Source organism: Panthera onca, chromosome C2 (genome assembly GCF_046562875.1).
Source record: "Panthera onca isolate mPanOnc1 chromosome C2, mPanOnc1 haplotype 2, whole genome shotgun sequence".
NCBI lineage: Eukaryota > Metazoa > Chordata > Mammalia > Carnivora > Felidae > Panthera > Panthera onca.
In genome coordinates, this window is record NC_138347.1 from 40,368,331 (window position 1) to 40,512,509 (window position 144,179).

General features: G+C 34.9%; 1 long non-coding RNA gene across 1 annotated transcript; it reads left to right on the plus strand.

Moving 5' to 3' along the window:
* Positions 1-41,279: 41,279 nt before the first annotated feature.
* Positions 41,280-116,215, plus strand: LOC132682774 (uncharacterized). The gene is made up of 4 exons (XR_009611854.2): positions 41,280-41,656; positions 53,488-53,612; positions 94,424-94,487; positions 116,102-116,215. It is a non-coding gene; the product is annotated as an uncharacterized LOC132682774 (long non-coding RNA).
* Positions 116,216-144,179: the final 27,964 nt, after the last annotated feature.

Sequence of the window (144,179 nt, forward strand, 5' to 3'; positions counted from 1 at the left end):
ACCTATTTTAGTGGTTTATTTGGTCCTCATTAATAAAAACTATAATTGTATCTTCCTAACTCCCTAACTGTATGAAACAGAAAATTTTCTTCATCTAAAGTGGTGAAATTATGTGTCACTCTTTCATTAAAGAGTACATAATTTAATTCTAGAACCTCAAAGTATTTGAATCATTTTGCTGAAAGATGTCCACTTAAAATAACAAAGCAGGTATGTAATCAAAAGCATTTCTTTAATGAATCACTTCTTTGTTTTTATTTGTGAACGCTCACTAAAGGACACTTGGGGAGTGGGCTACAAGCCAGTTGTATTGGTAGTAGTGGCTTTGTTTGTTTTGCATAGAAATTACATTTTAGTAAGCAGCAGACCATCAATAAGAATTTGAAGGAAGTGCTCTAGACTTCCTAATATAATATTTCCAAACGTCTCAAATACCCCGGAAAATAGGTACATTACTTTCTCTAGGAAAAATTCTAAAGTCTTATTTTCTTAATATAAATAGTAAAAGAGTTTCTGTGAATTGAGGAAGTTATTGATAAGGCATTTATTACATTTCTTCCCTTTAAACTCTAACTACTACTTACAATCCTGGCTACTTTCTCCACCTGTAACTCCCAAGATATTTCTATGAACTTTCCCCCTTTTATAATTTACTTTCTCTGCATAAAGTTTACTTACTGCCTTCACTATTCCTTCAGAGAGAGCCTTGTTTGTCAAGTACAAATATGAGAGACAGTTCTAAGGAAGAGTGAATGGGACCTAATGACTTATTTGGTATTGAGGGCAAGGGAGATGACAGTATTAAGATAAGAAGAATGAGGAGACTTTGGTTACCAGCAGAAATGGAGGTAGTATATTTATTTATTTCTACAAGTAAGGATCATCTGCTGCACAATTTCTGAAGAGTTTGCTGCACAAACTGAAAAGTTTGTTGCCAGCTTGAGTTAGGGAACATTTATTGGGGTTTCTGTTGTTCTGCCCCAACAATAGAGAAACTGAAAGTGATAAATCAGCACTTTCTTAATGACCCATTCCAAGTTCCATCTATTTTAGAGTACTTTCTTCATTATTTTCCAAGATAGTTTAGATGTTTTTCTGTTCGTGCTACCTCACCTAAAGGTAGATTTTTCTTAAGATCTTATCTTATATACTTGAAACTGGAAACTTGAAAGCTTTTCACTTGAAAACATATTCTTTTTTGAAATGTGTTTATGCCCAAAGTGTTCAAGGAAATGGCATTTCTTGTTCATGACTCTGATAAACTCTATCCACTATGATGCCAGACATTGTACTAGTATGGGGGGGGAGGGGGGCGCGTTCAAACCAACCAACCAAGAAAACCTCTCTGCCTCCAAAAGCTTACAATTTAAACATGCAAAACAATTAATGCCATACAATATGGCAGGTATATGGTAAAGAGGAAGGGAGAAGAATGCAAGGAATCAACAAATTCTACCTAGGAAATGAAGCATCACAAATGGCTTCACAGAGGTGATACATCTACATACTTTTGAACAAATAATAGGAGTTTGCATTCCATGCAGAGAGAGTAGGTGAGTGTAGGTACAGAAGCAGCAAACAAACTGATGTGCTCAAAGAATGTCAAATAGATCAGCATGTATAAAACAACTGTGCAGACAAGTATTCTACAAGAGACAAAAAAAAAAAATGGATAGGCAGGCAGGATGCCCTTTATAGAAGACATATGACATTTCTAGGGGCTTTGTGATTGTCTGTCCTACACCCACCTACCCCCAATCTCTATTATGTGGAAGCTATGCAGTTTGAATAGGATTTGCACCAGTGCAAGTTCAGAGGTGGGCCATGATCGATCTCAACCATCAGGGTAATTCCACACCCCTTCCACACTGAAAGACACTAACCAAGACCTGAATAAGTCACTGCACTACAATTTCCCAAGGGATTTGTTCAAAGAATGTCCAATCAGCACAAAGCTAAAAGCTTTTTTTATTTTTTTAATGTTTGTGAGAATTGACTGCAACTGCCCTTTCTCTGAAGAAGGAAGCTCCTTGTCCCATTTGCAGCTAAACAAAGTCAGCCTGAGAATGAAGCTAATGGAGTGGAAGAGAGGATCAAAAGAAACGTGGAAAAAAAGTGCATGAGGCACAGCCTTAATTTTAGTGAGATGATCCAGTCAATAAAAGTCAATTGACTTTATCGTTGAGACAGAGTTAGTGTTAAATTTCTAATATACCACACTTTAGGAGCCATTAGAACATTTTAGTTAGAGATATAATATCACCAGTTTTATGTTTTAGAGAGACCATTCAAGCCATGTGTGTAGAAAGAATTTGAAAACCACAAGCCATAACACTGGCAACCTAACTTGCTAACAGCATGCCCTACCCCTAAGCTCTCCTGCAGACACATGCTCTCCATCCCAGCCTCAGCTTTAGGTTCTCTCCTACAGCAGACCCAGGCAAACCTTGCTAATGCTACCTGCTTCTGTAGATCTTCCCCCTTCAAAATGCCCTTGGCCAGACCTTATCCAAAGTGGTACCACAAGCCTGGCAAGCAGCCCCAACAAGAACTCCTACCATGGGGAAAGGGTAAGATAACCACACACACCAATCTGAAGCCCCAGCAGTGGGCTGGAGGCAGACATCTGGTCTGACTGCAGGCCCTGCCCACTAATGAAAGCATCTCAAAAGACAATCAGGGCAAGTGCCCAGAAGTGTGGTGCTACTGCATGTCTAGCAAATGCCTGGTCTGATTCAACTGAAGCCAAGGCAGCCCCAGAATGGCCCACTAACAACATGGGGACCAAACTCTGCCCACAACAGACAGAAAGCCATTACAAATGACTGGACTGAAGGCAAAAGCATCTCAGCAACAACAATAGGGCACACACAACACACATAGGAGACACCCCTAAAGCTCCAAGTTCTTATGAACTGGGGATATGGCACTGCAGGGCACTATAGGTACTCTTCTTCATAAGACCCCCACTTTCAAGAGCAGGAAGTGTAGCTGACTCTCCTAACACATAGTAACAGACACAGACACATTTTCTCTCTAACACATAGTAGAGAAAATGAGGATACAGAGAAATATGTTCCAAATGAAAGAACAGAACAAAATCATAGCAAGAAAGCTAAATGAAAAATAGATAAATAATATGCCTGATAGAGAATTTAAAGTAATTGTCATAAAGATACTCGCTGGATTTGCAAAAAGTGTGGAGGACCTCAGTGAGACTCTCATCAGAGAGATAAAAAAAAAAACATTAAAAAGAACTAATCAGAGATGAAGAACTCAATAACTGAAATTAAAAATACACTAGAGGAGAACAGAAGCAAAAACAAATTATTGGGGTTTCATTGAAATAAAAATCTTCTGCACAGAGAAGGAAACAATCAACAAAATTAAAAGGCAACCTTCAGAATGGGGGAAAATATTTGCAAATGACATATCTGATAAAGGGTTAGTATCCAAAATGTATAAATAATTTATCAAACTCAACAGCCAAAAAACAAATAATCCAGTTAAGAAATGGGCAGAAGGAGTGCCTGGGTGGCTCAGTCAATTGAGCATCTGACTCTTGGTTTTGGCTCAAGTCATGATCCCAGGGTCATGACTGAGCCTTGTGTTGGGCTCCATGATGAGTGTGGAGCCTGCTTAAGAGTCTCTCTCTCTCTCTCTCTCTCTCTCTCCCTCTGCCCTTTTCCCCCACTCTCACTATCTCTACCTAAAATAAAAAAAGAAAGAAATGAAGGAAGGAAGAAAGAAAGAGAAAAAGAAAGAAAGAAAGAAAGAAAGAACGAAAGAAGCAGAAAACATGAATAGACATTTTTTCAAAGAAAACATACAGATGACTAACAGACACATGAAAAGATGCTCAACATCACTCATCATCAGGGAAATACAAATCAAAACTACAATGGGATATCACCTCACACCTGTCAGAATGGCTAAAATTAACAACACAGGAAACAACAAATGTTGGCGAGGATTAGGAGAAAGAAAGACCTTCTTACACTGTTGGTGGGAATGCAAACTGGTGAAGCCACTCTGGAAAACAGCATGGACTTTTCTCAAAAAGTTAAAAATAGAACTGCCGATGATTCAGGAATTGCACTACTAGGTATTTATCCAAAGGATAAAAAATGATGATTTAAAAGGATACATGCACCCCAATGTTTATAGCAGCATTATCAACAATAGCCAAATTGTGGAAAGAGCCCAAATGCCCATTGACTGATGAATGGATAAAGAAGATGTGGTAGATGGATGGATAGATAGATAGATAGATAGAGATAGAGACACAATAGAATATTACTCAACCATCAAAAAGAATAAAATCTTGCCATTTTGCAATGGCATGGATAAAACTAGAGTGTATTATGCTATGTGAAATAAGTCAGTCAGAGAAAGACAAATACCATATGATTTCACTCATATGTGGAATTTAAGAAACAAAACAAATGAATGTAGGAGGAAAAGAAAGATGCAAACCAGAAAACAGGCTCTTAACTATAGAGAACAAACAGAGAATTGCTGTTTGATGCTGTTGATTGCTGCTAGATGAATCACTAACTTCTGCACCTGAAATTAATATCACACTATATGTTAGCTAACTGGAATTTAAATAAATAAATAAATAAATAAATAAATAAATAGTAAATATAAGCTAAAGTGGCTCTACTGTAATGAGAATGCTAGTTTTCTTATTTCAATAAAAGCAACAGATGGATAACAATAAAAAAAATACTAGAGAGAATCAATCATAGACTAGAAGAAACAAAAGAATGAATTAGCAACCTGGAGGACAGAATAATGAAAAGCAATCAAGCTGAACATAAGAGGAGAAAAAAGAAAAAAAAAACTAAAAATGAAAATATATTAAGGGAACTCAGAGACATCAAGTGTAATAACATTCACATTATAGGGATCTCAGAAAAAGAGAGAGAAAAGGAGCAGAAAATTTATTTCAAGAAATAATAGCTGGATACTTCCCAAATCTGGGTAAATAAACAAAAATCCAGATCCAGGAGGCACAGAGAGCCCCCAACAAATCAACCCAGGGAGGTCTACACCAGGACACATAGTAATTAATATGGCAAAAAGTAATGACAAAGAAAGAAATTTTAAAGCAGCAAAAGAACAGAAAATAGTTACATACAAAGGAAACCCCATAAAGCTGTGAGCTGATTTTTCAGCAGAAATATTTCAGGACAGAAGGGAGTGGTATCATATATTTAAAGTGATGAGAGGAAAAAAACCTGAAGATTTTTTCAAGGTTCTCATTCACAATAAAAGGAGAGGTAAAGAGTTTCTCAGACAAAAGGAATTCATGATCACTCAACCAGTTCTACAATAAGTGTTAAAAGGGACTCTTTAAGTGGAAACAAAAGACCATTAATAAGAGTAAATAAAGTAGGAAGCTCAAAAGCAATAAAATTAAGTATATCTATAAAAATTATCAAGAGTTTCACAAAATGAAAAGATGTAAAGTATGACACCATATACCTAAAATGTGAGGGGGAGAGAAGTAAAGAATGGGTTCAAACTTAAGCGACCATCAGCTTGGTATAAACTGCTGTATGCAGAAGAGGGTACATGCTAACCCAATGGTAACCACAAACCAGTAATAGATACACAAATGATAAAGAGAAAAGAATCCAAGTATGCCACTAAAGAAAGCCAGCAAACCCTGAGAGAAAAGAGCAAGAAAAGAAAGGAACAGAGAGGAAATTCAAAAACAACTGCAAACAAGTAACAAAATAGCAGTAAGTACATACATATCAATAACTACTTTGAGTATAAACAGACTAAACATTCCAGTAAAAGGACATAGGGTGGTGGAATGAATAAAAAAGCAAGATCCAGCTATGTGCTGCTTACAAAAGACTCATTTCAGACCTAAAGACACAAGCAGACTAAAACTGAAAAGATGGAAAAGCATTTATCCTGCAAATGAAGTAAAAAGAAAGCTGGGTGCTATACTTATATCAGACCAAATAGACATTAGAACAAAGACTGTAACAAGAGACAAAGAAGAACAGTATATAATCATAATGGGAACAATCCAACAAGAAGATATAATGCACCCAACATGGAGCACCCAAATATATAAAGCAGCTATTAACAAATATAAATGAAGTAATCAGTAGTAATACAATAACAATAAAGGACTTTAACACCTGCTACATCAATGGATAGATCATATAAACAGAAAATCAACAAGAAAATAATATCTTTGAATGTCACATGGAACCAGATGGATCTAACAGATATATCTAGAATATCCCATCCTAAAACAGCAGAATACACATTGTTTTCAAGTCCACATGGAATACCCTCCAGAACCGATCACATATTAGGCCACAAAACAAGTCACAATAAATTAAAAAAGATTGAAGTTATACCATGCATCTTTTCAACCATAATATTATGAAACTAGAAATCAATCACAAGAAAAAATAGGGAAAGTACACAAATACGTGGAGATTAAGTAACACGCTACTAAACAATGAATGATTCAACCGAGAAATCAAAGGGGACATTTTTTTAATGGAGACAAATGGAAATTAAAACACAATGATCCAAAATGTTTAGATGTAACAAAAGTTGTTCTAAGAGGGAAGTTTATAGGCATACAAGCCTGAATCAAAAGCAAAAAAAAAAAAAAAAATCTCAAATAAACAATGTAACCTTACAACTAAAGGAGCTAGAGAAAGGAAAACAAAGAAATCCCAAAACCAGTAGAAGAAAAAAAATAATAATAGTAAAGATTAGGGCAGAAATAAACAAACAGAAACAACAACAAAAACAATAGAAGAGATCAATGAAACCAAGAGCTGGTTCTTTGAAAAGATCGAAAAAACTGATAAACCTTTAGCCAGACTCATAAAAACAAACAAAAAAAGGGAGGATTCAAATAAAAATTACAAATGAGAGAGGAGAAATAACAACTGACATTACAGAAATATAAAGGATTATAAGAGAATGCTATGAAAAATTAAATGCCAACAAATTGGACAACTAAGAAGAAATGGATGAATTTCTAGAAATATATAACCTCCCAAACTAAATTAGGAAGGAATAAGAAATTTGAACAGAAAAATTAACAGCAATAAAATTGAATCAGTAATCAAAAAGTCCCAAAAAACAAAACTCCAGGACCAAACAACTTGACAGGTGAATTCTACCAATCATTTAAAGAAGGGTTAATACTTAGTCTTCTCAAACTATTCCAAAGTATAGAAAAGGAAAGAAAGCATCAAATTCATTCTATGTGGCCAGCATTGCCCTGATAAAAAACAAACAAACAAACAAACAAAAACACAACACACAGTAAAAAAAAACACAAAAAAATAGAAAAATAAAACTATAGGCCAACATCTCTGATGAATATAGATGCTCAACAAAATATCAACAAAATATTAGAAAGCCAAACCAATAAAACATTAATAAAATTATTGACCATGATCAAGTGGGATTTATTCCAGGCATGCAAGTGTGGTTCAGTATTTGCAAATCAATCAGTGTGATACATCACATCAACAAGAGAAAGGATAAAACCCATATGATCATTTCAATAGGTGCACAAAAAGCATTCGACAAAGTACAGCATCTTCCCATGATAAAAGCCCTCAAAGGTAGCTTTAGAGGGATCATACCCTAACATAAAACCCACAGCTAACATCACACTTAATGGTAAAAAATTGAGATCTTTTCTTCCAAGGTCAAGAACAAGACAAGGATGTCTACTCTCACCACTTTTATTCAACATAGTACTGGAAGTCCTAGCTATAGCGATCAGGCAAGAAAAATAAATGAAAGGCATCCAAATTGGTAAGGAAGAAGTCAAACTTTCACTATTTGCAGATGACATGATACTCTACACAGAAAACCATAGACTCCACTAAAAAACTACTAGAACTGATAAACGAATTCAGTTAAAGTTGCAGAATACAGGACACAAAATCAATATACAAAATCTGTTGCATTTCTATACACTAATAAGAAATAAGAAACAGAAAGAGAAATAAGAAAACAATCCCATTTGCAATTACATCAAAACACACACACACACACACACACACACACACACACACACACACACACAGACACCTAGGAATAAACTTACCCACATAGGTGAAAAACCTGTACTTTGAAAATTATAAAACATTGCTAGAGAAATTGAAGACAACACAAACAAATAGAAAGATATGCCATGCTCATGGATTGGAAAAACATATATTGCTAAAATGTTCATACCATCCAAACAAATCTATAGATTCAGTGCAATCTCTATCAAAATACTGATAGCATTTTTCACATAACTAGAAAAAATAATCCTAAACTTTGTATGGAACCAAAAAGACCCCGAAAGGCAAAGTTGCCTTGAAAAAAAAAGAACAAAGATGGAGGTATCACAATCCCAGATTTCAAGATATACTACAAAGCTGTGTGGTACTGGCAAAAAAATAGACATGGATCAATAGAACAGAGTAGAAAACCCAGAAATACACCCGCAATTACATGGTCAATTAATCTATGACAAAAGAGGCAAGAATATGCAATGGGGAAAAGTCTCTTCAACAAACTGTGTTGGGAAAACTGTACAGTTACAAGCAAAAGAATGAAGCTAGACCACTTTCTTATACCATATACAAAATAAACTCAAAATAAATTAAGAACTTAAATGTGAAAACTGAAAACATAAAAATCCTAGACAAGGGAGCAGGAAATCATTTCTCTGACATTGGCCATAGCAACATTTTTCTAGACATGTTCCCTTGCCTCAGGAAGATAGATTATAGATAGATGATAGTTGAAAGAAAGATAGATAAATAGATAGATAGATGATAGATAGATAGATGATAGATAGATAGATAGGAGATAATAATAACAATGAGGGGGAAAGAACAAAGGAAATAAGGAAGGAAGGAAGGAAGGAAGGAAGGAAGGAAGGAAGGAAGGGAGGGAGGGACGGGAACCAAAGAGGGAAAAAATGACCAAAAGAGAAGGTCAGAGGTGTTGGAAATACCACAGAAAGTAAGAAAAAATATCACTCATTCATTTACAAATGTTATCACACTCTGCCTTTGTGCCAGATGGAGTTCTGAGTGCTAAAATACACAATTCAACAGGCAGATAAAACACACACTCTCATTGAGTTTACAATCTCTGTGAGTCATTTCTCACCTTGGACAAAGCGATTTCAGAGCAGTGGTCAGGGCAAAATTCAAATTGCACATGTGGAAAACTGAGTGGAATGAAAAGAAGCAAATCCCTCCATTGCAGTCTGAAATGTTGAGAAGCATGGTCATGAAGCAGGGATCAGAAAGAGTAACTAGTTCTGGAGTGTTCAATCACAGTCCATCTTTGATTTGTAAGATGACAATGAGCATGTTTAGGTTGTGGTATAAAGATAAGAAAGGAAACAGTAATTATTGCTTACAAGGTCCTAGAAGAGGCGGGATGAGTTTGAATCAAGAGCACAGATGGCAAAATCAGGCTCGAATAAAAAGAAGATGTGAAAGCAAGGTGGTGCTTGGCCATTTTTGACCTCTCCAGATGACGTATGGGGCTCTGCTCCATGGTCTTGCAGAGACACGCACACACCTCTATTTTACTGTTGTGATTCTTTTTAAGTGCTTTTCTCCCTGATGAGCTTGAGCTCTGTGCAAATGTCAGTGGTGTGTATCATCTATTCAACAATGAGAGCAGTGCCTGGAATGTAGCACATGCCTAACAAATGTATGTGTTAACAGAATGCTCCCAGATCGGGAGTGAGCATTCTTGACTTAAAGGACTATATATTTACTTAAAGGTAAAGGAATTTCCAAATAACTTCAATTAGTTCTCACTTTATTTCCATTAGTCCTCGTGAGTCAGTAAATAAAATAAAACGATTCAAGTTTATAGTGGGGTTTTCTTTCTGGTTCTTACTAAACTTTCTGCCATCATAGCTGTAAATAAATATATAAACAACTCCATATGCATTCAATGACCCATGACACTGTCATCTATCTTCACTGACTAAAGGTCCTTCAAATGGAAACGGCTTATCTGCAGTTAACTCTTTTAAAAATGTGAAAGTACTTATGTCATGAGACTTCAGAATTAACACTATAACTCAGTACTATAGACCACTGTTCTACCCAAAGCATAAATAAACAGAAATCCCATAGAGTAATTGGTATTGATGATAAAATCAGAACTGTTTTTTTAGTTAAGTAAGGGTTCTCTAATGACTCAGATAGTTCTTTAGGAAAGAATAAGACTTAAAATCAAAATTGGGTCTCCCTTCATACAACTAAGCACACTACTGCAATCACCATTCCTGCCCTTTCTTCCCCAAATGTCTCTAATCATGTGAACAACAAATAGTTCATGACCCAGCGAATAAGGATAAAATGCCTTACTTTTGAAAATCCTATTTCAGAAAGATTTCAAACACCTTCAAAGTTGAAGTGAGTGAACTTTCTTCAACCATAGTTGATAAACTTGTTTTTGGTTCTGAAAGACAGGACAGTAAGAAATAAAATATGAATGTGTAACCACTATCACCGGCCTCTACTGAAGAGATTACATCCTCTGTTAAGAATAAATTCTCGACATTTTGTACAACATCTCAAATCCAATTACAACCAAAAATTAATGTGATAATGATTTCTAAGCCCTTAACAGATGATTCGCTTAATTCAATGGTTGTTAAGAATACAAAAACTTGCTCTGTGAGTCTTGGTTCTAATATATGTTACTCTGTGACACCCCTATTTACCCTTTTGTAAATGTGTATCTATTAGGAATTTGTTCCACTATGGCAGAAAACGCAATTTATGATGACTTATACTAATAAGGGTTTATTTTTCTCACATAAGAATCTTGAAAGTAGAAGTGGCTATAGTTGCTTCATCTCCTCAATAACATTGTCAGGGAATTGCTCTTTCTATCTGTCTGCTGTGCCATCTTTAGTGTGTTAACTTGTTTCTCACGAATACCAGATTATGACAACAATATGTTTGTTGCAGGTCTGCATACCTGTCCGTTTTAAGGTAGAAAAAAATAGGGACAAAAGAAGTGGGCTACCACTGTTCTTTATTTCAAGAAAGGAAGAGCCTTTGCAGAAATTCCTCCATACACTATCATTTTGGTCTCATCAGCCACTCTTAGCTGCAAGAAAAAGCAGGAAAGCAGAGAACAGGATTCTAGAAATTGAATTAAACCAAACATTATGCATTGCCAAGGGCTGTGCTCGCTGTGATCTTGAACAAAATAAAAGAACAATCACAGAAAAAAAGGAGAAGATGGAGTTGGGATAGACATGTCTGCCACAGTACATACTAAAGTCTATTGCCTAGAATGTTTGGACAACACAATTTTACTTTTTCTTACTTTCTGTAGTTAAAAAAAGAGTTTAGGTAGCAACAAATCTACTATGATCTCAAGAGCAGGGACTGTGATTTCCTCTACTTTGCTGTGACACAGATACAATAACTGACATAGCAGATATCCAATACACAATTCTGATTAGATGGATAAATAAATGAATGGATGAACAAATCCATGTGTGAATTATTGATTTTCAAAAACTTGAGTACCATAGCATCATTCAATACTAAAATTATATTGAATATTTTATGATATATTGTATAGTCATGATCTTTTCATGTTTTTAACCTTTTTATTTAATATATTTTTCCAGCTTGATTTTGATGTAACATTGTGTAAATTTAAGGTGTGCAACATACTGATTTGATTCACTTATATATGGCAAGGTGATTGCTACTAAAATATTAACTAACACCTCATAGCTACTATTTCTTTTTTTAAGACTTACTCTGGTAGCAACTTTCAAGTATATAATATATATGTATATGCATAATAACTGTGTTGCACATTAGATCCCCAGAACTTAAGTTATTCAAAAGGTTGTACTCTTTGAACAACATCTCTCCATTTCCCCCCACTCTTCAGCCTCTGGTAACCACCATTCTAGTCTGTTTCTATGAGTTCAGCTTTTTTAGATTCCACATATAAATTAAATTATGTGATATTTGCCTTTCTCTCTTTGACTCATTCCACTTAGCATAATGCCATCAAGGTCCAATCATGTTGTCACATATGTCAGGATTTTCTTCTTTTTATGGCTAAACAATATTCCATTGTGTACATATGTCACAATTTCTTTATCCATTCATCCACCCACAGACAATTGGTTCTTTCCATATCTCACTGTTGTGAATAGTGCTGCAATAAACATAAGAGTGAAGATATCCCTTTGGGATCCTATTTTCATTTCCTTTAGATATATACCCAGAAGTGGGATTGTTGAATCATATCATAGTTTTATTTTGGATTTTTTGAGGAACCTCCACACTATTTTCCACAGTGTCTGCAATAATTTACATTCTTACCAACATTGTACACATTTTCCCTTTGTTCCACATTCTCGTCAACACTTTATTTCTTGTCTTTTTATACCATTCTAACAGGTGTGAGGTTATATCTCATTGTGGTTTTGATTTGCATTTCCCTGACAATTAGTGATATTGAGCATCTTTCCATGTACCTGTTGACAATCTGTATATATTCTCAGGAAAAATGTCTATTCATTTCCTCTGTCCATTTTTTAATCACATATTTGTTTTTTTCATTGAATTATATAAGTTCTTTATATATTTTGGACATTAACCCTTTATCAGATATATGATGTGCAAATATTTTGTCTCATTCTATAGATCCCTTTTCATTTTGTTGATGGTTTTCTTTTCTTTACTGTGCAGAACCTTTTAGTTTGATGTTGTCTCATTTATTTATTTTTGCTTTTGTGCCTTTGCTTTTGGTGTCAACCCCCCCCCCAAAAAAAAAATCATTGCCAAGAGCCATGCCAAGGAACTTAGCCCCTATGTTTTCTTCTAGGAGTTTTATGGTTTCAAGTCTTACATTCAAGTCTAATCCATTTTGAGTTGAGTTACGTATATGTTGTAAAGTAGGGGTCGAGTTTCATTCTTTTGCATGATGCTGTCTCGTTTTTCAAACACTGTTTAGTGAAGAGACCATCTTTTCCCCATTTTATGGTCTTGGCCCATCATAAATTAATATCTTCGTTTTCTTCCTTTTACTAACTTTGGGCTTAGCTTGTTCTTCTTACATATTTTTAACTTCTGCAAAGCCATGTGATATTTAAAGGCAGTTTCCTTTCTCAAACGGGAGAAGCTGAGTTCTTTAGATATCAAGTATATTAAGGATGAACCACAGAGTAATGTTCACAGTAAATGGAAGGAAGTGAAGAAAGGGAAAGGGTAAGCATACAAGGGGGGTGGGGGTTGGGAAGGAAAGGAATAGAAAGGAAATCAGTATCAAAATATTGTCAGGGTTTGAATGGCAACCAGAGGTCCAAGAGTGAAATGCAACATCATCCAAAGTCCTTGGGGGAAAAAAAAGTTGTTGAGTTAAGTGTATCTTCTCAAGTTTAAAAATAAGACCAGAATTCAATTAAATACTCTTTGATAATAGTTAAAGTATAATGGAAAAGGATCTTAATTATATAGGGGGATTCGAAGCTCTTTAAATAATACTCAGAATGATATTTCTATCTTTTTAAGCAGTACTAAATTGCATGAAGCAGGCAAGCATTTTCTTTTTCCTGTAAATCCTTTTCTTTATTGCCCAATCTCCTTCTCAACCTTCCAGGTTTGGCAAAAGGGAGTCATTTATTAGGCTGAGAAAAGGCCCCTAGATTGCCTACTATCAAACTAAGAAAATCTCAATAGGAAAAGTAAAGAAAGTTTCACATCCTCTGCTGACCTCTAGATGAGCCTATGATAGATAAAAATAAGTGTTCCACAACCTTGTCGACAGTGCAAATGAGAAGCTTTTTTTGTAGTTATTTTTCAGAGATTTTAATTTCAATAGCAGGGGATAAAAAGAAAGTTGAAATGTGTCCCATAATCTATTACTCTCAACCACACATGAAAAGACTTGCTATACTGATGGAACATTGCCATCCTAGTATGCCATTGTTTTAACTGCAAGGCAAATATTAAAAGGAAGCAAATGGCACCACAAATATTGTAATTCTACACAAATACGAACCAGCCAAGTAATGGCAAATTCAATGGGATCACAAAAATCTAAAGCACAATAAGACCTTAGAGAACAATGAAGTTACTCTCCTCATTTTAATGAAGAATCAAGAAATATTTAAAGCTATATAACAAAATGACAGAGGTCAAACTAAACTCAGGTATCCACTGGCATGTGATTAATGCATTTCATCATGCTGTAAATTTTTGCAAAGAATATGACTATCCCTGAGTTTATCATTATGATCATCAGATATATACACAAATTTATATGTAAATTGTGTACTGAATCCAAATTTTGACAGATTTTCATTGACCACTCTGATTTGCTTAATGGCTAACATGATTATGAATTTTAAAACTGTCCATATTACATTGGTTGTTATTGGCTTTTATTATGCATAAATTATTATGCATATAAAAAATTAATGTGTGGAAGTTTATGTACATACTTGCCTATTAAATTCTGATATGCATAATATAGACATTAAACCTGGGGTGAAGTCTGTCAGAGCTATGCTGCAGCTGGCGAATATCAAAGACAGGGCTATTTGCCTTAATTGCAAATAACTTTTGTCTAAAATACAAAAGCATTGCTGCAGTTTTGCATTCATTTAAAATCAGTCCAAATTGCATATGTAGCTGCCACAGACTAGATAAAAAAGTTAATATTTCCATCGAAAGGGTATGTGCTAATCATCTGAAATGGTATATGCTAATCACAAACATTGTCCTACAATGCCAAATTCCCTAATTGCGTAACAAATGTTTTCTTAATTATATAGTATTATATGAAGGATGACACAATGAATATTATGGCCATGTTTTTATTTAATTAGTAATATGCAACATACTGGAACTTAGTGGGCTTTTTGCTCTTTAGAAGAGTAACTTTATATGTTTTATTCAGAAAATTAGCTGAATATTATGTTAATGAACATATCAAAGTAAGTCTCATATAGTTCATTCTAATGAAACTATTAGCTATTTCATTTGTGAAGTTATAAATGTGTTTTCTTAAAATTCAACATTAGATACTTTCTTTTTTTTAATGTTTATTTGTTTTGAGAGAGAAAGAGCACATACAAGTGGGGGAGAGGGGCAGAGAGAGGGAGAGAAAGAATCCCAAGCAGACTCTGACTGTCAGCACAGAGCCTGACATGGGGCTTGACCCCAAGAACTGTGAGATCATGACCTGAGCTGAAATCAACATTCGGAGGCTTAACTGACTGAACCACCCAGGCACCCCTCAACATTAGATACTTTTATATTCTCTTGTATCTTGTTCTAAAATTTCTTAAATGATTAATATTTAAACAACATACTTACTTCAAATCCTTTGTTGCTTCAAAAATTAAATATTCATTTTGAATGAGGAGACAGGAAGGCATACTCTGCTCTAATACCATATACGAAGACTAATCAAAATGGATTAAATACCCAAATATAAGAGCTAAAACTGCAAAACTCTTAGAAGAAAATAGTGGAGGAATCTCATTGATCATGGATTAGATAAAGCCTTCTTAGATATGATACCAAAAGCAGAGACAAAAGAAAAAAAACAGACAATTTGAACTTTATCAAATTTGAAACTTCAGATAATACCAACCAAGAAAGTTAAAAAATAACCCCCCAAAAATGGGAGAAAATATTTGGAAACCATATATCAAATAAGAAACTTGTATCTAAAATACATAAAAACTCTTAAAACTCAGTAATAAAAGAACAAATAACACAACTAAAAATTGGCAAAGGGGGCGCCTGGATGGCTCAGTCGGTTGAGCATCCAACTTCGGCTCAGGTCATGATCTCGCTCCTGGGTTTGAGACCCGCATAGGCTTTGTGCTGACAGCTCAGAGGCTGGAGCCTGCTTTGGATTCTATGTCTCCCTCTCTCTCTGCCCTTCCCCTGCTCATGCTCTGTCTCTCTCTCTCTCTCAAAATAAATAAACATTATTTTTTTTAATTTGCAAAAGATCTGAACAGATACTTCTCCAAAGATATACAAATGGCTAATAAGCACATGAAAATATGCTCAGAACCATTGATCATTGAGAAAATGCAAATCAAAACACCAATGAAGTACCACATTGTACCCAGTAGGAAGGTTATAATCAAAAAGGCAAATAATAAATAGGGTTGACAAGGATATGGAGAAATTAGAACCCTCATATTGAATGAAAATGCTGCAGGGCCTTTGGAAAACAATCTGGAAGGTTCTGAAAAGGTTAATGTAAAATTATCATATGACCAGCAATTCCATTCCTACATATATGTAGTAAATTCATACAATGGAATGCTTTTCTGCAATCAAAAAGAATGAAGCACTGATACATGTTTCAACATGGATGAACTTTGAAAACATATTAAGTGAAAGAAGCCAGTCACAAAAGACCACATGTTGCACATTCGTTTACATTGAATGTTTAGAATAGGCAAATCTACAGAGATAGAAAGTAAATCAGTGGTTACCTAGGACAAGGGAATGGGGGCGGGGGGCGGGGGGAATAAGGAGTAAGAGCTAATGGGCATGGCATTTCTTTGGGGGATGATGAATATGTTCTAAGATTGATTATAGTGCTGGTTGCATGACTATGAATATACTGAAAACCCTTGAATATAGACTTTTAATGGGTGAATTTTATGGTATATGAATTACATCTCAATAAAAATGTGAAACAAAAATACTATAAGGTATAATCTTGTGTTAGCAAAAGAGCAAAGAAGCAAGGAAGGAGTAAAAGGAAGGGAGGAGGCCTAGGGACAGGGCTGAGCCATAAGGTAAGGGATGGAATTGAAGCTGGTAGGATTGCCTCAGAGATAATGAAATAATAATAACAGTAACTCATACTTTATGATAATATAAAGTATGTTATAATATATGTATTATATATAAGAACAAATAGGGATGCCTGGCTGGCTCAGTTGGTACAGTATGTGACTCTTGATCTTGTGGTTGTAAGTTCGAACCCCATGTTGAGTGCAAAGATTACTTAAAAATAAAACCTTAAAAAAAAAAGAGGGGCATCTGGGTGGCTCAGCCAGTTAAACATCCAACTTTTGATTTTGGCTTAGGTCATGATCTCATGATTGGTAGATAAAGCCCCCACATCAGGCTCTGTGCTGAATGTGGAGCCTGCTTTAGATACTCGCTCCCCCTCACCTTCTGCCCCTCCCCCACTTGCACACATGCTCTCTTTCTCTCAAAAAAAAAAAAAGAAAAAAAAAACCAATATAATAACCAAAAATCAATAAAATAACAAAAACTCAGACCTTAAAATATTTTCTGTATAGCAGCACACTATTATTCTTAATGCCTTTGACTTTAAAATTAAATCAATATACACAACTGTGTTTTAATAATGGTGTTTTGAGAGGAAAAGCATACATTGGAATTAGTCATCAGATGGATTCAATCCAACATATGCCACTTAGCAGATGATTAAGCCTATTAAAGTTATTTAGCTTCCCTAAGCCTCAGTTTCCCTATTTGTAAAATAGTTACACCAATGCATTTCTCTGAATACTACAATGCATGTAATGTACTTCTGCTTGGCATGGTGTTGGATTCCATACATGGCAGCTTTTAGTAGAATTACTAGTATAATTATCATTCAGTGACAATTACTACCAGCTTCCCATATTCTACTCAAAGTTTTAGCAATAGGGTAGTCCAAACTTTGTTACTTAATATTGTCTCTATGTTTGATAGGAGGATGTAGCCAAAAAAACTCTTTTCTTTTCTATTTCATATCCAAGTTATAGAAAAGCAAATACTATTCATTGTATAGAAGAAAACATAGGGAAAAAGAGAATAAACATAAATAAGTGGTCTGAAACCCAACCATATTATTACAAAATAATATAATTCTCTCATCATGGTATCACCGTTTAGAAAGGAAAATTAAAGTGAAAGGAAAATAGAGCTAGAGGTATAGAAAATAGGAGACATATAGAAAGTGGAGTCTCAAAAAGGAGAGGAAAAACAAGAAAAATATATGCAATTGAGGGCAAATATTTCTTTATTATTATTCCATCAACTTAAAAATGGACAGTGTTAGGGGCTCAGTCAGTCAAGTACCTGACTTTTGATTTGGGCTCAGGTCATGATCTCATGGTCGTGGGATCGAGTCCTACATTATTCTCTAAACTGGGCATGGAGCCTACTTAAGATTCTCTCTCTCCTTCCCCCTCTGTTCCTCCCCTGCTCACATGCACTCTTTCTCTCTCAAAAAACCAAAAAGGACAGTTTCAGTTATGACGATAACATAGAAAAGGCAAAATGACATAAATTTTGTAGATTTTGAAAAATGTTTTTATTTATTTTCGAGAGAGAACAAGTGGGGGAGGGGCAGAGAGAGAGTGAGGCAGAGGATCTGAAGTGGGCTCTGCACTGACAGCAGGGAGCCCGATGTGGGCCTGAGCTCACAAACCATGAGACCGTGACCTGAGCTGAAGTTGGACGCTTAACTGACTGAGCCACCCAGGCGCCCCATGACACACACATTTTGTACATTGCAATACCATATTGTAAAATACCATAGTATATAATAATACAAAATAATTAGAGCCAAAGATCTGCCTATTTTTAGAGAGATCTCATTTAACTTTGAGAAGTTAAACACATGTATTTGTACATTTATCCATGACATCCCCACTGAAATGGCAGTTAAGAAATAAAATGGCGATAAGCCATAAGGAATGAAACAACAGGAGAACAGACATGAAATTCCAATATTTTACTAGGAGATGGTAAACCTGGAAGTGGAGATATATAGTGGGAGCTGGCCCCTCCATACCCATGAAAGGCTCGGAACTGGAAAGCACAAAGGGGTGTTCTGAAAAAGTTGTGTTGGTTGTAAGTCTTTTAAGTGTAACAGAAAGGTATGGTTAGGTCCCACAAACCTAGCCACTGTAGCCGGGCAATAATTTCTCTGTCTTCATTGCAGGACAGAGACTGGAGATTTACTCTCCAGGAAAATTACACCAGAGATGTTCTGTACAGAAAACAAGCGATGCAAGGCACAGTGCAGGAAGAGTAAGTGAATATTTACATAATAAAGAGTGGAATCCCTGGTTCTGGTTCCCTTATGACCTACTATTCCCAGAATGCCTTCAGAAAAGAGACTGGAAGAGTCCTCTCTGTAGTAATTGAACAGCTCCAGATAACAGATTCTCTTTCCATGGCATATATAGCTCAACAACCCACCAATTTTAATGAAGTCCATTTTTGGGTAGTTACAACCCAGCATACAGGGCCTCTGTGTCCCAGTCTTAATTATTAATGGACATCCAAAAAACAGCAGACATTTAAAAATATCTCCCACATGAAAACCAGAGAGGGACAGTGGGGGGAGAGAAAGGAGGGATATTTTATATAACATCATTGGATGGTTCTGTAAAAGACATTGAATAACTTCTACCATTCGAGAAATATCATTTTTGAAAAACAGAATAGGTTTGAAAAACAGTTAACAGGTTTAATTTATTATAAAAGTTAAAGATACATACCTGATAGATTTATTCATGGATACATTTCAAAGATTACTTAGCATCTTCCAATTCCTATGTACTAGGCAAATTACTAAGAGTAAGCAAGGAATAAAACAGTTTCGCTTTAAAGTAGCTTAGAGTCTAAAGAGACAAATACACAACCTTTCCCCAATATTACAACAAAGTATGATAAATGATAAAGTAACAGGATGACACAGTCTGAGGCATAATAATAATGAAATGAGGAAAAATAATAAAATGTCTGGGAGAGTCTCCTTCCCAAGGCAGTAAAAGACATACTGTAAAAAAAAAAAAAAAAATTCACAAATACTATTACATATTTAAATATGTGCTTGTTAAGGTAATATAAGGAAATATTTATAATTAAATCAATTATTAAAAATTTTTCTCTCTTTGAAAACTAAAAGCGTTATGGGTTAACCCAATTTCAAAGAAAACTGTCTACTTCATCAGACATTCTTAGTAGGACTCCAGTTAAAACAGCAGGCTTACTCATATTAATCAACTGTTGCATTTCTATTTTCAACTGAACTGTTACTATGAAGGCATTTTAAATGGTTAGAGAATCCACATGGAGCTTTGAATAAATTGTATTAAAATCCTTTGAGAATTGTACTTAATGAGCAATAATAAATTATCAATGGCTTTACCAAGCTCTTAGCCAGTTAGTCTCATTTCACATTCGTAAGAAGAAGCATACATACAAAAACATAATAAACATATTATTTTTTAAATAATCACAATTTTCTCTCCATCAAGCACATATATCAGTCAATCTCCTAAATACTACTGTTTTGTGGTAATTTTGTCCCCTTTTAAACATTCAGAGTCTACTTTTTTGTCTTAGTAACTCTCCAAGAGTAAATATTAATTATAGTAGAGCCTGTTTCACATATATTATTAAGAACTGGCAATGATCCAGCATTACCTTGATATTTCAAAAGCAACCTTGTTTTCACTGGCATCATCTCTATCACGACAGCTATGTAGAAATAACCAGCAGGACATTGTGAGGACAAGAGAGAAAGCCATGTTTATCTTAAGTACATACTGTTTTTTTTCTCAAAGTTGCCATCCAGTACTCCAACTGGTTGAGTACTCACTGCTACAAATGCATGCAAAGAACCCTATCTGGCTGTCCAAAAGCTGTGTACGCAAATTACATTTCTACAAAATAGCTTCACTTTAAAGTCTGGTTTTTGTGTTGACTTGATAAGATTCTGATCAAAAGATTAGTAACCTTGAAGATATTTAAGTGTCAAAACCTGATGGTTTTGTTCTGATTTCCTTGCTAATTTTCTTCACATAAATTTGATCATCTGTTGTGTAATACTTTACTCTTTCTATGAAAGTTTAAATAGTATATCCCAGTATACTCAGGATACCTTCTAGAGACAGATACATTTGGCATTATTCCCACCTGGAATTTTAGGAAGTCAAAATTGGGAGAAATTAAACATCTTCTTTAGGTTACCAAATTGGTTAATGGCTAGGAAAAAAACTGAGTCAAATTAGTTCAGCTTTAATGCAATCTCCTTCATGACCCCTGTGCCTAGTTTTCTCATGAATACAAAGAGATAACTGCCATTTTCTGTTACCTTAACAAATACAGACTAAACAAGAAATTGTGAAATGGTATTGAAATATTCAAAATAATATAAATATGGCTGTAGGTAAAATGCAATTTTAATATGACTGAGAATAGCATCAAAATTATTAAGAAACATGGATTTATTGGCATTGACGACCTCTTAGCTGGAGGCTCAGAATATACAGTAGTTTCATACTGTTCATATCTCTTTAACTAAATGTGATCAACAGTTATTTTTCCATCATACCATCATCGTAGACTTAATAACTCTTGTTTTTATACTCACATAGTCTTCAACTTTTTTGTCCATTCATGTTACAGGCAGTGTGCAAAACACCATGCTGCAATTCTCACAGTTGTGGAAACAAAAAACAATTTCGCAACAGATAAGAATATCATTTAAGTGTTTATGTTTATCTTGTTCACTACTCTCCTGCCCAATAAACTGTGCCCCAATTCACTTATTGTAAGGCTGTTTCATAGTGACAGACCTGCAACGTTCTGATTAAGTGGTCTTTCTCCTACATCATCTTGCACCTGTTTGGGAAATAACTTATGAATCTAGCTAGCTAAAATGGGGATTTTAATGATTTATGTATAAAAGAACCAATCTAAACTAAGAACCCAGTTTTTCTGTTGGTGTTTGAGGTATAATATATATATAATATTCTCCTGAGAGTTACTTAGGCATATTTTCCACTTATAAGAAAATAGCATTATTTTATAATAGGGATTATTTCCCAATCCAGTCTTCCCCTGCATGTTATTTATCGAATTATTAGATTATACTTACTTAACCTCTTTATACCTTTTTGTTTGACTTCTTTCCAAAAGAACTGAGCAATTATCTTATGAATTTAATGAATAAATTAAATCAATCTATTATGAAAAAATAAAACACTTTTCCCATAAACTTAGGGAGAGGTTGCTTATTTGATTGCTTTAATTTGCATTATGAGTTTTCATTTTACTCTGCAGCACTTTTTTCAAAATAGAAAAAAACAGAACTTGAAATAATCCTCCTAAAAAGTGACCTTTTGATGCCATGGAATGAGTCAGTGGATCTTACTTGTGAGGTTTATGAGATCAGGTTTACCTTCTGTAGTTAGCCAAATAACTCAAGGAAAATATAAGCCATTAAAGGCAGGTTACATTATGTAGGCCTGCACTATTTGTGTTAATTCTGTCTACACTACTTACATCTTTTTATAACTTCTCAGCTTTTTCCTTAATTTTACACTTCATGTCTGGCTTTTGTAGTCATAGAACAGTGCAGTCAGCTTAATTGAAAGGAACAAAGGAGCTTCAACTTAGTCTTAAACTGAGACCAATCAATATTATCAAAATAGTGCAATTTGTCCTTAGTGAAAATCTCCTTTCTGGCAAAATCTCAAGAAAAGGACTATTAGCATCTTGCCTATTAATACATGTCCTTGCATATTTAAGATTAAAAACAAATAAGATCTTTAAGCACTGACATTTTCTGGATCTTTCATCTAAGCTGCTGAAAAGCACTTGTCTGTGATGATTTAACATATTAAACAACCTAAAAGTGGTGAACTTTATAACTGACTGAGAATCTGGTCTTTAACTCATGGAGACTCTGGCTTCTAAGATATAGTAGGAGATCTAAGGAAGCAGCCTAGTTACTCATTCTCCAGTTTACTCAGAGTAACCCTTGCTGAGTGCTATGATTGTGTCTTGCCTACTGGGCTATCTGTGAACTCAACAGCAAATGGAATATCTCTAGGGCACGACATCCTGTTGCAGCATGCAAGGTGCATTTTCATCACTGTTACCTAAGCAAATTTGTTTGCTGCAGTAGCACTAGCAGAAACATCTGAAACCTTAGATCCCCCTTGCCTCATAGGTAAGGTCTCTCTCACATCTTCACTTAATATGTATCATTTACTCTCCAGGTGTACATAAGAATTGATAACTCCAATGCACAAGTCCACACACAGCATCTGGAAACATCCTTCTGTGTAGAAGGTGGATACATTCCCCGTCTGTTTGTTGAGGCAGCATAACCTTGGACTCTTTCCACGGCTGTCGTCTACAAGATTTGTTACAAATTACTCTGGGTACAGTGTAAAATCAAGGTGGCCAATATTATAACTTCTGGGGAAACTACTGTGTCCTATTAGGAAAGCTATAAATCTTGACTTCCTCTCTTATTATTTTCACTATGCTTTCCTAAATGAGTGGCCATCACCACATAGTCATATATTTATAAGGAACAAGGGCTGGAACAGTACAAATCATGGTACTGAGAATCAACTTCTCGTGCTTAAGAATTATGCGAGAGGGGCACTGGTGTCTCAGTCAGTTGAGTGTCTGACTTCTGCTCAGGTCATGATCTCACAGTTCGTGAGTTTGAGCCCTTCATGGGGATCTGTGCTGACAGCTCAGCCTGGAGCCTGCTTCAGATTCTGTGCCTCCCTCTCTCTCTGCCCCTTCCCTGCTCACTTTGTCTCTTTCTCTCAAAAATAAATAAATATTAAAAAAAGAAAAGAATTATGTGAGAGAATAAAAATAGGAATAAAAATAGGGGGAAAATGTGATAATCTGAAATAATTACCCATAATAATTTGGCTCACATTTCTTGAGTACGAAGTGCCAAGCATTATGGTTAGTGTTTTTTATATACTATCTCGTTTAAATTTGTGATTCCAAAGAACAAAGATGACCTCACAAACAGAAGAAAGATGGGCTGGAAAATACAGGTTTAATCTATAAGCAAGATCTATCTATATAAGATGGTCTTTGGAAGGCAGAACATATTGAGAAGCAGGAGAGCAGAAAGGATCTTCAGTAACAGCGGTTCCTTTCTGGGGAAAAGGATGTACAAGTCAGGCCTAGGGTGAAACAGTCCTAGAAGAGACAACCTGTGGCCTGTGGGGGTGGTGCTCTGTACAAAAACAAACCTGCCCCATCCTTCCTAGCGTTAGAGACCTGTTCCAGTGCTGGAACCTTCCAAGAAGCACTCAAGTTTCTAGGGGAGTTCCTGGTAGGCTTCAGCTGACAGGACTCTATCTACTGGTCTATAAAACATTAGTCTGGAAAAATGATTCAAAGCCAGCAACAGGAAAGGGCAAGTATTTTCTCAAGGTCACATCCAGATCAAAATACTAGAGATGTATTATTCTGAGACACCTGGAGGGCAAACCACAATGGATGCCTTACAATAAACCCTTGAATGAACCCAGGTCCCATTACCCTGCCTAACTCCTTTGTCATCCTTCCCCCAGTCTGAATTCTTTTTGAGGAAACGCCCGCTTGGTGAAATTGTGGATAAACAGATCTCTAGGCCCACTCAGTGAGCGGTTCTCAACCCCACTTCTGAAGACCGCTGCCTCTAACTCCCCCTTCGCTTTTCTTATCTGACCTCGCCTCATTCCTAGCCACTCAACCAAAGAGAGCGGCAGAGAGACTTGGAAGGAGAACCAAAAGGAAAAGGAGACCAAAGGCGTTTTCTTCTAGATGTTTTCAGAAAGGTGTTCACGTCATTTCCAGATTCCATGAAGAGATAATCTCCAAGGTATCACTCAAATTAAGGAGACGGGACTTTTTCCCTCCCCCGCCCTTCTCCACGGACCAGTGGAAGACGAGGGAGGAGACGGCTGAGAGAAGAGGAGGAAGGGGGAAAAGTGAGAGAAGCAAGATGAGAAAGGGGTGTTGAACGAAGAGATGAAGGCGAGCAGAGAGGAGTGTTAGGGGTGGGGGCGAGCCCCCGGCGACCGCCCGCCCGCCCGCGCTCGGGACCCAGCCGGGCGCGGCGCCCAAGTCCCGCAGCGCGCAGCGGGCCCGCGGCCCCGCGAGTAGCCCGGACGCGCGGCTCTCCGGCCGGCAGCTGCCGGCGCCTCGCGCGCTAGCGCCCGCCCGCTCCCGGCCCTGGAGCGCCGCCTTCCCCGCTCCGGACTGCTGCGGGGCAGCGCTCCCGGTGAGTGTGCGGCTCGCGCCCGGGCCCGGCCCGCGGGTGGGGAAGCGGAGCCGGGAAGCGCGGGGCAGCGGCCGCCCGCGGCGGGAGGGCCCGGCAGCCCCGCGCGGCCGGAGCAGGATTCCGGCACTTGTTCGGGGCGAACGAGCCGCGCTGGAATTCAGGAATTGCCCTTCCGCACTCTGCCCGCCGCCTCTGCTCCCCCGGGGCGAAGTTGCTGGGAGCAGGAGGGGTCCTGGGCGGAGCAGGTGCTTCGGGCTGGGAGGGAGGGGCCCCACCCGGGCCCAAGGGCGAGGGGTCCGACACCCCACTTAGGAGGGTGCAGGCTTCCGGCGCTCCTACCTGGAGGGGCGGCTGGGGTGGAGAGAGACCGGGCACCGGCCAGAATCCAGCACCGGAGGGACGGGAGAGTCTTCGAATTCATCCCCCGGCGGGATGCTTCTGGGGGAAACGGTTAGAGAAATGTGAGGAGCCGGGAGGAGAAGTAGATCGGGGGGAAGGTTGCAGTTTTCTAACTTGATTTCCCGCGGGTACGAAGCACTGAGGTAAAGGGCAGGAGAGAGCTTCCACCTCGCGGCCACGAGGGGCCTGGGAGGCTGCTGGTCCTGCCCGACTAAGGAAGCCTGCCTTCCCGTTCAGGGGGGGCGGTTGAGTGAGGGTGGCTATTCAGGGTTCCGGCCCCCAAAGGGGCTACGAGAGCCGCATCTGTGGGCCCAGAAAGTTAAGGAATGAAATGGAGCAGATGAGGAGAGAATACATACGGGGAGGAGTATTTTGGGTGCTTCAAATGCTGGATTGAGGTTTGGGGTTATTTCCACTTGCGCGAAAGAGGCGACCTTTGATAGCGGCTCGGAGAACTAAGGGTGCACTTCCGCGCACTTGGGAAGAAACCTTGAGAAGACTTCGTTTTCTGCATATAAAGTATTTCTCAGGCACCTTGTCGATTGTCACATCGTTAAGCCGATTTGTTCAGTGAGCATGTAAGATGGCATAAGCAGGGGAAGTCACCAGCCACTCAAAATCACTTTTTCTGGACTATCTATGTCATCATTGCAGTTTGACTAAATTTTAGTGGGCGTGCTATACCCCAAACCGGGAAAGTGAAACAGATTCAAGACGGGTTTCACTCTGTTTTCATTTGTATACAAATCTTTGAAATTTGATTCGGCGAACCCAAGTCTAAATCCTTAAGTTTGAGTTGCCCCTTTTGTCCACGTATTTGCTGAACAAGGAGGTCTGGACTCTGAGCTGGTTTTCACTGTGAACTGGGAGTGTCAACGAGCCAGCTGCAAGCCCGAGGAAGACTCTCCATCCCTCTGGTCTTACAATTGCTGTTCCTCCTTCTCTTTCCCTTTCTCCCTCTCCAAACTCATAAGCAGGTTTGAGCATCATCATTGTGTATCTCCTCCAAGGAAACTGGAGTTCTTGCTCCTCTCCATCCTATTCACACCTGTGTGTCAACGTTGGTCCTGATAATGAGAGTAGTTATTCACTGTTTCCAATCAGAAGTGGTTTTCTATGCTTTACGTGGCTTGTTTGTTAAACCCAGCTGTTTCTAGAACAAATGTTATTCTTGCCTGGTATCAGCTTAGGAGTTGCCAGATTTTGTCCAAGAAATTTTAATATATTTCCCCACACCTTCTTTGGTCGGTATGAATCATTTGTCAAGCCTCGTCCACTGAGACTTACTACAGAACTAATGAACTTAGTTATATCAAAGGGTCGTTCCCTTTCAACAGTATGTAAACAGCTCTGATGGAATGAAGATTTAAAGAAGAGTGCAATTTTTGACACTTTAACTCAGGAGGCAAGTTTTATAGATGCCTGGGATTGAGCAATAACACTTTTGTAAAGGCAGCTTTTTCAGTTTTAAATTCTTAACTGGAAATGAGAGGAGTAATAGTTTGCATTTTCTTATCTAGTAAGTGTGGTCCCTTTTGAATGTGATTAACTATTACTGAAATCACTTCAAGGATTTTTAAAGGGCACTTTCTAGGGTATTAGTAATAAAGGGCTAGTGTAAAACAACATGGATATGGTTATATTTGAAAGGCTATGGCGGGATTCTCTTTTTTTCAATAAGAATTTAAGGAGTGGAAAGGACACTGATTGAGGCAGAGTAAACAAGATGTAGCTTGTTGCTTCCTGATTGCTATTAACTGAAAGCACGAATAATCCTTAGGTGATGGGGTGCCAAGACCTGTAGGGAAGCATCTGTAGTGATCTGATATAGAACCACAGCTCCTGTGCCCCACAGTGAGAAACCTTCCTTTTCCATTCCCTCAACCCTAAATTGGACAGGAAAGAAATGCTCACTTCTGCTCTAAAAGTGACGAACTCTTGAAATGCAGTAGGGAAACTCAGAATTGGCATCTGCAACAGAAATTATTACTTCCACTTGAAAAGGTGCAAAGAGAAATGTCAGAGCCTACGACCGAACGTAAATAAGCAAAAATTATATCAATGAGTACATGAAAGTATTAAAGAGAGAAGACTATATCGATCTAATAATTTCTCGGTGGTGTTTCCTTCTCTCAGAAGTAGTTGGTGGCCTTTTTACCCATGGTATGCACTTTCTGTTTTCTTCTATGTACAATAGGAAGCCATTAAAGCATTTCTATTGGGCAACAGTTTTACCAGGATCCTCTTGATACCGGATCCTCTTGATATTGTGTTGAGATAATTTGTATAAAGACAAGAGGGACAGTAGGGAGGCTGTTAGGGAGCTAGTTCAAAGCCTAAACTTTGATCAGAGTGATAGCTGTGAATATACCATATCCTGGATATATTGGAAGTAAAGGTGACAAGACTCCATGATGTATTAGACACGGTTACTGACAGAGGAAAGGAATCAAGGTTCACGCCTAGATACATGATCAGAGCAGCTGAAAGAGTGCAGTTGTCACCCACTGATATGAGAGGAGTCAGGAGAAGCAGTTAACCTTTGAGCAGCCTATTCGATCTTCAGATGCGGGCATCTCAAGAGTAGTTGGGAGAAAGCTCAGGGAAAAAGTCAGAGTTGGAGATAAAAATGTGTAAGTCACTACTATATAAATGATATTTAAAACAATGGGACTTTATGAAATGATTTAAGGGGAGAATGTATTTAAAGCATCAGACTGAGAAAAGAGCTCTAAAACAGCCCAAAATATGGACACTGAAAAGAGTAGGAACCAGAAAAGGAAACTGAGAAGGAGCGGTAAGTGAAATGGGGAAATCCAGAAGGGTGTAATATCATGGAAGCCAGAAGAAGAAAAGTATTTTAAGAAGGAAGAAGTGAGGATCAGCTGTCTCCAATGCTGCAGAAGAGTTAAATTGTATGAAGACAAAGAATTACCTTGAAATTTTATTTGGCCTTGCAAAGAGCTATTTCAGTTGAAACGGTGGTGATAAAAGATTGACCGATATGGATTGAACAAAGACTAGTGACCTTGTGATTTCAGTCCTGGGAATTTATCTTACAGATATATTGGCACTTAGGAAAAATAATATATGTTCCAAGTTACTCCCTGCAACTTTTTATATGGATAAACAATTGAAAGCAATAAATACTTGTAAATAACAAACAAAATTAACTATGTACATCCATTCAATGGAATACTATCCAGTTGTTAAAATTATTAAGGCACCTTTCTATGTACTAAGATGAAAAGATTTTCAAAGTATATTAAAGAGAAAAAGTTGCAATTCAGTATGCATGGTATGTTATCATTTATAGAACAAAGGAGAATGAACCTATGTATGAAAGTGTATATTTAAAAACTGGATAATAGTGGTTGCCTACAGGGAGGAAAACTGGGTGTTGGGGTTCAATAATGGGAGGAGGATAAAGTCCTGTATATACTTGCTTAGTCTCGTATATACATTAATATCTTTGAGTTATAGTTATTGAAAATACTAAATAAAAGTTTATATGCAAATCACAAAAAAAATTGTAGTTTAAAATAATAATGAGGAAAAAAGAATGGAAGATGAGGAAGCAAAAACTCTGTATAAAATAGCTTTTTCAGGAAAAAGATGAAAAGTGGCTAGAGCAGGCCATGGGGATTTGTTTTTAAAATGGGAGCTGTAATGTTGGAATTAAGCCAATGGGAATGAACCAGGCAGAAGCAAGAGTTGATTTAAAAAATAGAGAGGGAGTGAGAAGAACTGTGGGAGCAAAGTCATTTAATAATTGGTAGGGGATAGAATTCCAGAACTGAATGAGTGAGAGAACTAGCAACACTAGGAATAGGGACAGTGCATTTTCCCACAAAGCCCCAGACTTGTATGAGTCCTTTGGTCAGCCTCCTATATTCCTAAAGCAAAGTGCTGCCTGGGACGTTTGTAGAAACTCTTCTAATTGACGCCACTGTAAAGTTAGTTCTTATGTCATTTGTTCACTTAGCCTCTCATCAAATCTTTTCTTACCATCGTTTGGCATTCTCTGCAGTTCTCCAAAGCAGCCTGAGCACAGCTTGCCACCCTTCTCAAAACTAATCCTGTCTCTGTCCCTGTCCTGTGCTTTGCTCTCAGGATGAGTCCTCTTTAATGGGAACTCAGACACTCCCAGGAATGAAGCTCTCTCCACTTTTCTGACTCCTATGTGTTTAGTTGCTCAGCTACTCTCCTTCCCTCCTATCCTATAGTCAAGCTGACTTCCTCTCTGCTCTGGATCCTACCACTGCCCCATTCCAATCTGCACCTTGCTTCGTAAGCCATTCTTTTTATCACCTGCAACATTAACTTCTTCTTAATTTAATGACTCCATTGTTTAAGTTGATTAAGATTATATCACTCTCATCCTTAAAACAAGCAAACAGAAAAGCCTGTCATGATCCTGAACAATCCCTGTATCTAGTCCTGTTCACTCCTTTCCTCAGTCAGCTTCTAAAAAAACTAATTTTTATTTCTTGCGACCATCTCTTCCCCTCCCATTAACTCCTTTCCCACCATAGCCTGGCTTCCACCCCTACCATGCCATGAAACTCCTGTGGCAACTGTCATCGTATTTTTTATTTTTATTTATTTAAAAAAAAAATTTTTTACGTTTATTCACTCATTTTGAGAGAGAGAGAGCGAGAATCCCAAGCAGGCTCCACACCCACCAGCGTGGAGCCCACTGCGGTGGCTCCATGAACCAAAAGATCATGACCCAAGACAAAGTTGGACACTCAACTGACTGAGCCATCCAGGCGTCCCATGTCATCATATTTTTAAACCAGAAGCTACGAATCACTGAAACCTTAGCTTGCTAAACTGTGTAGGAACATTTGGCAAAGTTAACCATTAACCATTCATAGCTTTACTTCCATTAGACTCAAAGATAACTTTCTTGCTCTTAAACAAAGTTAGTGGCAGCACTTTCTTGGTCCAGTTTCTTTGTCTTTGAATTTTACTTCTCCATTCATTTGGTGATCCTCTTCCACTATCTATCCTTAGCTTTCTTCTCCATTCACTGCCATTTTTCTAATTCTTCTTTGGTGAAAGATCCCTTTAAGAAACTAGAAACACAAAGAAACAAACAACAATGGTATTTCCTCCCTAAGAAAATAATACACGTAAGTACAAATAATTGCAGATCATTTTTTGTCAATTGACAGACTCACCAAAGTTCATGTATGGGAATTAGGAATCCTTGCTACACCTTATAAAATAATATCATTAGCTACTGTGGTTTCAGTTACCTCCAAATGGGTCCTACTTATTTCAAATGTGACAAGTCTCAATTCTAACCTTGCCCATTAATAGTTCTCTGCGTCTGTACCCAGGTCTAACACATACTACCTTCATGAGTTTGTCCATAAAATATAAATAAATAAAAATAACTTTCTTATCACTGTTAGTGAAAAAATAAATATTACTGCCACAAATAGTAGGCAATAATAAAAAAAGTAATACAACAACAACAAAAATAGTGAGCTTATTAAATTTTAATCAGGTAAAATTATTGCCAACTAAAAGTCTTGAGCCTGAGGCTAACTTGCTCTCGGCTTATTAAAAGGGAGATAACAAAAGTTAAAAAAAGATCTTCAACAAACTGTAACACTCTCAAAGGGAAAGAAAATTGAAAAGGGAATAAATTCCTCACTTTATTATTCAGTTTTATTTAATGCCATGACCTAGTACAAGTCAAGTCATGTCATGTAGCACCAATGGAACTTGGACTTGGGAAAATTTCCCTGTCTGCTGCATATCCAGCTCAAAACTCCTCATTAAGCTACAGACCCTAGAGATCACCAGATGGACAGATAATGACCTCTAGGCGCAGTCAACAGGCTCACAGTTAAACTCATCTTCTTTCTCCCCTAAATGTATAAGTTTCTTATATTCCATATCCCATCAGAGAAACTCCCAATTCCTTTTTTAAAAATTTTCTCCATACCCAGCCAAATCCAGTCAGTCTGATGGGTCTTTTGAATCTACTTTCCTGATCATCCATTACCTTACTTCAACTCAATATGCCTGGCCTGGACCCTTTTAAGTATCTTTAACTTCATCTCCCTGGACCAAGCCTTGCCCCCATGAGTCATTTGCCCCATGCTGCTACCAAATTAATTTTAGAGATTAGTTCTGTCCCATGCTTAAAATCCTTTGGTGGCTTCCCATTTCCTTCTGGGAACAAGCCAAACTATTTAGCTTACTCTTGTGGCCCTCCTTTCTCTGGATTTCTGCTCCAGCTTCCTTCCTATCACCCCATCTTGCCCGTCTGCCAGCTATGCTTCAGCAATAGGGAACTCCTCACTGACGCGTGAGGTTTTCCTCTCTGTTCTTCACTTAGGTCTGACTATCCTTCCTTCTACCTGGGAAATTCTTAGTCATTTGCCAAAATTCAGATATTTGTTTTCCTTTCTAGACCCTTCCTATAACTAGAAAACAACTCCCTTCTGCTAGCTTCCATGCTATACTCATTGGCTATATGTATTTTTTATTTATTTACTGATGTCTTCTCTCCAGTTACACCAGGGTGTCCTTGGATGCCACAATTGAGTCCTATTCATCTCTATTTCCCCTGACTGAGTGAACCATAGTATTTGGCACGAAGGGCATCAAAGACAAACTTCTCTCACTCTCCTGTTGCCTGCAATGAAAATGCCTGTAAACCAGCCACAACCCTGAACACTTCACAAAAACCGTTAGATGGGAGAGTGATTTTCTAAAAATCATCGCAAAAATGTCTCTTTCTCTATTCAGTGGTGCCTCTGTCTATCATTTCACTGTTTCAAACTATTTCACAAAATTAAAAGACCAAGAAACTCAGAGAAGCTTCCTAACGTAATCTGCTGTATCCACCATATCTGAGCCAGATGGCTGTTTTTCTTATATAATAAAACCTCAAGGGAAGAATATTATATAACTTCACTCAATAACCCACTTTAGTGTTCAACTACCTTTACTTTTTTATACAATGTAAATGGACATTGCCGTGGTTGTTTTATTTGTTTATTAAGTGGACAATACATGGTTACATTTTCCTTATATCAATTTTTCATCTATTTCAAAACAATGTCAACTAATATTGAAGAAAACTATCTCAATTAAATCAAGATTTATTGATACTCACTAATGTTTTGCAAATGTCTGCCTGTCAGCTATTCAAGATGTAGAGATCTTTGGCTGCAGTTCAACCTGAATCTTTCCTCTCTTTTTGCATTATTACCCAGTCTTGTAATTAATATATATCAATGTATTCACACACTCATGGTGAAAACTAATGGAATAAAATCTTTGAGATAGAGGTTTTACATAAGTAGAAACCTGTGAATACACTAAGACAGTCAAGGTTATGTGCAAATACCTAGCTATCAAAAGCCCTAATTTTATAATTATTTTTTAATCTTACAATACTTCACTTTTTGAGGAATCTGTCATATTTTGAAAAGTTTATAAAGTTTGATTTTGTTTTCTGAATGCCGTAGCAAGCAAAATTCCTGATTACTGCCTTGATAGCTAAGATAGTTTCAGGAAAACACTGATTTGGCTCATGCTTACAGGCAAGGATGGTTTAGTTATGTGGTACAAGTAATAATGAATAGGTGGCTTGCATATTTTCATAACTTCTTAATGTGTGAAATAATGAGTTCCAGATTTGGAAAGTGGTCATTTCAACATTCTCTCTGCGAGTTAGCCAGTGTAGCCACTGCAACACAACACGAATAATTCAAGGCATCTTTTAGCTGTTCTTTGGCTTCTGGGCAGCTATGCTTGACAAGGCAAGGACCCGTCAATCTTTATCATTCTAGTTGAAATAAAAGTAATGGATCTCTTTACTCTTACCTTGCATAACTAAAGTCTAGACTGTGTAATTTTCACCCTTTCTATTTTGAGAAAAATAGCTTGAATTTCAAATGCTCCAAGAACCATTTTCTCTCAAATTCATCTGTGGATCTCCCTTTCCCCCTTTCCTTATTAAACTCAATCAGCCACCATTAGTCCTAAAACATAGAAGAGAGAAGCTCATATTCTTCCCTTCATAAAGCATAATCCTGGAAGGGGCTTTCAGATGAAAGGGTTTAACTTCTGACAGACTTCATTTTTGTCCTAAAGAAGGTTAGCAAGATTTAGCTAAAATCTATGCAAGTTTCCTTTCTATGCTTTTCCTTTCAGTATACTCTGTCACTAAAAGTACTTGCAACCTTTCATTAAATATCCTTGCTACCTCAGGACCTAAGTGGAGAAAATCTGTCAAGATTGTTGCACTTTTTAAAAAGTATATAAGTGTTTCACACCATTGCAAAGTTATAGACAGACAATAGTTCTGCACTGGCTAAAAAAGTTTACCTTAAAACCAGTATCACACATTGGAACATTAGATTTTTTGGAAGAACATCTAATTTAATGTCAGATACAAATATGTAGAATTCATAGTGAAACAGTAGGGAAGTGTTTTCTGAATGAATAAATGTATGATTGTCTATAGCATACAAAAGTGGTATTGAACCTCACAAAATGTAAATAAGAGGTAGAAGGAATGTTCCTGCCCTGGACACAAATTCATTGAGTAGAAGAAAAATTGACAAAATTAGAACTACACATACTTCCATGAATACAAACAGAATGGCTTGAGAATTAACTGATAATTTTTATAGTTGCTTTCCAACGTATCATTACATTTTATCTTCACATCCAGACAGAAATGATTATCCCCATTTTACGGAAGAGGGAAGTGATACCCAGAGATTTAAATTGTTTGTCTTAAATGGTGAGGGGCGGGGGCACAAATCCACATTTCAACTTGGTCCAATCATCTTCCAACTATAGAATATGTTGTCCTTTGACCCTAAAGTATCTGAGAAAAAAACTGCTTCTTCTCTGGATTCCTTTTTAAGGTAGATTTTTTTTTTATCATTTTCATTGTTAGGTTTAAATAAAAAATGAATTGCAAAAGTTACACTTAAAACTGAAAAGTATTTTTTCTATTACTTTACAGATGCTTTCAATATATAAAATGTGATTTTATTCTAATAACATTTTCCTCATTATTGAAAACATGAATATATAAAATCACTTAAAGAAAATAATAAAAGTCTCCACAATTCTATCACAACCTTCTCACAAGAATTGAGTATCATATCTTAGTTTTTAACAAACTTTTGCTGAATTGATAGCCAAAATTATACATCTCAACTCTTGTTGATATTGGTGTATTTTTCCTTTGATTACTTATAAGGTTGAATATAATTCCTTTTATTTTTATGGTCATTTGAATTTCTCCTTTTTGAATTATCAATGCTTTTTTTTGCTGTAACTATGGACATGTTTATGTTTTTTCAAAGCTCTGTCATATGCTGTAAATTTCCCCCTTTGTTGACACCTTTGAACTTGTTCCATGATTGGTGGCACTTAAGTTTAAAGTTTATGTGGTTTAACATTTCAGGTTTTTACTTTGGTTTGGTTTTAGTTTCATGAAACCAAAAGTAAGTTTACAACTTTCCATCTGAAGATCAGTTGGATATTTGTTCATATTTTCCAATAGTTATGATGTTATTTTCTATTTAGCCCTTTGATCAAGCTCTAATTCATTTTTATATATCATTTATGACCTTTTATCCCTAAATATTTACCCTATTGTCTTAATACCATGTTTTGAAAGGTCATTCTATCTTCACTTGTAAGAAATACTAAATTTATTGTCTACTAGGTGCTCCTGTTTGCAGTGATAAGTTCTGTTTAGTTTCTCTCTCTCAGTTGTTGCAACACTGGCACTACCTTTAGATATTGTGAATTGGGCATTATTTTAGCAACTGTAAAGGGTTTTCTATCATTCTCCAAAATGTTGTGTATTCTTTCCTGTGTGTTACCCCTTAATGAGCACGGGTAATTTTCTGACATATCAAAACTTTGAGTTTCTTATTGGAATAAGCATTTTTTTATTTGTTTTTTTTTTTTTTTTAAATGTTTATTTATTATTGAGAGAGAGAAAGCCTGAGCAGGGGAGGGGCAGAGAGAGAGGGAGACAGAGAATCCAAAGCAGGTTCTGTGCTGTCAGCACAAAGTTCAACATGGGGCTCAAACCCATGAACTGTGAGATCATGACCTGAACAGAAGTCACTCAACCAATTGAGCCACCCAGGTGCACCTTCAATAAGCATTCTTTTTAAGTTTATTTATTTATTTTGAGAGAGAGAGTCAGTGCATGCATGCAAGCTGGAGAGGGGCAGAGAGAGAGGGAAAGAGAGAATCCCAGGCAAGCTCTGCACTGTCAACACAGAGCCCAGTGCAGAGCTTGATTTCAGAAACCGTGAGATCATAACCCGAACTGAAATCAAGAGTCAGATGCTTAACTGACTGAGCCACCCAGGCGCCCCTGGAATAAGCATTTTGAATACATTTAATGTGAAAGGACTAACTGAATTTCCCATGTAGGAATATGATATCTCTCAACTTATTTAGGACTTATTTCATATTGTGAATTAAGTTTTATAATTGACTTTTTATGGGTTCTACACATTTCTTTTTTGGGTTTTTCCTAGGTATTTTATGTTATGGAATATTAATATGACTTATAAGTATTTCTTATTACATCTTCTTGTGCTTATGGCTAGTTCACAGAAAAGTCACTTATTTTTATTCATTTATCCTTATTCTATTTAATGTGACAAATTCTTGTTAATATAAGTGAATTTTTATTCTAACTATTTAAAATAGACAATAATATATTCTGAATCCAAAAATTTTGTCTGCTTATTTTTTAAGCAAAAACAATATATAATTATGTTTATAAAGCTGTTCTACTAGAATTACTGTATATTATTCTCAAAAGTATAAACCAAATAGTGTACCATTGAAGTCTAATGTTATTCTTTAATTTAGAAGTTATTTTGAAGAAAGTGACAAAGTTTTAAGTTTTTATATTTAAATATTTTCAGTGATGCTTATTTTTATTATTATATTGTGACCAGAAAATGTGGACAGCATGATTACTATTTGAGCTGCTTTTAGAAGGTTTTCTTTTTGTTTTATATGTGTTGAATTGTGTGAAATATCACTGCACACTTGAAAGACAGTGAATTATGTGCTGTGTATGACACTAAAAAGCAGTGTATTCATCACTTTTATATTCTTGTTATTTTATGCATGTATTTTATTTTTTTAACTTTATTTTTTATTTTTTAAAATTTACATTCAAATTAGTTAGCATATAGTGCAACAATGATTTCGGGAGTAGATTCCTTAGTGCCCGTTACCCATTTAGCCCATCCCCCCTCCCACAACCCCTCCAGCAACCCTCAGTATGTTCTCCATATTTATAAGTCTCTTCTGTTTTGTCCCTCTCCCAGTTTTTATATTATTTTTGTTTCCCTTCCCTTATGTTCATCTGTTTTGTATCTTAAAGTCCTCATATGAGTGAAGTCATAGGATTTTTGTCTTTCCCTGACTGACTAATTTCACTTAGCATAATACCCTCCAGTTCCATCCATGTGGTTGCAAATGGCAAGATTTCATTCTTTTTGATTGCCAGGTAATACTCCATTGTATATATATATATATACATATATACTGTGTGTATATACATATACATATATATATATACACCACATATATACATATGTGTGTATATATATATATATATATATATATACACCACATATTCTTTATCCATTCATCCATCGATGGACATTTGGGCTCTTTCCATATATTGGCTATTGTTGAGAGTGCTGCTATAAACATGGGAGTGCAAGTGTCCCTTTGAAACAGCACACCTGTATCCCGTGGAAAAATGCCTAGTAGTGCAATTGCTGGGTCTAGGGTAGTTCTATTTTTAGTTTTTTGAGGAAAATCCATACCGTTTTCCAGAGTGGCTGCACCAGCTTGCATTCCTATATTCTTGTTATTTTATATGATTAACTGTTACTTATTTATAGAGATCCATTAAAGTCTCCCTCTACAGTCATTATTTGTCTATTTCCCACTGGATATCCAGCTTGTGGGTCTTTTGTATATTGTGGTGCTTGATTATTGGGCACTTAAAGATATATGATTGTCTAGTTTTCCTATATGAAATTTATTTCATCTTTTATTTTCATTGAATTCATCTTATCTGATATTATCCTTCTTTTTTATAGGTCTGCCTCAAATTTGTTGGCCTGAATCATTTTATAGTTGAATTTTTCTTACAAACAAAATATTATTAGCTTTCATCTTTACCTAATCTGGATAGTTGATCTGGGTATCTTTCCTTTTTAATAGGTGAGCTTACCTTACAATTTTAATTAGCTTCTTTAAATATCAGATTCCATTATACCTGGACCAAAAATTTTTCCGTGTTTTCTTATTTCTTCTTTTGTCACTATTTTTTGACACTGATGGATAATTTCTTGATTTGTTTATTTTTTTATATTATAGCCAAGTAGAGTTGATGTGTATTCTATTAGAAATTGATATAGATCATTGCTTAAATTTCTTATCATTTCTAAGATTGTGTGGCCTGATAGAAAGTGAAGGGAACAAATGGTTTCAAAAGAAACTTCTTTCATCAAAATGTCATCATCTATTCCATTTGATGTTACTGCCCTTGCCACAATAAACTTCAGTAGTGTCCAATTCCTTGCTTGGCCAAATGACACATTTCTGGATTAGCATGCCTCTCAAGGCTCCAAGGAAACAGCAGGTATGGGAATAATACCTTCCCTTCCTACCCAAACTTTCTTTTGCTGCCATTACTTTACCCACATGTATGGTATGTCAGATAGAGCCTGCTAGCACTCTCTTTGCTTCATTCATCCCAGATACACAGCTTTTCTGAAGGAGGTAAAATTTTAATTACTTTTCACTATGCCTTCCATCAGATTGATTCACACTATTTCAAGCAGAAATTCCTGAAATTTGTGCCAGGAAGATGTCAGGTATCACTAGTTTTTAACAGTAGCTCAATCATTTTCTTCTTTACTGGTTTATAAGTTATTTTAATATGAACTCAAGTGGGCAAAGAACTATATGCAATCTTGTAAAGAAATTCCTCAAGTTGTGGCTTTGACCCGGTTTATACATCATATGAAGAAGGATAAATTGTAACTTTGCACAGGTGTTATTAATTTTAAGAAGCATTTGGCCAGATGTGTATACATTGAATTCTTTATCTAGCTGAGATAGAGCTTCTGTCAGATCTTATAAGCTTAGAATACTAAAACTTTCTTATTTTCCCCCAAATGATCTAACTCTTTTTTAATGTACCAATTGATCATAGACTAGGTACTCATATATAATCCTGATTTCAGATACTTCATTAACTTCTCTCTTCTCATAGTTCAAAACGGCTACTTACTTCATACTCCTTAAATTCTCAGTTAGGATATTTTCAGTTATATGTGAACAGGGGTCATAAAATTAGGACTTATCCAACACTCTGGCTTACTGCTTCTTTAAATGATTATTTTTAAATCTTCCCTTGCAGTTCAGTTATTTTTGGATATTCAATAGAGTTCTGTTGTGAAAAAAGCATTCCTACAGACAAGTTCGGAAACTACTTGAATTCAATAGTTCTTGGCACAATGACACATTTAAATTGCAATTTGAAAAAGGAGCAAGGTAAGGTTATGAGTAAATAAGGGGAATAAAGGAAATTGATGGATTTTGTTTTGTAATAGTGGGAAGTCTTTGCAGCATAAAGGATATGACAATAATATTTCAAATGTCAACTGATGAAAACTCAGCTCTGAAAGGTATGTAATAACAAAGGAAAGAGATTAATATTAAAATTATTTTTAAAAATGCTTTTAAAGATTCTGGATGAAAATGTTTGACTAGTGGTGTTCCAGTGAATGTTAATCAACCAACGTTGGGAGGGAGAGCAAGAGCCCAGATTTGTAAAGTTTGCCGATTTTCCTATTGCAAACAGTGTATCATGATCAATTTCTTTTTTTTTTTTAATTTTTTTTAACGTTTATTTTTTTTTTTTGAGACAGAGAGAGACAGAGCATGAATGGGGGAGGGTCAGAGAGAGAGGGAGACACAGAATCTGAAACAGGCTCTAGGCTCTGAGCAGTCAGCACAGAGCCTGACGCGAGGCTTGAACTCACGAACCACGAGATCATGACCTGAGCCAAAGTTGGACACTTAACCAACTGAGCCACCCAGGCACCCCGTATCATGATCAATTTCCAACTAATAAAATGAAGTCACTGAACACATTTGGGAAGAAATGTTCCCAATGGTTTTTGGCCAGTGGGAGCTAAGTCCAGCATACCTCTAGTATAATCTTTTTTTTTTTTTTTCAGTATAGGAAGTTTATTGTCAAATTGGTTTCCATACAACACCCAGTGCTCATCCCAAAAGGTGCCCTCCTCAATACCCATCACCCACCTTCCCTTCCCTCCCACCCCCCATCAACCCTCAGTTTCTTGTCAGTTTTTAAGAGTCTCTCATGCTTTGGCTCTCTTCCACTCTAACCTCTTTTTTTTTTTTTCCTTCCCCTCCCCCATGGGTTTCTGTTAAGTTTCTCAGGATCCACATAAGAGTGAAACCATACGGTATCTGTCTTTCTCTGTATGGCTTATTTCACTTAGCATCACACTCTCCAGTTCCATCCATGTTGCTACAAAGGGCCATATTTCATTCTTTCTCATTGCTACGTAGTACTCCATTGTGTATATAAACCACAATTTCTTTATCCATTCATCAGTTGATGGACATTTAGGCTCTTTCCATAATTTGGCTATTGTTGAGAGTGCTGCTATAAACATTGGGGTATAAGTGCCCCTATGCATCAGTACTCCTGTATCCCTTCGATAAATTCCTAGCAGTGCTATTGCTGGGTCATAGGGTAGGTCTATTTTTAATTTTTTGAGGAACCTCCACACTGTTTTCCAGAGTGGCTGCACCAATTTGCATTTCCACCAACAGTGCAAGAGGGTTCCCCTTTCTCCACATCCTCTCCAGCATCTATAGTCTCCTGATTTGTTCATTTTGGCCACTCTGACTGGCGTGAGGTGATATCTGAGTGTGGTTTTGATTTGTATTTCCCTCATGAGGAGCAACGTTGAGCATCTTTTCATGTGCCTGCTGGCCATCCTGATGTCTTCTTTAGAGAAGTGTCTCTTCATGTTTTCTGCCCATTTCTTCACTGGGTTATTTGTTTTTCAGGTGTGGAGACTAGTATAATCTTAATAACATTTTAAAAAATGATTACCAGGCTATGTAAGATCTAACTGGTAAAAACAAAGGATATTTTATACCTGGTACTCTCATATTTAAAGTAAGGAACAAGGCAGTGTGATGCAATTCAAAGTGATCAAGACCATTAGGACCAGAAACTGATGGGTTTGAATCCCAGCACCATCACTTAGTGTGTGATTTTAGCAAAATTACCTAATTTATCTAAGCCTTAATATATTCATCTGTAAATTTCTGAATAACAAAACCTATTTCACTAGCATCTTGTGATGACCAAAAGATATAATATGTAAGAATGTAGCTCATATATAAGTAGATATTAAATACTTTTTTCTCCATCTTCTGTACTACTCATTTCCTGTCCTAACTCATTAGAAAGTAGTAAAATGAGGTCAGAATTGATGTAATATGATTAGTAAGGAAATGGTCATGTCTCTAGTGTTGGCACACCTATGTAGCAACCTGAAAAATTGCTTTTATATAGGAGGGAAAATTCTTTTCTTTTTAATGTTTATTTTTGAGAGAAAGAGCATGAGCAGGTGAGGGCAGAGAGAGAGGGAGACGCAGAATCTGAAGCAGGCTCCAGGCTCTGAGCTGTCAGTGCACTGTGAGATCAGTATGAACTGTGAGATCATGACCTGAGCGAAGTCAGGTGCTCAACCGACTGAGCCATCCAGATGCCCCTAGGAGGGAAAATTCTTGAGAAATGTAGACACCACCGCAAGAGAAGAATTACTTACATGTTTTCCTTTCCATTTCTGAAGTGTCAAAATAAAATAAACACAAAACTTTGAGGAATTGAGGGGACACGTGGCACACGGATAATCTTTACAACTTGATGCTGTTGCTTATCATTTTGGAGCCTCTCTGGTGAAAGAAATAGAAGACAAAAAATGTAGAAAGGGTATTGAGTGGATCAACCTGTGGTATTTGCCACAAAAATACAAGTCTGCAAAAGGTAGGAATAATATGTCATGGGAATTCATGGAAGAAAATAACTTTTGGCTATCATAAAGGAGAGACTTAACCTCATATCATTTGAAATGATAGTTGCAGGATTTTGGTGAGTAGAAATTGTCAGATTTGGAGTATTTTCAGTGAATCAAACAAAAAAAATATGAATTGACACAGAAGTATGAGAGATTTTTTAAATAAAAACTTCTGCCCTTTTTTTACATTTTTTAAATGTTTTATTTATTTTTGAAAGAGAGAGAGAGTGGAGGGGGGAGGGACAGAGAGAGAGGGAGATACAGAATCTGAAGTAGGCTCCAGGCTTTGAGCTGTCAGTACAGAGCCCGATGTGGGGCTTGAACCCATGAACTATGAGATTATAACCTGAGCTGAAGTCGGATGCTTAACCAACTGAACCACCCAGGTGCCCCTGAAAGATTTTTTTTTTAACAGAAAAGTGAGTAACCTAATGTATTTCAGTTGCAAACTAGACCCAGGGTAGGATCAGGAGATACACTACAAAAGTAGCTTGGTACCTAATTAACAAATGAGCCTATGTGAGGTTTTCCATTTCCTATGAAGTTAACATATTTGAAGATGCATGCACTATATTAGCTGCTTTACATATGTTTCTGTTTAATTCCCAAATCAATACTAAAAAGAAAGCATCATCTCATTTTATGGAAAAGGAAACTACTGCCAAATTGAAATTAGATGACTTAAGGTTATACAACTTATCAGCAGAGAGACATTGAAAAGTTTTGACCAGGGAGGTTACATGATGGGGAGTACAAATTCCTATAGTTATTTGATATTGGCTAATTAAAATTCTTAACTGAATTTTACACCAAGTGTAAAATTAGAAGCTATTGATTACTGCAGACACAGAAGCATCATTCTTCAGTAGCAGATGATAATGTCTTAGTAGCTTTCCTTATGGAAGCAAGAGTGACCAACCTAGCATTTCACTTCCTCCCTCTTTACAGCATATCATTGAAGGTGTTTTTGTCCTTTCTGGTATATTAAACAAGCTATCTAGGCAATTATTTCAGGATTTTTATCTAAGTTTTCTTTGAGGAATACATTAATCCATCTACTCTCCCTCAATGACTTAGTTTGGATTAATTTTTCAATGTCATTTGAAGACAGCCAAGCCTTGAGGAAATTTGAAACATGACAAAAGCATGTGGTTAAGCAAACAACAACATATGCAAATATATGATTCTAGTGGAGGAGAAGGACTTAGTTGAGTGTCTAGGGAGATAGTCATTCTCTGTGGTTGTTCTTACTGAAATCACCAGTGATCTCCAAATGGGTAAATTCAAAAACAACCTTCAACTTCCATCCCATTTTATCACTTGGCAGTATCTGCTATAATTTATAGAAGTTACTTCTTTTTTTTACAACCACTTCATTGAGGTAAAATTCACATGTAAAAAGCTGTAAATATTTAAAGTATGTATACAACTTGGTATCTTTGGACATAAGTATACATCTGTGAAACTGTCACCAAAATCCATGCCATAAACATACCTGTCACTTCCAAAAGTTTTATCTTGCCCTCTTCATTATTTCTTGGTAATAAGAACACTTAACATAAGATCTACCGTCTTAGCAAATTTTAAAATATACAGTACTGTGTTATTAATATAGGTGTTGGGCTCCTGGGTGGCTCAGTCGGTTAAGCATCTGACTTCAGCTCGGGTCAGGATCTCATGGTTTGTGAATTCAAGCCCCACATCGGGCTCTGTGCTGACAGCTCGGAGCCTAGAGCCTGCTTCGGATTCTGTGTCTCCCTCTCCCTCGGCCCCTCCCCCACTCATGCTCTGTCTGTCTGTCTCTCTCAAAAATAAATAAACATTAAAAAATTTAAAAAATAAATAGGTGTTATGCTGTTCAATATGTCTTTAGGATGGATTCATCTCCCATAACTGAAACTTTGTACCCTTTGACTGATACCTCTCTGTTTTCCCCTCCCCCTAAGCCCTGGCAATCACCATTCTACTCTCTCTTTATAAGAGTTTGACTATCTTAGATTCTTCATATAAAAAGGATCATGTAGTAGTTATCCTTTTGTGACTGGCTTTTCCCATTAAGGTAATATCCTACAGGTCTATTCATGTTGTTGTGAATGGCAGAATTTCCTTCTTTTTAAGGCTGAATAAATAGTATTCCACTGTGTGTGTGTGTGTGTGTGTGTGTGTGTGTGTATGTGTGTAAATATATATTTACACACATACACACACACATGTGTGTGTATATATATATATATATGTATGTGTGTGTGTATATATATATATGTATATATATATATATGTATATACACACACATACATATATATATATATATATATATATATATATATATATATATATATTCTTTATCCATTTGGGTGGTTTTTGATCTTGGTTTTGTGCATAGTGCTGCAGTGAACATAGGCATGCAGTTATATTTTCAAGATTATAATTTTAATTCCTTTGGATAGGTACCCAGAAATGAGATTGATGAACTATATGGTAGTTCTGTTTTTAATTTTTTAGGTACTCTTCATGCAGTTTCCATAGTGGCTACAACAGTTTATTTTCCCACTGCAGTGCACTAGGGTTCCCTTTTCTCCACATCCTTGACAAATTTGTTATCTGTTGTCTTATTGATAATAGCCATTCTAACAGATGTGAAATGGTATTATTCTGGTTTTAATTTGCATTTTCCTGATGATTCATAATGTTGAGTACTTTTTAATATACCTGTAGACTCTTTGTATGCCTTATTTGGAGAAGCATCTATTCAGATGCCCAGGGTTTTTTGTTTGTTTGTTTGTTTGTTTGTTATGTTTGCTTTTGCTCTTATGTATTTTGGATATTAAACCTTTATCAGATATATGACTTGCAAATATTTTCTCCCATTCCATAGGTTGCCTTTTCATTCTCTTTATTGTTTTCTTGCTATGAAAGATTTTTAGTTTGATATAGTCCCAATTGCCTATTTTTGCTTTTGCTGCCTGCACTTTTGATGTCTTATCCAAGAATTACTGCTAAAACCAATGTCAAAAAGATTTTTCCTTATGTTTCCCTCTAGAAGTTTTAGTGTTTCAGGTCTTATGCTTAGGTCTTTAATCCAGTTTTAGCAAATTTTTGTGTATGGTATAAGATAAAGGTTCAATTTCATTCTTTTACATGTGTATATTCAGTTTTCCCAACACCATTTATAGAAGAGACTGTATTTTCCCTGTTGTGTATTCTTGGCACCTTTCTCAAAGATCAAGTGACACTTATATGTGGATTTTATTTTGGGGCTCTCTATTCTGTTTCATTGGTCTATATGTCTGTTTTTATGCCAGTACCATACTATTTTGATTATTGTACCTTTGTAATATATTTCAAAATTAAGAAGCATGATACCTCCATCCTTGTTCTTCTTGCACAGAATTGCTTTGGCTCTATAGGACCTTTTGTTGTGCCATATAAATTTTAGGATTGTTTTTCTATTTCTGTGAAAAATGACTTTGGGATTTTGATAGGGATTGCACTGAAATCTGCAAATTGTTTTGGGTAGGATGGACATTTGAATGATATTAACTCTTCCAATCCATAACACAAAATGTCTTTGTAGTTATTTGTGTCTGTTTTTTCTGTAATCAGTATTTTATGGTTTTCAGTGCACATGTCCTCTACCTTCTTGGTTAAATTTATTTCTAAATATTTTGGGGTTTTTTATCCTATTGTCAATGGGATTGTTGTTAGAATTTTCTTTTCAGATAGCACGTTGTTGGTACATAGAAAAATGTAATTTTTATATGGTGATTTTGTATACTGCAACTTTGCTGAATTCACTTTTTAGTTCTAATGAGGGTTTGTGTGTGTGTGTGTGTGTGTGTGTGTGTGTGTGTAATCTTTAGGATTTTCTACATATAAGATCATGTTATCTGCAAACAGAAATAATTTTACTTCTTCCTCTCTCATTTGGATTCCTTGCATTTCTTTGTCTTGCCTGATTGTCCTGGCTAGGACTTCTAGTACTATGTTGAATAAAAATGATGAGAGCAGGCATCCTTGCCTTGTTCCAGATCTTGAAGGAAAAGCCTTCAATTTTTCATCATTGAGTATGATACTAGCTGTGGGATTTCTGTATGTGGTCTTTATTGTGTTGAGGTAAGTTCCTTCTATACCTATTTTGTTGAGGGTTTTTATCATGAAAGTGTGTTGAATTTGTGAAATGCTTTTTCTGCATTTGTTGAGATTATTATGGAATTTTTATCCCTCATTCTTCTAATACAGTATATCACATTGATTCATTGACATATGTTGAACCATCCTTGCATACCAGGGATTAACCCCACTTGGTCCATCTGTATCATCCTTGTAATGTACTGTTGATTTGGTAGGCTAAGAATTTGTTGAAGAATTTTGCATCCATATTTATCAGAGAAATTGGCCTGTAGTTTTCTTTTCTTATGGTATCTTTATTGGCTTTGATATCAGGGTGATGCCGGCCTCATAAAATGAGTTTGGAAGTGTTTCTTTCTTCTTCTATTTTTGGATGAGTTTAACAAGGATGAGTATTATTTTTTTTAATGTTTGGTGGAATTAACTTGTGAAGTCATTTGGTCCTGGACTTTTTCTTTGATAGAATATTTTTTATTTCAGATTCAATTTCCTTATTTGTTATTCATCGATTCATGCTATTTTTTCTTGATTCAGTCTTATTGTATTGTGTGTTTCTAGGAATTTATCCATTTATTTTACATTTCCAATTTATTGGTATATAATTATTTGTAATAATCTCTTATGATCCTGTTCATTTCTGTGGTATCTTTTTTTCTTGATTAGTCTAACTAAAGACTTTGTTGATCTTTTCAAAAAAAAACCCAACTTGTTGGTTTATCGTTTTTTATTATTTCTTTCTACTAACTTTGAGCTTAGTTTGTTCTTCCCCTTTAATTCCTTGAGGAGCAAAGTTAAATTATTTAATTAAGAACTTTCTTATTTTTTAATATAGACATTTCCTGACATAAACTTCCCTCTTTATACTGCTTTGCTATATTCTGTAAATTTTTGTATGTTATGTTTTTATTTTCATGTGTCTTAAGATAGTTTCTAACTTCCCTTTTGATTTATTTTTTGATCCAATGGTTGTTCAAGAGTACATTGTTTAATTTCCATGCATTTGTGAGTTTTCTCATTTTCCTTTTGTTATTGTAGTTTTATTTCATTGTGATTGGAAAAGATACTTGGAATGATTTTAGTCTCCTTAAATTTGTTGAGATTCATTTTGTGACTTGGGATGTAATCTGTCTTGGAGAATGTTCTACATGCACTCGAGAAGAATGTGTATTCTGCTGTTGAGCGAAACATTCTGTATGTGTCTGTCCGTTCCATTTATTCTAGTGTTGTTCAAATGAACTTTTGCCTTATTGATTTTCTCCATTATTGATGGTGGAGTAGTAAAGTCTATTACTATTGTATTGTTGTCTATTTCTCTTTTAATCAGTCAGCATTTGCTTCATGTACTAGGTGCTCCAGTGTTGAGTGCATGTATATTTATAATCGTTATATTTTTTTTGGTGAAATTGACTCTTTTTGATAATATTGCTAAACATTTTGTCTTTCAAGACAATTTTTGGCTAAAAATCTGTTTTGTGTGGCTTAAGTATAGCCAGCTGCTTTCCTTTGGTTACCATTTGAATGGATTATATTTGTCCATCCTTTCACTTTACTCCATGTGTATCTTTAAATCTAAACTGAGTCTCCTATGGACAGCATTCATTTGGAAATTTTTTTCATCCATTCAGCGACTTTACATCTTTTGATTGGTGAGTAATTTGATTGATTTGAAGTAATTTATTGATAGAAAAGGACTTACCATTGCCATTGTGTTGTTTTCTGTCTGTTTTGTAATTCTTTTATTTTCCTCTCTTGCTGTCTTCCTTTGTGATTTGGTGGAGTTTTTTGGTAGTAATATACTTGATTCTTTTCTCTTAATCTTTTTTAATCTACTGTAGGTTTTTTCTTCATGGTTGCCAAGAGGCTTGCACAAAACTTCTTATAATTATAACAGTATGCTGCAAACTGATAACAACCTAACTTCAATCATATACAAAAGCTTTACAGTTTTATCCTTTCACACTTTATGTTATTGATGTCAGAATTTACTCCTTTTTATATTGTACGTCTTCAATCAAATTTTTGTGGTTCTACTTATTCTTAATACTTTTAGCTTCAGAAACTCTTTCTTAAAACTCTCTTTGATTAGTTTCTACAACAACACTTTCCTGATTTTCTGACTTATAAGTGTTATATATTTTATATAATTTGTTAAGTTGTTTAATATTTTGGATAGTACTTGGGAGGCAATAGGTGTGGCAAAAGCAAGGGAGTAGAAGAGTGATAAAAATCAAGTACTTTTAACCTTTAACCCGATCTAAAGATTCTTCACAGTCTGTCCTCTGTCTACATTTTCAACTTCATCTCTAAACCAGATTAACCTGCCATTCCAAATTTCTCAACCAAGAGCCACTTAGCAATCACAGCCTCAATAAAATCTTCCTAGAGTCTCTCTAGAAATTGTTATTCAACTTACTGGCCTCTCACAGCTCTTATTTGTATGTATTTATAGTTGAACGAATTGTATTTATGTGCAATTATGTATTAAAAAATATCTCCCCCACTCTCATCCTGTCATGAGCTTCTGAAAAGCAAGGAATATGTCTAGTTATTGTGTACCCAGTAACTACTGATAAAAATAAGGTTTAAAAAATCAGCAAATGCATATTTAATAAACAAATGAAAGTTCAATGAATTAATACTCCCTGGGCTTCTTATTATTTTCCACAAAAGAACTATAATAATTCTTTTCCTCCTTAAAACTTCAAAATTGTTATATCGAACTAAGAAAATGAATTACAGAAATATTTTTATAAACAAAAGTATATGCACAAAGTAGACCAATTTGAATGTTATGAGTCCACAGTTCTTCTGATGTTACAAATAGCCACACCCATGTATACAGGCACCTGCACAGAGACACAAATGAAACTAAATGCTAATTCTTACATTTCCCAATGTACAGAAAAGTATCAGTTTTGCTGATTTGGTAGCCCTGAAACTGAATGCTATCAAAGAGGTATTAACTTTGTTCAACATAGCTTTTTTTTTAATAAGATGGTTTATATTTATTTTTTAATTTGAGAGAGCGAGAGAGAGAGTCTAAAACAGGCCCCACGGTTGAGATCATGACCTGAGCTGAAATCAAAAGTTGGACACTCAACCAACTGAGCCACCCAGGTGCCTTCATTCAACATAGCTTTTTGAATTGTCTTAGACTACATTTTATAAATGAGATGCACAGCTGGAATGTGACTTGACCTCTGTTTCTGGCAAGCTTTCAGATGCCTCTACTCCAAGTAACATAAAGGAAGTGTTTGGTTTTTTTTAAGGAAGTTTTAATCTAAAAAGTTAATACAAAGGATGAGATTACTAAGATATTTTAAAATATGCGTCAAATTTTTCATCATTCATTGATTTTGCAGATGTCGCCTCGGTACTATTGCTCATGTTGCTGATGAAGCTATGCTATATAAAGCACAGCTCTGTCAAATTCGAGAGAGTTAGTAGAAAGATATTCTTTGTCAGAAGTTTAATTGACAAGTACATATTCCGTGAAAACTGTCTGATAACCTCCAGAATGTCATGCTGCTTTTGTAGGGTCTCAAAGAGACACCATTATCAGGAAGGAAAACAAGAGTTCTTGTGATTTATTTTTGGTTGCTCTAAAGAATTATACAAATGCAGTAAAACTCTGAGAATTCTGCACATATTTATTGCTTCGTGTTTGAAGAGATCTCACCAGAGACACCTTAGCGTAGATGTAAAACAACCCTCTGAATGAATGAGAGAAACTAGAAAGAGCTGTACTAAGTACATGCATATGTAAGACACAAATCTTCAGATTTTTCCCCCAAATATTGACAGTACTGATAACAATTGATACAGAGTCTACAGAACTCTAAAAATAATCCATGTACAAGGCAATGGGACTGAAGGCAAGGTGATAGTAAAGAGTCAAACCCTCTGTTTAGCATAGCAAGGTTGCATATTTTTTATGTGTCAAGAGAAAACCTGGAAGATTCTGTATTTGTGACATTCTGCCAGAACCACACCAGGAAGGCTGCTCACAGAATAAGGTAACTCCAGAAGCAGAAGAATCTGCAGAACAGGAGGAATGGTGGAAGATGACAGATTAGACCTAAATGTCATCCCAGACCTCCACTTGATGCACAGGAGACCTGCAATCCTCTTGTGCCAAATAGTGGCTTTTAGACTCCTCTACCACCACCCTTTCTTCAGCCCCCTATTCCCTATCCCTGCCTCTCTCTAACTATGCTTTCCCCTGTTTATGTATCACACAGACATACCATCGAGCCACTAGGCTAAACCAATCCAATCAGGAAAGGAGTCTAAAGCAAAGTATTTAAGTAGGCATTTACTCTCAGGGCTGTGTATGTACCTCCTTAAATTTTGATCACTAGAAACCTTACCTGTCCCATCTTAGCTCCAGATGTGAGGGAAGAGTATAATGGGGTATCTTAGTTCAGGATGCTATGACAAAGTACCATAGACTGGATGGCTTACAAACAACAGAAATTTATTTCTTGCAGTTCTTGGAAGCTAGGAAGTCTCAGATCAAAGTATTCACAGATGTGGTGCTAGTGTGTTTGTTTCCTGGTTTATGGATGGCTGTCTCCTCTCTTCTAATCCTCCCAGGGGAGGAAGGGAAGAGAGAGCTCTCTGGGCCCTCCTTTTTAAGGGATTAGTGATCCCATTCATGAGGGTTTTACCCTGGTCACCTAGTGGCTTCCCAAAGGTCCACCTCCTAATAGTATCACATTGTGGATTAGGTGTCAACATAATGAATTTGTGGGAGACATACACATTCAGACTGTGGCATAAGGTACCTTTAGAATCCTCTCTGTATGCACTGCAGGAGTTTGACTAGCGTCAACAACTTATTGAAATTTATAGAACCTTATTGCTAGATTTATAAAGTTATATATTGGTTCTTGTTGCCTTTCTGTCTTCAGCTTTGGCCTAAAATTCTAGGGAGCAGGAAAAATATCCTTTAACTTCTTGTTACCCATAGAACAACAAAGAGAGTTTACCTGGAGTTTTTCACTGTTATAAACAGTTTAATGAGTTGTCTTATACATGTACTATTTTACTTTATTTAAATTATATCTGCATAATAAATTCCAGCAATGGGATTACTAGTCAGATGTTATAAACGTTTTTGGGACATGTTGCTTACGGCCAAGGTTCTTTTGAAAAGAATTTTACCAACTGTCACTGTAAATTTGTATGGTTGTGTTCACTTCTCCACAACCTGATGTACATATAAGTATTTTAATTGCTAATCCAATTGGCATAAGATGATTAGATTTTATTCTCAGCTCTTCAATATTTTTACCTCGTTGTGTCAATTGTTTTAGTTTTTGGCTTATTTTTATAGGACAGTTTTATTTTTTTATCTGGTTTGTGAGTTTGGATTATTTAAATTCATAGAAGAATGCTAGTATTTTAGTAAATTACCTAATTTTAACTAGACTCTTTGTTATTATTTTTTCTCTTCTTTTTTTTCTTTGACATCACCATTATAGTGCTCTTTCTTTTCAAAATATCTTCTGATTTCCCCCCCAACCCATTTATGCTGGGTTTGGTAAGTTGTATAAAGAAATAAAACTGGAAAATTAACTTATTTATTGATTAAAAAAACTTCATATTGACCAGTATCTCCATCATGCCAACATTTAAGATCATAAAGTTTTAATGTATATAAGATAATAAAAGAATATTAGCCAATATGAAGTTAAATGTTTTTGTATTTTATAAATTCCCTAAAATGAGATTTAATATTAATTAGTATTTCAATCAAAATCTATGCTTAATATTAACAAACTACAGACGTTAGTAAATTTAGGAAAAATTTAATATTGAATGTGAAAAATTTAATTCAAACTTACTGGACCTCTTTTCAAGGATTTTGCACTGATAATTATAGTTGTGTGTGTGTGATAATTTTAATTTTTAACTTTAACATTCTGCTTTTTTACATTTCTATATGGATATTTTAATTTGTTTTTGAGCAGTAGAAATACTTCAACCCAACTTTGGGAAGTAGTAATTATGAGCAAGTCTAAATCTTAGAATCTGATAGACAAAAGCAAAATAGATAGACATGAGTAAATATTTCAATAACATTGGTTTCCTAGAATTATGAACCACTTTACCATGATTTATACTTGTATGCAGAGAATTGGATGCATTGCTTACTGCCCGTCTCTAAGAGAAATATGTAATAAGATGGTCACATACCATCAAAGATGCAATTAGATACTTGGGAATATAATAATATGTTGTTTTAGAATAATTACTTAATAGCACTTCATAAAATGATGGGTTGTATTTTTACATTCTTTAAATTTAAGAGGTAAATTTTAAGTAATGAGTTTGAGAGTTGATACTGGTACACTTGGTTAAAATCAATATTATAAATTTGTTACTATTAATGTTACTAGTTTTCTATCTTGAAGGCAATGGAACAAACCAAAAATGAAGTGGCTAAGTCTTACAGGTTTGACTAGCAGTAGTATTTATGTTTTGTAAGTTTTGCATGACCATGTGAATACTAACTCCAGTTAATCAAATTTTAAATTTATTTTGAATGATGCTAAATATGACCAAGTCAAAAGTCCATGTACTCATGGAACATGTCAAGCAAAACAATTAATTTTTTAACTGAAAGTGATGTCCATTGATTTCCTGACTGATCTAGACAAGCCGTAGAAAGATTCCCAATGAGTAACCCAAAGGCTTAAAATAAGTTACATTTATACAATCCTTATATCTTCCAAAGTATGTACAAGTACATTATTTTCTTTGATTCTCTTATCAAATCTATGCATTAGGAAAGACCAAAATTATTAGTTTCTTTTTTTTTCCCATGAGATGTTGACCCCAGCTGACATAGCCAGCAATCTTATGGTATTCTACCCTTAGTCCCACAAAGAATGACATGTAGTATGCTACTAACTTATTCCATATTAAATGTTAACAATTTGATGTCCCATGCCTACTAGAAAAGGGCTTTCACATAACGCCTCAAATCTCAAAATATTTGTGATTGCCTTTCAGTTATTGGTAAACACTAGTTTTGCTCCCCAGGTAGAATAAATTTTGTCATAATATTGTAGAATAAATATGTCATATTGTCATATGACCATTCTCCCGAGTGTCATAATGAAACTTGCTCGCAATTCTCTAATTGATTCTTTAATTGTCTGGTAGATATTGATACATGTTAATTACAAAAAGAACTAGCCAAATATCCTTATTTAGTTAGTATGCATTTCATAACACAGCTATTACAGTTTATATTCATACACACACACACACACACACACACATCTTTTCTTCTTCTTTGACTTCTAAACCTGTTTCACTTAAAAGTGGCTATGGGGGAGCACCTGGGTGGCTCATTTGGTTGAGCTTCAGTCTCGGTTTCAGCTCACTTAATGATCTCCTGGTTCATGAAATCGAGACTCCCCACTGACAGCACAGGACCTGCTTGTGATTCTCTCTGTCCCTCTCTCTCTGCCCATCCCCTGCTTGCTCTTTTTCTCTCTCTCAAAATAAATAAACTTGAAAAAAGTGGCTATTGGTAGCAGAGGAAGAGCTACAGCTGCATCAGTACATCAAAGTCAGCGTGTATTTTGGCCGAAAAAGTTTCAAGAGAATAAAAAAGAAATCATTTGTTTCTTTCTTTTTTTCTTTCTTTTTTTTAAGGATGAGCTAAGAAGAGCCAGTGAGATTAAAGTAGACTGTGAGCCTTTGGCGGACTTCTCACAAGAACAGGAACTTGAGGAGGCAGAGTGGTGATGAAAACCGATCATTTGGTCTATCACAATATGGTGAGCATTCTCAGATTCAAATCATGAAGAAAAATAAGTTGTAAGTTAGGGAAAATATGAAGAAAACAATGTGGCAAATCAAGGAACTAAAAGCAGAAATGGCAGTGGGGGGATGAAAGTCGTGAGTACTGTTTCCAGAAAAAGCCACCACCATTGACTAATTGGTTCACTAGTGGCCAGGAGGTTTAAAGGTGAGGGGAGAATAGGTCTAAGAACCTGCTGGAAGAAGATAAGGTAGAAACTTAGAAATGTTGCTAACAAAACACTTGAATAAGTGAACATGAATCAAAGAAAAAGTGAATTAAGAGAAATGCTTCTAGAAAATGAAAAATGGACATTAAATACTATACTGAAAGAAAACCTGCAAAATTTCAGATTTAGCAAAGAATTTTAATAATCATCAAGACTTGGAAAATTCAATTTTTCATTTTTATTATTTGGAGGGATTATAATTATCTCTAATAGAATGACAAATCATTTTTAGCTCTTATCTCTCCATGTTTCTGAGGCTATTTGACATAATAGTCAAAGTAAAGTATCATTTTAATCACAGTCACTGCTTATCTTGTTCAGGCTGCTTACTGCCCAGTGTGAAGGAGCCATTCATAGATTACCCATGCAGACACAATCTGCACAACCCTTATACATGCCTCTGATTCTAAGTGTAAATAAGAAATCAAACTACATAATAAATGGTGGGATCCTGGGAAGAGCAAAAGATTAAGAGCCATAACTTCCTTGTTCAGGTTATATACTCCTACCTGGATGACATTCTTCAAATCAGTCAACCTCTCTGAATCACAGTGTGCTTATTAGCAAAACAATGATAATAATATTTACTTTCCAAACCTTATACGGTTGTCTGAATTCATCAAAAAATGTTTCATAAAACATCAAGTTTTATAGAAATGCATATTATTATTTAGGATAGTAATGTAATCATAAGGTAACTCTGTTGCCGTGTATATGAATTTTAATAGTTATTAGGAGACAGCCTGGCATACTGTATCATGTCAGCTACAGTTCCAAAGCTAGAAGTAGTTGTTTAATAAATGAACTATTTCCTGTGTGTGTGTGAAATGGATACCCAAAATGTTACCATCTGTGAAAAATACTTTTAAGTTTAAATTTTTAAAAATTTTTTTTTCAATATATGAAATTTATTGTCAAATTGGTTTTCATACAACACCCAGTGCTCATCCCAACAGGTGCCCTCCTCAATACCCATCACCCACCCTCCCCTCCCTCCCACCCCCATCAGCCCTCAGTTTGTTCTCAATTTTTAAGAGTCTCTTATGCTTTGGCTCTCTCCCACTCTAACCTCTTTTTTTTTTCCTTCCCTTCCCCCATGGGTTTCTGTTAAGTTTAAATTTTTTTTAATGAGAGAGAGACAGACAGACAGAGCCTGAGTGGGGGAGGGGCAGAGAGGGAGACACAGAATCTGAAGCAGGCTCCAGGCTCTGAGCTGTCACCGCAGAGCTGGACGCGGGGCTCGAACTCACGAACAACGAGATCATGACCTGAGCCAAAGTCAGATGCTTAACCAACTGAGTCACCCAGGCTCCCCATAAATACTTTTAAGTTTGTACTAATTTGTAATTCTCTATATTAGACTTAGAAATCCTGGTGGTCCCCATTCTCCTTACTATTCTTTTTAAAAGGCTTTTATTTTCCCAGTGCATTGATTCACAGTTATGATAGAGAGTATCAACAATTTATAAGCTGTAGTGGATTGCCAGTTTGAGTTTCAGAGAAGTAACATAGAGAGCAGAGGTGTTCTGTTGCAAAAGCCTCTTGCCATGCAGTCTATTTTCCAGATGGTGGAATGCTCCAGGAATCTCAGCCCTCTTCCCTTCTTTATCCACATTCATATTGTCTCAACTGTTCCCATGGCTGAAAAATTTTTCAATGTTTTCTGATTATAGTCCCAGTCCTGAATTTCCCATGACCTCTAGACTTAGCTATCACATGACTCTGCACCATCCTTGTGTGTCCAACCTACATCTCCAGATCACCAGATCAACCTCTCAGTCTACCTAATTTGTTTCTCCCCAAATTTTCCCTATTTTTCTTATAGTGCTACTAAACCCTTGGTTGCTTAAGTCAAAAATATGGATGTCATTCTTGACCCCTCCTTTTCCTTCTCATCCTCATCTAGTCCATCAGCAAAAGTCCTATTGATTCTACTGTAATATATATACTTTATCATGTCCTGTAAAATGCTATATGATCAGATCCCTGGCCATTATTTTAAGCTCACTCATCTATGTAAAACAGGCCTTTTTACTTGTTACTCTTCATAGCTCAAAGCCCTCTTGGAAATTATATTTCTACTTATGTGTTTATTTATTGTCTGTCTCCCCTGTTAGGAAAGGACTTGTCCAGTTTTATTCACAGATCCGTACCTACAATGCTGCCTATCACAATACTTGTGAATGAATGAATTCATAACCATAGTATGAATCCATCAGTGGAAACGGGCTGGGAATCCATGGGAATCAGACTAATAGCTACACATGATCATCAGTGTGCTAGATGTTCTTCCATAAATGCATTCTTTGTTAACGAAATACATTCTTGGCATTCCTTTTGAATACAGAGAGCCAAAAATATCGTATTGATTCAAAGAAATAATTCTACCTATTTTCAACTCAAGTTAATTCTGTAAGAATGGAAGCTCTAAAAACTAATAAAGGGAAAGTCATTTTTGTTTTTGTTTGAACTCTTCATCTCTCAAACTTCCTTCCCTATATCCTGAATGTTTATACTTAGGAATTCATTTCATCTTTCCTCCCATAGTCAAACATGATGTTCAGACTTGATGATGGCGATCATAAGAAGTAATATTATGCCAAATCCTTTCAAATTGTGCAATAGCTAAGGCACATAAAAATGTGCCATGGTGGTAAATCTGTTTTTCTACTCTTCAAATGTCTTATTTGCCCTAACAACTTTTCAGACAATACCCTTAATCGATTAACTTTGCAGTGTCATTTACATATCTCTTACCAGAAAAGTAATGTCTGCTTCAGATCCTAAAATTGCATTTGATATCTTTAAATGATCCCAGATAATAACCCTCAGAGTTCTCTGGACCTGACTGATAATGAATTTTATAGTCCACTATAGTGTTCATTTGCTCGGGCTTGCAATAAATTAACTACCAGGAGATGTATGAAATGTGCTGTTGTAAAATCTCTGGTTTTTCTCTCTTGAACTTATTTGAATAATTACTGAAGTATGTCTCTTTTTTTTCAGGTCAAATTTAAACTTCTAATCATGGAGTTTATACCTCCTCCCATATTCTATATGTTGGTTGAAGTTACCTTCTTTTATCTACTCTCTCAAGCCAGAAGATTCATTTCTTAATGCCCAGCTTTCCTTCATTTCATATATCAGCTGGGTTACCAAATCCTCTCAGTTCTGCTTACAAAATATCTCTGGCACCTACTCCTTTTTGTCTTGAACTGTGACCTCTTTGAAAGATTGACCCATTCTAGCCTCACAGAGATGTATTGACCTGGTTTCTGGCTGTACCACACCTTCCCCGTAAAACCAAAGTTAGCTCAGGGTCATGTCCCAAAGCCTTCTCCCTGCAAGGCAGTAAGATTTGGCAATGGTGGGTTGCAGAGATTCTACTTTGAGGTAGGAGATTCTACAAAAAGAGTGTTAAGAGGTGGTATCAGACAGGTAGGGCTTCAGATCCTGTCTCTGCCTCTACCAGTGGTATCATCTTGGGCAAGTTCACCTCTCTGGAACTTAATTTAACCATATGTGACTTTGAGATAGTAGTGCACACTTCATAGGGTTGTTGTGAAAACTACATAAGATGGTGTTACTTAAAGATATTTCCTGACGTGTGTTGGATGCTCACCGGATGCTAGTTCTCTTACTGCATTTTCCTGCCACTCTGGGCACCATCGTATGTTACCCACAACACACTTGCAGAAACCCTGCATTGTTTCCTAGGCCTCTTGTACTGATCTCTTTTGAGTAGCAAGGATTTCCTTTTTTTCTCAACAAAGATAATGGGACCTAATGAGACCCTATTCTGTCTCAGGGAAACTGTTTCATTCTATGCTTCTGAAAATCCTCATTCTAGAATAGCTGGAAACTATTTCCCTTCATGCTGTCTTCTTGTTTTGATATATACATCAATGACTCTTTTTAGATGAGAAACAAAAGTACAGATTTTTTAGCCTTCTCTATCCTACTCTTGCACATTTTTCCAAACTCAGTTCTGACGCTCACTCTTTTTCACTGTTTGGCTTTCTCATAAAGTTCATCTTTTTTCATTCCTTTGTGCCCACATGACCAGTCTCTCTGATTAGAATGCCCATCCTCACTTGTGCTTATATGTTTGGCTAATGCCTGATAGTTTTTGCTAAAGTCCTTTAGAAAACTTTGTCAGCCATGGCCTCATCTCAGTCAATTTTTCTCAGCTTAGTATTCCCCTTGAACTTTCGTATGTCTCTGTAAGTATGCATCTTGTCATATTTGTGCTGTTTATGTACGATTTGTCTTCCCCACTATCAAATAAACTGTTTGAAGAGAGGTAGTACCACAGCACCTACAATATGCTTAAAGGTCCATAAATAATTACTGGCTAATGGAAGGTGTTATTATCATTTTTCCTATTGCCCTTACCTATTTAAAAATTTCTTTCCAAGATTTTATTTGTCAAACTGTACTACCATTTTTTACCCTATGTCATAAACAAATATGATTTTTTTGTAAATCTATTTTCATGTACTCCTGAACATCAAGATTTAAAAATCTAGATAAATACTTTAGTATGTGTGCTTTTCTCATTTGTATGAAAATCACATTCTGCAATTGAGACTTTAAGCTGAAATATTTCAAAGCCTTTTTCAAACAAAATATCAAATCTTTAGAAAAATTAATTCTATTTTAGTCAATTTATTAGATAAAGAAATTGGAAAACAATGGAGCATAATTTCATCAGCCTTCAAAATAAGCACTCTCCTTTTTCTTCCCAAATTTATTTTATATTACAAAATGGTGCACCAAAGTATATTTACCGTGATAGCCCTGAGAGAAACTCCTTACTTGAAAAAGGATGAGGAGATATGGGAATAACCAGCATCCAGCTATTATACACATTTAACCTCAAGACAGCCAGGCCATAAGAAATCACACTCATCCAGAATCTGTATCCTTCTCTCCTGGGATAACTTAATGAAATTCTATGGTTCTCTGCATGGAGTCTTCACCACTAAGGGGAAGGTCAGAGAGAGCAGAGCATTTGAACATATAGCCGGTAAGCCTACTCTATGGTAGATCTAGACCAGATCTAGAAGGCTTGAAGATTTCTCTAATTTTATCTGAGGGGGGGGAGGGTAATTGTACTGTCTCTTTCCATATATGTACTGTCTCTTTCTGTATATGTGATATATTATTTACATTATTTTAAGATCTTTTAATAAATTTTGTCCCATCTCTTGAGAAATTTGGAAGGTAATCTATATCTCTACAGTCTTCGGTCTTGTGTATGAGAATTTTCAAGTACCTACTTCGTAAAATAGCTGACAGTGGGGAACTTGTACTTCTTGACAGAACACGAGTGGAGAGTGTCATTCAAGTTTGATTAGTTAAGCATTAAAAAATATTAGTCTCATGCCTGGGGAAAGATAAGAATATCTTTAGCCCCTTTTCATTACTTTAAAAGGAATTTTCTAACAAATTCAGTTTGAATACAATGTCTGTAACAATGGGGAATGGAAAATTGAAACCTATAGATAATCCAAAATTTTATTTTAAAGAGCACATTAAACCTTTGTCCCCAATGAGTTTCTTAACACTTAACATTGCTCGGAGTTGAGAATTAATTTGTGTGGATTCTGCCTCTTTATTTGACACCTTACCCACAGAGGAGGGGTTGATCAATAGTAAATTAGGCACTCAATACAGAGTAGCCAGAAAAGATTGAAATCAGAAACAAAAGGACTTGAGTCAATGACAAAATTCATATCTAGCCCTTGAAAATTTAAAATAAAATAAATCTTCATTTTGGTTTTATTATAACAATGGACATTCTAAGAACTAAATGCAAAACATTTTGAGTGTGTGAATTTTCTGGAAAGGATCATCTCTTATCATTAATATCTTTGATCCAACTTTCTGGATCAAAGAGTAAAATAATTATTTCATATTGTCTCGAGTCCATTCCTTCCTAAACAACAAAACAGAGAAAAAGAAAACGTGTTTTTTTTCAAGTGCTTTTTATCAACAGAAAATCATTTGTAGATGTGGTCCCATTTCAAAGGTAGATAAGTAATAGTTTTTATTTGTGGTGCCAAGCCAGCATGCAAACAAACAAACAAACAAAAAAACCAGAAAGATCTGTCCTGAGGCTATGTTTGGTTCTCCCGTTCCTTTGAAAAGACTGACCACCCAGCCAGCCAGTACAGTCCAGCAAACCCAGCAGCAACCACTGACAACTTCCTCCACAGGCTCACCAGCACTTCCTTCTGCCTATTTCACGACTTCGGTTTTGTCTCCAAACTCTAATAGTTTGGTTGTGTGACTTCGTGAGAATTATCCACTAATTTCTAAAGGGATATTCATTTTTTATTTACAATCATTTGAGGATAAGTTAACATTCTTTATTTGTATGTAACATGCAGAATCTGAAAGCCAGCACTGAAATTATCAAACGAAGCCTAAGTAATTTGTTGGATATGCCTAAACAAATAGGCAGGCACCTGGGTGGCTCAGTCGCTTAAGTATCCAACTCTTGATTTCTGCTCAGGATACGATCCTCTGGATCATGAAATAGAGGCTGCGTGGGGCTCTGCACTAGCAGCACAGAACTTGCTTGGGATTCTCTCTCTCTCCCTCTTGATCTGCCGCTCCCCTGCTTGCTCTCTATCTCTCTCTCTCTCAAAATAAATAAGCATTAAAAAAATTGTTTAACCCCCAAGTCATCATTAGTCTAATATATATGATGGTATTCCTCTAATTTAAGCAAAACTTAACTTTTAGTCTTATTTGCAAAATAAATGGAGTCATATTATAAATATAAAAATGAATTTTTTATTTTGAAAATAACTTGGCAGAGCATATAAAAAAACTCTCCCTGAGCATTTAAATATTTAATGTAGACATAATTTTTGTAGTGTATTTGTTACCCTAGAATATAATTCTAGAGGGATTGTAATCCCCTTGAAGTGATGTGCAAAACTGTATGTCCTTGCATATATTATTTTTGGAGAAAAGATAAAATAGCTTTCCTCATAACCATGGCATAGAGTAAAATCTATTTATTATGTGTTAATTCTTCTGTGTGTGTGTGTGTGTGTGTGTGTGTGTGTGTGTGTTTAAATACTAAAATATGCCCATGTGTATGGACTCACTGAAGTGTATGAAGAATAGCAAAGAGTCCACCAACATATGCACATAGATATATTTTCAGAACAGCAGGACTCTTCTTGGTCATAACATAAATGATATGTGTTATAACGGTGCAATTTTATTATTCATTAGCTCATTTTATTACGCTCTGGTTTGTCATCATAAATATATTAATTTCTCATGATTTCTCTTGGGTATGGAAAATTTTTCTTTATCGAGAAACCAAATACCTTGAAACTAATAGAAGCACAATAGAGTTGAGAGGATCTATTTAATGAAAACACAGTGAAGTGATACCTCACTAAATTTTGGTTGCTTTATTTTTTTAAATACAAAAAACTATTTTGGATTTTTAACAAGTGACCATGCAGTAGAGAGCTGGAAAGGTGAGCACCGATGTTATGTTGCCACCTATGTCTTGAATTAGGAGACTCATGGACTTGCTCCAGACAATTCAGGTTGTGTAAAAAAGTTTTTGGGTAAAAACTGGTGTCACTTCACAAAAATGCTTTTCCCTGGTTGTTTTTCTAATCAATGTGTATGGCACATTTGAAGTAGAAATGGATTTTAAATAAATATTATGTATACATTTGAGATACAGTTTCATAAAAGAAAGACTGTGTCCTGTTCAGTACAGCATTCTCTGTGTCTGACATTCAATCGATAATTGAATGAAGAAACAATCAATCCATTGGACAGTATATACAGTAAATCCATAGTTATCCTGCTGTTTCCTGCAAGTTGTTGTTGCTGTTTCCTGCAAGTTGTTGGCACATTGTGTGACCTCAGGAATAACTCTTTAGATGTTCTTATATATATGAGAGGAATTTTCTGTTATGATGGATAAGCATGATACAGAAAAGTGATAACCTAGTTGTGGTGCACAAACATTTTGACCTATAAAGTATAATAGTGATAAAAATATTAGTAGCTAAGTTTTATAGGGTCCTTGTCCCTTAAAGGATATTAATAAAAATTATATAAACAAGACAAGAGAGAATGCTTTTAATATCTAACAGGCACACTCCAAATTATTTAATAATCTAGAGAATATGCTTTGTTAAATTCACTGTTGCTGAGGAAAAGTCCAGACTTAGTTACATGTTACTTTGCAGATATTTTTCTAACACAGAAATAATTTCTGTCCAGGAACAAAATAAACCCAACTGGCATAGATTATTACTCCATAGAACATTAATCAGTATTAAATCTTACCTAGATCTTGTACTAATAATGTTTCAAAATGACTATAAATACCCAGATCCTCAAAATGCTATGGGTCAGCCTTGCCATCTGATTGGCTTATCCATTAATTAGCACACTGAATAAAATCTTTGACAAATATTTAACATATATTTGTAAATGAGTCATGTTGTTAACTTTTTGAAAATTATACTTACACTATGTAGGGATGATTGTATTCTTCATAACCACATGAGCAACATACTAAAATCATCTCCTTGTACTGTTGTTATTATTAACAGTGATTGGTACTGCTGTCATCCCTGTGAGGAAACTGAGAATTAGCGAGACTAAGTGACTTGCCCAAGGTCACACAGTCAGTAAGGATTACAGACTCTAATGTCATAAGCCTGTCCTCTTTTTTTTTAATGTTTATTTATTTATTTTGAGAGAGAGAGAGTGTGTGTGTTGGGGGGGGGGGGGGGGACTCGGTAGCTGAGATCATGACCTGAGCCAAAATCAAGAGTCAGCCACTTAACTGACTGAGCCACTCAGGTGCCCCCTCAAGGCAAAAACTTTTGTCTCTTTTGCGGAATCAAGGCAAACCTTTTTCTTTTTTTTTTTTTTTTTTTTTTTTTTAATTTTTTTTAAAATTTTTTTTTAACATTTATTTATTTTTGAGACAGAGAGAGACAGAGCATGAATGGGGGAGGGTCAGAGAGAGGGAGACACAGAATCCGAAACAGGCTCCAGGCTCCGAGCTGTCAGCACAGAGCCCGACGCAGGGCTTGAACTCACGGACCGTGAGATCATGACCTGAGCCAAAGTCGGCCGCTCAACCGACTGAGCCACCCAGGCGCTCCAAGGCAAACCTTTTTCAAATCACCCCAGGGTTTCACATTTGACATTATCAAGAATTGATATTATAGCAAAATAATGATATTTGAAAGTTATATTTGAGATCTTTGAAAATTTTATCAAGAGTCCCAGGAATAAAAAGCCTTTGGATGTTGGATGAATACAGAAAATATTTGCAAAGTTTTATTTTCTTTGCTGTTTTGTTTTTGTCTTCAAACTGGCAAACTTCAGACTTGTGTGACAGGGTTTAAGTGTTTTGAAATCACCATTCTCTTACCTGAACATTCTTCTTTAGGATGTGAGAGTCTGAATCAACAACACTTTTTCTTTAGCTGTTAAGGAAAGGCCATGTATGAGAGATTTTTGCATCTTCAGACTTTTTTTAGTTGCAAAGATAACAGTTTATCTTTGTCTGCAGTGTTCTTTATCCTGGCTGTAAACTGTTTGGAAAATTGTCATTGTTTCCACTGGTAAACTCTGCTTCTTTGGGAGTTATATTTAGATCAAAGCATATAGAGTGAACAGGGCTCTGCCTCTCTTAGGTGTCTAGAATGTTCTCAAACTGCAACAAGGAAAAAATAAAAATAAAAGCCTTAACTGTTTGCCCTGAGCCTACTACATCAAAACACCCTAATCTACCTGTTAAAATAAAAGTATATTTCTTGGCCTCCTTCCTGACCTACTGGATCAGAACCTCTGAGCTGGGATCAAGAAGATAGTATTTCAACAAACAATGCAGATAACCCCTGCACTCTATAAAGCATTAAAAATAAATCCTCTGTATATTGTTATAAAGCTTGCACTTATACACAGATTCTTATCTTTTTAATCAGAAAAAAAATCTACCTACACTTAAAAAAAATTTCTTAATGTTTATTTATTTAGAGAGAGAGAGACAGAGTGCAAATGGGGGAGGGGCAGAGAAAGAGGGAGACACAGAATCTGAAGCAGGTTCCAGGCTCTGAGCTGTCGTCACGGGGCTCGAACTCACAAGTGGTGAGATCATGACCTGAGTCAAAGTCAGATGCTCAACCAAATGAGCCACCCAGGCACCCCTACTTACATTTTAAATAAGTAGTTTAGGAATCAGAGTTCACATGCTAAATTCTGATGAAAGGAAAGTTATTTTGTTCCATTTTTGAAAAATATATAGATTGGCTGCTAAACTCAGGAGGATATTTTGTTTTATATATGGCAAGTAACTACTTAGTAGGACGAATATCCTCTTACAAATTAGCTAATCATGTTCCTAATTCAGTGATTTTATTTCTGGGATAGAGATGGTGTATTTGGATGTAAAACCCAAAGTAGGAGTCCTCTAATCAGTAAACTCCATGTGATAAATGATTGAATTCCTAAATTAGAACTGTAAGATGTTGTGTGTGAGTGTGTGTAAACAGATGTATACATATACATACACACATAAGGTAAGCATAATACTTTTGTGTATGTATACACATATGCGTGCATGCACACACACACACACACACACACACACACACACACACAAATACATTGGTACTCTACCACATAAGCAGATACAGTGCTTTCCCTACTTAAAGAATCTCTCTCTGCCAAATTTATACAGTTATGCAGTATTTGATATCTATTTCAAATAGTTTAGAAGTCAATAGACCACGCATATTAAGCAATTAGCAATGTTTTGGTTATTTTTCAATTTTCTGTTCTTCCTTTCAGAACTGATTCAAAAAGACTATCGTTTCCCAGTTCTTAAGTTGAAACCAAATTCCTTCCTACCATGAACTTCATCTATGACTAGATCATACATTCTCCTAAAGAGAGATCCAAATTAGAAGTAAATTGAACCATTAGTGGGACCCATTTGATTCCCCATGAATAAGTCTTTCCCAGAGCACTTGTTACCTGGTCTGTATTCTCTGGGAATGAGCCTTCTAACGCAAATGAGAAACATTCCTCAGGGCACTTTCAGACCTTTGCGTTAGCTGTAGCACACCAGTGTGAAGGATCCTAGCTTGATAATTTTATGGGCACAAGCACTAAACCCAAACCAACACCTTTACTGCTTGTTCTGATTATTCTCCAGATTCTAGCCAGCAGAAAAGTAAATATCATTGATTTCCCCTTACTATCAGCAAAGCAGGTCAACACCTATTGTATTGTCTGTGGGTCGATATACTGCCCCTTTGGTCAGATGGGTTCCATACTAGCGCTTAGCTTCTTTTGGAAGTCTTTGTGATTCTGTGCAACCAACTCACAACTTTAGGAAGAACACAGTAATTCCATTATTACCACAGAAAACTAAGATTCTGAATTAACTCAATGTCCTCATAAAAGTACTGTTAGCAAAAAGATTGTCTCTCCCATTGACGTGATTGTTTTTAATACGGAGAAGACCATTTCCTCTTTTAGTTTTTATTTTTTGTGCTGAGTCACACAACAGTGTGTCCTAGTAAATAATAATTCTCTGAAGATTTTATTTGTTTTCCATAGTGAGCCATATAACTATTTGGAAACATTTTGGTATCCACAAGGGGTTTGTTTTGTTCAAACAAAACGAAAGAACAAAAGAACAAAAGAACGAGTCATTTGCGTTGGATAATAGAAATATTCAGTAAATGCTGAATTAAGGTGAAGCTACAGAATTCCTTAATACTTTAAACTTAACCTGTTTGCAATTATTAAGGACTGATATTCATCGATATGTTAATATAGTCCATCGAATTATAATTCCAAGCTATATTTGCAATGCCCCCATCTCTGAGAACCTGACAGCACTATACGCAAGTAATTTGCGATCCTTTTGGGACTCCAGTATTTCCTCATTCCTATCCTTAGCTCTATAATTATAAATTAATGATGATGACTTTTAACTTTGAATTATTAATACAGTATCATTACAACAAAATGATACTTTGTAGATTATAGGGAAAGCATTTCATACAATTAAAATCAATGCATTAAGTAGCACCTTTTTATGCTATTTTTATGCTATCTCATTCTTTTTTATTTCAAGTATAATTAACATACAGTGTTATATTACTTTCAGCGTACAATAGAGTGATTCAGCAATTCTATATATTTCTCACCAAGGGAAGTGTATTCTTAAACCCCTTTATCTGCTTTACCCATCCCCCACCTACCTTCCCTCTGGCAACTACCAGTTTTTCCACTGTATTTGAGTCATTTTTTTGTTTGTCTCTTTTTTCCCCTTGTTTTTTTTTTCCTTAAATTTCACATATGAGTGAAATCATATTGTATTTGTCTTTCTCTGACCAACTTATTTCACTTAGCATTATGCCCTCTAGGTCCATGCATGTTGTCTCAAATGATAAGATTTTATTCTTTTTTATGCCTGAGTAATATTTCTGTAGGTATGTATATGTGTGTATGTATATATACATACATTTCTTTATTTATTCATCTAATGATGGACACCTGGCTTGCTTCCATACCTTTGCTATTGTAAATATTGCTGTAATAAACATGGGGTGCATGTATCTTTTTGAATTAGTGTTTTTGTTTTCTTTGGGTAAATAGTAAGGGAATTACTGAATCAGATGGCATTTCTATTTTTAATTTTTTGAGGAACCTCCTTGCTGTTTTCCACAGTGGCTGTACCAGTTTGCATTCCTACCAATAGTGCATGAGGGTTCCTTTTTCTCCACATCCTCACCAACACTTGATATTTCTTATGTTTTTTATTTTGGCCTTTTTTTTAGTTGCAATATCAGGAATCCAATCAAACTATCCCCTGTTAATAAAGTATTTGTTAATAAAAAGAATTTGACTTACATAACTGAATAGGCCATGAGTTTAAAGTCACACACAATGTCACAAGGGCTTAGTGTTTCTCCATATTCTCAGCTCTGCTTTCCTCTGATAGCTTCATTATCAAGCCTTCATTATCTTTATAGAAATAGGCACAACTCCAAGCTTTATATTTTACTAGCCTAGCAATACCAACATAACAGAAAACCTTTTTTTCCAATAGGTCCAGCAAAACTCCTGATATTGAGCATCATTGCAATATTTTGATTAGCCAACCTGAGGCATGTTCACAGTGTAAAAGCTAAGAGTACATGGCCAACCTCTCCTGAATCACAGGGAAAAGGAGTAAAGAGGAATGGTTCCCTAAGGAAAATCAGTTGTTCTTCCTGGGAATGAAGATAATGAATTCTTCATAGGGAAAAACAAGAAGTATTCTCCATAATCTCTAGAAATGGATCCAGGGGGAGACACTTGACAGGAGAGGGCATGGAAGTTCTGTAGCCTTGTGCTATGTATCCAGCTGACTGTTCCTGAGTCACAGTCTTCTGATAGTAAACCAATGATCTAAAATATGGCTACCCACACCTTTCTGCAGGAGAATTTCTTCATGATGAAAGGAAGAACCCAGATTCACCGTATGGTGTACTCATTCAAAGGCACTTTAATGATGGAAATATTGGGACACCTGGGTGGCACAGTCGGTTGGGCATCTGACTCTTGATCCCAGCTCAGGTCATGATCTCACAGTTCATGAGTTCAAGCCCCGCATCAGGCTCTGTGCTGATGTCATGGAGCCTACTTGGAATTCTGTCTCTCCCTCTCTCTGCCTTTCCCCTGCTTGTGCTTTCTCTCTCTCTCTTTCTCTCTCTCTCAAATAAATACACTTAAAAATAATTTTTAAGATGAAAAGATTGTGCCAGGTGAAATAGCCATCAGTTTGTAAAAGAGGGAAGTAGATCAGACAATGGCTGCCAGTGCTCTGAAGAATAAACTCTTGATTGATGGCTTTCCAAGAAATCAAAACAACCTTCAGGTTGGAACAAGACCATGGATAGGAAGGCAAATGTATTTTTCGTTCTGATTTCTGACTATAATAATGAGACCTGTATTCAACGATGTCTTGAAAGGGGAAAGAGTAAAGTAGGAGTGATAACAACAGAATGAAATGGGGAGAGGCAAGGAAATAGATGCTTCTAAATCTGTTGACAAAGATTTTTGTCAAAGACGTTGTGAAGATTTTTGACAAAGAAGCTAACTCTAAACCTGAAAGCATTCTTGAAATCATGCTTAAATATTGCCTTGATAACTGCTGTTACAACCCATTTTTAAGGCAATTTTAACCTTTCATAATTACATCTCAGTTTATGGCTGAAGTATGTAGTAAGACAAATTAAATTTTTTATCTTCAATTTTTTTTCGGTCATAAGAATAGACAGTGAATTAGGATCTAATATTCAGCTTAGTTATGGTGCTCACAAAACAAAGAAAGATATCAGCTAGTTCTTTGTTTTTATTCAAAAAGTCTATCCCTTTTATAGTTTGTGCCTTCTGTGAACAAAACTTTTTAGTGTGTGTGTACATCCCTTTAGTAATTACAACATGTTAGGACTAGGGATTCCCCACTTCCTCATTTTCTTGTCGTTTTTACATTTCCAACTTGTTAAGTGAATTTTTGGACCAAACTCCAAAGGAACACTTTGTAGCCAGTTCTTGCAACATGTGTTTGGTAAACAAGCTTATAAAATGAATTTTTAGAAGTGTTTCAGTATTTATAACCATTTTCTATAGAAAGGTGAGAAAACTTAGGCTGGTTTTATTACAACTTATACAAAGTTGTGTGACAGGGCATCTTCTTTGCTTCCAGGGATTGGGATGGGGTCACTGGGGGTTCAGAGAGCCTGGGAGGATGGTCAGCTTTATTCTGACATAAATCTGAAGGTAAGAAGCAGGGATCACATCTAATGACATATGTCCCTGTGGTCTATTATATAGTGCTATTAATGATTAAACTGATCTTAACAAAATCCCTAGCAGTAGAACCTTGAAATGCATGTACTAGGTTTATAGTAAAATGATTTGGGTAGCATTTTAGTAACTCTTCATTCAAAGTTTTTTCTTTTTTTTTTTTTTATTTTCTAGACTCAATGTAGGGTTGGTATGAAGTAAAGAAATCTAATGGTTAAATTTCCCCTTTGTGTTTTATGTTCTTGAATACTTTTTTTCAGTTATTTAAGGAGATTTAAAAATCATTGCACTTTGGTCAGAAAAATAATAAGTATATCTTATAAATGTTGACAAAAGAAATGAATCTTAAAGACTATAAATTCTTTCTGAGAACTTATTATTAGATTATTTTGAAAGCATATTATATATTGGCTGACAGTTTTCTAAATTGTTGCCTCTCTTTTGTAAGTATGACATATTTTTTTAAATAAATGGAACTTAACCTATTACCCTGGATTAAGTTACATTGAATGTGTTTAGCCCCTCCCTTGAGTTAAGGCAGATAAAATGTTGTTGTTACCATGTTATAACTGAAGAATCTTTTTATTTTATCTTGTATCAAAAATCAATGTGTTATATTTCTATTTACTTGACATTTCTCTAGAATTTATTTTATCTGTGAGAATACTATCTGGAAATAATAACTGTGATTGTTGAACCATTCCTTTCAGAAAGCAAAGGTATATATCTTGAGATCTCTGGGAAGAAAACAGATTTAAGCATCCAAAAAGGTCCACTCAAAAAGAATCTTAATAATACAATAATTCCTAATAAGAACTGACTCAGAGAGAAGAGATGTTAAGGGTGAGTTAGTGGGGGATGGAGAAAGCCACTCCTACTAATCAAAACATCAAACCTACAATTTTCCGTCACCTCTCATTGGAACAGGGCCCCATTAAGAGCCAGGATAAATATCTTCCCTTTCCTCCATATTCCGTTCCTTCCTGCCACTTCAGAGACTTTGATCTACCAACCTGACACCCTATATATCTCTATCTTCAATCTCTCTGATGATCCTTTCTCTTCTGTGCATAAGATTTCCCTCACTCTGTATCCACGGTATGTTTTTTTTCTATTGCCGCTCTGCTTTCCTTGGTATCTATAACCCTGAAACTGATTTCATGTGATATTTTCCACTTTTTCATCTTTTATTTATTCCTCAACTGTTACTACCATTAAACTCAAACTGCTTTTGTCACAATTGCCATGGCCAAGCATCTGCCAATTCCAGCAGATGCTGTGATCTTCATACTTTTGAACTCATTAGGTATTTGGCTTTTTAGACTGAATACTTAACTTATTATTGAATCCTTTTCACCTTTTTCCCTCCATAAACAAGGATTTAACTGTCCCTCTGACTCCATTCTTTTTTTTTTCTATTTAGCACTCAATCTACTTCAAAGTAACTTTTCCCTCTCCCTTTATTATACCCAATGAAATCACCAAGCTAGCAAATCTCACAGCCAGAAGTTGAAGACAGTTCTGTTGGTCCAAAACCCAAGCTGTTTCTATTATATTACTCTGTAGAAAATGTAATGTCACATTCATCATTTTAAATTCTCAATCTATGGAGGGAATTTAATAGAGAAGATAAATTGCTATGGCCCTTTTTATTGAATAAGATACAAAGGAATTTTTAGAAGTCCATGCATAAAAACCCAGTAAAAATCCATAATACTACTGTAGACCTTTTCTCTGTTCTCACTCTGAAACTTCCTACATGATTTTGGCTGGTACATTTATTAGAATCAGTTTTCTTGAGTTCTGATTCTTGCCTTTACATTTTGAAAGTTTTAATTTGTTACTAAAATATGATATGCAGGGGAGGTAATTGAACACAAAAGACATTTTTTTTATTTTATGAAAGACAGTCTTTCATAAGATTTCAAATTTGGGTTTATTTGATATGTAATATATGACAAAATATTATAAAACCTATCTTAAAAATGAAATCCATAGGTACAAGTTTCAAGTGATTAAAAGATGTTGATTAATTGCTAATAATTAGGGTCTTTTAAAAATTTATTCTGAAATAACTAATAGATTCACAAGAAGTTGCCAAATAGTACAAAGGGGTCCCAGGTACCCTTCACCCTGTTAAGCTAATAGTTACATTTTACATGACTGAAATGAAATATCAAAGTCAGGAAATTAGTTTTGGTAAAACGCACTTACCTATTTCTGTGCCATTTTATCAAATGTATTGATTTGTGTAACCACCACCACCAACAGGATACAGAATTCTTCCATCACCACCAAACTTCATCTGCATGCTACCCCACACTCTCCCACAACCCCAAACCCCAGGTGCCCACCAGTACTTTTTCCATCCTTTTCCACTTTGGAAAGGTTATATAAATTGACTCATGTAGTATGTGAAGTTTTAAGATTGGCTTTATTCCGTCAACATAATGTCTTGAGATCTGTCCAAATAACTGTGTGTCAATCAGTTGTTCTTTTTATTTCTATGATTGCCTTTAGTGCTTTGTAGTTGAAGCATTTTAGATTTAAATTGTTGTAATATCACTTAATAATAGACTGAAATGAAAACCAATTGAACTACACACACACAATATGGAAATAATATATAAGAAAAGGAAACAGAATTGGGATAACTCCACCTTCTTAAAGTCCAAGGGTCTCTTCAATGGGAAATTCTGGAAAGGATCTAACCTATGCTTATGGTGCATGGCTTGCTGTGTGCCATAATCTGAGTGGGTCTAAAAGCTTCCTTCCTAAAAACAAATACTTCTCTAGGTTTGCCTTAGTCCCTGAAATTTCCATCATTGGTCAATCCTTTTGACTATACCTGGCAATGAAAACTCTTCTTTACTTACAATTGCATTTTTGAAAGGGCATAGATTAAATTATAAATCCATTATCCCATTAATTATTATAGCAAATATATGGGAGTACAGGAGGAACCACTAGTTTGAAGAAAATGTATTCTTTCTGTATTATTTGGAATTCTACATTTCTATGAAACTCAATAACCTAAGAAACTAGAATGAAATAACTGTCATGTTTTGAGGATTTCCCAAGAACTGCTGCTCATACCTCGCTCCTGGTCATTTTTTTTTTTTTCTCCTCATAAAATTAAAAGTTGATTAGATTGTGAAAGTATCTCTCCACTACCATTAACTTTTGGAAGTTGAAGAATATTTTAATATTAACAATTCAACAATCCAAAACAATAACTTTTATAAAGAGGCCCAATACATTGAAAGGAATAATAAAACATCATTTGAGCTATAACAGAATTTCAAATATCTAGGATTTTGTATCAGTAAAGTAGTTTCTGGAAAACAAACTCTAAAATAATGGCAACTGCCAAGTAATTTAACTTAGAGAAATTGTAATGCAATATTACTGCATATGTGATGGCTCTAAAATTTTTGTACTAGACAGTACCCCAATTCTTTCTGGAAAAATAACAAGAAGCTGGCAATCTCTACAATTAGAAAACTTTGTAAGAATTAGTTCTTAGCAAACAAACTTGTGGCACTTAAGTCTGTAGTGTATCAGGATATCTGCCTCAGGAGGAAATACATTTCTCCACCAGAGACCATAATCAAGTAATTTTTAAAAGCTGAAATATTCCTCTAAGAACCATACAACAACAGGCACACATTCAACTATAGGAGTCAAAGGACATGCTGTATAGATGCTGTGGTTGGGTCTTAGTAAAGCTGAGTGTTATGATCAAGGTTTCCAAGTTCAGACAAGTTATGACCATTTAGATCAGAAGCATGGCTGGCAGACTCCATTATTCAGGTGAACCGGTATAATTGAAGCCCCTGATGTTGTATTTTCACCTGTGTATCTGGAAGGATGCCAGTAGTTTCCTATAAGTAGTTATAATTTATGTTCATTCAAGAACAATCTCGGAAATAAAAATATTAATAACAGCAAAAGTGAAGATAACTTGCAAAGCCTTTTTATGTTAATGGTATCAATAATATAAACTAAACTTATTTTAACTTCTTGAGGTAACATTGATATATCTAGGTGGATTCTGTTTATGATGTTATTTCCTTAATATTTTGTTTTTCTCATTCTAAGATATTAAATGTGAACTGTGTTCTTCCTGAGTGTACTTTACAGTTCTGTTTGATTTTGACATTGTATTCTTTGAAGTACGTGTGACCAAACGTAATACATTTCTTGCCATCGATATTGCATAAGCTTATTGCCACTCTTTCACTACCTGACTTTCTTTCTCAAACAAAGAAAGTTCTACTTACACAAGAAAAAGGAAAAGAAAAGAAAATCTATTTCCATTGCTCGATTTCTCATTACCTGAATTGTGAATATATTTATCAGATGATTTGGACATTTTATATGTTATATTTCCCATTTTTAAGTTCTAATTTCTTATTTAGAGATGGAATATATTCTCTTCTCTGAAAAGATTATTTTGGCATTTTCACTCAGAAGCTCATCCAGTGGATTATAAATTCCTTATGAGCATGGGTTTTATTCATCAAATCCCTAGCACTTAGCACACAATAGACAACCAGTTCTTTTGACATTTTTTAACGGAATACTCACCGTGCACCTGCACTCTTCTAGCTGCTAGGGATAAACACTAACTCAAAGTCATCACTCTTGTGGGGTTGACAATCCACTGGGAAAGGAGACAGCAAATATAATCACATAAATATACAGTGAGTTACATAAAGGTGATACTGAAGATACAGCAGGATAAGTGAGAGAGAATGCCAACTTTATAATTTAATAAATGAGAAAAATAGGCTCATAAAAGGTCAGATGACTTACCCAAATCACCCAGCTAGATAGCAACATAGCGTTCCTTTTTTTTTTTTTTTTTTTAATTACAAATCCAACTTTATTTTCATGATTGAATACTAACTTTCAACGTTCAACTGGGAGGAAGATGCTGCTCTGTGATATTACAGACTCCTCCTGAGCATAAAGTTTGAATGAAAAACTTCCTGATTAAATACAAATTCTTCATGGATAAAAATAGAATTGTATCTTAACTGCATGAGATCATTGATAACTTTTGAAATGGAATTTCAAGTTTTTCACACTGGAGTTTAATTTTATAGGAGTATGGTAGGAATTTCCTAGCGGATAGTGAAATGTCACTTTGTGGCTAATTACCCTGTTAATTTTTTTTAATAAAAAGTAAATAACCACATGATAATTATATTCAGAAATGTCAATTTTTCCACATAGGTACATTATTCTTTTATAAGGTGTGTAGCACACACACAAACAACCAAATCCAAATGGGAGAAAAACCTGAATATAAAATTCATTAAATAAAATATACAAATAACTATTTAACATATGAAAAATGTACATCTTCACTCAAAAGAAATGTAAATTAAAACATTAATGAAATGCTTTTGGGGGTTAGGCTTTAAATTAACAAAGATTTGTAGATAGTATTAATGATGTTTTGAGGGAGGCATTTTCATCTTATACTTTGTCATGAGAGTTAACTGGCACAAATTTGCTATAGTTCTCTTTGGCAATAAGTATCAAGTATCTAGAGCTTGGACTAAGGAATTCCACTTCAAGAAATTTATTCGTAGGAAAAAAATCGTGAAATCAGAGATGTTTTATTATTCATTGCAATGTGTTGACTCCTCTTTTGTTTTTGGATTTTGAACAGTTAATATTCAAAGATTCCTTATTTTCTATGAGAGACTATAAATATAACCTGAATGGGAATAGAGAGATTTTTTTCTCAAGCTAATCAACATCGAATTTTAGGAGAACGGGGGGGGGGGGGGGGGGGGAGGGGGGAGTGGTAATAAAATTTTTTTAGTTTAGTGTTTTACGTTATTAAGCTTCATAGAAACTTAGACATTCAAATAATATATAAAGAATGTTTTTTTAAATCAAGTATTAGGTACAAGGAGATACTTAGAATTACCAAAACAATCTAAATCTTTAAAATGAGAAAGTGATTTACCAAATCAATAAACTATGATATTCATCAAATGTCAATATGAGAAATATTTTCAAAGATTAATGATACAAAAACTCTCACAGTATTTTATTAAGCAAAAAGCATAAAGAAAAATATATACACCCTGAAAATGCAAAATGGCACATTTTCATTTTAATTACAAGCTTCATTATTATACAGGAACAGAAAAAAAAAACAGAAAAAATTAACAAACAATGATGTTAGGTATTTCTGTGTTCTGGAATTAAGTGATTTTTGTTTTCTTATCATTGTTTTCTATTTACCTAAATTTCTATAGTTGTCTATAATATGTACACACTACTTTTCTAAAATTTGCCTTTATTTGATTATTTTGAAAGAAGTGAAACAGAATAATAATGTTAAAATGCAGTTAACCATTTCTACCTACCTCCCAATATCCCACTTCTGCTCTTATCTCACCAAAGTAAGAATATTAACAAGCCTGAGATGCATCCTTCCACCTTTTTCTCATAGCTGATACAAACATACTTTTTTTTATTTATTAATTTTATTTTAATTTTTTTTAAGTAGGCTTCATGCCCAGCACAGAGCCCAGTAGGGGGCTTGAACTCACAACCCTGAAATCAAGACCTAAGCTGAGATCAAGGGTCAGACATTTTACTGACTAAGCCACCCTGGCCCCTAAATATACCTTTTTAAATACTTGTTTTGGATGTCTTGCCTACCAAAACAAAATTCTATTATACCTATTATTTTGCCATTCTCATTTTTCACTTAACAGAATATCATGATCATCTAACAAGCAGATAGATCCAATTCCATCTGGGAGAGAAGGACAGAGCGTGAGTGGGGGAGGGGCACCGAGAGAGGGGGACACAGCGGGCTCCAAGCTCTGCGCTGTCAGCACAGAGCCCGATGCTGGGCTCGAACTCATGATCTGTGAGATCATGACCTGACCCAGAGTCAGACACTTCACCGACTGAGCCACCAAGGTGCCCCATTTAAATTTCGTTATATGTGTATCATTTACACAGGTATGATTTTACTGAAATTAAAATGTGGCTTTATTATTACTATCTTTTTTAACATTCACTCAACTCTGTGAGCCTCCAAGTATTTCATTCCCACTCCCAGATAGTAACCAGTCAAAGTCTACTTACATAATTACTCCATTTACAAGGGTTTTTATGTACTTTTAAAAAATACAATAGTATATACATTTATTTGCATCTTTTATTGCTTAACACTTCTTCAGGGGAATCTTCAAGGAAATGATGCTAATTCATTCTTTTTAATGACTGCCTTATATTCCATGTTGTTGCTGGGTCATATTTGATCCAATTATTCCTGTACGGTGTTCTTTTTATAATGATATAATCAACATCCCTGAACATCTCACCTAATGAATTGGTGCCTCAACTGCTATGAGATAGATTTACATAAATGGCAGTACCAGATCTAATGATATGTCTTTTAAATTGAAATAGTGCTAGATTCCTCCCACAAACACAAAAAGTGTATATATATACATATATATGTATATATATGTATACGTATATATATACATATATACGTATATATATGTATACGTATATATATACATATATATGTATATATATACACAAAAAGTGTATATATATAATAATATATATATTATTATATATATATTATATTATAATATATATATAATAATATATATATTATAATATATATAATAATATATATATTATATAATATATATAATAATATATATATTATAATATATATTATAATATATATATATCTCAATGTACACTATGAGTATTTCTACAAACAATAGTTTGAAAATCTATTTTTTGGGGGGCACTGGGTGGCTCATTTGGTTAAGCGTCTGACTTCCACTCAAATCATGATCTCACAGTTTATGAGATCTAGCCCCACATCAGGCTCCATGCTGACAGTGTGGAGCCTGCCTGGGATTCTCCCTCTCTCTCCCTTTCTTTCTGTCTCTCCTTCTGTCTCTCTATCTCTCTCCCCCCTCCCCACCCCGCGCTGGGGAGCATGTTCTCTCTCTCTCAATATAAATAAAAAAAAACTTGAAATATATTTTTCTCAATATTCTCACCTGCAATAAATATTTTTGCTAGTCTGATATGTATGAAATGGCATTTTATGGCTACTTTCATGTACATTCCCCTGACTAATAATGACTTACACCATATTTTTTATATTAACTGACCTGTGGATTTTCTCTAATGTAAACTGAGTTTTCATATTTTTTTCCAGTCTAAGTTTTACATCTTGTCTTCTTCTTGTCAATTTAACAATTTTTTATTGAATTTTAGCCTTTAACCTACCATTCTTACTATAAATTTTGTAGCAAAAGGTGTCTATTTTTTTAATAGCTTATGCACTTCTCTTTCTGTTTAAGAAGTCTTTCCCATTCTTAGTTTTTGCATGTAACCTCCAAGGTTTACTTTTAAAACTGCTATTCCTCAATATATTGGAAATTTATTTTGCCTATGATGTAAACTAGGGCTTCAACTTAGTTTTACCCTGAAATAATACCCAGATATATTTATTAAATAAATCATATTATCCCCCACAGAGTTGATACTATTTCACACACTAAATTTTCATATTCTGTAAACAATTTGTAGAATCTCGATTCTGCTACATTGATCTCTTTTTATCCACATACCACAACTATATGATTTATTTTTTAACATTGACTGTTGGCCAAAGCAAATTTCACCTTGGTAATCTTTTTTATATTCACTTGGCTGTTCTTAGACAGCTGATCTTCCTTGAGAAATGTCTACTTGATAAAACAAAGCCCCATTGTGATTCTAATTACAATTTCCTTCCCAAAAAACTTGGTATTTCACTGCTCATATTTTTATGTCCTTTCATAAAGTTTTATAATTTTTCCATAATCTGACAAGAGTTTAAGTAATATGTTAATGCCTGCCTTTTGAAAGCTAGTAAAATTTAGCTATGAATCCATCTTGATGCCTTTTTAACATCTTCACATTCATTTTTACAGTAATTAATCCATGTAAGTTTGTCCCTTCTTATGTTAATCTTAGTAATTTCTGTTTTTTTAGGAAGAAATTTTCTGTAGGATTTAAACTCCACTTCCAGAATGAGACATGTATTGTTCCCTAATGATTCTTAGCAATTCAGAGGGTAAGAACTCTGCAATGGCTTTTTCTCCAACTCCCTCAGCCAGTCTGAATGACAGGCTCAAAAAAGATAATGAATTTATTCTGACATTGAGAATGGGGAGGAAAGTGGAGTGCAGTTAGCTGCCACATTCTAGAATCCTCTTTCTCCATCCATTGCATTACCTACAATCAGAATAAAGTTAATATGTCAAAATTAGGCATGGAGGGCAAGGAGTATATGTAAAATCTCTGTACTTTCCACTCAGTTTTGTTGTGAACCTAAAACCACTCTAAAAAATAAAGGCTATTTTCTTTAAAGAAATGAAATATGTACAAGTAAGTGTATTTGAACATGATTTAAAAGTTTAAGGTATCCCAAGGGACAACCCGTACTTGTCTTATATGACATATATTTGACATTTGTACCTGTTCTTTGGGGCATACACAAAACGAAACTGCTTTCTGCAAAGAATTTCTTCCAACATTACTGAAGAAGCTAAACCTCCAGCCAGTGGCTAACACACAGTTATTAAACCAAAAAGGTTAAATTGAAAAAAACCTTGCAGAATATGCAACTAACCAATTTTCTCCTAAGTATGTGCCAATGTAAATGTGCATTTAGAAATAGTAATATATAGAAAATAGTGCAGTCTGTATCACACCTCTAAGAATGGAATAAAAAGCTTATCACTGCTATCATAAAGTTAAATCTGTACATTCTCACGTTAAATTTTTGCCCACTGAGGACACAGTCCATGGGCATTATTAGCATGTGCATTAGCTTCAGTTGATTCTGGTAACGCTTTCATGCAGTTTACAGACTGTTGGTTAATTTCTCCAAACTTGTTAGTGTTTTCTGAGTTTTGCTCTTTTCCTTTACGATATTGCTTGGCCTAAGGCTATTTTTCAAAACCAAGAAATTATTTTATCATGTTCACTTTTGCTGCTTGAAGAGCACGATGAGGCAGAATGGAGATGAACAGGAGAAAATTGTCTGTGAATGTTCCCAGAAATGCAACTTCCCAAATATTTTTATGTTGCACCAAATTAAAATATTTTCCAATAAACAGAGAAAATTCTAGGCAGACTTGTCTAGTTCTGGTAGAGAATACATATTACTACATCATCATAATTTATATTCCATATGCAGACTATAATGAATTGGAAGAATATCAAATGCATGATCCATGCTTTGAAAATTAATTTAATTAATTCCCTATCTAAAGCCAATCATACAGATTTATAACACATGACAAATGCCTTCCAAAAGAATGATCCTACTGATTTTTTTCCATCATAAATAGACCCAAAATAAAAAAAAAAAAAAGAGGGTAACTAATTTTGAAGAAGGTATTTTAATGTCTTGTAAATGTCCATCATCTTCAATCCAGTTAGAAGAAGGTAGAATCTCTTAAAAAGCCTTCCAAAATTGTTCCTGAATGGAGCAAGATAACTCAGATTCTGGACTTCAGAGTCATGCAAACTTGGCTGCAAATCTTGACTGTCAGTGGCTCTGAAACTGTCAGTTTCTCACCCTCTATTCCATTATCATTGGAAAACTATTCCTTAAGGTTATGTCACAGGTACTTTTCCTTTCCCCGTTGGTATACTCTTGCTTTATTTGTCAGTGACTCCCAGATATATTTCTCAAGCCCAAGCCTGTCTTCTGAATTCCAAATCCATGTATCTAATGGAAATTCACTTTCCTTAATTGGACGTCTCAAAGACATCTCAAACTCAATATATCTAGCAGAACTCATAATACTTTTTCTCAAACAAACATCTCCTGGAACATTACCCTTCACAATGAATGGCTCCATGTTCCCTGATGCCAGAATTTTAAAACTACTGTTTGACTCCAAATGCCCCATGCCAAATCAAGTCCATGCCAAGCCTAAATATTTCTTGACTGTATCACATTCTCAATCTTCATTTCTGTCGTTCTTCTCTGGTATACTATGGCCTATTAATTGTCCTGGAAAATGCCATAGTGTCTCCTCTCCAATCCATTTAAACTCTTGAAACCAGGGAAATACTTTAAAATGTGAACATTTTCAAGCCACATGCTAGTTTAAAAATCCTTCAATCATTTTTCATTGTTCTTAAGATGACACCCAGGGACCTCTCTGTGCCCACCTCTTCGACCTCACCCAGACACTTCTTCCCTTCTCAGTCATTCTGAACTGGTGTCAGTTGGTGAAATACTCTTGGCTTTGTCTTTAGACCTGCCTCCATGGTATAGTATTTGCTCAAGAAAGTTTTTCCCCCACCCAACTTTCCTCACTTCTCACTTTCCTTACTTCATTCTAGGTCTCATCTAGGACATTGTATCTTCAGAGAATTGTTCCCTTAACTCCTGGGCCACATGCTGATCTCTGTTTTACAGGCCAACAGCATTCTGACTTTTCCTTTCTGTCATCCATCACACTTTTTTTGGAGTGTTTATTTATTTTTGAAAGAGAGAGAGTGGGTAATGGGCAGAGAGAGGGAGACAGAGGATCTGAGGCAGGCTCTGTGCTGTCAGCTCAGAGCCCGATGTGGGGCTTGAACTCACAAACCATGAGATCATAAGCCAAAGTCAGATGCTTAACTGACTGAGCCACTGAGGTGCCCTCCTGTCACACTTTTCATTATGTGTTCAATGCCTTTCTTTTCTGGCAAAATGTTAAGAAGATTGGGAAAAAGTTTATGTTGGTGTCACCTTTTTTTAAACCATTATATCTCATCATTTAATACAGCATTTTACATATTATAGATTTTTAATACTTTTTATAAAGTGGATGAATACATGAGTGAATGAATAAAGGCTAGACAAATTATGTTTCTTCATCTTTAAATTGAGGATATTAATACATATCTCGTAGGGCCATTGTAAAAGATCACTATAAAGGGTAGGGCTGAGGTAAAATAATTTCGTATCTATTTCTTTTCTTCTTATCAGACTTGATGTATTCATTTTCAATTGTTGCCATAACAAATTATCACAAACTTAACAGCTAAAACAACATAAATTTATTATTTTATAGTTCTGTAGGTGAGAAGTCCAATACAGACTACACTAAGTTAAAATAAAAGTGTCAGCAGGGCTGTGTTCCATCTCCAGGCTATAGGGAAGAATGTGTTTCCCTGCCTTTTCCAGCTTCCAGAAGCCACCCCCATTCCTTGGCACCTCTTCCTCCATCTTCAAAGCCAGCAACAGCAGACTGAGTTCTCTCACACTTCAACTTTCTTCTTTTTCTGTCTTATCTATCTCTCCCACTGGAAAAAGGTTCTCTAAGATTACACTGGGCCCACCCAAATAACCAGGATAATCTTCCTATCTCAAAGTCTGTACCCTTAATAACATCCAAAAAGTCCCTTTTGCCACGTAAAGTAACATATTCACACGTTCTGGGGATTAGAGTACAGACATCTTTGGGAGTTATTATTCTGCCTACTACAGGGTACGATGGTAATATAACTCTTATTTTTTTATTAAACTAAATTTCTTCAATATTCTAATACCTTAAAGGCAAAAAAAAAAAATGAAAGAAAAGAAAAATGAAGAATGGTGAAGGAATGTAGTGGTAAAAGGAGAAAGAGAATCATAACCTATTCTGTACCCCCAACCCAAACTACAGGCCCTGGTCAAATTACTTTTAACAAATCTCAAAATGTTTTTTGTGGATAAAGGATTTTAAGGCTTGATAAATACGCTCAACATGTAGAGTGTGAGTAAGTACACAACTTTCACCAAGCAAAGTAATATACACAACATTGTCAAAATTTGTGTAGCTAAGGTATATGCCCAGGCCCGAATAGGCCTATCCCATTGTGGCTTGTGATCTCCTATGAATGTCTACTCATTTTTAACTGTCTGTACTGGGCTTCAATAAAATAGTATTGTATTCAATATATATCTTAATGTACAAATACTAAGATATATATTAAAAGTATAGTAAAAGCTTCACCCTCAACCAGCATATTGCATCGGTTAGCCTGAGAAGATAATATTATCTTTTGTTTGTGCTTTGCTACTCCTCGGATTTGTCTTTTTACCAACATGAAATATCAATCTACCTTTCTGCCTATAAGTATTTTACTTTTTAAAGATATTTTCCAATTCCACGTGCTCCATGAGCTTTCTTAAATGTCATTATCTCTATTTTGGAACCCTGAGAACCGTATTTGCAAATGTGGCTCTGGCACTTTCAAGGACCTACAATTGCCTATAAAATTAATTTTATTTGAGAAAGATGGATGTTCTGTGTTTTTTTTACAACAATGGCATATTTTGTGGACAGTTCCTCCTTTTTACTAAAACCAAGCATATCTTTACTAAGAATGGCAGAGAAATACTTTACCATAGAAGTCAGCACTTACTTTGTATTGGATCAAACCATTTTTAGTTCCTTTGCAAATCCAGGCTGTGAAAGTCACAGATCTGAGACAAGTGGTTACAACACTTGGGGTTTTATGTATTTCCCTCTTCAACAGTGCATTTCCTTCCTGAGTTTAAGAAGTTTTGTCAAAAAAATGTGTCATTGCTATTCATTGCTGTAGCACATTAGTCTCACATAAATGGTCAGTCTAAAAAGATACTAAATTGGACTGAGTCAGGTTTTTGGAGATGGGCCAACCCAACCAGATGGTATCTTAGCATGCAGGATGTCATTCCATATACAACAGGAATGAGGTACTAATAGAATATTGCTTCTAAAGTAGAACCACAAAAAGCATCCTCCCTACAGTCATATGACATTGATTGGTTTTCATAGCTACAATGCTAGGGAATCAATAGGGCCACTAATTAAGGGAAGCAGACTTTTTTTTTCCATGCTTGACACCAAGGGAATGATATCATCTGTTGCTCCTATATTTATCCCTAAAGAGTAAGTTCCTGACTAAAATAACATTTAATAATTGATTAAATTTATTGATTAATTTAATTAATATGCCAGACAGCAATATAAATTTATCTTTTTGGAAAGGATGAGCTGTAAAGGGGTTGGGATTTATGAAGTACTCTAAAGTGTGGTCTAAGGGCCCAACACCATTGACAGCACCTTGGAGCTTCTTACACATGTAGATCACTTATGCAAAGTATATATTTGACATTGAAGATAACATAGAAATTTCAAAATGCAATACATAGATAAAGAACTTTACCAAGAAATGTTTGTCATAATAATCTGAATATATTATTTTGTATTAACAACATTTTAGATAACATGCATTTTTAAAGTGAAAAATGGAAAATATTTCTTGAATATAGGTAATTGTGAAATTAGTTCTCTTGTCTAGAATGAAAACAATAACTTTTTTTTGTTTTAATTTTAAGTTGACTCCTTGCCCAACATGGGGCTTGAACTCATGACCCTGAGATTAAGAGTTGCATGCTCTACAGACTGAGCCAGAAAGGCACTCTTCAATAACTATTTTTTAACTTACTGTACCAATTGATAAGTACAAGGGTATTTCTATAATATGTAAATACATAAGTGCCATTAAATACTGGGTTACAGTTTGTGTTATTATCTGAGACATAACACACATTGAGCTGTAACTTTTGGAGAGCATTAGGTTGAGTTAGGGATTCTTTCACTGCCCTTTCTCTGTGGAACTCTGACATCAGGCCGCATCTGTACCCAGACGTACTTCCTTCTTTGGCATTCACTGCCTCCCCTTTTTTCCTCTATTGATTTTTATTATTTCTTAGATTCAGAATCACTTTTGGTTGCTTTGATAAACCAACCTATAGACTGAATTTTATATTAAACTTTCTCCTCTTATCATTAGTGAAGTAATAAATATACACAGTGAGATATCCAATTTTTCAGTTTTGTTAAGATCCAGGTTTAGAATCAGAACAGGATATTAAACTTATCTCAGTCACAGTTCAGCATTTCTTTGCTTGCCCACGGACATGACATAATAATTGGAAATTTTTAATGCTTTCTTCAGAAACCTCTAGACTCATAACAATTGTAAGTGAAAAGTTGAACAAATAACTATGGAAGAGAATGCCAGAGTGCCTTCCTTTCTCTTACATATAAAATAATATTATCAACTCAGAACCCATTGTGCCTAAGAAGGTATGAAATTTTTGCTTTGGCTTGTAGGTAGAAAACTGAAATAGTGGCTCTAACTGGTTTTACCAGGAATTATGTTCACCTATTAAGAAAAACATTTTTTCACCATCCTAGTACTGTGAATACTAAATCTATTATGAAGGAAGTCTAAATAATTAAATTTTGTTTTCCTAAAACTCATTGATAGCCATTTATATCTATTGGTATTTTTTTAGTGTACTTCTTTGAATTACTTTTAAATGAGTTAAGGAATTACATCAATTAAATAAAGAATCATATCCTTAATTTTTCACATTCTAGTTGCAGTTAATATAGTACTATTGTACATAAAATATCAAAACCATGTAACCATGTAGGTCTGTTTACTCCCCTGTCCTTTATGTTATTCATATCTATTACATTTATATATGTTAAAAACTCCACAATCCAGTGTGGAGTAAATTTTCCTTTAAACAATTATTTATATTTTAAATAATTTAGAGAGGAGAAAGAACAACCCCTTATATTTACCGACACATTTACTATTTCTGATGTTGTGCTTTATTCCTTCCTAAAGATTTAAGTTATCAAATTTGATCCTTTTTGCCTGATAGTTTTTCTGTAACTTTATCTCTTTATTCTCACATTTTACTCTAAAAAGCAAGAAAAAACAAGCCGCAGCTTCAACACTTTGCTTGGAAATTTCCTCAGTTAAGTATTCAATTTTGTTACTTACATGTTCTATTTTCCATTAACTGCAGAACACAGTTCTGTTAAGTTCTCTGCCACTATATATATTCCCCCTTTCCAGTTTCCAAAAGCATGTTCCTATTCCCTTCTGAGTTCTCTCTAGCAAGCTTATGAACATCCATGATTTTACTAACAGTCTGTTCAAGGCAATCTAGACTTTTCCTATGATGCTTCTCAAAAATTTTCCAGCTTTAATCCATTATCCAGTTCCAGGGCCACTTCCACATTTTGGGGTATTTGTTATAGCACCACCCTACTTCCAGTACCAAAATCCGCATTAGTTTTCTGTGGCTTTTGTAACCAATTACCATAAGCCTAGTGTATCGAACAATACAAATTTGTCTTACGGTTCTGGACATCAGAAGTCTGAAATTGTTCTCACTGAGCTAACATGAAGATGTTGACAAGACCGCATTCCTTTCTGGAGGCACCTGAGGAAGAATCTTTTTTCTTTTTCCTTTTTTCTTTTTCTTTTTTCCTTCTTTCCTAGTGTCTTGAAGCTGCCTGAGTTCTTTGGCTACTGGCTCCCTTCCACGTTCAAAGCCAACGGTAGCAAGTCTACTCTTTCTCTTATCCCATCACCCTGACACTGACTCTGCTGCTTCCTTTTTACACATTTTAGGACCCTTGTGGTTACATTGGCCCACAAACATAACCCAGAACACTCTCCCTTTTTCATTTAAGATGACTAGCAACCTCACTCCATCTACCTTAATTTCCTTTTGGCATGTAATTTAATATATTGGCCAGTTCCAAGGATTAGGACATGGACATCTTCCGGAAGTTATTATTTGGCCTACCATACATAGCCAGCTTAACCCTGAAACTGTCCTTGCCATGGCAGCAGCCCAAATCACATGTCATTCTTGTAGCCTTAGATGTGCTGCTAGGAGTGTGCCCTGCATATATGTTGTTCAGATCAGCTGAAGAACTAGTTAAAATTGATACGTGGAATTCAGAGCTCCTCTTAGGCTCCCTCAATTTTGGGAATCTCACCTGCTATCATCCAGTGACTATGGTTGACTCAAATTCTGTCCTCAGGTTCTTCAAGCCAATGAGATTGTGAATTTTCTATTGAAGTTTTAGACCTGTGGTGTCATCAGTTGAAATGTGGTGAAGACCTGTGCTTGTCATCAGTTGAAATGTCATATGTATGGGAAATCCACTCTGTGTGATTCCATTCCACCCAGTGTTGATTTCTCTCCAATGTCTGTCTACTTTTGTACACTATCTAGTGCCTTCAGATAGGTTTTCTTTTTACTTCAGACATGAAATGTAGTTGTTATCTGTGAGAAGGTTGGTATTAGTCAAAGAGTTGGTCCAAGCTCTCTAACCATACCAGAAGCTTTGATTTTCATTTTTCAAATCACCGATGACGTTGTTTATTGTGTCCGTATGTCAAATTCCAATTTTTTTTACCTTACTTCATCATCTGTATCCCTTATCATGAATAATATTAACTGTTTCCTTGTACCTGATGCATTCTCTGCTGCTATCAGATATTTTCAGAAAAACAATTTCACTGAAATTCAAGATATAATAAAAAAAAAGAACAGATCACAAGTATTCTACTTGATGAACTTTTCTCAAAGTAAATACACAATGGTAACCAGCATCTAGATTAGGACATAGAGTACTATCAGTTCTATAGAACTACCTTATGCCATCGCCCAGTCACTATAAACTTTCTCCTCTAAAGCTAATAATTATTTTGTCTTCTATCACCAGTTAGTTTTGTTTGTTTTAGAACTTTATATAAATGGAATCACACAACTCATAAGAAATAGTTGTGTATCTGGCTTCTTTCACCCAAAATTATTTTTGTATGAATCATCCACATTTGTTATGATGAGCACTGAGTGTTATATGTAAGTGATGAATCACTAAATTCTTCCCCTGAAACCAGTATTACGCTGTATGTTAACTAACCAGAATTTAAATAAAAGTTTGGAAAACAAAAGATTCATCTACATTGTTTACATATAGCAATAGTTCATTTATTTCAATGTGTATATTATTTCCTCATATGAAAACATATATAATTTACTTATCTGTTCTACTTTTGGTGGATATTTTGGATCATATCCAGGTTAGATATATTACAAATAGACTACTCTGAACATTTTAGTGCAGGACTTTTAATGTTTATGTGTAGAAATTCCTGTTACAGTTATATCTGGGGGTAGAACTATTGGAACCTGGGGTTTACATATGGTCAGATTTAGTTGTAGCTAACAGTTTACCAAAAAGTTGATAAATAAGCAGTGAATGAGAATTTCCTTTGCTCCACATCCTTGCCAATGCTTAGCTGCTTTTATGATGGAAACCAAGAAAATATTTCCAATTAAGTTTTCTTGCCCTAGTTTGATCCAGGCAATTTCTCAATAAAATGAGGACTAAATAATTTATAAAAATAACATCAATAAATCAATAATCCAGTGTCCTAAAAGAACATCAATTGATTGGCCACTGCTTCTAACTAGAATATTCAAAATAAGAGCCTCAAATGCAAAAGCAAATAATTGTGTACCAAGGTGTTATCAACATATGTCCAATCAGAGGAAGCATCTGAATATTTATGTAATTGGGCAGAGATTTAAAGCTGCTAGTACAGAACTTGACTGTAGATTCAGAGCCTTAGGGCACCTGGGTGGCTCAGTTAATTGAGCGTCCAACTCTTGATTTCAGCACAGGTCGTGCTCCCGGGTTGTGAGATTGAACCCCATATCGAGCCCCTTATCAAGCCCCTCATCACACTCCACACTATGTGCGAAGCCTACTTAAGATTCTCTCTCCCTCTGCCGCCTCCCCAATTCGTGCTATCTCTAAAACAATTTTAAAAGTAAGTTAAGCTAGGTGTTTAGGTTCAGAGCCTTGCTGGAGAGAGACTAGTTAAGGAAATTAATTTTGTTTATAATGCATCCATAAGCAAAATCATAAATAGTTTGAACAAAAAAGCAACCAGTTGCTTCAGAATGTCTTTTGAGCATCTAAGAACACATCGTTATCTATACTACAGGGCATCACCAGATTTGACTGTATACTATGACCTTCACATTTTAAGGAAATTTAGAAATTGACCTAGAGAGTCACTTCAAAAAACATGGTGTTTGCTAGATTCATTATGATTTCTACTGTTTTGTTTCTTATACACAAGATTTCTGTCTCTGTACTTATAAACAAACAAGCAAACAAAACTTCTAATGGTTTTCCTATAAAATATGGTGTTTGATTTCTTATAATTATTCAACAGAATTTCTCTTGGGCCAGTGATTTCCATAAGGAAAGAAAATTGTTTGGGTTAGGGTTTATTTCAGAGGCATGCAAACCACAAGTATGTGTGTGTGTGTGTGCGCGCGCACGCGCGTGCCTATGTGTGCACGTGTGTGTTCTCAGGTAGTAGAGTAATTGAGGTGAAAGGAAGGTACCACTTTTATGGATTTCTTTATCCAAATCCTGAGCACTATTTCTGCAAGAATCAGTAGCTTAACTTGAAATGAAAGCTCAGACAATAGTATAAAAACAAATTATTGATGCAATATGATTTTTGGAAGAAGTAAACTGCATTAGGAGAAGTGTTTTGATATAGAAGACAACAAAAACAATTCAGTACTAGCTTGTAATTTGTCTGAGTATTTTTTAAAACACTGGGCCATGGAATCTTTCATACCTTAAAAGGAAGTATCCTCATTTGAGCTCATCTCAACCTGTGACAGCACTTTTTACGTAGGCCAGTGATGCTGGCTTAACATACTTTAGCATTTTCCCCTTTGCTGAGAATGTGGTGATAAAACAACAAGTTCTTAGATAAAATAGGAGTCTCAAACTTTTAAATTCTCTCACTGTACAGTAAAATTTTCTGTCTTGCTCCCTCTTTCCCTCATGTTCTCTGTTTTCTCACACACTCACAAAGAACTCTTCCAAGCACTTAAAAAAGGTGGGGGGGATGAAACTCATATTTTATTTGCTGTGCCATTGGATAAAATCTTTAAGGGAGCAAACATTTTTAACTTTTATTCAGAAGTCTCTAACTAAAATAGATTATCCAGGAAGATGAATTATATCCTGTATCTCTGAGCCACCCCAGTAAACCAAAGTATATATGTTCCAAGGACTATGCATTTATTTCTGTAAGAAGTTGGACACGTACTATCTGGTGAAAGTTGGTTAATTCTTCTAATGCAACTAGGAGTTTCTTTGCTTAAAAAATATCAAATTCTATTTCATGCATATTACCATAGGTGTTCTCATTTTACTCAGTAAAGAAAATGCAGTATGGTTGAAATTTAAAAATGGTACCACTTTATCCACATAATAGGGGCTTTGAAATATACTTTCACTAGAAAACTTTTCCACATCTGGATTTGATTTCATAGCTTCCCTTTTCTCTTGTGTAAATCATTAATTAAAGACTTACATCTAAATATTGGCTCTGCTGCACAAACAAGATAAACCACAGGTCCAAATAAATGTAGATATTTTGTTATGGTTTATGATCTAGTTTCTTTCTTAGTTTCATTAGTTAGGTCTCCTTTTAGTATTTTCCTCTCTGGTGCTCCTTATGGCACTGCTACAGTTTGCTCTTTCCTCTCATCTTACAGGGTTAATCAGCCACATCGATTCATCAAATAAAGTATGTACAATTTCTGACACTTTCTTTAGAAGATGATTTTGTTGCCATGGTGGCTTTTAGCTCGGAGATTTCTGACATCTGTTGGATCTCATTTCTTCTAGCCCTTTTCTCTTTTTTATACTAAAGTAAGTGAATTTTGCTCAAATTAACATTTAATAAATTTACAAAAATTATGATTAACTAATTAGATTAATTCTAAGTCTTTTTTCTCTTGTTGAGATTGGGTTAGCATGTGATTTTTTTTACTGTGTTAGATAAGTAACCCTTGTGAAAAGATCTGCTTAGAAAAGGAGAAACACATGGCTAGCAAACACATGTTTAGATAAAAGAGTCAGTGCAATACAAATCTTGGGAGCAGGTTTTCTTAAAATATTTTTTTTTATCCTTACTGACTTTGATGTTCTGATTATATTGTGTTTTATTAGGTGAAGTGTTATCTACTTAAATTGCTATAAAATGATTAAAATTTCTCTAAGCATTACTCTTTTTTATATAAAGAGTAAATAAAATCAAACTCAAATAGATTGCCTTATCAGAGAATTATAGAAAAGCCTCTGTTTGGTATTAAGCTTGTGTCTATAAAGTACAAACAAAGCTTTTATTTATTGTTAGCATTTTCTACTCTATAGAGTGTAGAGTTCAATTAAATGCATTTAAATAACTAGCATTCCCTACAGAATTAGCATTATTGCATTGAGTATCTATGCACACTTACTTGCAACAAACATTCTGGTCCATCATCTGAACCCATACAGTCTTGTCTTTTTAAATTATTACTAAACCAGGATAAATAATTGATACAGGTATATCCAGCAAACTGTCTTTCAAAAATGAAGGAGAAATAAAGACTTTTATGGATAAATTGAAGCTATGTGACTTCATTACTACCCTTGTCTTATAAGAAATGCTAAAAAGAGTCACTCAAGTGAAATGAAAGGATGCTAGACAGCAACATGAGAGCATGTAAAAGTATAAAGCTCTCTGGCAAAGGTAAATATGTAGATAAAAATAGAATCCTATAACACTGTAATGGTAGTCCATAAATCACTTTAATTCAAGCATAGAATTTAAAAGATAAAAGCATAAAAAATAACTGCAACCATATTACTAGGTTAGTGGATACAAAATTTTTTTAAAAAAAACCTAATTTGTGACATTGCTGACATAAAATGAGGAGGATGCAAAGGAATAGAGTTTTTGTGTGCAACTGAAATTAAGTGTTACCAGTTTAGAATAGACTGCTATAATTGTAAGATATTTTATGTAATCCCCATGATTACCACACACACACACACACACACACACACACAAATTCCTATAGAAGATACACAAAAGGAATCAAGTATGTCAGTACAAAAAAAATTAATGAAATACAAAGGAAAATAAAAGAGGAAAAGAAAGCAAAATAGCTATACAATATACAGAAAACAACAAAATGTCAATAGTAAATCCTTACCTATCAGTAATTATTTTAAATATAAATGGATTAAACTCCACAATCTAAAGATACAGAGTGGCTAAATAGATTTTAAAAACAAGATCTAACTCTGCTGTTTGTAAGACTCACTTTAGATTTAAGAACACCCATAGACTAAAAATGAAAGAATGGATAAAGATAATCCATGCAAATCGTAACCAAAAGAGAGCAAGTTGAACTTACTTTTATCAAACAAAATAGACTTTAAGTCAGAAACTGTCACAAGAGACAAAGAAGGACATTATATGATAAAAGGTTCCATTCACCAGGATGCTATAACAATTTAAATATTTATGCAACTAACGCTAGAGGTCTCAAATATATGAAACAAACATTGACAAAATTGAAAGAAGAAATAGAAAGCAATACAATAATAGCAGGGGATTTCAATACCTTACTTTCAATAATGGATAGATCCTCCAGACAGAAAAGCAGTAAGGAAACAGAGAACTTGAAAAACACTGTAGACCAAAAGGACCTAACAGACATATACAGAACATGCCATTCAACAGCAACAATCACACATGGAACATTTTCCAGGATAGATCATATGTTAGGCCACAAAACAAGTCTTTTAATATTTTCTAATATTAATAATTTAACAAATTTAATATTAAAATTATATCAATGGAATGAAACTAGAAATCAACTGCAGAAGGAAAATACATAAAGAAGTGGAAATTAAAGAACACACTCTTGAACAACAAAGCGGTCAAAGAAATCACAAGGAAATTAGAAAACATCTTGAAAGAAATAAAATCAAAAACATGGTATAAACAAAACATGGGTTATTGCAAAAGCAGTACTAATAAGGAATTTTATATTAATAAACATGTAATTAAAAAAAGAAGAAATATTCCCAATTAAGAACCTAATTTTATATTTCAAAGAATTAGAAAAACAAACTAAGCCTAAGTTAGAAGGAAGGAAATAATAAAGATTCAAGCAGAAATAAATGAACTAGAGAATAGAAAACAGTAGAAAAGAGTCAGCACACGAAGAGCTGGTTTTCTGAAAATATTAACAAAATTGACAGACCCTTAGCTAAACAAACTAAGAAAAAAAAGAGAAGAACAAAGATACTATTAGAAAAGAAAGCTAAAAACCAATATCCCTGATGAATATTGGTGCAAAAATACTAAAAAAAAAACTAGAAAATTGAATTTAATAGCACATTAAAAAGGTTATACATCACAACCAAGTAGAATTTATTCTTGGAATTCAAGGGAGTTACAAAATATGAAAATAAATCACTGCAATATACCAAATTAACAGTATAAAAGACAACACTATATCCACATGATCATCTCAACTGGTGCAGAAAAATATTTTACTAATTCAACACCCTGTCATGGTAATGACAAAAACACTTAAAATAGGAGTTGAAGGAAATTACCTCAATATAATAAAGTCCACATATGAAAAGCCAACAGATAACATCATCCTCAACAGTGAAAATCTGAAATATTTCCTTCAAGATCAAAAACAAGGCAAAGATGCCTACCCTGCCTTTCTTTCCACATAGTATTAGAAGGTGTAGCCTGAGCAATTAGGTAAGAAAAAGAAATAAGAGACATCCAAGTCAGAATAGAAGTAAAATTAGTTCGCAGATATGTTGCTGAAAGAAATTAAAGACATAAATAAATGGAAAAATGGAAAAACATTCCACTTTCATGTATGGATTGGAAGACTTAACATTGTTAAAATGTCCATATTACCCAAAGCAAAGGTTCAATACATTCCCTATCAAAATCCCAATGGTAATATCTTCCAGAAATAGGAAAAACTCAATGGATTCAAATGGATTTTTAAGGAACTTGAATAGCCAAAACAATCTTGAGAAAGAAAAAACAAAGCTGGAATTCCTGATTTCAAAACATTTTACAAAGCTACAGTAATCCAAACAGTATGGTACTTTCATAAAGACAGACACAGACCAATGGAACAGAAAGAAAGCTCCCAAGTAAACCTTCACATACATGATCAAAGGACCTTCAACTAGATTTCCAAGATTGCATAATGGGGAAAGGATAATACCTTCAACAAATGTATTGGGGAAACTGGATATTCCAACTGGGAAAAAATGAAGTTGGACTTACCTAACACCCTATAGAAAAATTAAAATTAATTAAAGACCTAAGTATAACACCTGAAACTCGCTCTCCTAGGAGAAAATATAGATGAAAAGCTTCATGATGTTGGATTTGGCAATGATTTCTTGGGTATGACAACAGCACAGGTAGTAAAAGCAAAAAAATAAGCAAACAGGACTATGTTGAACTTTACAGTTTCAATACAGCAAAAGAAACAATCAACAAGTTTTGTCAACAAGTGAAAAGGCAACCTATGGAATGGAAGAATATATTTTTCAAACTATATATCTGACAGGGCATTGATAGTCAACATTTATAAGGAATTCCTACAACTCAACAACAACAGCAACAACAAAAAAAGCAAATTAAATCAAATCAATGAACAAACAAACAAACCTGATATAAAAATGGGTAAAGTATTTAAATAGACATTTTCCTGCAATACACACACACACACACACACACACACACACACACACAAATGGCCAATAAGCATATGAAAAGATGTTCAACATCACTAATATTTAGGTATTTTAGGAAATAAAAAATAAAAATAGTATTGATGGGATGTGGAGGTATGGGAACTCTTGTACACTGATGATGGCAATGTAAATGGTGTAGCTGCTATGGAAAACAGTATGGAGATTCCTCTGAAAATTAGAAATAGAACTGCCATATGATTCTACAATACTATATCTTGATATTCATCCAAAAAAACTGAAAACAGGATTTTGAAGAGATATTTGCACCGTGTTTATTGCAGCATTATTTACAATAGCCAAGAGCTGGAAACAACCTACATGTCCATGGATGGATTAATAGATAAAGAAAATATGGTAGTTATATACAATGGAATATTATCCAGTCTTAAAAAAGAAGGAAATCCTGTCATATGCTACAACATGTATGAAACATAAGGACAATATACTAAATGAAATAAGCTAATCAGAAAAAGACAAATACTGCATGTTTCCAATTACATGATGTATCTTGAGTGGTCGGACTCAGAAACATAAAGTAGAATGGTGGTTGCCAGTGGTTGTTCAATAGGTATAGACTTTCAGTTTTGCAAGATGAAAAAGTTCTAGACATCTGTTGCACAACAGTATGCATATAGTTAACACTACTATGCACTTAAAAATGGTTAAGGAGGGAAATTTTATGTTTTAGTTTTTTATCATAATAAAAAAGTCAGATGTCCAAAAAGTAATTTTAGGTCTAGGAATATTAAATATAATGTCTAAAAAGGTCATGAGAAAGCATCATTTTTTGGTGGTATTAGTCCATTGATTTCAGTTGAAAAAGAAAAACTGATAAAGTAGAAAGAATAAAACATTTTCAATGACTTAAAATCTCTGGAAAGTAACCATAGTACAAGCTCTGAGACATTAGCCAAACTATATTATGTCTCCAAGCTGTTTTTCTTCTCTGTAATGAAAGCAAATAGGATAATGTGACTGCATAGTATATTATAAGAATTGAGTGAGATAATGTGCGTGAATTATCTAGCCTAATGTCTGTCCAGAGTAGATAATGAATTTTCTCATTCCCTTCCCTTTTCCTTCCAGTTCACTAAATATCAATTGAGTGTCCACTGATGCATGGCACTGGAAAACCATTCCAAAAAGATAGGTAAAGTATTTTTAAATTATGTGACAAATTATTTAAGAAAATATTAATTTTAATGTAAAGTATTAATAACATAACATTAATTATAAATGAAGAATATAAAACAATATTAAGTTATTGCTAGGTGCCAGACACCATAAATTCATGATTGCCTTATATCTTATCATTCTGACAACAATATGAGGAAGACACTATTATTAGTTTTATTTTACCAATAAGGAACCTGGGGTTTATAGAGATTTTAACCTATCCAAAGCTCCAACTATTATAGGCAGAGCATGACTCCATGTCTGACTCTCAAATTCAAGCTCCCAACTGCTACTGTACAGTACCGTGTATAGAGAATGAGCTCTAACGTGGAACAGCCTTGCCTAATAATTCAACCAAAAGGTAATAGTCTTTTTCTTAGCTAAGGATAAGAGAAAGGGGAGAGGAGTAAGCAAACCTCCTTCCTTCCCATAGACTTCCAAATTTCTACTTCTTTCCAGACCTCAAGTAAAATGAATTTTATGGTTTCCCCAATTTCTCTCTCAGTTTTATTCTCTTGGCAATTAAGTCTTTCTAAAATGTTTCACAAATGGGAAACAAACATGGACTTGGACAGTTGATCCTAGTTTTAATGGAGGAAGAAGAATGAGCCTTGAGAAATGAGTGAATTTTGAATAGACTGAGAATATAGGGGAAGGCTAAGAGGTAACAATTAGCAGGACATTTTGTGGCCAATAATAAGATTAGTCATTCTAGAGCAGAGGTTTTGCTTTGAAAGATTAAGCTGAAACATGTATGGAATTTTATTAGACCATTCACATATTAGATTAGACCATTCATGACCAAGATTGTTGGTTATCAAATCACCTTGAAGAAAAGTAGATATTACTAAAGACTGTGGAAACATTCCCAGTAAAAGCCTGGTAGACCCATTAAGTAACTGCTAAATCATTTGACTGGTGCAAAAGGTATAATTGACCCAGAAATGTTGACAAAAATGATTTTCCATAGGATAGGGATATAACAAAAGAGGATTTTTGCCTTCCCCAGCTGGATCAGACTCTTTCTATTGCTCATAGTTTTGTTTCAGGTAGAAGTGTAGGATAAGGCAGAGGCAGTATCTTTTTAAGCTTGTTCATTTTCTCTGAGTAAAAATGAGTCGTTGTGCTTTCAGATCTACTCTTGTGTATTGCTCTCAGTCTTTACATACACACGACATAGGCATACACATGCAAACAAGAACAGACAGAAAAATAAAAACAGGGAAAATACTTGTAGGCTATTACCAGCCATTATGTAAAAGTTGTTAGTAGTTGGTTTATACCTTTCCCTAGGTCTTTGCTTGAACTTGAGTTTTATTAAAGTCTATTGTATAAGTGTCATATTATAGTTAAGAAAAGCAGTATTCAGTTTGTTCATGCTATGAAATACAGGAGAAAGTCTGCTATTTTTTTCATCTTTCATTAGAAATATGTCATAAATACCATCCCAAAATGTTACATGAATATAGATAGAAATATAAATATTTTAAAGTAGATAGTGAAAAACAAGTCTGGATTTGTGCTTTTTAAGTATGCATGCAGTAATTATATAGAATCATTTGAATCATATATGCTATGGATATGTTCTTGGTTACCTGTAGATTTCAACAAAACTGTTCTTTTTTCTTTAAATTTAAAAGTATGCTGGGGGTACCTGAGTGGCTCAGTCGGTTGAGCACCCGACTTTGGCTTGGGTCATGATCTCATGGTTCCTGACTTCAAGCCACACGTCAGGCTGTGGGCTGACAGCTCAGAGCCTGGAGCCCGCTTGGGATTCTGTGTCTCTCCCTCTCTTTGCCCCTTCCCCACTCTGTCTATCTCTCTTCTTCAAAAATAAGTAAAAATTAAAAGAAAAAAAAGTATGCTGGAAGTAAAAAATGGTGACATTATCTATGTCACATCCTGGGTGCAGCCAGCACCCAGCCATTGCTCAGTGAGACCCTCCCCCAGAGGATCTGAGCAGGTCAAAGCCGTAGTCCCTCAGAAGCAAGGGGTCAGGAAATAAAGCCGCATCTGAGATAAAACTCAGGAGGGAGGTGCCGCCTGGCAACGTGACGACTTGGTTACAGACAGTGTACAAGCAGGGAGTGGACAGAAACCGAAGACAAAGGACAGGTGCATGATTGCTGATCAAGGAGAACAGAGTTCTGATACTAGAGACTGGGAGGCTGGGTGACACCATTTTCACCCCTCCCACGCATGCACATATACACCTACAAGCGCCACAACAGTCCACCCCAGTAAGCTAAGCAGCACCATCTAGTGGAGAATGGAGCTGTTACACTAATCCCTGCCTAACTGGGCCAACCTCGCTCTTCAGGAACACCACAAGTCTCTCTGCCTGCTTACTTTATGGACTATGAAGTGCTTCATAATTTGACTTCTAGGGGAAAACGATGTTATTTCAATTGTATTTCAGTCTGTTTGCCACTCCATCTATTCAGTTTTCTTTTTTTTTTCTTTTTCATTTCTTTTCTTTTTCTTGAATACAGAAAGAGGAAAAATTTGTTTTCATTTTCAATTTTTATTAAAAAGGCAGGAAGCCATCAAAATCCTCCAGGAGAAAGCAGGCAAAAACCTCTTTAACCTTGGCTGCAGCAACTTCTTATTCTCCATGTCTCTAGAGGCAAGGGAAACAAAAGAAAAAATGAACTATTGGGACCTTATCAACATAAAAAGCTTCTGCACAGTGAAGGAAACCATCAGCAAAACTAAAAGACAACCGGTGGAATGGGAGAAGATATTTGCAAATGACAGATAAAGGGTTAGTATCTAAAATCTATAAAGAACTTATCAAACTCAACACCCAAAAAACAAATAATCCAGTGAAGAAATGGGCAAAAGACATGAATAGATACTTCTCCAAAGAAGACATCCAGATGGCCAACTGACACATGACAAAATGCACAATATCATTCATCATCAGGGAAATACAAATCAAAACCACAATGAGATACCGCCTCACACCTGTCAGAATGGCTAAAGTTAACAACTTAGGCAACAACAGATATTGGCGAGGATGCAGAAATAGGATCTCTTTTGCATTGTTGGTGGGAATGCAAGCTGGTGCAGCCACTCTGGAAAATAGTATGGAGGTTCCTCAAAAAATTAAAAACAGAACTACCCTATGACCCAGCAATTGCACTACTAGGTATTTATCTAAGGGATACAGGTATGCTGTTTCAAAGGGACACACGCACCCCAATGTTTATAGCAGTACTACCAACAATAGCCAAGTATGGAAAGAGCCCAAATGTCCATCAATGGATGACTGGATAAAGAAGATGTGGTATATATACACAATGGAGTATTATGGGCAATCAAAAAGAATGAAATCTTGTCATTTGCAACTACATGGATGGAACTAGAGGATATTATGCTAAGCGAAATTAGTCAGTCAGAGAAAGACAAATATCCTATGACTTCACTCATATGAGGACTTTAAGATACAAAACAGATGAACATAAGGGAAAGGAAGCAAAAATAATATAAAAACAGGGAGGGGGACAAAACATAAGAGACTCTTAAATATGGAGAACATACAGAGGGTTACTGGAGGGGTTGTGGGAGGGTTGATGGGATAAATGGGTAAGGGGCATTAAGGAATCTACTCCTGAAATCATTGTTGCACTATATGCACTATATGCTAACTAACTTGGATATAATTTAAAAAAATATATTAAAGAAAATGGTAAAAAAATAAAATATTTACCTTGGTTTATATTTAACCATATTTCATTTCCTATTTTCACTTATACACAGTATAATTCTTAACATTGATATATGTCATGATATTAAATATCATTAACGTCTTGTTATTTCACTGAGTATTGACCCATAATCCTCCATAACTTTAGAGTTGTCTTAAAGGTTAAATTACTTTATTTAATGTCAAGTTGGTAGTTCAATAGTCAACCATGGCCCCCAACACATAGACTACACACATACACACACACACACACATACACACCCCTCCTTAGATGCTATATTTAATTAGATTTTCTGTAATAGTGTCATAACAACATTCTGGAATATATAGAACCTTTCATTAAAGAAAAAGATGCCAATTTCCCAAGATTCTCAAAATTTCAGTAAAAGAAACAGATTTCTCATATTATTCTAATGTAAAGTGTTACCAACATTTCCATAAAATGAATTATTCATTTCTTGTAGAGCTTAGCCAATATATTTATTTGTATGTAAGATTTAGTTACATAAGAAAGACTTATTTAACCTCTATATTTAAAACATCTATATTTAAAACATCTTATTTCTCACACTATTAATAATATATAAATTTTAATGATAGTAATTTTTTTCTGTTATCTAACCATAACTTTAAAAATAGGAATTTCCTTTCCAGGGATTCTGATATATCCCATTATTTTTAAAAGAGATATAAATTTTAACATTTAAAAAATATTTTTCATATATCTATAAGATGAAAATTTGAATATAATTTAAGGGTTAACTCCTAATAAAATTAACTTTACTATGTGTTTCAAACGATTTCTCTCTTAATTCAAGAAATATTAATAGATTTGCAATCTTAATCATAAAATCACTTTGTTCAAAACAAATATATATTCTGTAACCTAGTTTCATATAAAACTTTCATCAAAAACCACTTAAATATACCTTTATTCTAAGTTGCAAACATGGATAACATAAACATAAATAATCATTCTAGCTAAATAGTAGTGTTCACACACAGGACTTTGGCTTCCAGAATGGCAAAAGAGGAAGGTTTTTTACAGATTCACACTCCTGCATATAACAACTATAAACTCTGGACAAAATAGAACAATAACAAAATTAAACTAGCAACTGGAAAGCTCTGGACTGTGAGCAAAGACGTGGAGACCCTTGCAGGAGAACTAAAATTTGAAAGAAGTTTCCAAAATGGTTTGAATTTCACACTATTGTAGATTTGGTCCAAGAGCAGGCAATAGTTATACAAGAAGCCAAGAAAGTCACCTGCTGTCAAGAAGTAAACAATTAATAGAAGCCAATTCCAAGATGTACCAGAAGTGAAAAATATCAGAAAAGGACATTCCACAACTACTGTAACTATATAATAAAGCAAAGGGAAATATACTCATATTGAAAACCAACTTAGAAAATCGCAACAGAAATATGGAAAATATTTCTAAAACCCCCCAAAATTTTGGAATTAAAAAATAAAATATTTTATGTAAGTGGTGAATCACTAAATTCTATTCCTGAAAACATTATTATACTATATGTTAACTAACTTGGATTTAAATTTTAAACTATAAATCAATCAATCAATCAATCAATCTTGGGGTGCCTGTGTGGCTGTCTGTTAAGTATCTGACTCTTGATTTGAGCTGAGGTCATGATCTCATGGTTGTGAGATCGAGCCCTGCCTTGGGCTTCTTACTGAGCATGGAGCCTGCTTAAGATTCTCTCTCCCTGTCCCTCAGTCCCTCCCCTGCTCCCTCTTAAATAAATGAATAAATAAATAAATATAAATAAAGTATCTTAAATTGAAAATTCAATAGATATCTATCTATAATAGGATAATGGAGATGACAGAAAAGAATCAGTGAGCATAAAAGATAGATGGTGGATATGATCCAATCTAAAGAAAAGAGGGGAAAAAAGAAAAACATAAATTTTCAAGAACCTGTGGGAAAAGATGATCAAAATAAGTAATTAATGTGTACTTACTGTCCCAGAAGAAAGGAAAGAGAAAATGAAGTAGAAAAATTATATGATGAAATCATGACTGATAATCTCTCTAGTTTGGTAAAAGATATAAATTTAGAACTCCTTAAAGCCCAGTAGACCCCAGGAAACATAAATGCAAAGAAAGTCATGCCTAGGAACAATATACTCAAACTCCTAAAAACAAAAGATAAAGAGAAAATCTTGAAAGCAACCAGAGTAAACAACATACTACATTTGGGAAACAATTCCTCTAGCTTGCTTTTTTTTTAAAAAAAAAATTATTTATTTACTTTAAGGCAGAGAGGATAAGCTGGGGAGAGGCAGAGAGATAGAATTTCAAGCAGGGTCTACACTCCAGTGCAGGGATACAGGGCTGGAACTCACACAGCATGAGAGCATGACCTGAGCTGAAATCTAGAGCCAGACTCTTAATCAGCTGAGCCACCCAGGCACCCCGCTCTAGCTTTCTTAATTGGAAACCACAGAGGCCAGAAAGTGGGCAGTGGGAGGGAGTGGGGGGGTGGGGGGGAGGGTTATTTAAGAGATGACATTAAAAAACAAAAAAACATAATAACAAGAAAATAGTTAACTCACAATCTCTATTTTCAGTGAAAACAACCTTGGAGTACAAAAGTAAACAAAAATATTAGTTAAGAGAATTTGTTGCCAGCAAACCTAGACTATAAGAAATGCCAAAGGAAGTTTTCATGCTGAAGGGAAATGTTTTTTTGAGAAGAAATGAATAGCACTGGAAATGATAAATATCTGGATAAAATAAAAGAATATTTTCCTTAATTTAAAATTATATAACCATTTGAAGCAAAAATTAATATTATAATGCAGATGTAACATGTATTGCAATTGTAACTACAAAATCCTCGTCTGACTGAGGAACATATTTTAAAAATAGCAAGATGGTAGGTCTAAATCCATATCAATGACTGTGTTAATGGATTAAAGATTATAGTCTGATTAGAAGGTGAAAAATTTCACAATAGATGTGAAAGCAATACCCAAATATACTGTTTATGGGAGATACACTTTACATATAAAAACACAGGTAGCTGAAAGTAAACAGAAGGAAAAAGATCTATCAGCATAAGAAGGTTGTAAATACTATATTAGTATCAGATAAAATAGGCTTTAAAATACTGCCTGAGGTAAAGGACATTTCATAATGATAAAAAGATCAATTCACCAGAAATACATAGCAATCATGAAAGTGTACAATAATAAGACAGCAAAGATGACATGAAGCAAATGGAGGCATAATTAAAGGGAGAAATAAAAGGTTCTACAATCTTTGTAAGAGGTTTTAACACTCTTTTTTCAGTAATCCCTAGAACTAGGAAAAAATATCAGCTAAGAGGTAGATAATCTGAACAATACTCTATGATCTTGACATCACTGAAATTTATACATTATTATATACAACTGCAGAATACACATTTCAGTCACAAAGATTGGCCACGTGACAGAAAACACAAGTGTTATTACACTTAAAAAGATTGAATGCATACAATGTATGTGCTGTGACCACAATTAAATAACCCAGTACAAACTAGGCAAAAGATTTGAGAAGACATTCTGCAAGAGAAGATGACTGACCAATTAGCACAAGACTCTCAACATCATTAGCATTAAGGAACTGGCGTTAAAATTCATGAGAAGATAACACCACATGCAAGGATGGCTAAAATTAACAAGCTGACAACACCAAGTGCTGGAGAACATGTGGAGCAAACAGAACTCTCAAACACTGCTGATATAGAGGAAAAATGAGGTAATAACTGGAAAATTGTCCTGCAGTTTCTTAAAATTTTGAAGATAGACTTATTGTACTGCCTAACCAGTTATTCCACTCTTAGGCATTGAATCCAAAATAGTGAAAACAGAGTCTTGTAAATGAATTTTTATAGCTTTTTTATTCACAATACCCCCAAACTGGAAACAATTCAAATGTCCATCAGTCAGTGAATGGATAAGCAAGGTGTGTTATAATCATACAATGGAATATTACTCAGGAATAAAAAGGAGAGACTATGAATACATTCAACAGATGGATGAACCTTTATTTTCATTTATACAATGTTTATTAAGATAACAAATTTATAAATTAAAGGACTCAGAGGCACATAGTTTAAAAGGCCAATACCATGGGAATAACAAAGTCAACACAGAAAAGAAGATACACACAGTTACAAACAATACATGATGTTTTTAAAAGCCACATCCCCCCAATTAACACGTCATATGAATCATCCTTCACAATTACCCTGATAAAAAGTTATTTCATCATATGAATCACCCTTCAAAATTACCGTGATAAAAAAGTGGAAAAATAACTCCACCTAATGAGCATAGAAAATCCTATTTATAATGAACTGTCCTGCATTTCATCAATACTGTTTAATATGGCCTCTTCTATTCTGCTATTAGAAGTATTGAAGATGTTATAGCTATTGTATTTTCAAATGCACATTATACTTAAATTTGCTCTTCACTGAGAACAATTGAGTATATATTTAATCAAATCACAATACAAATGCTTTCGTGTTGAAAACTCATTTTGTGGGGACAAGTGTACAGGGAGGAAGTATATGTACAATTATGTTGTTTCTGAAGGACTACTCAGAGATGGATGAATCTTGAAATCACGATGCTCAATGTAAGAAGTAAGGCACAAAAAAGTACACAACATATGATTCCATTAGTATAAATGTCTAAGAAACGCAAACTAATTTATACTGACAAATAAATAAGTGGTTGCCTGGGCTCAGGGCAAAGGGAATGATGGACTACACTGGGACACAAGGGAACATTGGAGAGTGATAGAAGACTTCCAGATCTTGTGGTGTGGTTTTCAGGTGTGTATGTCTGTCAAAAATGTATCAAATTATTTATTTTTTAAGTGGACACAACTTACTACACATAGGTTACACCTCAATACAATTGATTTTTAAAAAGATATGCTTTTAACCAAAATTAGTACTCTTTAAAAGACATCATCAAGGAGGCTCCTCGGTGGCTCAGTCAGTTGAACATTTGACTTTGGCTCAGGTCATGATCTCACAGCTCATGAGTTCGAGCCCCACATCAGGCTCTGTGCTGACAGCTCAGAGCCTGGAGCCTACTTCAGATTCTGTCTCCATCTCTCTCTTCCCCTTGCCTATTTCTCTCTCTCTCTCTCTCTCTCTCTCTCTCTCTTTCTCTCAAATATAAATATTTAATTTTTTTTTCAAAGACATCAATAAAAAGACAATGTCAAAAATTTAAGTTGAATAAATAAAAATTCATTTTCATTTGATAAATTGTGATTATTGAAAACCTGGTAAGAGTTAAAGTTGATTTTAGAAATGTTAACTGGATTACTCCATTTACATTGTAGTTGCAAAATGAACAAACCTTTTTTAAAATTTTAAAGAGAAAGGAAAAGAGTTCTACTCGAGCCTGAGATAGGACTACTGCCTATGATTCACCATCTTCACAAAGAGACCGCTGTGGGGAAGGAACATTTGGTGCAGGGCTGTATACTTTTCTGCATAAAGAGCTACAAATCATCATGATGAAGGACATTCTGGAAAACTACAGACTTTATCTCATGTTTTTAGTATGTGCAAGGTTGTATGACTTTAATCTTATGAGAACCAGGGAGGTTTTTTTGTTTTTCTTATCTTTATGTTTGGAATCTCTGTTTTGGTTATTTTTTTAACTAAGATGCACAATCAATATGTTTTCAGGACAGAAATAGAGCCCATGACTTGAGGTTTTGTGGAGTCATTCTGACCTTTGTAAATGGTAAAGTATAGCTTCCCTGGGAGCCTAGGAGCAGGGCTCACAAGTGTTGAAAGATGAAAATTCCCTTTATCAACAGGGAAATCAATATTTCTCCAATTTATTGATTGGTACCTAAAATTAAAATCCATAACTAACTCTTAAAATGATTCAGCCAATGGCGAGGATGTGGAGAAACGGGAACCGTCTTGCACTATTGGTGGAAATGCAAACTGGTGCAGCTACTCTGGAAAACAGTGTGGAGTTTTCTCAAAAAATTAAAAATAGAACTACCCTACAATCCAGCAATAGTACTACTGGGAATTTATCCAAAGGATACAGGAGTGCTGATTCATAGGGGCACCTGTACCCCAATGTTTATAGCAGGACTTTCAACAATAGCCAAATTATAGAAAGAGCCTAAATGTCCATCAACTGACTGATGAATAAAGAAGATGTGGTTTATATATACAATGGAATACTAGTTGGCAATGAGAAAGAATGAAATACTGCCATTTGCAGTAACATGGATGGAACTGGAGGGTATTATACTAAGTGAACTAAGTCAGAGAAAGACAGATATCATATGTTTTCACTCATATGTGGAACTTGAGAAATTTAACAGAAGACCATGGGTGAAGGGAAGGGGAAAAAATACAAACAGAGAGGGAGGGACGCAAAGCATAGGAGACTTTTAAATACAGAGAACAAACTGAGGGTAGATGAGGGAGTGGAGGAGAGGCGAAAATGGATGATGGGCATTGAGGAGGACATTTGTTGGGATGAGCACTGGGTGTTGTATGTAAGCGATGAGTTACAGGAATCTACCCCCAAAACCAAGAGCACACTGTATACACTGTATGTTAGCCAACTTGATAGTAAATTATATTAAAAAATAAATAAATAAATAAATAAATAAATAAATAAATAAAATGGATCAGCCAAAAAAGTATGTGTGTATGTGTATATATGTTATATACGTGCGTTGAGGAGTGTATCCACATATGTATGAGAGAGAAAGAGAAGGAATGAGAGAGAAAATATATCAAAATATTAACAATTTGTAAATATATTTGAGCTTATGTGGGTTCTCATTTTTCTATTTTTCAATTTTCCCCAAGTTTTGAAATTTCCAAAGTAAATAGTTGAAGTAAAACACAATCAAAGACTTACCAAATTTACATTAATGAGTCTGCCCACTGAAATTTTAATAACCCAGGAAATTTTAATAACCCAGGGAAGTGATGTGGATACATATTTTGTAAAGCATTAAAGTTGAAGCATGAAATTACTAAATACATTGCAGATGAGAAAAAAGCCCTGTGAGATAAAAATTTCGACTTTATGGATTGTCAAAAAAATCCACCTAATTCAAGCAATTTTTATATCGGGAACTCTGATTATTTCCTTATTTGGGGAGTACAAAATAATGAATGGCTATGAGCATAGGCTCACAGTCTATTCCTTCTTGATCATTTACTAACTACATAACTTTTTTAAAACTCAGTGTCCTCATATATAAAAATAGGGAAAATAAAAGTACTTACCTCGAGGATGTTGTAAAGATTAAATGAGATAATGAGCTTAAAGTATTTAACAGCTTAGTACAAAATAAGAAATTGAGAAATGTTAGCATCTATAATTCCTATTATTTTATTTTTTTAATGTTTATTTATTCTGAGAGAGAGAGAGAGAAAGAGAGAGAGTAGGAGTGTACACACTGTCTCCTGTGTGAGTGGAAGAGGGGAAGAGAGGGAGGGAGACAGAGAGTCCCAAGCAGGCTCTGCTGTCAGCTCAGAGCCCAACATGGGGCTCAGACTCAAAAACTGTGAGATCATGACCTGAGCTGAAATCAAGAGTCAGATGCTTAACCAACTGAGACACTTGGGTGCCCCTATAATTCTTATTATTTTAGGAGGAACTGAAGAAGATACATTCATAAAATTGTGAGTGACTAAATTTACTATACAAAAAAAATCTTATTTTTTATCCTACCACATTCCATTTCCCAGTTATTATGGAAAACTATTCATTTTTAGATTTCAGGTTGTTCCAACTTTTCTTTTTTTAAGTTTTTAATTCCAGTTAGCTAACATACAATATTATATTAGTGTTGGGTGTGCAATATAGTAATTCAACACTTCCATATATCACCCTGTGCTCATCACAACAAATGCACTTCTTAATCCCCATCATGTATTAAATACATCTCCCCACTGACCTCCCCTAGGGTAATCATCAGTTCTCTATAATTAAGAGTCTGTTTCTTGATTTCTCTCTTATTTTTTCCCTTTGCTTGTTTGTTTTGTTTCTTAAATTCCACATGACTGAAATCATATGTATTTGTCTTTGACTGATTTGTTTCACTTAGCATTATACTCTAGCTCTTTCCACATCATTGCAAATGGTCAGATTTCATTCTTTTTATGGCTGAATAATATTCCACTGTGCATGTATGTATATATACATCTATACCACATCTTCTTTATCCATTCATCAATCAATGGACACATGGGCTGCTTCCATATCTTGGCTGTTGTAAATAATGCTGCTATAAACATGGGGTGCATGTATCCCTTTGAATTAGTTTTCTTGTATTCTTTGGATAAATACTCAGTAGTGTGATTGCTGGATCATAAGGTGGTTCTATTTTTAACTTTTTAAGGAAACTCTATACTGTTTTCCACAGTAGCTGCACCAGTTTGCATTCCCAAAAACAATGCAAGGAGGTTCCTTTTTCTTCACATGCTTACCAACATCTGTTATTTCTTGTGTTGTTGATTTTAGCTGTTCTGACAGGTGTGAGGTGATGTCTCAACGTGGTTTTGATTCGCATTTCCCTGATGATAAGTGATAATGATTATCTTTTCATCTATCTGTTGACTATCTGGATATCTTCTTTGGAAAAATGCTTGTTCATGTGTTTCTGACCATTTTCAATTGAATTATTTGTTTTTCGGGTATTGAGTTGTATTAGTTCTTTGGATACTAAGCCTTTATTGGATATATCATTTGCAAATATCTTCTCCCATTCTGTAGTACGCCTTTTAGTTTTGTTGATTGTTTCCTTTGCTGTACAGAAGCATTTTATTTTGATGTAGTCCCAATAGTTTATTTTTACTTTTGTTTCCCTTCCCTCAGGAGACATATCTAGAAAGAAGTTGCTACAGCCAATATCAAAGAAGTTATTTTTATGGTTTCAGGTCTTACATTTAGCTCTTTAATCCATTTTTAATGTATTTTTATGTGTGGTGTAAGAAAGTGGTCTAGTCTTCCCAACACCATTTGTTGAAGAGACTGTTTTTTCCCCATTGGATATTCTTTCCTTCTTTGTCAAAGATTAATTGACCATATAATCCTGGGTTCATTTCTGGATTGTCTGTTCTGTTCTATGTTCTGATCTATGTGTGCCAATGCCATTTTGTTTTGATTACTACAGGTTTGTAATATAACTTGATGTCTGGACTTGTGATGCCTCCAGCTTTGCCATTATTTTTCAAGGTTGTTCTGTTTATTTGGGGTCTTTTGTGGTTCCACACAGATTTTAAGATTGTTCTAGCGCTGTAAAAAAAATGCTGTTGGTATTTTGACAGGGATTTCATTGAATATGTAGATTGCTTTGGGTAGTATGGAGATTTTAACAATATTTGTTCTTCCAATCCATGAGCACAGAAGATCTTTTTCATTTCTTTGTGCCATCTTAAACTTATTTTAAGTGTTTTATAGTTTTTAGAATACAGGTCTTTCACCTCTTTGGTTAGGTTTATTCCTAGGCATCTTATTATTTTGGGTACAAGTATAAATGGGATTGTGTTCTTAATTTCTCTTTCAGCCACTTCATTATTGATGAAGTATTGTATTGACATACAACAGATTTCTGGACATTGATTTTGTATCCTGCAACTGTACTGAATTCATTTAGCAGTTTGTGTGTGTGTGTGTGTGTGTGTGTGTGTGTGTGTGTGTGTGTGTGTGTACGTGAAGTCTTTAGAGTTTTCTATGCATAGTATCATGTCATCTGGAAATAGTGAAAGTTTGACTTCTTCCTTACCAAATTGAATACTTTTTTTTTTGTCTAATTGCTATGGCTAGGCCTACCAGTACTATGGTGAATAAAAGTGGTGAGAGTGGACATCCTTGTCTTGTTCCCAATCTTAGGAGGAAAGCTCTCAGTTTTTCCCCATTAAGGATGATATGAGCTGTGAGTTTTTCATGTGTGCCCTTTATTATGTTGAGGTATGTTCCTTCTAACCCTACTTTGTTGAGGAGTTTTATCATGAATGAATGTTGTACTTTGTCAAATGCTTTTCTGCATCCATTAAAATGATCATATGGTTCTTTTCCCTTCTCTTATGGATGTGATGTATCACATTGATTTGTGAATTTTGAACCACACTTGCATCCCAGGAATAAATCCCACTTGATCATGGTGAATAATTAGTTCAATGTATTGTTGAATTCAGTTTGCTAGTGTTTTGTTGAGAATTTGTTGAGGATAAGGTTTTCAAAACACAAAAGACCAAGTTTTATCAATTTAAGCCTAGAGAATATTTTTTTTCTCCAAATTCAGACAAGTTTTCTGACTGATTTAGAGGCAAAAAAAAAAATCTCACATATCTAGGTTTGCAATGCTACAAGAAAAATTTAGGAAGTTAAAAGAATCTTTTGAAACAAGGCTGGTCTGTCTAATGATCCAGATTACAGCAAATTGATTGTTTTCTTATTTCTTTTAAATGAGCCCATGTTTGATCATTTGACATTTACTATTTGATTATTTAATAACTTGCAACTTATTGCACTCAGTAATTGCCAGCCTGCTGAGTCTGACAAGTGAAATTCTAATATGAAAATGAGATTAATAACTGTGATTTAGACATGATAGCCTTTGAATTTAGATCGCAAGTCTTACATCAGGGACCTCTGTTGAAAATATAATTTGGATTTCATTAACGTAATAAAACTATTGTAAATTTCCATTAAAATATTGTATCATTCTTTTCCCAATATCAAATTGTCAAAGGTGATCTTATGATTTTAGTGGGAAGTTTAGAACTCTATGTTATATGTGTGGCTCTTACCTTATATGTACCTTATATCCTGAACTGTCCAGGACAGACCCACATAATATAATGTAATCATGGATAACACCTATGCAATGTGCTCCTTTTAAAGAGTTTGTGTTACCAAGTCAATAGTCCGTAACCTGCCCTTCATTGATGAATAGTTTGTTCTTTGTGACATCTCAAAGAAGCAAAAATAATTCAAGGTACTACTCAATACCTTAACACACTTAGATAAAATGTACTGCTATTTTTAAATATATGATTTAAAACTTAATTTCAAAAATATACCTGAGGGAATATAATTGCTTAAAATTTTGCAGTTCTTATAGAACTTCATATCTACTCATATCTATTATGGATCCCCTTAGCAATCCTTTGAGGTGCCACAGGTAATTTTAGAGATTGGAGTTGTTAAGAGGTTAGTGAAGAATTGGGAGAGAAGAAACAAATCTTCCTTACAGAAGGGTTCCAAATAATATAAGTAGATAGCTCTCCCTCCAGGAGGTAGAGCTTAACTCCAAACCTCTTCCTTTAAGTATGGCCTGGGCTTAGTATAGAATATTAAAAGGGGAGGGGCGCCTGGGTGGCTCAGTCAGTTGAGCGTCTACTTCCACTGGGGTCATGATCTCAAGGTTCATGAGTTCGAGCCCCGCGTCAGGCTCTGTGCTGACAGCTTGGATCCTGGAGGGTTCTTCAGATTCTGTGTCCGCCTCTCTCTCCGCCCCACCCCTGCTTGTGCTCCGTCTCTCTCTGTCTTTCAAAACTGAATAAACGTAAAAAAATTAATTAAAAGGGGAAAATAGTAACTTCACAGTGGAGAAACCTGGCAATACCTTAACTAAGTGATCAAGATTTATATCCCCAGTAATGTCATAAGTATATCATGCACCCTGTGATATGATGGGAGGTGATAGGCACTTTACATTATTCCAAATTATGCAAAATGAAGTTTCATTTTTTTTCAAAAAAGTACTCGCATGTTGATACCCATGCTAGGACTGAAGTGAGTTCCTGCTGAATGTGTTCCCCACTCCATTTCAAATCAATCATTTCTTAATGTACAGGAAGAAAATTTTATGCAGATATATAAAAAGAATGCTGACAGTGGTGCATATTTTAATTTGCATTCAATTTAATAAAATTACAATTTAAATTCTTATTAAATCTTCAAAAAGAAATCCTATCTAATAAATGTACATATAAATCTAGTATTTTGTTAAAATAAAAAACATGCAGTTCTCCCTTTGTTCTTTGATCAGCGCCCAATTGACTTATAAGTTTGGCAGATTAATTTCCCCTAAACATTTGGCAGCATTTATAAGCCTGATTAATTCAATTTCCTTAGACATTTTAAATTAGAATTACAAATTTTAACACATCCAAGTCTCTCAAGCATTTCACACACCTAACAAGAGAGATTTACAAATCTAATAAACAATCTCTTAAACACTTAACTGCTACTTACAAACCTTAAAAGTCTAAATTTCTAGAGTTTTAAAGTATTAAATATTTAAGCAATGAAATATTGTATACAAACAACTACTCTTTTCTTTGCAGTTATCAAGTTAAAATCATAAGTATAAAAAGTATATCTCTTAATTATTTCATCTTAAAACCAAAATTACAACATCAAATAAGTAATCTTTAAAAATTCAAATTAAAAACCATAAGTGTATGGGTGCCTGGTTGGCTTAGTCAGTAGCATGTAACTCGATCTCAGGATCATGAATTCAAGCTCCACATTGGGTGTAGAGCCTACTTAAAATTAAAAAATAAATAAATAAATAAAACCCATAAGTTCAATATCAATCCATTTTCTTAAACATTCAAATTAAAATGACAAATTCAACATGACAGATTCTTTAATGTCAAATTACCTTCAACATTTACAAACTTAATGAACAAACACACCCAAGTTACATGAGGATTATAAAACTATTCCTAAACTTAGCATAAATGTATTATATGCCTTACTCCCATATTTTCTCTATACATTATAAACATTTACATATTTTCAAACACAATATGTAAACATTTGCACTGACATAAATGACCTGGGGAGTCATTTGCCGGACTACAGGGAGAGAAGGTCATCCAGGCCAGATGAAAGGTGTTGGTAAGTAAAGACACTAGTTTATGGGCATTTGGGTGCATCTTCCAAGATGATTTAGCAGGACCTTTCTTTTAAAAATGGAGCTTTACAAGTTCTCTCCTTTTCTTGCAGACACTGTACATGATTTTTAATTGTCTGAATAGAATTGCAATTTGGTAGTCCGATGCACGCTGCAAATAATCTGCTTACTATCTTGTTGGTTTCTGAATCCTCTTTATGTTTTACTTCTTATCTGTCAGACTCATTATCATTTAAGATCGTTTTATTGATGCATTGCTACATCTCATTATATGATACCTATTTAGCTCTTTTTCATGGATGGATGCCCATAAAATTATCTATTCCGCTCTCCAATTTGTCATTAAATTCTTTGTTCTATTCATTAATACATAATTATTTCAGGGAATTTTTCAACTCAGTAACTTCACAGTCGCCATCATTTGCAATTAACCTCTGACTACTTTATAATGCCAGGGGTGGGAGAAACATAGAAAATTTAAGTCAAGCTCATATTTCTGTTGAAGTGCCAACTCAACACTTATGTTCACTCTCCCATGGGATATCTTCTCTTCTTCCCCATATCTTGTAGAAACCTAAAGGGGAAGAATTGCATTAAAATCACATGAGTGTTGCAACATTTCTAATATCAGCATCCTCATTTCTTATTCGAGCCCATCAATGGGTTTGTGACTTCAATTTTGATGATTGTGGATGAATCATCTCACTGATAGAATTTTATTTAACTTAGATAATAAGGCAAAGATTTATAATTGAGAGATGTTGTTATGAAACTTTAAAGATATTGAGAAAGAGTATGAAAAACTATAAAAGGGAATATACTGCAAAAGAGTCAAAGTTAGTTTAATTCTGTTATTGGCACTTTCCCTAAAAGTTTCAAATACCTAGATCTCTTTTAGTTAACATTTCTATTTCCAATATCACTAGAATTTTCCATTTTAATTCCAGATTCACTATGTTTGCTTGCTTTATGATTGCCACAAAGGTAGAGACGTGGGATTAAATTTTGGCTTTTTTTTTTTTTTACTTCACTTTTCTGTTAGTTTTCTCATCCTAAACAAAGGGATAAAACACTGGCTTGCTATGAGTTAATATTTGCAAAGCTACCTAGTACAGTTGCTGGTACATAGTAGGTGTTCCAAAAATAGTTGTACATTTTTTCAAGCCATTGTTTTTCAGCTTAGATTCACCTGTGGTGTTAATTATATAGAAAATCTTGCATATTCCAATGCAACCTTTTTATTTATTTGGTTTTTAAACACTTTATTATTTTCTTTTTCTTTTTTTCTTTTTTCTTTTTTCTTTCTTTTAGGGAGAAAGAGCACACACATGCATGCGTGCAAGTGGGGGCAGGACAGAGGGATAGGGAAGGAGAGAATCCTAAGCAAGGCTCCATGCTCAGTGCAGAGCCTAATGCGGGGCTCAATCTCACAACTATGAGATCATGACCTGAGCTGGAATCAAGAGTCGGTCACTCAACAACTGAGCCACCCAGGTGCTCCCTAATTCAACCTTTTTAAACAAAGAAAAACAATGTTGTGCACCTTTTTTGAGGAGGTTTGTTTTGTTTTCATCTATCCTGCAATGAAAGCAGTTATTTTGCATCTAGATCTCTCAGGCAGAGTGGTAAATATTTTTGTGATGTAGCTAATATTACAATTGTTTAATAAAGAATGGTATGTGGGGTGCCTGGGTGGCTCAGTCGGTTAAGCATCCAACTCTTGATTTCAGCTCAGGTCATGATCCCACGGTTTCATGAGTTGGTGCCCAGCATGGCTCTGCACTGACAGCATGAAGCCTGCTTCAGATTCTCCCTCTTTCACTGCCCACTCATAGTGTCTCTGTCTCTCTCAAAAATAAATAAACAATTGTTAAATAAATTAATTACTTAATAATAAATTAAAAAATAAAGAATGGTATGCTACCATCACTTGCCATATTTGTCAGTTTTTTTATGAGAAATTGATTAACTCTCCAAAAAGAAGAGGGTCACTAACATACTAAAAGAGAGAGAAAGAGAGAGAGAGAAAGACCATTGCCTTTATCATGGAACTGTAGGTTATTAAATTACAGGTATTTGACATCTGAAAAAAACTTTTTCAACTTAACATATTTCACTAAAGAGAAAATTGGAAATCCGAGATAGGGTACAACTCTCGGTTTATATGGCAAATCAGCCAGTGAACCCAACTCTCCTGAATTCAATCTGACTGTATATCCATTATGCCATGCAGCCTAGATAAACTGCTTACTTCATACATAATTTCCTCAACCAAAATTCTTCTGAGCAATGATTAACTAGCCATCTTTATAACTCCAGTTCTCCAGTGGCTCTAGTCTCAAATATAATTTCAGATTTATCCTTATCTGATGTGGTAGTGAAAACATTAAACTCTGACTTATTCGAAAAGATTATGAAACAAAGACACAAATGCAAAATGCTAAATGAGTTGAAAAAGCCATCTTATTTTCTCACTTTTATTTTTTTTAATGTCTCAGGAGTCATTCTTTAGCTATGAGCAGTGAATGGTATTTCAGCATCATTTGGTCTGAATATTCTAGCACCAGTTCTGCCATTACAATAACCACATAAATCAGTACATGCATGTCTGTTCACATTCCGCATCATTCTCCAAAAAAGATTCCAGATACCATAATGTTTTCAATTCACAATGCATAAATTTAAGCAGTTATTAACTCTTTTTAAAGAAAAACAAGTTGTCATAGACATTTTTAGACTCCAGAGTTTTGCAGATTCTCGTTTGAGAAACACTACCAATTGTCTCATCTTTTTGACACTTGACTCTAACATACCAAATTAAGGACTGCTAGGTTTAAACACCATGTCAACAGCAGCAAGTAACTGCTAAAACACCTGACCACACAAAGAAGTTTTTAAGCATGGCCTGGGAATATTTAGCTTGTTAGTACAAATTTGTATGTTTGTATAAAAACCAGACCTATGCTAATTGTCCTTTAGAACAACACTGCTTTGCAATACATGACAGCAATCTATGATTTTTTCATAAGACTCATCCTGACTGATCTCAGAGAGTTATGCTTTGCACTCTTCCTCTAAGAAGACGAAATATAGTCATCAATGAATATAAGTTGTATCATTAATTTTATTATGATATTGCATAAGCAACATGCATATAGTTCCTTGAAATCAGTCACTTGTGTGTACACATTATGTTACAGGCTTTACTTGATCATTTATCCCTAAATCATCTTCCTCAAGTGACTTAACTTTCCTAAATTGTTTACTCTTTAAAACAACAACAACAACAAAGTAAAGAACAAAGACTCTGGAGCCAGATAATCTGGATGTGAATCTCATCTCTTCTCCTACCAGCTGGGTTACCTTGACCAAGATACCAATTTCCTTTTGCCTCATGTTTCCACCACCATATGAAATTAAGTGAGTTAACATGTGTAAGTGAGTTAACATGTGTAAGGTGCTGAGAAAAATCACAAGCACATTAGAAGGGCTACACAAATGTTGGTTGCTATTAACCACCTCTAAGAATTTTTGAGAGAATAGGATAGTGTGTATAATACCAGTAGCATGGGGCCTGGCTTATGATTAAGGCCCAGTGACTAGTATGAATAGTAAGTACTATTTCTGCTGATGACCCAAAATATTGAATTAGAGAGGCACCTGGGTGGGTCAATCCGTTGAGCATCCAGCTCTTGATTTCGGCTCAGGTCATGATCTCATGGTCATGTTTGAGCCGCTCATTGGGCTCCATGCTCAGCACGCTTAAGATTTTCTCTCTCTCTCTCTCTCTCTCTCTCTCTCTCTCCCTCTCTCTCTATTTCTCTTTCTCTCCCTCCTTCAGCCCCTCCCCAACTTTCTCACACACATGTGTGCTTTCTCTCTCTCAAAAAAAATACTAATATTAAAAATAAATAAATAAATAAATAAAATATTGAATTAGATATTAGCCATAAAGGATTAAAGGGATTTAAGTAGTTTGTAAAACTCAAAAATTATTGTAAATATTATCTACTCAGAGGCAGCTATAGTGAAAAGGCACAAGCACGTATTATGCACAAATGTAGAGTGGGCACAAACAGATGTGAGCTTGCCTTTTAGTAATTGGGTAACACCGACCAAGCTATTTAACTTCTCTGTTGATAGCATGAAGTTAAAAATATTAATCCAAAGGGATTCTTGTGAAATTGTAATGAGATAATATATATGAAACATATATATGAAATATATACTCCACCGATGTTGTATCCTACTCTTTTTCCTTCAAAAACATTGGTTTGATTGTTAGGACTAATTTCCCCACAATACAAAACATATCTTTGGACTTTAGCAAATTTATAGCAAGTTCCCTTTATAGGAAAAAAGGTACTAAGTTCAACTAAGTGGTTCCTGTGTTCTCATAGTTTTCAACTATCATCTTTAAATTTCCTGTTATTTTCCAGATTAAGTAGGTAAAAGTGTTGTAGATCAAAAGCCTTTTATGTAGTGAGCATTCATCATTTTTAAAAGTTCCTTAAAATGAAGTTAACACTTTGATGAAGTTTTTCATGCATTTTCTAGCAGTTCAGGGAAATGCAGTAGAAGTAAGATATGGGTTAATAACACTGTACCAAAAGGAGGTATGGGGGAAAGAAACACTAGCCGGTGTGATGAGAAAGTGATTTATAGTAGTAATGAATTGAAGCCCTTCCAAAAGAAGTATTTACCAGAAGAGTGCTTTAAAATGTCACCTATATTGCTAAATTATAAATACTTTTAAAATAAAATGGGAAAGAGAAACTGTTGTGAATCATTGATTTCATCCACTTTGGGACAATGACATTGCTAGGGAATGACAGATGGCCTACTGGCCTCTGAATGCTGCTTTCTCCCAGTGCTACTTCATCTAAGACCTCTGACTGTTTACCTGTCATTCTCTTTCATCCCAGAGCCATTAACAAAAAGGGGCCTTACCTGTTCAATACGTATGCTAATTAATGGTCACAGCTGCAGCCTGGACATCCTCCTAAAGAATGCAGAGGGACCTGGAACCTAACCGAGCTTCAGGGAAGGTATTTACAGTCCATCTACCCTTTTGTCTGATTGCCTAATGTATTCCAGCCACAGTGCTAGACATTATTATATCATGTCGCCCAGGATAGAACATTCCTTGTATCTTTATTCAAATTAATTAGCCGAAAGAACTCTAAATCATTTAAATTTAAAAGTAGATCTACCTACCTTAAATTTTTGGACTATGTAAATGATCTTGGCATCAAAACTTAATCATTTAAAATTTTATCTGTTCTCCACTGTATATCCGTTACACATTTATTTTAGAATATCCTGTCATAGAAACGGTTTGTTCATCTAAAAGAGATCTTCAAAGTAGTTTTGATTTTGTTCATGAAATTAACAAGAGTTTTGTCTAAACTAGTTCATAATAGTTTGTCTGCACTCGTTCATAATATTGGTGGATGTTTGCTATCATTATTTCAATTAAGCAAAGGACTTGCGTCATGTCTTTAGATTTTTCTGAGTTCTTATTTCTGTAATGAATAATATTGAATGCTCTGTAAGGTGAAATTTAATCAGAATTGCTAGGTACATAGCTCTGTTAGAGGGCTCCTTACTAAGATTACAATGCTGCTAAAATTGGTGAAGCCCACAAAGCATTTATCAAATAAGGAAAATTTAACAAATTCTCTGAAATTTAATTAAGCTGAACTTTCAGCTTTTAGAATATCCCATTATAGTAATAGTTTTCTTCAAACTTTTTCTTAAATAGGAAATTATTTCACTTTCTTATGTTTATTAAATCAATATAATATTGTTGATATAAAATTAAAAGTACTATAAATTAAAAGTACTATAAGGATGTACAAATAAAATGCAAAAGTTTCCTATAATCCACCCCTAAAGAAGTAACCATTGTTAATCAATCTTATTGGCCCAATATTCGGGTTATTTTTTTTTAATTGTTTTTATTTATTTTTGAGAGAGAGAGAAACAGAGCATGAGTAGGGGAGGGGCAGAGAGAGGGAGACACAGAATCCAAAGCAAGCTCCAGGCTCTAAACTGTCAGCACAGAGCCCAACATGGAGCTCAAACCCACAAACCGTGAGGTCATGACCTGAGCCGAAATCAGATGCTCAACCCACTGAGCCACCCAGGCTCCCCAAGTTATTTATTTTTATTAATTTAATCCCTCAACTTAGCATGTAAACTATGTGTGGATCACTTTTTGTAATTCTCTCACTTTAAATAACTTCTTCAATTTACAGACCACATATCAATTCAAACTTGTCAGACAGGAAAGCTTATTCAGTTTAATTTGACAGTAAAAAATAAAAGTCATTTTAAATTTCTTAATGGATATCATGATCCCATGATAATATTCGCTTTTTGAGCTTATGAATTCATATCTGTCCTATAAAGACTTTATCTTAAGTCAGTAATACCCAATATAGCATGTAGAACCCTTTGAGATCTGATGGCATCAATTTTCCAGCCTCATTTCTTATTACCCCCTTTTTCCTGACTCCCTGAACACACACATACATACTCGCATAGAAGCAGCAAATTTGCTTTATCCATTCTTCACATTCTTTCATACCTCTACACAAGTCATTTCTTCCATTCTGTCTTCTCACATCATCCTGAAATTCTTAGGTACCTCTTGCCGGTAATTTTTGCTATTCTCAACCAACTTTGTGATGCGTATTTATGCAACTTGTTTATTATACTTACTTCAGTATATTATAATTGGGTTAAATGTATGTCTCTCCAACATTGTAAGCCTGGATTAGATTATGTTCTCAATAATGAGTTGATAAATTGAGTGAGTGCATAGATTGATCAATGGATGGATGGTGGGTACATGGTTGGATGAATTCATAGATGGATTAAAAATGGATGAATGTATGATGAGATGTCTATTTTAATGAGTATAAGTGAGACAGAATGGAATTTCCTGAGACAAAGAAACCCCATGTATTCTGAAGTAAGACCCAAGGTTTTCTCTGAACAAGAGGCAGCATATAGAAGTTTCCATGATGACCAAACATTTAATAATATCAGATAAAGAGATATCATGCTCCCTAATTTCAAACTGTATTACCAAGTTATAGTTATTAAAATAATGTGGTGCTGACACAAAAACAGGCACATAGATCAATAAAACAGAATAGAGAGCTCAGAAATAAACCCACACTTATACGGTCAATTAATCTACAACAAAAGGCGCAAGGACATACAATGGCAAAAAGACAATCACTTTTAAATTTCTTTTTTAATGTTTATTTTTGATAGAGAGGGAGACAGAGTGTGAGCAGGGAAGGGGTAGAGAGAGAGAAGACAAGGAATCCAAAGCAGTCTCCAGGCTCCAAGCTGTCAGCACAGAGCCCAACATGGGGCTCAAATTCACAAACATCAAGATCATGACCTGAGCCCAGTCAGACGCTTAACTGACTGAGCCACCCAGGGGCCTCAAGACAATCTCTTTTAAATAAATAAATAAATAAATAGCGTTGGAAAAGCTGGACAACTAGATACAAAGGAATGAAACTGGACCACTTTCTTACACCATATACAAAAATACATTCAAAATAGGCTAAAGACTTAAATGTAAGACCAGAAGCATAAAACTACTAAAAGAAAACAGGCAGTAAACTCTTAGACATTGGTCTAAGTAATATTTTTTGGATCTGTCTCCTCAAGCAAGGGCAACAAAAATAAAAATAAACAAATGGAACTGCATTAAACTAAAAAAACTTTTGCACAGTGAGGGAAACCATCAATAAGACAAAAAGGTGATCTTACTAAATGGGAAAAGATATTTGCGAATGCTGTAACTGATAAGAGACTAATATCCAAGATATATAAAGAATCCAGAAACTCAAAATTTAAAAAAAAGAAGCAATCCAAATAAATTGGGCAGAGGATCTGAACAGACATTTCTCCAGAAAAGATACACAGATGGCCAACAGACAATGAAAAGTGTTCAAATCGCTAATCTCCAGAGAAATGCAAATCAAAAGTATAGTGAAATACCACCTCACACCTGTCAAAATGGCTATTATCAAAAAAGTAAGAAATAACAAGTGTTGGCAAATATGTAGAGAAAAGGGAACCCTCATGTGCTGTTGGTAGAAATTAACAATGGTAGAGAAAAGATGGGAAACAGTATGGAGATTCCTCAAAAAATTAAAAAGAGAACTACCATGCAATCCAGTAATTCCACTTCTGGATATTTATCTGAAAAAAAAATGTAAACACTAATTCAAAAAGATAGAGGCACTCCTATGTTCATTGTAGCATTATTTACAATAGCCAATGTATGAAAAAAAAAACCTAACTGTCCATTAATAGGTGAATAGATAAAGAATATATGATATATATTTATATGGGGGAATATTACTCAGCCATAAAAAGAATGAAATCTTGCCATTTGCAACAACATTGATGGACTTAGAGGGTATTATGCTAAGTGGAATAGGTCAGAGAAATAACAAATAGCATACTAGTTCACTTATACGTGGAATCTAAAAAAAAAAAAAAAAAAAAAATGAACAAACAAAACAGAAACAGACTCACAGACACAGAGAACAATCTGATGGTTGCCAGAGGGGCGGGTTATGGGTGGAGAAGAAATAGGGGAAGAGTATTCAAGGGTACAAACTTCCAGTTATAAAATAAATAAGACACAGGGATTAAATGTACCACATAAGGAATATAGTTAATAATATGTAACAACTTTGTATGGTGACAGGTGGTAGCTAGATTTATCATGATTACTTTGTAATGTATAAATATGGAAGGTGTGCTATGTTGTACACCTGAAATTAATATGATATTGTATGTCAACTGCACTTCAAATAAATAAATAAATAAATGAATAAATAAATAAATAGTCAACACTGATACTAATTTTATGCCCCGGAAAAAAACTTTTTTAAAGAAGAAAAAAAAATGTTCTAATTATAGTACTTTATATGAATTGCTTACACTTGTATCTAATTATCATTTGAGAATAAATGATTATATATATCATTAAATATGTGTTAGATGAACATTTTGCTAGAATTAAAAACAACATGCCTGTGTGTCCAACCACTTATAATTTCCATTATGTATATTTTATATCACACATTATTATTATTATTATTTTTTTTTTTTTTATTTTATTATCTATGAATACGACCCATGCCTCATATCCTAAATGGGGTACTTGCATTTCTAGAATTAGTAACTATACCTAATCCAAAGACTTCAACATACCAGAAGACTGCATTTATCATACTCCCATTGTTACCCTGCACCTGGCAGTATTGAAATCTTCCCTAAAATATCTAGTAAAATAGGATTTTGTAATGGTGCTTCGTATGCTTAAGGCAAAAGACAAACAAACAAAAAAACATAAAAATTTAGGAGAGTAACCAACACTGATACTACTGTGGGATATTGACTAATACCTCCTATGTGACAGGTAGGGCGTCGAGCACTGGAAACCCAAATGTGTCAGACGTGGTTCTTACCTACCACATGCTCAGTTTCAAGGAGAATTTAGACAAAATAGCTGTTTTAAATTCTTGGCAGGAAACAAGATGGGCTAAAAATGAAATAATGAGTGAAAAGCCTGAATTACAATCCAGTGTAATAAGACTTCTTCAAAAGAGATCAATACAAATCTCTATCAGGTAGGTTAATTGTGTGGTTAGATTGTGGAATAGTACAGCCCAGGAATAATGTTCAGTTTTCTGGTCCTAGCCTTTCTTTCATTTTAAGATCTAGAAATGAGGCCCAGAAATATTAAATCACTTCAGGCCTTGGGTAGGTCACTTAGCCTTTATAGGTTTCGCCTCATGCTGATGTTTTTCCTATAGGCCCAGAGAGAATGGGTAAGAATAAACTGGCATATGTCATAAAGCTAAATCATAATGCAGGTCTCAGGAGGTTAACTACTAGTAAGATTAAGGTAATATCTTATTTCAATATTATTCAGTTCTCTAACATTCTAGTTTTTAAAACTTTAGGTACCTACCGTGTGCTAGGCTGGCTGACATAACCACTGAGATATGGTAGTTGACCACCTTCTTTTTTTCTTGGGGGCACTGTATTTTATTTTACCTATTTTTAATACTTTTTAATTTGCATACATATTATATTTTTGTTCATTCCTCTGAATTATAATTATTTGCCTGCTGAAATTCTTCTTATAAACATGTTGTTTATTAATAACTCAGAGAAATTCAAATTATACTTTAAAAATAGATGTATGGATATTTGAAGGACTGATTTAGCAGTTATTTCTGAGGCAAAACATTGGTTTACTATGTGTGTTTTCTCTCCCCAAGAAATATCAGTCTCTTTACAAAGGAACTATTTCCCTTTTTGTTCTGAAATTGTAACCAGATTTTGCTGTGAGAAACAAAACATAAAATATACTTAATATCTTCAGGAAGTAAACACTGGCATTAAATTTTCTGTGACAGAGCTAATTTTTATCTTTTATGGTACACTTTTAGCCTTATGAATTTTTCATTTATCAAAATTAATATAAATAACACAAGTAAGCATTGCCTTTTGACAATGCAAGCCAAGCCAAATAATATATTAAGAAAACCAAATCAGCTTATTTTCTCAGTCTCAGACACAAAGGAGAAAATGCCCTAAGTATTTTTATGTCATCAGCATTGTTAATATACCATGATATATTTTAGGTGCACTTACCTTTGACCACAATAAATACAAGCAGAATTCTTTCATTAATACAGCTTTTTAAAATGTTTCACATTTATATATTCTTGGTAGCCCGTTCATTCATTTTTGTTTTATTTTTAATAAAATGGATACCTGTTAATTTACAAAGGACCTAGTTTGATGTTAATGAAAATTAAAGCTCATACAACTTATACCATACTTTTTTACTAAGCAAATTTCATTCCTAGCTATTTCCTCAACAGGTGTATCCAATATATACATCTATATATTCTCCAAAGGACAAATAGAAGAGGGTCCCAACACCTTTATTTGTAATAGATCAAAAACTGAAAACAACCAAATGTCCATCAACAGTAGAATGGATAAATCGTGGTGTAGTCATACAATAAAATAATAAATAGCAGTAAAAAAAAATTAACAACCATTGCATGCAACCATATGAATATCACAATTACAATATTGAGCAAAAAAAAACCAAGCGCAATAGAATACATACATATCACATGTTTCCATTTATATAAAATGCAAATACCAACAAGCTATTATGGTGATGGAATTGAGAATAGTGGTTACATTTTATAAAGGTGGGAACAATAATGTCTGGGAGGAGACACCTAAGAACCTTCTTAGGTTCTTATAGGGTTCTTCTACAGCCTGATCTGAGAGGTGGTTTTTTATATTTTCACTTTATAAAACTCATAAAGTTGATGATCTGTTCACTTTTCCATATTGTTTTATTCTTTAATAAAAATATTTGTCCAAAACACAAAGAAAAAGAAATCGGTGCCACTTAAATTAGTTGCTGGCCTAGACTTATATAGTATTCCCTACTCAAAACCTGACTTTTCTCTCTTTTTTTCTGCACTGTCTCTTGATTTTTAAAAGATGCCTATTTTCTTTTCTCTCACGGGTATATAGGTTGAGATCATTGGTTGTGGCAAAAATTTTGTGTAGCTGTCACAAAGAAATAAGTGCTATAATAATTTACTTATAGGGTCTCATGAAGCTTACCTATCCTTCTCTAGCTGTATTGATATCGAAATATACATTTTGTAAAAAAAGCAATCACATAGGTAACTAGAAATAATAGCAATTGAACAGGACTGCTGTGCCAAAATTGTGTTCTTGCATTAAGTTTTTTTTCAAAACTTTTCTGTTGACAGTCTACTGATAATGTTGTTTGCTGAACTGAACTGTTATAGTTTTAATTAGTAGGAATGAAGAGTTAATGACATTTTTAATCAAATGATTTGAACATGAAATTTAAGTAGCTATGTTTTCATAATAAAAAAAATAATGAGCTGTCAAAAACAAAATTGATTTGCAAGATCTTGTTAAGCCACAGAAAATTCAGCAGATGGTTTAAAGGTAAAAATAACAATAGTGATCATTTAATCTAGAAACATTTATTTCACATCCACCATGAGAATACACTATTCTGGGTTAAAGGGTATGCAGGAAAGAAGGAATAAGTAAAGTAAATATTAAATAACTAGATTGGAAGCAAGAGAATAAAACAAACCATTATACTAGCATTAAATATAGGTACATAATAATGTGGTTTCTCAATAGGAAGGGGCGTTTTAGCCTAAAATTGGTAGAAGAAATAGCAAAGAAATAGAATAACTTTTGGTATGATTTTTAAACCAAAATTAAGAGGTATCAATAGACTGACTATATGTTGGAGTATAAATTAGTATAAGTTTCTGAAAGCAATTTCATGTATTGAATTTGTTCTTTTAAATTTGTGCTTGTACACTTTGAATTAATATTTCCATTTCAAGTCATCTATCCTAAAGAAATAAAAAGAACTGAGAAAAACACTTTTTCAAATATTTGTAAAACATTTAGAGCATAATTGGCAATTTCTTTAATAATATATTTCCCATGATAGGTTTTTCCCAATTTATTATTTAAAAAGTTGCCTTATATTGCAATGAGTCTGTCATAAGAGATTCTGGTACAGTGATACTTTAGAGCAGCTCAGTAAATACCATTTTAAGGAAACAAAATGAGATTGATGACTCTTGAATTAAAACTCAGTGGATCTTGGGGGCATCGGGGAGCTCAGTCAGTTAAGCATCCTGCTCTTGATTTCAGCTCAGGTCATGGTCTCCTGGTTCGTAAGTTCTAGCCCCATGTGGAACCCTGATGGAACCCCATTTCAAGCCCTGCGTTGGGCGTGCTGACAGTGCAGAGCCTGCTTGGGATTCTCTCTCTCTCCCCCCCCCCCCCCCGCTCCCATTCTTTCTCTCTCTTTCTCAAAATAAATAAATAAACTTAAATAAAATAAATAAAATGCCAGTGAATCTTGTATTTTGTGAAAAATAGCCACATTGTTATGTTATTGCTAGGAAATGTTTGAAATGTTTATGTAGCTAGCTAGCATCAGCTGGTAAGGAAAGTCTTCTCAAAATCTTATCCAAAAAGAAATCTTATTTGTTTACTTAGATATTATTTTAAAAATCCCTCATCTGGGATATAAGTCACTGCAGTATTCTAATCATGATAATATAATTAGTTTCCAAGAACTATCTGATAACTTAAATGCATTTGGAGGCTATAATGTAGTTGTTGTTTTCTGAATAAAATTATGTTTTGATGGAGAATTCTAGAAATATTTAGAGTTATGTCCATTTCCCTTCTCATATCCTTTCCCCTATGCTCTGGTTTCAGTAGGTCTTATCTAAACTGTACTTAAGAGATGACCAATCTCTATCTGCTAAACGAATGGAAAAACAAAACATGTAGGTGCTTGTGAATCTTTAGGATTTTTTTTTTAATTTTTTTTTAACATTTATTTATTTTTGAGACAGAGAGAGACAGAGCATGAACAGGGGAGGAGCAGAGAGAGAGGGAGATACAGAATCTGAAACAGGCTCCAGGCTCTGAGCTGTCAGCACAGAGCCCGACACAGAGCTCAAACTCACGGACGGTGAGATCATGACCTGAGCCAAAGTCGGACGCTTAACTGACCAAGCCACCCAGGCGCCCCATGAATCTTTAGAATTTAATGCTCATCTTCTCAAGCAAAGAGAATTGTTATTTCTCAAATTCCCTCACACCTGCTAAAAAGAGATTAACTTTGTAGGCATTCTTATTTGGAAATCTTTTATCTTTTTCTTTCTGGAGGAAAACCTTTCTTAAAAAAATTAATTTACAGCAATCCCTCATATCTGTGTGGGATATATTTCAAGAACCACAGTAGATGCCAGAAAACATGAATCATATCAAATATGCAATCTTTTTCCTATGCATACACACCTATGATAAAGTTTAACTTGTAAATTAGGCACAGTAAGAAGTTAATAGCAATAACTAATAATAAAATAGAAAAATTATAACAATATACTGTAATAAAAGTTATATGAATGTGGTTTCTCTCTCTCAAAATATCTTATTGTACTGTACTCACCCTTCTTCCTGTGCTGATGCGAGACGACAAAATGCCTACATGGTGAGGTGAAGTGAGGTGAATGACGAAGGCATTGTGAGGTTAAGGTAGCCTTAGACCACTATTGATCTTCTGGTGATACATCAGAAGGAGGATCATCTGCTTCAGGACTGTAGTCAGTCATGGGTAACCGAAACTGTGAAAAACAAAACTGGAGATAAGGAGGCACTGTTGTAATAATAGTGAAATGTTGTAACCAAAAGATAAAAACATCATCATTGTGCATTAAATGCTTCCACATAGACTCTCACATTTTAGTAGGGTAGTAGATATTGCTAATGTTTCCCAGTATCCCCTTTTCTTCTGATTCTGGGTATGAGGGAGACTACATTTTCCTACCTCTTAAAGTCAGTCATAGTCTTATAAGTAGTTCTGACAAATGAAATGTGAGGCAAGGTATGTGTCACCAGCAGTAAATACTGGTGCTCTACTATCTAGCGCATTCTTCCCCTTCTGTGCGAAGCAGATATCATATGATGTGGTGTGACCACATGGAAAAGAGCCCAGAACCAACCCATGTTGAACATGTACAGCAAGCAAGAAATTTCAAGTCACTGAAATGTTGCCACCATGTTCGTTGAGTTCGTTGCCACAGTATAACCTAGCTCATATGCTTCAGAGTATCACTTGTCTGTCTGTCTCCATATACGGTCTTTCTTCAAGACCACACATGCATTCATTAACAGTGAAATAAACATAGATTAGTGTTCGCAATATGCCTTATCTCCTTGATTTAAAAGTAGAGCAAGTCAGTGCTATGTGTTTAAAAGATTCAAATCATCAAAGTATAGTTTCCCTTTCTCTTTCACTTTAGAAGCCTGTGACCGGTAAATACTTCGTAGAAATTCAAGAGCCCCGAAGGTACAGCATCAGTCTCTGTGAGAAAGATTAAGTTCAGGTATAAAACAAAAATTTAAAAAAATATTTTGTTAAACATAATAGTTTATTTGTCTTTTATGTAAAAGAAGCCGGATCGAAGTCTAGGGCTCATATGGTAGATATGACACATATTGTAGATATGACAAGATATGACACATACCTTGCCACAGAGTCTCCATAAATCCAAGTTCCTATTTTTCTGTTCCACCTTCTCAGTTCATGGTTTTATCTTCAAGGTTACCCCTCAAAGATAGCTACCACAACTCCAACTATTGCACTAACCTCCAGGCCTGCTGTAGGAGAAAGAGGAAGATGACAGAAGAGTGCCCTATCCAACTTTCTTTAAGCAGCCTTCGTGATTCTTCCTGAAAATTCTTTGTAACCCTTCCTTTTACATCTCACTGGCCAGAACTGGGTCACATAAACTCACTGACCTGCAAACGTGGCTTGGAAATATAGTCATTTAGCCAGAATTAAAAGGGGGATGGATATTAAACCACAACTATAATCTGGACCACGCTCCTTGCCAAGGAATCTATCCTATGTGGGCTACAATAACTTCCTATATAAATTTTCTTTTAACTCCTTAAAATCCAACTACTATCGGGGCACCTGGGAGGCTCAGTCGGTTAAGCGTCCGACTTCAGCTCAGGTCACAATCTCACGATCCGTGAGTTCGAGCCCCGCGTCGGGCTCTAGGCTGATGATGGCCCAGAGCCTGGAGCCTGCTTCCGATTCTGTGTCTCCCTCTCTCTCTGATCCTCCCCCCATTCATGCTCTGTCTCTCTCTGTCTCAAAAATAAATAAACGTTAAAAAAAAATTTTTTTTAAAAATAAAATAAAATCTAACTACTATCCCTACTCCTCCTGCATATACATAATGACATCACTCTCTTAAGTATTATGCCTTTTTCTCTATTCTTGACAAATTAAATGATCCTTTTTGATTCCAAATCACCTATTACAACTTGAAACTCTTACAAATTGAAATGACACTACTCTCTCCTGCTTCTCCTCTTCCCTTTTTGATTATTCTTTTCCTTGTGTTTTAATTTGCTATCTCACATGGTATGCTCCATAGCTCAATACTTGATCTTTGATATAATTCTACATGTATAAACAACTGATCTTTTCCTTATCACTGACAAGGTAAGCTTATCTGTCATGTTTGAAGACTCACCAACAGAAGACATTTACTGCTGAGTGTTCAAGCATTAAAATTAAGAAAAATACAATATGGCATATCAGAACATGATTCTGTTTGTTGTAATAACAGCCTATGTAACAAAATAGAAAATGACAGAGCACCTACTGTTTAAGTATATTGATTGGATTTAACTTATACTCTTTCATGTGCGGAGATTATCATTTATCTTAAGAATTATGTTTTTGTTGGAATTTGCCTCAAAGCAATATATTAAGTACTATTTGTTTAATTTATGTGCAACACAAATTCCACAAGGTCGTGAACATTTTAACTTAAGAAATATTTACTCTTCGCTTTTTGAAAAAGCAGATACGTTCATTTCACATTTTAAGGCATGAGCTTATATAAGTCCATTTCACAGCAATATAATCATATTCACATATTCACATTTCTTTGGCATTACTGAAATGAGAGTATCTAAGTGGACAAAGTTGATATTGATAGATTCTTGACATGAAGTTAACCCTTGGAGTTTATGCCAGTGAGTCCCTTAAAAGGTACTCTGCAAGTCACTCACTGGGGACTCTCAAGTTTAACAAGGACTTCAGATAAACCAGATTACTTTATTTTTTTTTTAATTTTTTTTTAAACGTTTTATTTATTTTTGAGACAGGGAGAGACAGAGCATGAACAGGGGAGGGTCAGAGAGAGGGAGACACAGAACCTGAAACAGGCTGCAGGCTCTGAGCTGTCAGCACAGAGCCCGACGCAGGGCTCGAACTCACGGACCGAGAGATCATGACCTAAGCCGAAGTCAGCCGCTTAATCAACTGAGCCACCCAGGCGCCCCAAACCAGATTACTTTAAACTTAGATAGTAGATCAAAGTAGGATATGTATATAGACAAGACTCTTCTTGGAACAATCTCTTTCCTGTCTTCCACTTGTCAGCACGATGTCAGCTTTGTGCCTTTTCTATGTGCTCCTATAGCACACATATTTTTGTCTATCAGAACACTCATATATTTACATGTCCCCTCTTGCGATGAAACACTGATCACTAAGCTTTGTAATCTAGACAGTTTAGAACCCCAAATGGTATATTCTATTTGGAAATCTCAAATACTACATTTTATAAAACTATTTGTTCTTCAAATAAGGAAGGAAAAAAATGAATATGAGCCTTTATGGTGCAAATTTATTTTGATTTTCCTTCTAATTATTTGTTCTATTTGTACACATACTAATCAGGATTTGCAAATACCTCAACTGAATTATTGCATTTATTCATTTATTATGTAACAGATATTGATTGATATCTACCTATGCAAAGCATAGTGCTAGACATCAGAGATACAAAAGTAAATAAGACAGGGAATAGCGGAGAGCAAATAAGCCCTCAATGACTTGAATACACATTGCCGTTGATTTTACATGTGGTAATTCTACAGTGAATTAATTTTAGAGCATTTTTTAAAATTTTGTATCAGAGGTAATCATGAACTGTGTAAATAACTTCCTGTAGCACCTTAATAAATAATTTTGTATAATCATTTTCTGTGCCTTCAGTTGTGTATACAAACACCTGTAGGTTAGCTGATCTTTATTTACTGCTAACTGAAAAACTCACAAATGCTTTCTTCAGCTGTATGGTGAAATTTCTGAACTGAATATTCTTTATTTAGATGACTCTAACATTCTAAGTCATAATTTTAGATGATTTTGGATCATTTGTTTATATACCTTTTAAAATTTCATGATTAAATATGATTTCCTGTATCCCTGAAAATGAGTATTTTTCACTTGGACAGATATAACCCACTTATACAGAGTCAGCTCATGTACTGGAAACAAATCTTGCTGTTTGCCAGGGTGCATATGCAGTCTTGCTCTGCACTAGGAACTCTGCTGACATGAACTGCCTCCCACAGGTGTGGACTCTCCTCACCTAATTTATGCTTTGGCTTCAGCCTTTTCAAAAGTCTTCATATGCTCATTGTCTTTTATCAGCTAACTTTTCCTCCTGTGAGATAATGAGCACAGAAACTAGGCAAGACCACTATTCATCAGGAGAAGAATCAGAAAACACCGACTTATAAAGAGGGAGAAGGAAATACACATTCTGTGTGTGAAGGTACAACTCATTATCAGTTCCAGGCACCAAGAAAGCTGTCAATGAAAAAGAACCATTCTGGGGCACCGGGGTGGCTCAGTCGGTTGAGCGTCCAACTTGGGCTCAGGTCATGATCTCACAGTTCATGGGTTCAAGCCCCATGTTGGGCTCTGTGCTGACAGCTCAGAGCCTGGAGCCTGCTTCCAATTCTGTGTCCCTCTCTCTCTCTGCCCCTCTCCCACTCACACTCTGTCTTTCCCTCAAAAATAAATAAATAAATATTTTAAAAATTTTAAAAAGAAAAAGAACCATCCTGGTCTAACAGCTCTTTAGAGCAGCTGTATTGGGGATAATGTAGTGAAAGCACATACATTTTTATTGTAAGAATGCAATGTGTGACTTCCGAAAAATGAGTCGTCTTTTTATATTACCTTGTCAACCAGAGGTAAACAGGGATATGAAGCTTAATGGATTTAGATTTGAGGAGTGAGAACTTGAGGCTAAGAGAAATCAGCTATGTCTGGAAGTGAGGTTCAGTAGTTAAGGTATTTCCCACTCAGCCCATGTTGGTAGCTGCAATGAGCTCAACAGTAACCCGTGGTCATTTAGAGTCCATGACACCTGGCACTGTACTGGCAGAGTCCAGGGATCCTCAGCAAACCAGTGACTGACTTCTGTGTCAGAGTAGAACTTTCCCTGACTTTGAGATATCAGTGAAAACTTGGTATCTTGAAAGACAAGGGAGAGTATCCCTGGTTGCCATTTTAGTTGGCCTTTCCCAGATCTTAAGGTCTTTCAGATGCTGAGTGTTACTCTACGCTCAAACCCAGATATTCTGTTCACCCAATGCACTTTCTACAATATTCTATTGTTTAAGGTTCTTTGAGTTTCAATTAACAGAATCTAATTATAGCTATTTGACCCAAAGAGATATTTGGATATTGGGGTTTCTCACAGAACCAAGAAAGAATGACCACATCAGAAATTAGGTCAACTTTACAGTCCTCTTAAATCTACTCTCTACACTACTCACCTACCAACCTGTTCTGGTCTCTGTATCTCTCATTTCAAATATTCAAGTGTCTTGGGGAAGAGTGTCTGATTGGTCCAGCTTTGGTCACAGGTTTGTCTCTAGGCTAGTCAGCTAATAAGATAGGGAGGAGATTGGGTATTGCAAATATAGCTGCTGAGATAAAATGATAAGTCATTTTAGAAAGAGTGGCCAGTTTCCAGTAGATGTGCCCTACACAGACCTTGCAGCCTCTGATCTGAAATTTCAAATGAGCCATACTCTTCAGATAACATGAATAGGATTATACGTGGCATAAGAAGTTAGAGGCTCAAAAAAAAAAAAAAAAAAAAAAAATTAGAGACTCTTCTTCCAAAGGGATTAAAAGGTCTTACTAGTATATACCAAAGACTGGGTCTTGAAAATAAAGTAGTGAATGAGGGGCACCCTCATTTTGGCTGAAGCCAAAGCATAAATTAGGTGAGGAGAGTCCACAATGAGGGGTGGTTCAGTTGGTTGGGCTTCCGGCTTCAACTCAGGTCATGATCTTGCAGTTTGTGGGTTCAAGCCCCATGTCAGGCTCTGTGCTGACAGCTCAGAGCCTGGAGCCTACTTCAGATTCTGTGTCTCCCTCTCTCTCTCTGCCTCTCCCTGGCTTCTTTGTCTCTCTCTCTCTCAAAAATAAATGAAAAGATTAAAAAAAAAATTTTTAAGTAGTGAATGAATGAATGAATAAATAAGTCAATAATTCTAGTGAGAGGTTATTTTCCAAAAATGAAACCAAATGTCATAGTAAAGTAAGGATTTGAAGTGAGAAAATTTATTGTATTTTCCCACTTTTATTAAGATATTCAACAGATTATATTATATGTTATTAACAGATATTATTATTATATGTTCATTATAAGCCAAGAACATTGCACCAATTAACTGTAAGACCTTACATAATTCTTTTAACTCTCCTGAACATCACAGGGATTTCTAAAATCCTCTAAAAGGGATTCAGTGAGATAACATATGAAGGAACACTGTACACTCTAAAGTTATACTAATATCAATTATTGAAAGTCCTTTTACTTTACAATATTACCTTAAATTGACTTTGTACTTCTGTATCCATCTGGTAGATTGAGTTAATTTTATGTGCTGAGTCACTATTTTTGGTGTCCACAGAAATCAGTTCACATGTTTAATGACAGCAGAAGGGCTTCTGCAAATGAAAATATCAAAATTAGTAGAAATTACCACAATTGCATTCTCCAATCTAAAAATTCCAGACTTGAGTTTTTCCAATTAACTTGAGTTAATCCACAGGTAGTGAACGCTACACAAGAACTCTTTTGAGTGGAAAATAGAAGGTAGATTCAAAAAAGGAAGAGTCCCCTTCAAGGAAAAAAAAAATCTTCTAATACAGCTAAATGCAGTGTCTGAACTCATTGGATTGTGGAGCACTAAAAAACAAAAGTACAAATAGCATTTACTTGACAACTCGAGAGAGTTGACTATGCTGTGCATATTAGATGAAAATATAAATATATTGTTAATTTTCTCCAGCTGTGATCATGGTATTGTGGTTACCTAGTAAAATGACAAGCCACAGAATGGTAGACAACCCACAAAACACATAAATGGCAAAATATTCGTATCCAAAATGTACAAACGGTAAAGTAACAGTAACAAACAAATGAATGAGAGGTTGAGATAATGTGAGGAGTGTAACAATAAAAGCTCATACATATTGAGAATTTAACACTTGCCAATCAATTCTGTGTCAAGTTGTAGCAGAAACTGTTGGTCCTCCACCTGGGTCCCCTCAGATCTTCAAATGCTCTTTCTTTCTTTCTTTTTTTTTTTTAATGTTTATTTATTTTTGAGAGAAAGATACAGAGCGTGAGCAAGAGAGGGGCAGAGAGAGATAGAGAGGGAGACACAATCCAAACCAGGCTCCAGGCTCCGAGCTGTCAGCATAGAGCCGAACACGGAGCTCAAACTCATGAGCAGTGAGATCATGACCTGGGCTGAAGTCAGCTGCTTAAACGACTGAGCATCCCAGGTGTCCCAATGGAAAAATTTTTTAAAGAATACATTTGTGCATTCGGTATCTAAAATTAAATGTTCTGTCTTCTGTTATAACTTTGTAATATATAAAATTGATCAAATAGAAGTAAACAATTATAAATAACACTCTAGAATACACTGCATTTTGACTGAAAGATTTATAATTTCTTTCTCCTTCTGGAATCTGAGTCTCCATGCCTGCTTGAATTTAAGCTTAGATTTTTTTTTTTAATTCATTACTAAGTCATTGATTCTATTGGACTAAAGGTAATAATTATTTACCATTTTAAAATAAATGAGTGACTTGGAAAAAAATTCATAATTTCTCTTTTTTATAACACTCCAGTGAAAGACTGACCACAGAATGGAGGCAAAATCTGTGATGTTTCTGAACAAATGATGCAGTAAAATATTACATTATAAAACATAAACAAGAGCTAGAGTGAATTTCAAAGCACAAAATATATAATTTAAAGGGGATTTTGTATATGAAATATGGAACATAACTAAAATAAGTTTTTTGGGGAGGGTTCAGAGTAGCCGATGCTCTTAATAACAAGCCTGTTTTATGATACACTATGGAATGTAAATACATAAATCAACTTGTTTGAGACACTCATTTTATCTTGAAATTGTAATGCTGATTATGAGAAATTTATTTCTTCTTTCCTCTCATCTATGGTCTCCATAATTTTTATAATAAAAGTGTCTTAAATAACAAGAAGAAATACTTCTAAAAAATGTACACTGTGATTGATTCACAAAGTTAATGGAATCTTAATTTATTCATATTTTGGGAAATATTGGCATATATTAGTTCAATAGAAACTATGTATATATATATTGGCAATTGGATAGTATTTGAATAAGAAATGAGGAAATATAACTTGAAAATATTGAACATTAGTACCAGTGGCATTCAAAGGATTATACTTGATCTTACATAATAACTATTCTGTTCTAATGTTGTTTTTTTTTTAATGTTTATTCATGTTTGAGAGAGAGAGGGATAGAACACAAGCAGAGAGAAAGGGAGACACAGAATCCGAAGCAGGCTCCAGGCTCTGAGCTGTCAGCACAGAGCCCAGTGCAGGGCTTGAACTCATGAACTATGAGATCATGACCTGAGCCAAAGTCAGACCCCCAACTAACTGAGCCACCCAAGAGCCCCTTCTGTTCTAATGTTCCACTTAGAATTTTGAAAAGTCTCAAAGTTATCATTCTAAAAATCAATTATCATATTTTTCTGTAGATACAGAAAGTTAAAAAAGATAAAGCTAAAACTCTAATGCCCATTTGTAATTTGTTTTTCCTAACCCCTTGATTTATTATTCTTAATTTGGGTTCTAAGAGAAAATTTGAAAACTACTACAGAAATATAATCAAATAAAAGGGCTTGTAAATCTTGCCACCCAAAGAATAAGCATTCTATAATAGTTGAATGTAGTTGTTATTTGTAAGTATAAAACGAATACAATTTTTCTAACTTTTCTAAAATCTAATGTTTATTTACACATAAAGAAAGTTTAATGTTTCTAATAAATATGAATAAAAGGATATAGATAATTCATATACGTACTAATAAGTCCAGGGAAGGAGTAAAAAGAAAAGGCACAATAAAGTTCTACCCCTAAATATTCTGAATTGTTAATTTTCTAATGGAATGGCAGTGTTGAAAATAGCCATGGATATTCTGAGTCTGGGAACCCATTTGACCTTCCTCTCAAAGCATTTCTTTCAATGAATATCTTTTAACCCCTTTAAAGATCAAAACTATTTCAAAATCAGCAATTTACGGTATTATTTGATACAATTATTTTTGACCTCACAGTAACATTATTGCCATCACACCAATTTTTCTTTGTTGTTCATTTAGAGTAATTTGAAATTTTCATTGCTGGAAAGGTTATGCTAGATGGAGGTCTTTTGCTTTCAAAATATCTTTAAGTTAGATGTTAAAGCATAGGAGAAAAGTGGTTGAGGTAGATAGCTTCACATAGCATGAATAGATGTGAAATGCTAGAACAGTTTTCTCTTATAATTAACAAAAATAAGTTCATCCTCTCAGCATCTTATATTACAAGTCTAAGAGGAAGTTATGGATACTTTTCCTTTTTGTTCAATGAACTTTAGCAGAACTATTTTCACATGCAGTTAATACATAGCGTAATAACATTTAGAAAATTGGAAATATTTTTGTTAGCTGTAACCACAAATGGCAAAGGTACAGAAAATATTGTAGAAGCTTGCGTTCTGGAGTCCAAAAGGCCAACAAAGCCACTTCCTACTGCAAGCCCTTGGGGCAATTATTTAAACCTTCTAAGCCTTATATACTTCATCTGTAAAATAGGATAATAACACATACCACCCAGGAATTTGATGAAGCGGAGATAATGTATGTGAAAACTCAAATGCTTGGCACAAAGTAATTGTTCAAAAAATAGTCATCTTTATGCTTCTTATTATAATTATTATGTTCATTATGAACAAGGATAGTGACCATTGAGCTTGATTAATGAAATCGTGTCTTTAATATGCCCGGCCAAAATAATGTTGATATGTTAGTTTAAATTTGGTTTATTATTGTAAAATCAAAGTTTGAAATTGTCAGGATCAAATCTTCTGCTATGCTTTAAAATTTATTAAACCACTCATAGGTATGGTTTTGTCAAAGAATGAAACAAAGATTCTTATCTAGTAACACTAATCTTCTTAGATCCTTACTTCATTGAAAAAAAAATGACATTCAGAAAAATATTACAAAACATTAAGGCTTATCCTAACATCCTAAAGGAATAAAGAAAAGTAAATATAGTTGACCTTTAATTTTAAAAGTTCTGAGTTTCAAGTTGACTATGTTCACTGCTTCATTCATTCTGGCTGGGCTGCCCCCAATTTTCAGAGCAGCCTAGTTAATTATTATAATATTTTCTGTGAGCTAGATGGATTTGAAAGACCAAAAGGCAGCTACCCTTACTTAAAAATGAAGAGGTCACTAGAATAAAAAGCCTCCAGGATATTGTACTGTGTCTAAAACTGCACATCTTTGTCCTATTAAATTACCTCTTCATTAAATCCATTTATGCACACATTCTAAGTCCCAAGTAAGATGAGGACTTAGGGAAAATCACATTTTAGTTCTCCTGCCAGGTGGTATCCTTTTTATATACTGCTCTTTTAATGTCATCATTTCAGGACTATTCTATAAAGACTTTAATTTTTAATATTATGTTTGCTTTTTGACAATAGAACTCATAGCCATATTATAGAACCCTGCTTTTGAGGTACTTACTAAACCATAATAACACGCTCAATGTTGTTAAAAACTAAAACCTTACTCTGAGCTTACTTACTAAGGTTTATGAAAGAGGTAGCTTATTTTCAGATAAATAGTTAGATAAACTCTTCTGTTTTAAACAAAATTTTGCATCTCTAGATTCAGTGTTTATTTACCTTAGCTTAGTTTTTAGAAATGACAGTTTTTAAAGACCATTCTCAAACCAGACTCCCAATTTGCTGACATGTTTGTGTAAATTTGTTCTTCAGAGCCAAAAGAGTTTGTGTCCACACAGACCCACCCATACCCAGTAGAAGAAGTTCATTGTATTGCCAAGTCGACCGGAGATTCTTAGTGGCATAGTTCCTAACAGTGCCTTACAAGTAACTCCATTCTACATACTTAGGAAATGATTCATTACTTAAGTGCCTCCACTACCAATAGATTAGTCAGCTAGCAAGAATAGCAGGAGCTTGAATGTATGAATCTACATCTCAAGGAAAGTTCATTTTAAGATGTAGATCTGTGCCTCTTTTGCCCCAGGACAACGCCTTCTGGAAGATTGGCTATTGTAAAGAACTGCCAAATCCCTTCAAGTCTGAAGTGTGTGTTGAGGGAAAGAAGTGGCATTGAGAAAAGTAAATAGTTTGATGGCAGATAGTAAACTTCAAATGAAAGCCACTAACATCTTTCTTCTGTCTCATGGAAAAAGAAGAACAAGCTGGCCTTTTCCTTGTTTCTTATTGCCAACTTCCATACCTTTACTGTCTCACTGGAGTATAAAATCCCCTCCCTCTTGAAGTCCACACCATCTTCTTTTTATCACTCTTCCTGTAACCTCACTATTGCCATCTACCAACCCAAAGGTCAGAGGTCAGAGGTTTTTGGAGTTTGATTTATGTAAGTCTAGTTTTTCTCCCATTCCGTATCAGGATCCTTGGGAATTCAAAGCCCAAGACCAGGGGTGCCTGGGTGATTCAGTGGGGTTAAGCATCTGCCTTGATTTCGGCTCAGGTCATGATCTCACAGTTGGTGAGTTCAAGCCCCATGAGAGGCTCTGCACTTATGGCTGGAGTCTGCTAGAGATTCTCTCTCTCCTTCTCTCTCTGCCTCTCCCCCACTCTCTCTCTCTCTCTCTCTTTCTCAAAATAAATGTAAAACACACACACACACACACACACACACACACACACACACACACACACAAACACACATAAGACCCTGTAGCCTCATAGTTCCCAGTTTAAACAATTTTTACACATATTCTATTTGTTCCTCTTGCAAGTATGTTCAGAAATTGGACTTCTGTTAACTCCAACCTAGTCCATTGGAGAAACTTCTAGTTCCAAAATCTGGTATTCTAAGACTATCTTTCCTTCTTTTATACTTCTTCATTCATTCATCACAAACTCTTAATTTCTTCTAGTCTTTCAGTTCATCAGTATGCCCCTGGTTTCATGTTCTTCTCAGTTTACTGCGGACCTCTGGATCGATGCCCTCACAAGCCCCCACAGCCTCAAATTCCCCTGGCTAGTGGCCAGCCTCCAAAACCTGGGAAGTCCTATCAACTGCTTCTACTCCTACTCCAGCAGTGCTGAGTGCAAGTGGAGTCAGTTATATAATGATCACTATGATTTCAGACCATAAGCTTTTACATACCACCTTATCAAAGATATCCATTTAGTGCCTGGACCATTATATTACCTGTAATGACAACAATAATATGTTAAAGTTCACTATGCGTTAGGCACTCTATACTTTGATGCAGCATTTAGTGAATCCTCCTAACAGCCCTAGGAGGCAGATACTATTACTATCATCAGGGTAGAAATAATCAGAGGAAGTCAACGCCATTCAGTGAGTACTTGCTAAAGAAACTAACTGATGTATATTGTTACTTTACCACAGACTTTTTTTTAAAACATACTTTATTTTGTAGTTTTGGTTCACGGTAAAATTGAGTGAAGGGTACAAAGATTTCCCTTACATACCTCTGCCTCCTCCATTGTCACTATCATAGTCTCCTCCATTATCAAATCCCTTATAGAGTGGTTCATTTGTTACAATTGATGAACCTACATTGACACATCATTATACCCCAGAGACCTTAATTTACATTAGGGTTCACCCTTGGCATAGTGCATTCTATGGGTTTAGACAAATTTATAACATGTATCCACCCTTATAGAATTATGCAGAATAGTGTTACTGCCTTTACCTATTCACCCCTCCTCACCCCCTAACTCCTGGAAACCACTGATCTTTTTACTGTCTCCATGGTTTTGCCTTTTCTAGAATGTCATGTAGTTGGAATTGTACAGCGTATAGGCTTTTCATATTGGCTTCTTTTTCTTAGTAATATGCATTAAAGTTTCCTCCAAGTCTTTTCATTGCTTGATAGCTCATTTCTTTTCAGCACTGAATGTAATATTCCATTGTTTGAATGTACCACAGTCTGTATATCCATTCAGCTTGTGAATAACATCTTAGTTGAGAATTTTTTACCAAGAGGGTGGGGGGGAAGCATTGATTCATATCAGGTTAGAGTCCTGATGTCAATAAATCAATGAATTACTTGTAGGATACAAGGTCACATTCTAAACGGGCTCAAATAGCAAATAGATAATATTTGAATAAAACGTTTATATTTTACTAAGATGTAACAACAAAATTTTATTTTTATCTTATTTTTTGACAAAGCTATAATTAATCATTCAATGTTTACCAGTTTTTATACCTGATCTTTTATTCTGTAATTTAGTGCAGCCCCAAAGGACAACTAAAACTACCAGCATTTCAGAATCCATTAATTCAGTAGAGATATTGATATGGAAACAAGCAAACTTCAGGAAACTGCTCTGAGCCTCAGTTTCCTCATCAGTAAAATCGGGATTAAAAATAGTATCTTCCTCATAAGACGGCTGTCAGGAGAAAATGACATGGTGGGAGCTTACAAGTGCTAAAACATTGCTGGAAAGAGTAAGAAACAATCAGCCCTGAACCTGATAAAGGAAACAATACCTTCAAGTAGAAATTTTTAAATTTGTTTCTCAACTTCTTTTGTATATTTTGAGATTTACATATTCACTTTCTGATGAAAGTCAAACAATGAATAATGCATAGAATAGAGATAGTTACCAGGAACCAGTCTTTTTTTTTTTTTTTTTTTTTTTGTAATCAATATAATACATACTCTAGGATGGTAAACAGTAGTGGTCTCCACCATTCTCTTCTCAGTCTCAATTGCTTTTATGCCTCTTTTAGCTTCTTGTTTTCCTGGCAGCTACACTATTTTCAGCCACTTAGGGACACAGAAAAATTACCTCTTACATATATTTTCTTAAAAATCACTTGAGTATGTTCTCCACCAAAATAGGCAGTAACTAAGAAACATGAAGATATGAGTTCCCAGAACCAACCCTTGAAAGCAGTTACTGGAAGGTCCACAATAACAATTTGTAGCAAGATTAGAGAACAAACATACTATCCTGGAGCAAGAAGCTAGAAAGTTATCTGTGAAGGCAAAAAATAACTATATATAAAAATAACTATATATTAAATTTGATTGCATGTTTAAGTCCAGGAAAAATGAGGTTATCATGCAGCAAATAGTGCAAGAAAAAAATAGGGAAACTAGAAACTTCAGGAAAACCAAAGACTGAAGTGAAAAAGACATGTAATACTAGTAGTCATTGGTTCTGTGATAAATAATATTTGCATATTATATGTAATATATGTAAATTAAATACACTGCCACAGTTATGTATTTGATTTCCAACTTATTCTAAGCTCTGTGAACTTAATAATGATAAAATTGAACTGAAATGTTATGAACTTCCTATAAAAGTATAAGTTGTAAAGGTCCGAGGCAAAAAGAAATGTAAGGGATCAACAGGAAGTAAATACCCTCATTCACATAATTGAGAGTCAAAAAATATTTTTTGTTAATGAAAGCAAAGGGAAAGTTGATAGGATGTTTCTAAAATTCACAAAAATAACCAGTGAAGATATTTTAAATACAGATATAAATTTGTAGGAGGGATGGAGTATAAAAGTTTTGGTAACATAGTAAATAAACGAAATCACAGTCTATTAGCAAAAAATCAATACATTATTTCTTATCTGAGTTTTTAAAAAGTAGTGGGAGAAGGTTATTAAACTTTGAATTCATTTTCCTGTCTTCTCCACCTCATCTTACTCCCATCCTATATCATCCCTTGTGTTTGTAGATCATCAACTCTTTACAGGTTCTCCAAGGTAAACTGCTTATACTCGATGCTTTATTCTGCTGGGTGGATATTCTTGGCGGTGGCTACATCTGCTTTGGGACCTCAGACTATTATGCCCCATCTATTTTTTGTTTTATTTTATTTTTGCCTATTTTATTGAGGGATAATTTGCATAAGATAAATTATATCAATTTAAAATGCAAAATTCTATTAATTTTAATGGTTGCATATACCCTGAAACTACCACCATTATCAAGTTACACATTTAAACTACTTTCAAAAGATTCCTGTACCTCTTTATAGTCCTTCCCTCTCTTTGTCCCTGTACCTAGCAACCACTGATCTGCTTTTGGGCACCTACATTAGTTACATTTTATATAAGTGTTATAATATAAAATGTCCCCTTTTTGGCTTGGCTTCTTTAACTCAGCACAATTTTGAGACGCATCCATGTCATTCCATTTAACAGCAGTTTGTTGTTTTATTCTAATGAGTAGCATTCAGTGGTACGAATGACCATTCTTGTTTAACCATTCACCTTGGTGGATATTTGGGTTGCTTCTAGTCTGAGATTGAAATGAATAAAGTAGATTGAACATTCATGTGCAAGGCTTTTTGTGAACATATTTTTTCATTTCTCACAAGTAAATACCTAGCAATGGAGTGGCTGGGTCATATGACATATGTATATTTAACTTTTTTTTTTTTAATGCAGTTTTCCAGAGTAGTTGTATTATTTTATACTCCCATTCATAGTGCATGAGAATTCCACTTGCTTCATATCCTCACCAGCAACTGGTATTTTCCATCTTTTTAGTATTAGCCATTCTAGTGACAATTTCATTATTATTTTAAATTAAATTTCCCTGATGACTGATGTTGACCATATTCCATGAGATTTGGGCTATTCAAATGTCTTGTTTTGTGAAGTGTCTTTCAACCATGTCCACTTTTTAAAATGAGTTATTTGTCTCATTATCAAGTTGTAAGAGATCTTTATATATTCTAGATACAAACATTTTGTCACTCTTTAAATTTTTTTTAAATTTAATGTTTATTTATATTTGATTTTTTTTTAATTTTTTTTAACGTTATTTATTTTTGAGACAGAGAGAGACAGAGCATGAACAGGGGAGGGGCAGAGAGAGAGGAGACACAGAATCTGAAGCAGGATCCAGGCTCTGAGCTGTCAATACAGAGCCCGACGCGGGGCTCGGACGCGGGGCTCAAACTCACGGACTGTGAGATCATGACCTGAGCCGAAGTCAGATGCTTAACCAACCGAGCCACCCAGGCGCCCCTGTTTATTTATATTTGAGAGAGAGAGAGAGACAGAGCATGAGTGGGGGAAGGGCAGAGAGAGGAAGACACAGAACCCCAAGCAGGCCCCAGGCTCTGAGCTGTCAGCACAGAGCCCAACGCGGGGTTCGAACACACACGAACTGTGAGATCGTGACCTGAACCAAAGTTGGACGCTTAACCAACTGACCCACCCAAGCACCCCCAAACATTTTGTCATTTATATGTCAAATGGATAATGTCTCCAATTCTGTGGCTACACTTTTTATTTCTTAAGAATGCTTTTCAGAACTGGAAAGGTTAAAACATTGATAAAGTCTAATTTAATGATTTTCTTTCACTATGGTTTATATTATTTATCCTACCTAAGAAAACTTTGCCTCATCTAAAGTGACTAAGATATTCTCCTATGTTTTATCTTAAAAGTTTTAAAGTTTTGGCTTTTACATTTATGTCTATGATTCATTTCAAATTATATTTTGTGCATCAGTGAAGAATCAATATTCATTTTTTTTCCATATGGACAACCAGGTATCTCAGCATGATTTATTTATTGAAAAGACTTTACTTTTCCCAAATGAATTAGCTTGGCACCTTCTTCAAAAAACATTGGCCATATATGTGCGGGTCTGTTTCCACACTTTTTTTTTTTTGGCTTTTTAAGTTTCTATTTTAATTCCAACTAGTTAAAATACAGTGTTATATTAGTTTCAGGTGTATATAATAGTAGTTGAACAATTTCATACATCACCCAGTGCTCATCACAAATGCATTCCTTAATACTCATCACCTATTTAACCCATCACCCCCCCCCCATCTTCACCTCTGGTAACCACCAATATGTTCTCTATAATTAAGAGTCTGTTCCCTGATTTCTCTCTGTCCCTCTCATTTTTTCTTTTTTCTTATTTGTTTTGTTTATTAAATTCCACATGTGAGTAAAATCGCATGGTATTTGTCTTTCTTTGACTTATTTCGCTTAGCATTATACTTTAGCTCCATCTGCATTGCTGCAAATGGTAGCAACAATTTATGGTTGAATAATATTCCAGTGTGTGTGTGTGTGTGTGTGTGTGTGTGTGTGTGTGTGTGTGTGTATCACTTCTTCTTTAACCATTCATCAACTGATGGACACTGGGCTGCTTCCAGATCTTGGCTATTGTAGATAATGCTGCTATAAACAAATGTAGGGGTGTATGTATCCCTTTGAATTAGTGTTCTTGTACTTTTTGTGTATATACCGACTAATACAATTGCTGGATCATAGGGTAGATCTATTTTTAACTTTTTGAGGAAGCTCCATACTATTTTCCAGAGTGGCTGCACCAGATTGCATTCCCACCAATAGTGCATCAGTGTTCCTTTTTCTTCACAGACTCACCAGCACCTGTTGTTTCTTGTGTTATTATTTTAGCCATTCTGACAGGTGTGAGGTGATAGCTCTTTGGAGTTCTGCCTGCGTTCTCTTCTAGGATTTTTATGGTTTCAGATCTCACATTTAGGTCTTTAATACATTTTGAATTTGGTCTTGTGTATGGTGTAATAAAGTGGTCCAATTTCTTCCTATTGCATGTTGCTGTCCAGTTTTTCCAACACATTTGTTGAAGAGACTGTCCTTTTTTCCCATTGGATATTCTTTCCTGCTTTGTCAAATATTAATTGGCCATACGTTTGTGGGTCCATTTCTGGGTTCTCTATTTTGTTCCATGGATCTATGTGTCCATTTATGTGCCAGTACCATACTGTCTTGATCGCTACAGCTTTGTAATATAACTTGAAGTCTGGAATTGTGATGCCTCCAGGTTTGCTTTTCTTTTTCAAGATTACTTTGGCTTTTCTGGGTCTTTTGTAGTTCCATACAAATTTTAGAATTGTTTGTTCTATTGTTTTTAGACTTTAAAGTGTTCCCATGATTTATACATCCACCTTTTCGCCAATACTACACTGTCTTTATTATAATAACTTTAGAATACGCCTTGAAATCAGGAACTGTACATCCTTAAACTATGTTCTTTTTTTTGAAAAATAAGTTTAAGTTTTTATTTAATTTTAGATATAGCTTGCCAATTTCTAAAAGTGAGCCTACTTGAATTTTGGCTGGACTTGTGGTACTAAATCAATAGATAAAATAGATAAATAATTATCTTCGTAGAGTCTTCAAATCCATGTCTTTCCTTTTATTTAGGTTTTCTTAAATTTGTCTCAAATAAATAAATAATAAATAAATAGATAAATATAAATTTATCTCAACCATGTTCTGTTATTTTCAGAACAGATGGTTTGCAATTAATTTCATAAAATCAATTCCCCAATACTTTGCGTTTTTAGTGTTCTTGGAAATGGCTTTCTAAAATTTCATTTACCAGTGTATAAAACTCCAATTGATTTTATTAACCTTGTGTCCTGCAACTTGGAAAAATTCACTTATTCTAATAATTGGTTTTTAGATTCCTGTACATTTTCTAAGTAAAATAGATGTGTCATCTGCAAGTAGAGAAACTTTACCTCTTTCTTTCTGATGAATATTGTCTTGTCTTTTTTGCCATGTCCAAGTATACAATGTTGAATAGAAGCTGTGAGAGCAAGCCTCTTTGCCTGTTCTCAGGTTTTAGAGAGTAGCATTCAGACTTACTCAAGGAAGTATGTTAGGTATAGATTTCTAATAAATACCTTTTGTCAGATGGGAAAGTTCCCATCTATTCCTAATTTTCTGAAAGTATTTTTGTTTCGGGGTTTGTTTTGTTTTGTTTTACCATGAATAGATGATGAATTCTATCAGAAAATTTTTCTGCTTCTACTGAAACAATAGCATGATCTTTCTCCTTTATTCTGTTAATATGT